At 41.2% G+C, this 121,896-nt stretch overlaps 1 protein-coding gene across 4 annotated transcripts; it reads left to right on the top strand.

The window, feature by feature from the left end:
• The first annotated feature begins 10,016 nt into the window (after positions 1–10,016).
• Positions 10,017–107,950, top strand: LOC140195569 (meiosis-specific coiled-coil domain-containing protein MEIOC-like). Of its 4 annotated transcripts, none has more exons than XM_072254138.1 (9): positions 10,017–10,128; positions 34,956–35,028; positions 35,576–35,704; positions 39,626–39,791; positions 61,746–61,847; positions 89,817–91,617; positions 93,528–93,662; positions 96,462–96,642; positions 99,824–107,950. In XM_072254138.1, exons 4-9 carry the CDS (start codon positions 39,646–39,648, stop codon positions 100,042–100,044), a joined length of 2,586 nt encoding a protein of 861 aa, XP_072110239.1. In that variant the 5' UTR covers positions 10,017–10,128; positions 34,956–35,028; positions 35,576–35,704; positions 39,626–39,645; the 3' UTR covers positions 100,045–107,950. The 4 variants fall into 4 exon arrangements, with proteins under 4 accessions (XP_072110239.1, XP_072110238.1, XP_072110240.1 ...); XM_072254139.1 differs by lacking the exon at positions 10,017–10,128 and adding an exon at positions 34,361–34,441; XM_072254137.1 differs by lacking the exon at positions 34,956–35,028.
• Positions 107,951–121,896: the final 13,946 nt, after the last annotated feature.

Genomic DNA, 121,896 nt, shown 5'->3' with positions numbered 1-121,896 from the left:
AAGGAACAACATCCGCAACCCTCCAATCTTCCGGAACCTCTCCCGTCCCCATTGATGATGCAAAGATCATCACCAGAGGCTCAGCAATCACCTCCCTCGCCTCCCACAGTAACCTGGGGTACATCTCATCTGGTCCCAGAGATATATCCAACTTGATGCTTTCCAAAAGCTCCAGCACATCCTCTTTCTTAATGTCTACATGCTCAAGCTTTTCAGTCTGCTACAAGTCAGCGCTACAATCACCAAGATACTTTTCCACAGTGAATACTGAAGTAAAGTATTCATTAAGTACCACTGCTATTTCGTCCGGTTCCATTCATACTTTACCACTGTCACACTTGATAGGTCCTATTCTTTCACATCTTATCCTCTTGTTCTTCACATACCTGTAGAATGCCTTGGGATTTTCCTTAATCCTGCCCGCCAAGGCCTTCTTATGGCCCCTTCTGGCTCTCCTAATTTCCTTTTTAAGCTCCTTCCTATTAGCCTTATAATCTTCTAGATCTCTAACATTACCTAGCTCTCTGAACCTTTTGTAAGCTTTTCTCTTCTTCTTGACTAGACTTATTACAGCCTTTGTACACCACAGTTCCTGTACCCTACCATAACTTCCCTATCTCATTGGAACGTACCTATGCAGAACTCCACACAAATATCCCCTGAACATTTGCCACATTTCTTCCGTGGTTTTCCTTGAGAACCTCTTGTAGGCTTATCTACATATTGTGTCAAGAAACCTTCCTGAACACACCTAACAAACTCCACCCCATCTGAGCCCCTTGCTCTCAGGAGATGCCAATCGATATTTGGGAAATCAAAATCTCCCATCACGACAACTCTGTTATTATTACACCCTTCCAGGTTCTGTTTCCCCATCTGTTTTTTGATATCTCTGTTACTATTGGGCGGCCTATAAAAAACACCCAGTAAAGTTATTGACCCCTTCCTGTTCCTAACCTCCACCCACAGAGACTCCGTCGACAATCCCTCCATAGCATCCACCTTTTCTGCAGCCGTGACACTATCTCTGATCAACAGTGCCACGCCCCCACCTCTTTTGCCTCCCTCCCTGTCCTTTCTGAAACATCTAAAACCCGGCACTTGAAGTAAACATTCCTGTCCCTGAGCCATTCAAGTCTCTGTAGTGGCCACCACATCATATCTCCAAGTACTGATCCATGCTCTAAGCTCATCTGTTTTGTTCACAACATTCCTTGTGATAAAATAGATGCATCTCCTCAGGTAGTAGGCAATATACCTTCTTTTTATAACTACAGCTGTGTGGTGATAAAAGTTCTGATTAACTTTTCTTTTCTATATATAGTAATGGTTGGCTTGGAGTTGGGTAGTGGGAGTGGGGTGGTGATTAACTTTATACGATTCTACTATGGGTGCTTTTCCTTAACTGTTATGAACTGTACATTTGATATGTTTGTTTTGCACTGTATAAATCTTTTTTTGTTTTTTTTGTTGTTGCATTGTTGAAACATAAAAAAATTAATAAAAAAAAGACGCATCTCAAACCTTTGGTCTGAGCACGTTCCTTCTCTATCACCTGCCTATCCTCCCTCTCGCACTGTCTCCAAGCTTTCTCTATTTGTGAGCCTACCTCGTCTTCCCCAGTCTCTTCAGTTTGGTTCCCACCCCCCAACAATTGTAGTTTAAACTCTCCCTAGTAGCTTTAGGAAACCTCCCCGCCAGGATATCGGTCCCCCTGGGACTCAAGTGCAACCAGTCCTTTTTGTACAGGTCACACCTGCCCCAAAAGAGGTCCCAATGATCCAGAAATCTGAATCCCTGCCCCCTGCTCCAATCCCCCAGCCACGCGTTTATCCTCCACGTCATTCTATTCCTATTCTCACTGTCACGTGGCACAGGCAGTAATCCCGAGATTATTACCTTTGCGGTCCTGCTTCTCAACTTCCTTCCTAACTCCCTGTAGTCTTTTTTTCAGGACCTCTTCCCTTCTCCAACCTGTGTCATTAGTACCAATATGTACCATGACCTCTGGCAGTTCTCCCTCCCACTGCAGGATATCTTGGACGCGATCTGAAACATCCCAGACCCTGGCACCTGGGAGGCAAACTACCATCCGAGTTTCTTTCCTGCGTCCACAGAATCGCCTGTCTGACCCCCTAACTATAGAGTCCCCTATCACTACTGCCTTCCTCTTCCTTTCCCTACCCTTCTGAGCCACAGGGCCAGACTCTGCACCAGAGGCACGGCCGCTGTCTCTTCCCCAGGTAGACTGTCTCCTCCAATAGTAAGAGTACTGTTTCAACCTTAAACCTTACTCCTTTACCCTTAACCCTCTAGATTAATCAGAGTCCTGCCTCATGATTTTATACACCTCCAGACAAATTCCTATGCTGCAAGAAATAAAATGCTAGTCCTAACCTCTTCCTGTATAACTCAGGCTTTTGAATCTTGGCAATGTTCTTCTGAATCTCTTTTGCACGCTTTCTAGTTGAATGAGGTATTCCTTTAAAAGGACAACCAAAACTGTGCATAATACTCCAGGTGTGACCTCAGCAATGGCTTTAGAGCTGCAATGTAACATCCCAGCTCCTATGTTCAGTACCTTAATGATGAAGATCAACATGCCTTGTATCCTCTTCACCATCCTGTCTATCTGTAATGCTACTTTCACGGAACTATGTGCTTATACGCCTAGGCCCCTCTGTTCTACAACATTCTTCAGGGTCCTGCTGTTGACTGTGAGAGTCCTACCCTGGTATGACTTCCCAAAACTGCACCATCTCGATCTGACCTGAGCTTTTCTGGCATTTTCTGTTTTTATTTCAGAATTCCAGCAAATGCAATTTTCTCAAATTTTCATTAAAAGTTAGATAATTTTTTCTCGGCTATTTCATCTAAGTTATATTTGTAACACCCAATAAGTAACAGCCAGACAACCTTGAATAACTAATTTATTCTGACACTCACGATCTTTTTAACAAATTACAACAGAAAAATAAAAATATTTTAATAATTTAAAAATTGTTAAATTACTTTATTAGGTGGTAATGACAAACTAAAAATGTCAAGTCAGTCTTTTGGTGTTAAAGAGTTGAGTAATTTGGGCTTATTATTGCTATTCTCAATTTCACTTTAAAGTTTGTACAATTAAGTTCACAAGAACTTAACAATTATTCTCAATTCAGGAGTGACAACATAGTAATTTGGATTCCTACATTAATCAGAATCAGGTTTAATATCACCGGTATATGTCGTGAAATTTGTCGTCTTTGCAGCAGCAGAACAATGCAATATATAAAAATAGGAAAAAAATGATTACTGTGTGTATGTTTATATATGTATGTATATGTACATAAGTAGTGCAGAATAGAAATAGAAAATAGTGAGGTAGTGTTCATGGGTTCAATATCCATGCAGATATTGGATAGCAGAGGGGAAGTAGCTGTTCCTGAATCGTTGAGTGTGTGCCTTCAGGCTTCTTTACCTCCTTCTGATGGTAGCAATGAGAACAAAGCACGACCTGGGTTTTCAGGGGTCCTTTAATGATGGAGGCTGCCTTTTTGAGGCATTGCCCCTTGAAGGTGTCCTGGATACTACAGAGGCTAGAGCCCTTGATGGAGCTGATTAATTTTACAATTCTCTGCGGCTTATTTTGATCCTGTGCAGTGGGCCCCTCCCATAGCAGATCGTGGTGCAGCTAGTTATAATGCTCTCCATGGTAATCTGTAGAAATTTGCGTGTGTCTGGTGACATACTAAATCTCCTCAAACTCGTAATGAAATATAACCGCAGTCATGCATTCTCTGTAGCTGCACCAATATGTTAGGTCCAAGATAGATCCTCTGAGATATCCTCCTGATGAAGGGTATCAGCCCGAAACGTCGACTGTACCTCTTCCTAGAGATGCTGCCTGGCCTGCTGCGTTCACCAGCAAATTTGATGTGTTGCTTGAATTTCCAGCATCTGCAGAATTCCTCGTGTTTACATCCTCTGAGATATTGACACCTACAAACTTGAAAATGCTCACTCTTTCCTTCTGACCCCTCTATGATGGCTGGGTGTATTTTCTCCCAATGTGATTCTGAGATCTGCTCTGTCAGCCTTGTTGAACATGCCACATTGTTTTTGTTGCCTGGTACCAAGATACCTGAAGTCGACACTATTCCAACCTCTCAAAGGAACAGAATGGATGGATAGAAAAAAAAATCAAGGATATGCTAAAAACTAATTGGAAAATTGCAAAATACCCGTTGTCTCTCTGAATCTTTGGCCCATGACTACTTGAAGTATTAGAAGAATATTTGAGATGGTATTGAAGACCTCGAGACCATTCATTGGGAGCACAGAGATGCCATATGTAAATGGCAGGAGCAGCTCACCTCACAAATTGCCTTTTGTGAGGGGATCCTGGAGTACCCCTATTAACTGTTTGGAGAGAGACATTTATCATTGATGGTTTGTTTGGAAAGGAGAGAGAGACAGAGTTATTTACCACCGATATGTTGCTTTTGAAGAGAGAGAGAGAGACGAAGATTAACAATTGGAATGTCACTTTAAGGCATTGGAAGTAACTTTGGATTTTTACTTGGAGACAGCACCGAGCAGCTCGAAGGTTGCTATGGTGACCGAAGGCGGTGGACACTTGATTTTCAGCAGGTTGTTGATGTTACTTCCAAGGACTTGTTGCCTGCTTGTACTCCTTTACAGACAAAGGAGGGAGGGACTCTTTGAATGACAGGTGATACTCAGCCTGGTGAAATAAATGGGAGGTCAGATGATACAGACCTCAGGACACATGATCTGGCCACTGAATGAGCATTGTTGTACCCGCAGTGAAAGTGGGTTTTGGAGGATCGATCAGGCGGATTGATCCAAGTTGCTGTTCCAGTTTGAGGAGAAGGGGTTGACTGGTGGGGAGTTGTCTATGTGTCCACCTTCACCTGGGCGATAGCTCCACCACAGAAGACCGGTTCCCCTGGTTAAAGTCACAGTCGGTGACTTGTGAAGGATTTCGGAGGATGACGAGAAGATCGACGGTATCAGCTCACCTGAAGACTCAACTCACTCTCTTTCTCTCTCTCTCTCCATCACTAATCAACTAAATACCACAAACTGAACTGAACTGAACTGAACTTTACTCAACATCGTAAGGCTGTATCTTTTTACCCCTAGACTTAAAGAAGCTTGGTTTTTCATACATATATTTATCCCACACTTACTTATATATATAATCATTGCTAACCTGTTTGATTTATCTACATTTATATTACTGTATTGCGTAGTTACTAATAAATATTATTAGTTTATAGCAATACGAGACTCCAAAGTGTTTTCCATCTCTGCTGGTTCTTTATTCCTGTCACGGGGTCCGTGACACTTTAAAAACGCGAACACGAGGAAATCTGCAGATGCTGGAATTTCAAGCAATACACATAAAAGTTGCTGGTGAACGCAGCAGGCCAGGCAGCATCTCTAGGAAGAGGTACAGTCGACGTTTCGGGCTGAGACCCTTCGTCAAAAATTGCCTTGTCTGTTTGTCACCACTTCCTCATGAATGGAAGAACTGACAATCCCAATTGTGGATGTGGGTTAAATTTCAACATTTAAAAGAAATTTGGATAAATATGTGGATAAAAGAAGTATGGGGGGGGGGCTATGGTCTTGGTGCAGGTTGATGGGTTTAGGTAGCCTAATAGTTTGTCACGAACTAGATGGGCCAAAAGGCTTGTTTCTGTGTTATAGTGTTCTGTGCACTATTGATGTAATTACTTAACTTTGAACCCACAAAATCAGAGTATCCTCAATCTTGATGACTGCCTAAGAAGTGTACTCCATTTTTTCCGTTGTACCAATCAGTACAAGTAGCCGCATTTGTTTCTCATCTCCATTTCACAACATTTTTCCATATGAAACTGGACTGCAGTAGCCATGTATGGAAGGTACCTACAGGGCAGAGGCAAGTTGGGTAACTTGCCTATTCCTCAAAGCCAATTTGCCATCTGCAAGGCTCAAGTCAGGAGTATGGAGGAACATTCTCCATTTACCTGGATTAGTACAGGTTTGAAAATACTCAGTAGCATCACATCATATATGACATAGTAGCCTGCTTGATAAGGCACTCCATCCACAACTATTCACTTACTCCACAAGTAATGCACGATAGCAGCAGTTTGAACTACCCTGTGGGCTGCAGTCAAAACAACTCAGCAAGACTTCTTAGACTGCACCTTCCAAACCCATGACCTCTAACAGATAGGGTGACGAGAGCAATAAAAATTTAGGAACGCTCCCACCTGGAAGTTGCCCTCCAAGTCACATACCATAATAGTAGTTGTTCCTTTCCAGCACTTCGTGGTGCATTGGGAGGCAACCTTGTCATTTCTTTAGCATCTTCTGTCTGTTTTACGAGGCTGAGTTGCTAGTTCAACCCAGCACGGATGGAAAGTGTGCAAGGAGCTGGCCTGATTTGAACCCGGGAGCACTTACCTTGAAGTCCGGTGCGGATGCCTCTACACCACTGGCTGGCAAGCCACACACCATCCTGATTTGAAAATATATCATCCCATTAGGGGACCAATGGCCCTGTGATTTTAATCTCTGAGGCTGACGTGAGAGCATCGTCCAGGAGGGTGAATCCACAGAAAGTATCCAGCACAGATGGAGTACATGGCCAAATACTAAAGACCTGTGCTAATCAACTGGCTGGAGTGTTCACTGATATCTTTAACCTCTTAGTTCAGCAGTCTGAAGTACCCACCAGCTACAAGCAGGATTCAATTATACTAGTGCCTAAGAAGAATGTGGTGACCTACCTCAATGACTGTTGTCCAGTAGCACTTACATTCACACTGATAAAGTCTTTTTAAGAGGTTGGCGATGAAACTTATCAACCCCTGCCTGAGAAGTGATTTAGATCCATTCCAATTTGCCTAACAAAGCAACAGTCCACAGCAGATGCCATCTCATTGGCTCTTCACTCAACCCAGGAACAGCTGGACAGCAAAAATGAATGCATGAGGATGCTCTTTATCAACTACAGCTCAGCATTCAATACTATCATCCCCTCAAAACTAATCAACAAGCTTGACCTCAATATCTCCTTTGGATCCTCCATTTCCTCACTTGCAGACCCTAGTCAGCTTGGATTGGCAACAATATCTCCCCAATCTCCACATCACAGGTGTGCTACAAGGCTGTGTGGTTAATCCCCCAGCTCTACTCACTTCACATTTATGACTGTGTGCACTTATGATTTTGTCATTGGTCAAATTAAATGTGGTAACAAATCATATAGGAGACTGGAAATCTGGCTGAGTGGTGCCACAACGACTACCTCTCACTCAATGTCAACAAGACTAAGGAGCTGATTACTGAGTTCAGGAGGAGGAAACTGGTGGCCCATGAGCCAGTCCTCATCAGGAGATCAGAGGTGAGGAGGGTCAGCAACTTTAAATTCTTTGGTGCTATCATTTCAGAGGATCTGTCCTAGGTCCAGCACATAAGTGCAATTACGAAGATAGATTTGCGAAGATTCGGCATGACATCTAAAACTTTGACAAACTTCTATAGATGTGTAGTGGAGAATATATTGACTGGTTGCATCACAGCCTGGTATTCAATGCCTTGAATGGGAAATCCTATGAAAAATAGTCAATATAGCCCAATCCATCACACGTGGAACTGTCACCACTGTTGAGCATATCTACTGTAAGTACTGTTGCAGGAAAGCAGCATCCATTATCAAGGACCCCCACCACCCAGGCCATGCTCTCTTCTCGCTGCTGCCATCAGGAAGAAGGTACAGGGGCCTCAGAACCCACACCATCAGGTTAAGGAACAGTTAATACCTCTTAGCCATCAGGCTGTTGAACCAGTGGGATAACTTTACTCAACTTCACTTGGCTCATCACTGAACTGTTCCCACAACCTAAGGACTCACCTTCAAGGACTTTTCATCGCAAGTTGTTGATTATTGCTTATTTATTATTTTTTTCTTTTGTATTTGCACAGTTTGTAGTCTTTTGCACAATGGTTGTCTGTACTGTTGGGTGCAGTCTTTCATTGATTCTGTTATGTTTCTTGGATTTACTGAGTATGCCCACAAGGAAACAAGGAACGATGCCGTATCTGTACCTAGATAATAAACTTGATTTGAACTTTGAACTTCATTGTTGCTGGGTCAAATCCTGGATCTTTTTCCTTCATGGCATTGTGGCTATACCGACACCCCAAGGATTGCAAACGTTAAACATGGTAGCTCATCACCTCCTTCTGAAGGTTATTTAAGAATGAGCAATTAAATGCTGCCTCAGTCTGCAAAGCACACATCCCTTGACTGAATTTAAAAAAGAACTTCATGTACAATATGACTAACTTGTATTCTCTAGAGTTAAGACTATAAGAATAGAGCTGGTATGGCAGTGCAGCAGTTAGAGTAACGCTATTTCAGTACCAGCGATGCAGGTTCAGTTCACACCACTTTCTGTAAGGAGTTTGTATGATCCCCTGTGACAGTATGGGTGCTCTGGTTTCCTCCCACATTCCAAAGACACATGGGTTAGCACATTAGTTGGTCACATTGGTGTAACTGGGCTGCATAAGCTTGTTGGGCTGGGAGGGCCTGTTACTGTGCTGTATCTTAAAAATAATGTAGGAACAGAATTACGACTGAGTCTGCTCTGTTACTGATTCATGGATGCTTTTTTTCCCCCTAAATCCCTTCTACTTTCTCCATTTAACTCTTACCGATCAAGAACTTAACAATCTTTGCCTTAAATACACCTAATTTACAGGATTGAGAGGAGATATCACTGAAATTTATAAATATTACAAGTGAAATGAAGGGAAAATATTTCACTTGAATATGCTAAGGATTGGGGGCATAGTTTAAAAATAAGATGAAAATATTTAGGACTAAGATAATGCAAGATTTCTTCATTCAGAGTGCTGAACTTGAAGAATTCTTTATCTTGAAGCACCATGGATGTTCAGTTACCATTCTTTCAAAACACAGATAAATAGATTTCTGGAGGAATGAGAGACATGGTGCTGGAAAATTGTGCTGAGATGGATCAGCCATGACCTTATTGAATGAAGGAACAAGCTTGATGGGTTGAATGGTTTTATCTTGTATCAGTTTCTTATGTTGTTCATCCATTGCTTCAGTGCATAAACAACTTTAGAAAAGGGAGTAACAATCAAAATATTGGTGGAGTTCAGCAAATTATTGATGGTGATGGTTCAGGTAGAGACCCTTCATCAGGATTTGTTATAGGGAGATCAAGATTTCTATATAGCTTTCAAAGATTTTAAGTCAGTTACAGCAGTTTGGTTATGTTGCATGAATTTTCATGCTAATAGTAGGGACTGCAGCACACACTTCTGAATTAACCACTGGCTCTTAAAAATTATAAATTTTCTTGCACATTACGTAGACACATCAAATAAAGTTCACTTCATTCAATTAACAATCAATACTAAAAGATTGAGTACAGAGGCGGTTAGAATTATGCAATATTTACTACTGCATTTTTTTCCCCAAAGGAGATGTAATGTAACATAGCGGATCATTTGCATTCTACTTCTCAAAGCGTTATATGCCTTAATATCGAACGATGAAAATAGTAAATCTATGAATTAGTAGGGCCGGCAAAACTAAAACATTTCTGAAATTATATCATATATTGCCTTGAAATACTCAACACGTTAGTTTGATTCCGTGGTGTCGTCGGCCTGAAATGGCAATCCTTTATCTTTCCACAGTACCGCCCAATAATTAAGCCGTGTGGTTCTATGATTTCAAATTTTCGCATCCAGGGTATTTCAGTTGTAGTAGTTTTGGATATCGTTCCATACTTAGGCTTCATTTGTGTTTATTTTAACGCAATGCCACGATTGATCCTCATTCCCAGCTATGTTTCTCGGAAATCCCGATCGCCCTGGCTTGTCAACTAAGACGTCGGTGCACAGGAAGGAAAATGTTAAGAATTGATAATCCATTTCCTGCTTGTAAGGTTGAAAGTGCGTTTCCTGTTAGCAACTCAGAAGGTGTAGAACTAATGGCGACTCTTTTCCTTGGCGCTATACGTAAATGGACGTCGTGATTGTGACAGAAGTGAGACGAATTAAATATTATTAAACGCAACTCAAGTGAGTACAACATAATTTAGAAGACGATATTTCGGTTTGCTCCTGTTCCTCAGCCAGAAAATGATTAATCTGCATATTGATTACGTAAACGTCGATCAAGAAACCATCATCACAACCGCAAATGTCAAATTTTTTCCCAGTGCGCTTGAGCGCTGTTAATCTTTAGAATATCGGACTTATTTTGAACAATATCTGCACAGTATTTGTGGAATCAGTTTGCAGGGCATTTGCCAATTGAGCAAATAACATAGAAAAATAATCATTCATATTCAAGTTGCTCTATCTGATTAAATGCGCTTAGGAACTTGTTTTTCCTTTAAGAAAAACTGCCTTTTAAACCCCAGATTCTGAAGTACCGAATATGTTAATTAAAATTTATTGTCATCCACAAATGAATATAATTTCATTGAATAAATGTTGAAATTAGTAGGGGGAGGGGTAGTTGTGCACCTGCTAATGTTCAACTGTGAGAGAAGGATGTCGATTGGTGGAATACAGTTTGCGTACAAGCCTTTTCAGGATAGATGGAGCGTTGGTGTGATCAGAACAAATGGAAGTACATCCTTAAATAGGCAACAAATGCCTGCTTTTAACTGAAAGCATGCAGGTGATAAATAATGACATCTTTTAGGTACATAATGTCTCATTTTTGTGGAATACCTCAAGCAAACGAGGTTTAAATGTAATTGTGCTCCAGTCATTGAGATACGTGTATGGAGGTAATTAGAAAAATACAAGCAGTTACAAATAGCCTCCACTGTAATCTTGTACTTCATGGATCATGGTCATTTTAGCAGGCCAAATTTAAGTGTATGTGATTGCAGTCTAAATTTTTTTTTAGTTTAATTGCATTTGAGTTTTAGTATCTTTATAAACTACATTTTCCATAAATCAACATCAGGAGAACTTTTAAACCTTTCATACAGGTCCATCAGGAAATTAGATCTGAATTCTCTTTACTTTTAACCAAAATCTCAGACTTTATTGGGTAGAAAAATAGACTTTAGTTAAAGACTACAGAACTTAATACACCTCATCTCTTACTATTAAGATGGTGATTTGTCTTTCACAGAACTGCAATGAGTAGCTAACACAACAGCTCTCCATATTGAAACTAAATACATAAGGCTGGTTGCCTTTTAGTAAATTCTATCAACATATCTTACTGTTTGACTCAACTTTACAAATTGCAAATACTCACAGCATTTTGTAATTTCCTATGACACTGAAGGAGGCTACTCAGCCCATCAAGTATGTTACCTTAGAGCAATCCCATTCCCCCACTTATCTTTCCCCATAACAACTTCTCCTGGATTCCCATTAATGTCCTACTGATTCTAGCACTTAGCTACATTCTGGGGCTAATTTAGAGTAGCCTACTTCCCTGCCAACTTGTATGTCTTTGGGATGTGTAAGGAAACTATGTACAGTGGAAACCTAAATAAGAGAAAATCTGCAGATGCTGGAAATCTAGGCAACACACCTGTTGAAGGATCTCAGCCTGAAATGTCGACTATACTCTTTTCCATGCATGCTCCTTGGCCTGCTGAGTTCTTCCAGCATTTTGTGTGTGTTACAGAGGAAACCTGTGTAGTCAACTAGAAGCACCACTGTACCTTCATCCAAGTCATTAAATTGTAGTTAAATTGTGTACATGGGTAGGAAAAGAAATGGACTTCAAAGCAACCATGTGAAAGAAAGACCTTTTTATTGCTGGCCCTCATCAGTGCTAGAGATTTCTCCCCACTTACATTTAAGATGATGAGTTATGTCCAGACATCTTTAACTATTTCACCATTGATCTATCCTTTTCTGAAGAAAGGGCCCATGACAGCATGCATTTGCAGTAAGACCTGGATGACTCTTAGCTATATCCTGAGAAGAGGTAATGAGATATATTTTAACTTTTATGTGAACCCTCAGGCGAAATGAATGGTCAAGCCATTGGACCAGGAAGCAAATCAAAAAAAACTTGGTTAAATACTTTTTGGTTAAATTTCCTTAATTTTATTTTGGTTGGAATTGTCTGGCCTCTTTTCCATTTTGCCTGATTGCATTCATTTTCAAACTTGGATTGATTTCTATGGCTGTCACTGCTGAGAAAAATCATCTGGCATGCAGGTTTTCCAATTCTCAATGGTTTGCTTTATGACAATAATAACTTGCGCTTCAGTTACCTAATTGGCTGCAAATGAACCTAATTGTTTGTTGCTCTTAATTACTTGTAAAGTACAAAGTCCTTTGAATATCCTGAAATTATACATTCATTTTCTTCTGCCAGCCTGGTACCCTTTCACCACCCCGCACTTCTCTGGCACATTTGCTCATTTGTTGTGAATATAAACAATTTAGAAATTTGATGTTTTGTGATTTTTCGTCCCCTAAGTTGTATCATCCCTGGACACTTTTGATTTGAGATTGTCTAGTTTATTAGAATTTATTTAGAATGAGAAACCTACATAGATATCATGTGGATTAACTCTAATTGAAAAAGATCAATTAATCGTGCATGGTGTCACTGAGGGGAAAATCAAAGGATAATGTGATAAAATAATTTGTATAAAGTATGATGCTTTATACAATTGCAGTTACCTGGTTTTCCTGGGATATTTCTGCGATACCTTGCATGAAAACCCTCTTCAGGTCATGCCACAGCATCTCAATTGGGTTAAGGTCAGGATTCTGACTTGCATTCCAAAATACAAATTTTCTTTTTAAACCATTCTGTTGTTGATTTACTCTTGTGTTTCGGATCATTGTCTTTTGCATTACCTAACTTCTATTAACATTCTCTTGTAAAGTGTCTTGACACAATTCAGAATACACTGTTCCCTCAATGATTGCAAGCTGTCCAGGCCCTGAGGCAGCAAAGCAGGTCTGTGTTGACAGTGGGTAACTAAAGTCATTGGGTTGCTATCTGTAGCAACCCAATGGCACAAACACGAGGAAATCTGCAGATGCTGGAATTTCAAGTAACACACACGAAAAATGCTGGTGAACGCAGCAGGCCAGGCAGCATCTATAGGAAGAGGTACAGTCGACGTTTCGGGCTGAGACCCTTCGTCAGGACACTATAGATGCTGCCTGGCCTGCTGCGTTCACCAGCATTTTTTGTGTGTGTGGCTTGAAATTCCAGCATCTGCAGATTTCCTCATGTTTGTGTTGGAGCAAATAAGATTTGAACACAACTTTTGTTTCAGGAATTTGGTTTGTGTAATTCTACATGCGTGCCACTTTGATTTCTATTAACATTCAGATTTATTTTGACGTGTTTTTTTTTATCTTACTTGAGACTTGAACAGCATGTTAAAATTTAAAAGCTCTTTAAGTTAGATAGAATTAAAGTTGTAATTGTTCACTTTATAAACATGGTGAAAAAATAAACATTATTATGCCCAAAGTACAGCTTTTAAGGGAATGTTATACTATAAAAAATGCTGTTCTTTTGGATATTATATTAAATATGTGTATTCGAAGTAAACATAATACAACCATGGTATAATATGAAAAACAGTGAAGAATTCCCACTGTTCTGGCTAATATTTACCCCATAATAAATTCCATTAAAACAATTAAAAGGGATATTAAAACCAAAAGAAATAGAGGGAATACTAATCGATCAAAAGAAAAACAGTTAATAAGCCAGTTTTTACAGAACCTTAACAAAGTGCAAAATTAACAGAGACGAAGACAGACATTCAGTTAGTGTGCAAATTTGGTGCAAGAGAAAAAAAGAGGCATTGTTTTGTGCCTCAAACTCTAGGTTATGCATATTTAAATTTTGAGCAACGCATATGAACCCCTTTTCTTCCCAGGCGTCTCAGGAAATGGCTTGTTAGCCCTCGCTAGCAGTCTCCCAACTCAGCACCAAGAAACTCATTGTTCTCCAGCCTCATACGTCTAGGGTATACTCATTCTGGTCGCACCAAATCCGTGAGATTGGAATGTCTCTCCCACCCAAGCCCTGGCTTGTGTGAATGCTGAGTGATTTGCTGCCCTGTTAAAGCTTGTTGCCAAGAAATAACAGATTGCGCACTGCATATAATTAAAGGAATTAAAGATTTAGTAAAGAAAAGGAAAAAAAAAGGCCCATTATAATTAAACAGTCAAATATACACAGGTTGGAGCTCAAGCTTTCCAAAAGTCAAATTCACCAATCCTCAACAGACTCCCACACCTTGTTCCATCAAATCTTGATCCCTACTGGACCAAATCCTATGACCAGTTCTCTCCGGCGTCTTCTCTCTTCATCTCCCGCCAGACAAAGACGAAGGCTTACACCAGTGTCAGGCACATAAAAAAACCACTCCCCCAGCTTACTGTCCTGATTGGGTGGCTTACATTCCTAAGCACCCGTTATCTCTAACCGAATACTGCTTCTGTAGAAAGACCAACACATGAAATGCCCTACAACGTTAGCAGTGAAACCTTTACCAGGGCATTACACATACAAAATGTTGGAAGAACTCTGTAAGTCAGGCTGCATCTATGGACAGGAATGAAAATTGTCCCGCATGTAAGTCGAGAGTCCTGATGAAGTGTCCGGCCTGAAATATCAACTGTTTATTCCTTTCCATAGATGATGCCTGACCTGCTGAGTTCCTCCGGCATTTTTATGTGTTACTCTGGATATCCAGCATATGCAGAATCTTTTGTGTTTTCGATGTGATATTTTGTATGATTTAAAACAAAGCTATAATGCATATGGAAGTAACATTTCACTAGTTTAAAAACAGATATTCCTAATTTCTCCCTTCTGTCTTAATTCCTTTGGATCCTCTTTGTCCTGTATACTAATAGTGTCTTAATCACAATTTCAGGCTATTAACGTACTCTTCCTTGCTTTTCTTGAAGTATCTCCTTGTTGTACAACAATTACTGTAGCATTAGAGATTCAAGACAGAGAAATATAGATATGTTTAACTGGGAATATCTTGCTTACCACAAACTATCTTGTTTTGCTATCCAGAGGCACAAGTCACTTTGCTATAACTATTGCTATAACCTCTATTGTGTAGAGGTTACTATAGAGTAGATTATAAAAGTAATTCAAAAGTAAATACATTGATCTGCACTAAGCAGTACCTTAAATACCATTTATAGTTCTGACATTTCAAAATCAGAATCAGATTTAATATCACTGGCATATGTTGTGAAATTTGTTGTTTTGAGACAGGAGTACTTTACAATACATTATTAATTACAATTAAAATGTGTGTGTATATAATATATATAATTTAAATAAATAGCACAATAAAAGAGCATAAAAGGACAAAAATATGAGGTGGTGTACATGGGTTCATTGTCCATTCAAAAATTTGATAGTGGAGGCAAAGAAGCTGTTCCTAAAATATTGAGTGTGTCTTCCGGCTCCTGTACTCCCTTTTTGATAATAGCAATGAGAAGCAGGCGTGTCCTAGGTGATGGGGGCCATTAATGATGCAGGCCAGCTTTTTAAGTTTGGAGTACAATGAATGAGAGATTCTTCTCATGTAGTGCATTACTCCATGCTGGAAGCTGAATTTTGTAGATTCACAACTACATATACAAATCTTTTCAAAAAGCAAAGGGGGAAATTTCACGATTTGGATGAGAAAAACAATGTGAATAATTTAGTGGGAAATGGACACTTAGTCAGATGCAGCATTTGATTTTTTGTTTTTCTCAATCAAGAGATAAACACAACTAAAATTGACATTTCGGTTTAAAATGCTGCCAAGTATTAAATTGAACTCTCCCTATCCTCTCAGATAGATAAAAAAGGGCCACTGATCCACTTAAAAAAAAATGTTCTGAATGATAATCAACTTGGCAGAGGGATGGGAACCAAAGTGAAGGGACTCGGGATGGGACGGATGGTAATAAAACAAAGATAGTTAGCAGTCAGACTGTCAAGAAGGGCAGGCAGGTGATAGGACAATATTGCAGCCAGCAGGGTGAGTATCAGTGCATTAGGAATGTAGAATGAAAACAGGTAGCAAATACAGTACTCAAAACATTATATCCCATGGTACGGTGTAAAAGAAATAAGGTGATGATCTTGTACTTTTACAGATTGTCGGGTATGATGTTGTGGCCATCACTGAATTGTGGCTAAAGGATGGTTGTAGTTGGGAGCTGAATGTCCAAGGTTACACGTTGTATTGGAGGGATAGGAAGATAGGCAGAGGGGGTGGTATGGATCTGCTGATAAAGAATGGCATCAAATCTTGAGAAATATGTGACATAGAATTGGAAGATGCTGAATCCTTGTGGGTTGAGTTGAGAAACTGCAAGGGTAAAAGGACTGGCAGTCATATACAGGCCTCTAAACAGTAGCTGGTATGTGGACTACAGATTATAGTGGGAAATAGAAAAGATGTGTCAAAAAGGCAATGTTATGATAGCTGTGGGAGATTCTAACATGCAGGTGGATTGGGAAAATCATGTTGGTAATGGATGTCAAGAGAGTGAGTTTGTTGAATGCCTACAAGATGGCTTTTTAGAGCAGTTTGTCATTGACCTTACTAGGGGATCATTTACAAATGAGAAAATCTGCAGATGCTGGAAATCCGAGCAACACACACAAAATGCTGGAGGAACTCAGCAGGTCAGGTAGCATGTATGGAAAAAGGTACAGTTGAAGTTTTGGGCTGAAAGGGGATCAATTATACTGGATTGGGTTTTATGTAATGAACTGGAGGCAATTAGGGAGATTAAGGAGAAGGTTAGGAGGCAGTGATCACAATATGATTGAGTTCAACTTGAAATCTAGTAGGGAGAAAGTGAAGTCTGACATAGTAGTAGTTCAATGGAGTAGAGAGATTACAGTGGTATGAGAGGGGAGTTGGCCAAAGTAAATTGAAAGGAGATGCTGGCAGGTATGACGGCAGAGCAGCAATAGCTTGAGTTTCTGGGAAAAATAAGGAAGGTGCAGGATATCTCTCTCTTCATGTGCCTTGTGCGTTACATGCTTAGGTGATCGTGGCTTTCCACATCAAACGATCCCACACAGCGTCAATGATATCTTGCACACTTAGATCTGTTAATTCTTTCACAGTGTCCATATATTTTCTTCTTTGCTTTTCTCTTCTGTGTTTCCCAGGCATACGGCCTTGTAATGTTAGGCATTCTATTTCTCCCTTTCTGATGACATGGCCCAGGAATTTAAGTTTCCTCCCATTTAATGTTCTCATTAAAGATCTTTTTGTTATGGGCACGTTGGAGTACTGTCTCATTTGTTACCCTATCTATATGATATTTTCAGCATTCTTATAAGAAACCACATTTCTGTTGCTTCTACGTTTCTTTGGAGTTCTGGGGTTATAGTCCATGTTTCGGAAGCATACAGCAAGATCGATCAGATGTAACGTTTTAGTAGCCTAAGCCTTGTTGTCATAGAAACGTGTCTGTTAGTAAAAATGGGTTTCATTTTTTGGAAGTTGGTTTTGGCAATGGCAATTCTTCTTTTCATTTCTACTTTACTTCTAGCATCTTGTGATATAAAGCTACAAAGGTAATTAAAGCTAGTCTTTTGTTCAATCTCTTTGTTACCGATGTACAGTTAGCAGTTGGGAGTATCCTGCTGTTTTGATATTACCATACATTTGGTTTTTTTTTTACAGTTGATGGTTAGACCAAAATCTGCACTTGTTTGTACTACTATGTCTAGGAGGATTTGTAGGTCTTCTGCAGCACTTGCTGTTAGGGTGGTATCATCTGCATATCTTATATTGTTGATGTTAACATCTCCAATTTTTATGGCATCCAGGTCTTCTGTTTCTCTGAGAATCATTTCACTATCGATATTAAATAATTCCGGTGAGGCAACGCATCCCTGTCTAACTCCTCTCTGAATTTTAGTCCAACTGCTTATATTATCATCAATTTTTACTGCCGCCATTTGGTTCCAATATAAATTTTGAAGCAGTTATTGGTCCTTTCCGTCAATGTTTAATTTAGCAAGAATTTGAAATAATTTTTCATGTTGCACTTGTTGAATGCTTTAGTGAAATCAATAAAACATAAAAAGACATCATTTCGATGTTCAATTTCCCTTTCTGAAAGCATTTGTAGTATGAAAATTGCATTCCTAGTTCCTCTATCCTCAATAAACCCATATTGCAGTTTAGAAGTTTCTGGTCTGAACTTGTTTTTAATTTGACTCAGAACAATTTTCAACAAAGTCTTTATTATGAGACTCATAAGACCGATTGTTCTATAATTTTCACAGTCAACAGTTCCAGGAATTTTTGGCAGAGTTATAAATACTGATTTCGGGAGATCATCAGACAATACACCAGACTCGTATATGCCATTAAACAGTTCAAAAAGAATATCTATGCCCAGATCTTCTAGGGCTTGTATCATTTCCACTGAAATTTCATCAGGTCCAGTGGCTTTACCATGTTTCATGCTTTTCATTGCTTTAGTTATTTCTTCTTTGGTAATAGGTGGTCCAGAATTAGGGTGTTTAATATCTGGGGGTTCCCCTCTATTATCTTCAAAAAGCTACTTTATATACTGAGTCCACCTCTCACATACTTTATCTGGATCTGTTAGTATGGATCCATCTGCTGATCTTATGGATCCATCTGCTGATCTTATGCATCCTGTAGAGGAGGTTTTCTTAATTCCAGTAATTCCCTTAATTTTCTTGTGCTGTTGTTAATATGGCATTCTACTTCATTGCATTTTTGATTCTGCCATTCTTCCTTTGCAGTATTGCACAATTGTCTGGTCTGTCTGTCTAGCTCTGTGTATTGCACTTCATTATTCTTCACTAACCTTATTTGTTTCATCAGATCTAGAATTTCTTGGGTTATCCACCCCTTGTTGGTGTGTTGGATTTCTTGTACCGGGATTATCTCCTCTACTGATTGCTGTATAGCATATTTAAATCTGTCCCAAATAGGTTTTGTTACATTTTCGTTGAGGTGTTCTTCTACAGCTGTTTTGAATTGTTGCTTTAAGTATGCCATCTTTTCTAAGTTCTCCCAACATATACTTCTTTCTCTTTTTTCCACGTTTCAGTTTCTTTAATTTTGTTTTAATGGTAACTATTACTGGATGGTGATCTGAACCACAGTCTGCTCCTGGGTAGGCTTTAGAATTTGTGATATCATTTCTAAAGCCTTCATTGATGGTAATGAAATCTATTTGATTCCTTGTTCTATCTCCAGGGCTAATCCAAGTACACAATCTACGTGGATGGATTTTATACCAAGTATTGGTGATCACTTTGTTGTTTCTGACACACCAATCAGTAAACCTTTCTCCATTTTCATTTTTCTCCCATAATCCAAAAGGTCCTATGAAGTTATCAACCCTTTCCTGTCCAACTTTGGAGTTAAAATCTCCCATGACTAGTTTCATGTCCTGAGATTTACATTGCTCATAAGCACTGTCGAGATCTTCATAAAACTTGTTGATAGCCTCTTCATCTGCATCGTTTGTTGGCGCATAGGCTTGGATTATGCTCATGTTAAAAGGGTTACCTCTTAATTTAACTAAAAGCAGCCGGTCGGATATCGCCCAGTATCCCATAAGACATTTTGATATTTGTTTGTTTAAAATAATTTCAACTCCATACATTGGTTAGTTCACAAATAGAGAAAGCCAGTAGACAGTGTGTGAGGGAGGATAGGCAGGGAACAGAGATCGGGAGCACTCAGACCGAAGATGTAGGGGAGAAGGAAGAAAAAGATAACGAAGTTGTTTGCTCCATTAAGGATAAACAGAGAGTAAGAGGTGGAGAGTTTCTTAAATGCATCTATTTTAATGCTAGGAGCATTGTAAGAAAGGTGGATGAGCTTAGAGCATGGATTGATACCTGGAAATATGATGTTGTAGCTATCAGTGAAACATGGTTGCAGGAGGGGTGTGATTGGCAACTAAATATTCCTGGATTTTGTTGCTTCAGGTGTGATAGAATCGGAGGGGCAAGAGGGGGAGGTGTTGCATTGCTTGTCAGAGAAAATATAACAGCGGTGCTCTGGCAGGATGGATTAGTAGACTCGTCTAGGGAGGCTATTCGGGTGGAATTGAGGAATAGGAAAGGTGTTGTGACACTTATAGGGGTGTATTATAGACCACCTAATGGGGAGGAGACTTGGAGGAGCAAGTTTGTAAGGAGATAGCAGATATTTGTCGTAAGCACAAGGTTGTGATTGTGGGAGATTTTAACTTTCCATACATTGACTGGGAAGCCCATTCTGTAAAAGGGCTGGATGGTTTGGAGTTTGTAAAATGTGTGCAAGGTAGTTGTTTGCAGCAATACATAGAGGTACCAACTAGAGAAGGGGCAGTGTTGAATCTCCTGTTAGGGAATGAGATAGGGCAGGTGATGGAGGTATGTGTTGGGGAGCACTTCGGGTCCAGTGATCACAATACCATTAGTTTCAATATAATTATGGAGAAGGATAGGACTGGACCCAGGGTTGAGATTTTTGATTGGAGAAAGGCTAACTTTGAGGAGATGCGAAGGGATTTAGAAGGAGTGGATTGGGACAATTTGTTTTATGGGAAGGATGTCATAGAGAAATGGAGGTCATGTAAAGGTGAAATTTTGAGGGTACAGGATCTTTATGTTCCTGTTAGGTTGAAAGGAAAGGTTAAAAGTTTGAGAGAGCCATGGTTTTCAAGGGATATTGGAAACTTGGTTCAGAAAAAGAGAGGGAGCTACAATAAATATAGACAGCTTGGAGTAAATGAGGTGCTTGAGGAATATAAAAAATGTAAAAAGAATCTTAAGAAAGAAATTAGAAAAGCTAAAAGAAGATATGAGCAACACACATCAAAGTTGCTGGTAAACGCAGCAGGCCAGGCAGCATCTCTAGGAAGAGGTACAGTCGACGTTTCAGGCCGAGACCCTTCGTCAGGACTAACTGAAGGAAGAGTTAGTAAGAAATTTGAAAGTGGGAGGGGGAGGCATCTCTAGGAAGAGGTATCTGCAGAATTCCTGTTGTTTGCGTTTCTAAGAAGATATGAGGTTGCTTTGGCAAGTAAGGTGAAAATAAATCCAAAGGGTTTCTACAGTTATATTAATAGCAAAAGGATAGTGAGGGATAAAATTGGTCCATTAGTGAATCAGCGTGGACGGCTATGTGCGGAGCCAAAAGAGATGGGGGGGATCTTGAAAAATTTCTTTTCTTCGGTATTCACTAAGGAGAAGGATATTGAATTGTGTAAGGTAAAAGAAACAAGAAGGGTAGTTATGGAAAGTATGATGATTAAAGAAGAGGAAGTACTGGCGCTTTTAAGGAATATAAAAGTGGATAAGTCTCCGAGTCCGGACAGGATATTCCTTAGGACCTTGAGGGAAGTTACTGTGGAAATAGCAGGGGCTCTGACAGAAGTATTTCAAATGTCATTAGAAATGGGGATGGTGCTGGAGGATTGGCGTATTGCTCATGTTGTTCATTGTTTAAAAAGGGTTCTAAGAGTAAACCTAGCAATTATCGGCCTGTGAGTTTGACGTCAGTGGTGGGTAAATTGATGGAAAGTATTCTTAGAGATGGTATATATAATTATCTGGATAGACAGGGTCTGATTAGGAACAGTCAACATGGATTTGTGCGTGGAAGGTCATGTTTGACAAATCTTATTGAATTTTTTTTAGATTATGAAGACACACAGCCCTCTTTTATTGTCATTTAGTAATGCATGCATTAAGAAATGATAAATATTTCCTCCGGTGTGATATCACAAAACATAGGACAGACCAAGACTGAAAAACTAACAAAACCACATAATTATGACATATAGTTACAACAGTGCAACAATACCATAACTTGATGAAGAACAGTGCATGAGCACAGTAAAAAGTTCAGTCTCTCAAATGTCCCACATCTCACGCAAACGGGAGAAGGAAGAAAAACTCTCCCTTCCATGCCCGACCACAGTCCAACTCTGAGTCGTCCGAAAACTTCGAGCCTCCGATCAGCTTTTTGACACCGTGTACCGAAAACCATCTCTATCCGAATGATTCGACCTCAATCTTGGTCGCCAACAACAGGCAAAGCTGGGGATTTTGAGGCCTTCCCTCCGGAAGATTTTTTGATGAGGTTACTGGGAAAGTTGATGAGGGTAAAGCAGTGGATGTTGTCTGTATGGACTTCAGTAAGGCCTTTGACAAGGTTCCACACGGAAGTTTAGTTAGGAAGGTTCGGTCATTAGGCATTAATATCGAAGTAGTAAAATAGATTCAGCAGTGGCTGGATGGGAGATGCCAGAGAGTAGTGGTGGATAACTGTGTGTAAGATTAGAGGATGGTGTCTAGTGGTGTGCCTCAGGGATCTGTGCTGGGTCCAATGTTGTTTGTCATATATATTAATGATCTGGATGATGGGGTTGTAAATTGGACTAGTAAGTATGCAGGTGATACTAAGATAGGTGTTGTGGATAATGAAGTAGGTTTTCAAAGCTTGCAGAGAGACTTAGACCACTTAGAAGAGTGGGCTGAAAGATGGCAGATGGAGTTTAATGCTGATAAATGTGAGGTGCTGCATTTTGGTAGGATTAATCAAAATAGGACATACATAGTAAATGGTAGGGCATTGAAGAATGCAGTAGAACAGAGGAATCTAGGAATAATGGTGCATACTCCCCTGAAGGTGGAAGCTCGTAGACAGGGTGGTGAAGAAAGCTTTTGGTATGCTGGCCTTTATAAATCAGAGCATTGAGTATAGGAGTTGGGATGTAATGTTGAAATTGTATAAGGCATTGGTAAGGCCGAATTTGGAGTATTGTGTACAGTTCTGGTCACCGAATTATAGGAAAGATGTCAATAAAATTGAGAGAGTACAGAGGAGATTTACTAAAATGTTGCCTGGGTTTCATCTCCTAAGTTACAGAGAAAAGTTGAACAAGTTAGATCTTTATTCTTTGGAGTGTAAAAGGTTGAGGGGGGACTTGATAGAGGTATTTAAACTTATGAGGGGGATAGATAGAGTTGAGGTGGATAGGCTTTTTCCATTGAGAGTGGGGGAGATTCAAACAAGAGGACACGAGTTGAGAGTTAAAGGACAAAAGTTTAGGGGTAACATGAGGAGGAACACTTTACTCAGAGAGTGGTAGCTGTGTGGAATGAGCTTGCAGCAGAAGTGGTTGAGGCAGGTTCGATGTTGTCATTTAAAGTTAAATTGGACAGATATATGGACAGGAAAGGAATGGGGGGTTATGGGCTGAGTGCAGGTCGGTGGGACTAGGTGAGAGTAAGAGTTCGGCACGGACTAGAAGGGCTGAGATGGCCTGTTCCCATGCTGTAATTGTTATATGGTTATATATGCTGTTGACCTCCAGAATACATTATCAGAGAACAATTCTTAGTGAATTTGACACTGTCGGTCCATCTGACAGCCCTAAGATATCAACTTCCAACCTTTTCATTTCATTTAATGTGTTGTCCAACTTTCCTTTCTGGTAAAGTGTATGTACGTTCCATGTTGCTATCCTTAGCCTTTCTCTATTGCTTACAGTCTCTGGATGACGGTCTGGTGTCACCTGCAGCACATGACTACCCCCACCGAGCGAGGTTTTGCTCTTTTGATTAGAATCAACCCCATTCACGCCGTTGTCTGGTTTCCTTTGTTTGTTTCTTTCCATGATTGACTAGGCAGAAATTTCAACAGTGGTTTGCCGTTGCCTTCTGTTGCCGCAGTGCTCATCTAACTAGAGCATTTGACCTCTACTGGTGTTCCCAATTGGGAATCATACACTAGACCTCACCCAACCTTTGCTGTTGTTGTACAAAGACAATCCTCCACCAAAGCTTGGAATCCATCTCCCTGCTGCTGGAGACTTCAGTGATTTTAGGTGACACCACCACTATTGGTCTGGTTATTTTTTCTGGTGCCAAACACCCACCCTAGACAGAGCTCCTTCAGTGAGACAGGGTGCACCTGGACCTAAGTCCTACGTGAAGGCGGAGTTGTCGTGGGTGGTAGAAGCTATGTAATCGCTATTGGCGTTTCCTGATATTTAATCAGGACCCAACCACCCCATACACCCCGTGCAGGATATATGTATTCCAAAAACAAAGAAATACTCAAATGGCAAAATAGGGAAGTCAAAGCTAATGTAAAAGCAAAAGAGAGAGCATACAACAAAGCAAAAATTAGTGGGAAGAGAGGATTGGGAAGCTTCTTAAAAGAAACAACAAAAAAGAATCATTAGGAGGGAAAAGATGAAGTATGAAAGCAGGCTGGCTAACAATATCAAGGTGGATAGAAAAGCTTTATCAAGTATGTAAAAATAAAAGAGAGATGAGAATGGATATAGGACCGTTAGAAAATGAGGCTGGAGAAATAATAATGGGGGACAAGGAGATGGCAGATGAACTAAATGAGTATTTTGCTTCAGTCTTCACTGTGGAAGACACTAGCAGTGTGCTAGGTGCTGAAGGGTGTGAGGGAAGACAAGTGAGGGAAGACAAGTGAGTGCAGGTTTTAACCAGGCCAGTCTGAAAAATCAATTACCATCAACAGATCACTTGCAATACTAGAGGGAACAACACACTGGACCATTACTGCACCACCATCAAGAATGCTTATTGTGTTATTCTGTGCCCTCACTTCGGGAAGTCTTATCACCTGGCTGTACTTCTACTCCCTGAGTATAGGCAGAGACTGAAGACTGCAGCACCAGTAGTGAGGACCAAGAAGGTATGGACAAGGAAAGCACAGGAGCGCCTGCAGGACTGCTTTGAATCGGTGGACTGGACTGTATTCAGGGATTCATCTTCAAACCTGGATGAGTATGCTGCAGTTGTTACCGACTTCATTAAAATCTGTGTGGATGAGTGTGTGCCTAACAAAGACTTACTATGCATTCCAAACCAAAGGCCGTGGATGAACCAGGAGATACGTTGTCTGCTGAAGGCTAGATCTATGGCATTCAAGTCTGGCAACCCAGGTCTGTACCAGAAAACCAGCGCTATTTCCAGGGCGAAGAGACAATTTTGAATGAGGTTGGAGGCGACATCGGATGTATAACAACTCTGGCAGGGTTTGCGAGACATTACTTCCTACAAAGCGAAACCCTATAGCATGAATGGCAGCGATGCTTCACTACCAGATGAACTCAATGCCTTCTATGCCCACTTTGAAAGGGAGAATATAACTACAGCTGTGAAGATCCCTGCTGCCCCGATGACCCTGTGATCTCTGTCTCAGAGGCCATTGTTAGGCTGTCTCGAAAGAGAGTGAACCCTCGCAAGGCGGAAGGTTCCGATGGAGTACCTGATAAGGCTCTGAAAACCTGTGCCAACCAACTGGCGGGAGTATTCAAGGGCATTTTGAACCTATCACTGCTATGGGTGGAAGTTCCCACTTGCTTCAAAAAGGCAACAATTATACTAGTGCCTAATGTGAGCTGCCTGAATGACTATCGCCTGGTAGCACTCACATCAACAGTGATGAAATGCTTTGAGAGGTTGGTCATGACTAGACTGAACTCAGCAAGGACCTGGACCCATTGCAATTTGCCTATCGCCACAATAGGTCAATGGCAGATGCAATCTCAATGGCTCTTCACACAGCTTTAGACCACCTGGACCACACAAACACCTATGTCAGGATATTGTTCATTGACTATAGCTCAGCATTTAATACCATCATTCCCACAATCCTGATTGAGAAGTTACAGAACCTGGGCCCCTATATCTCCCTCTGCAGTTGGATACTCGACTCCTAACCAGAAGACCACAATCTGTGCAGATAGATGATAACATCTCCGCCTCGCCGACGATCAACACTGATGTAGCTTAGGGATGTGTGCTTGGCCCACTGCTCTACTCTCTATATTCCCCTGACTGTGTACCCAGGTTTAGCTCAGATAAATTTCCTGATGATACAACCATTGTTAGTAGAATCTCAGATGGTGACAAGAGGGTGTATAGGCGCGAGTTATGCCAACTAGTGGAGTGGTGTTGCAGCAGCAACCTGGCACTCAATGTCAGTAATATGAAAGAGTGGATTGTGGACTTCCGGAAGGGTAAGACGAAGGAACACATACCAATCCTCATAGAGGGATCAGAAGAGGAGAGAGTGAGCAGTTTCAACTTCGTAGGTGTCAAGATCTCTGAGGATCTAACCTAGTCCCAACGTATTGATGCAGTCATAAAGAAGGCAAGACAGCGACTATACTTCATTAGGAGTTTGAAGAGATTTGGTAAGTCAACAAAAACACTCAAAAACTTCTATAAATGTACCATGGAGAACATCTTCTATAAATGTACCATGGAGAGCATTCTGACAGGCTGCATTCACTGTCTGGTATGGGGTTGGGGGGCTACTGCACAGGACCGAAAGTAGCTGCAGAGGGTTGTAAATTTAGTCGGCTGTATCTTGGGTACAAAGTACCCAGGATATCTTCACGGAGCAGTGTCTCAGAAAGGCAGCATCCATTGTTAAGGACCTCCAGCATCCAGGGTATGCCCTTTTCTCACTGTTGCCATCAGGTAGGAGGTACAGAAGCCTGAAGGCACATACTCAGTGATTCAGGAACAGCTTCTTCCCCTCTGCCATCAGATTCCTAAATGGACACTGAACCCTTGGACACTACCTCACTTTTTATTAATACATAGTGTTTCTGTTTTTTGCACAGTTTTTAATCTATTCAATATATGTATACTGTAATTTACTTGTTATTTTATTTTGTTTTTTTCTTCTGTATTATGTATTGCTTTGAGCTGCTGCTGTTAAGTTAACAAATTTCACATCATTTGCCTGTGATAATAAACTTGATTCTAATTTCGATTCTAATACTGATACTATTACAAGGGAAAAGGTGCCCAAAAAGCTGAATGACCTAAAGGTACATAAGTTGCCCAGACCAAATGTATTGCACCCTCGGGTTCTGAAAGAGGTAGCAATAGAGATTATGGAGGCATTAGTAATGGTCTTTCAAGAATCACTGGGCTCTGGCATGGTTCTGAAGGACTGGAACATTGAAAAAGTCACTCCTGTCTTTTAGAAAGGAAGGAGGCAGCAGAAAGGAAATTATAGACCAGTTAGCCTGACCTTAGTGGTTGGGAAGACGTTGAAGTCAATTGTTAAAGATGACATTATGGAGTACTTGGTGACACAGGGCAAGATAGGTCAAAGTCAATATGGCTTCCTTAAGGGAAAATCTTGCCTGATGAACTTATTGGAATTTTTTGAGGACATTACAAGTAGGATTGATGGAGTGGATGCTGTGTATTTGGATTTTTAGTAGGCCTTTGACAAGGTGCTACACATGAGGATGCTTACCAAGTTCAGAGCTCATGGTATTATAGGATATTTACTGGCATGGTTAGAGTATTGGCTGATTGGTAGGAGGTAGTGAACGGGAATAAAAGGATCCTTTTCTGGTTGGCTGCTAGTGACTACTGGTGTTGAGCAGGTGACTGTTTTGGGACTGCTTTTTATGCTGTATGTCAATGGTTTAGATAGAATAGATGGTTTTGTTGCCAAGTTTGCAGATGATAGGAGGATTGGTGGAGGGGCAGTTTGTGTTGAGGAAGGCTGCAGGAGGACAGATTAGCAGAATGGGCTAGAAAGTGGCAAATGAAATACAATGTTGGAAAATGCATGGTCATGCACTTTTTGTAGAAGAAATAAATGTGCAGACTATTTTCTAAACGGGGTGAAAATTCAAAAATCTGAGATGCAAAGGGACTTGGAAGTCTTTATGAATTGAATTAAATTGACTTTATTTCTTATAACCTTCACATATATGAGTAAATATCTTCACATTATGTCTTTGTTTGAATGTGCAATGTGCAAATTATTGTAATTTGTAATAAATAGTATGTACAGTAAGATATACAACAGAACAGTCAATATAGCCTAGAAATATGACCATGTCAGCATCAATTAATCAGTCTGATGGCCTGAAGCCTGATGGTCCAGGCTTTAATGCTGTGGTACTGTTTCCTGGATGGTAGCAGCAGGAACAGTTTGTGGTTGGTGTGACTTGGTCCCCAATGATCTTTAGGCCCTTTTTATGCACCCGTTGCTGTAAATGTCCTGAATAGTAGGAAGTTCACATCCAAAGATGTGCTGGGCTCTAGGCAGTTTGCGCCAGTCTCTGCAGAGTCCTGCGATTGAGGGAAGTACGCAGAGCATCCTAAAGGTTAACTTGCAGGTTGAGTTGGTGGTGAGGAAGACAAATGCAATGTTAGCATTCATTTCAAGAGGTCTAGAATATAAGAGCCAGGGATGTGATGTTGAGGCTTTATAAGGTACTGCTGAGGACTCATCTTGAGTATTGTGAACAGTTTTGGGCTCCTCATCTAAGAAAAGATGTGCTGGCTTTGGAGAGGGTTCAGAGGAGGTTCACAAGGATGATTCTGGGAATGAAAGGGTTATCGTATGAGGAATGTTTGATGGCTCTGGGGGATCTCATTGAAATCTTTTGAATGTTGAAAGGCCTAGACAGAATAGATGTGGAAAGGATGTTTCCCATGGTGGGGGAGTCCAGGACAAGAGGACACAGCCTCAGAATAGAGGGGTGTCCATTTAAAACAGAGATGCAGACAAATTTCTTTAGCCGGAGGGTGGTGAATTTGTTACCACAGGCAGCTGTGGAGACCTGGTTGTTGGGTGTATTTAACGCAGAAATTGATAGTTTCTTGATTGGCCACAGCATCAAAGGTTACGGGGAGAAGTCCGGGCAGTGGAGCTGAGGAGGGGAAAGATAAAAGGATCAGCCATGATTGACTGGCGGAGCAGACTTGAAGGGCCAACTGACCTAATTCTGCTCCCATGTCTTATGGTTTTAAAATTTAGAATAATGTCAACTGAAACAGATGATCTGGTCATTGTTGCATTGCTGTTTAGGCTGCCTGTGTGCATTTGGCTGCTATGTTTCTTTAGTTACAAAATTAACTGCATTTATAAGGTATTCTATTAACTTAAGTACGTTATAGTTCGTGAGCCAGTAGGGTTGGTCAGTACCATCTGAGGGGAATAATGCTCATAGTGATTTTTGGCAAGGTATACATCTCTAGAGTTAGAAAATATGTGATAGCGTTGCACCAGTGGTAGCTTTATTACTTCAAATAAGTAATCACTTTTTGTATATATTCCATATTAACATCGTTATGGCAGAAAATGTTACCCCACACCCCAAAAGGTGAAAAACCTAATTTGGAGAGATCTCTGGAGTTTTATCAATGTCATAATATTTTCCATATTGTTGTATCAAATCAAAACAATCTTAAGCTTTTGTCATAGCATTTAGAATTACAGTACAATAATTCAAATATGGGATTCCACACGGCCATAACCTCGGCCCCATTTAGTTGTAAAATGAATATATTTAATCAAAGACTGCTTTCCATACTTTCATAACCTATTAATAATCATAATAATTTTCCAAGTCTTCCACATCGGTGGATGCCTGGTTCTCACAGTCTGCCAGTCTACACATGTCAGTACACCTGAGGCTATTTGCAACACACATATATCTTGGGAATGAACATTTTTTTGGACAGTTACAGGCCAGTAGATACAAGACGGCATCGGGTGCTGGCTGGCCTTCCATCCAGTGCACCACCAACTGTTCAGCTTCCTCTTCTCTCCCCATCTTCCATCCTCTGCCAACAGGGCTTGGCACTTGTGGGTCCTTCTCCAAACATCTTCTCCATATACCAGCCTGGTAGTTGGCTCACTGTGCATGTTTTGTTAAGCAGTTCTTGTATGGTGGGAGTTGATGACTTTCGATTTCACCTTTTTTGACACAGAAAAGGTGATACCTGAGCTCATTGACCTTGGTGGTCGATGCTTTTGGGGCTTACAGGAGACACGTAGATGCCTCCAGTTTGTCCATCAGTTCTGGGGAGAGGTCCCATTCATGACCCAACTCTAAGAATGTGTCCTGAGTTTCCCTGTTGCTGGTCAGAAGTTTTAGGGCACTTGTCTTCTCTTTGCCTGCAAAAACGCTTACAGTGTCACATCCTGTATATGCGTGCAACCCGATGAGAGCCCTACAAACATCTATGCCAACAGTGCCAGCAACCTTCCTGATGCCTACAAGCCTTGTACGGGTTCTAGTGCCACACCTCAGGAACAATGGGGCCTCAATCTTGTCACAAAATGCTAAAGACATCTGTGTCTTCTGAGCAGATCAGTACAGATTGGTATCCCTCTCATGTATGGGCAGCATGGAGAAGTAGGCGGCCATCTGCTTCTTCTTGTTGACACTGAAAAGTTGATGCCTCCTCACTGTCTTGAGATGTGATTCTGTAACATTTGTCATTCACAGCTGCATACAGAATCTTCTCCTGTAGCTTTGCTGTGTACTCCGCCTTCCTCCATTCATGGACTATGAAGGTAATGAGACTATTTTTGTTACTAACTTTGTTCAGGAAGCTCCTCCACTGCCTCACCATCTGTGTGCCTGTGATAACCTTGCAACTCATGACCAGTCTCTTCTCCCCGTAGAGATCTTTCACTATTCTTGATAGAGTTCTCCTTGTATGTGTCGAACACAACATCTATTCTGCTACTCTGCCTTCCCTCAGAGCCATACCCAGAAATGTTGTGGCAACATTTCTGAAAATAACTTGATCACCTTTCACTCTTTGGACCAAGTTCATTCCATCAACCACTGTAGCAGAGTTTCCTGGGAGTTGCTCTTCTACTGCTGCATTTTTCTGCAAGGTTGTGGCTAAAGTAGCTTTATTTGTTTTTCTCAGCGATGCTTCTGGTGTGGACAGGGCCCAGGACAATGGTCCAAGGGGATGAAAAAGGATACTCTCCCTATGTAGACTGCACCCTTGTGCCATCACTATGATGCGTCCAAACAAAGACCAGTCTGCTTTCAAAATGATCACCCTCCCATTTGATTTCACTTCTCTCTTCTTACACATATCACTGAATGTTTTCAGCTTGCTGGTTTTGATTGGGTCATGGAATTTCTTTGCTGGTGGGTCTTCCTCTAGTCTCTCATCCTTGAAGGTTGCATAGCATTGCTCACCAATCTCATATGCCTTCATCAGGTCGGAGGCAATGTCCTCGGGGCTGCCTTTGCCGTCGAGGTACTAATGAGGTCCTGCTTTTCTGCAAATGGGTTGACCCATTCATGTGTGAGGCTAACCACTGCTGAAACTGCTTCCTCATCTTTCTGGATTCTTGGCCACTGTGGCTCCGCATGACAAAGCTCTGATTTGTTGCCTTGCACCATCTCCCTTAACTGTCCCAGGACTGCACTGTGGTGCTCAGCTGTTATGTAGTAACACTTGATAGCTCCAGCATTCAGGCTGAACCGTGATGTGCCTCCAGGAGTCTGTGTGTCTTTGTTCACTGTGGCTTCAATAGCCTGGTCCACAGGGATCTGCCCAAAGGGGTTGTTCTGCTTTGAGAATTGGCCTGTCTTGAAGGCCTCCTACACAGAAGGATTTTTCTCTGGGAAGTTCATCATCTGAGCAAAGTAAGGGAACAGGTACCTGGCATAATTCATCTTATCATGGGCAAAGCACCATGGGATCATGGATCTTATAGCATGGAGGTGCAACTCCCAGTCCCCCTCAGAAGAGGCGCGCAGAAGCCTGAGTACTACGTTCTCTACCATGTCAATGTATGATATCCAGAATGTGGATAGCTCTTCATTGTTGTGATGGAGGTGTTCCAGAAAGTCTGTCCACAGGGTTATCAGCTCAGCTAAGAGTGGACTTTGCAACAGATTGTTCAACTTCTGTTGGTTCAATCACTGCCCATGTTGTTCACATGGTCTAAGAATGATTTGATCACCCCAGTCCTCTCTGGAACGTTGTCCTCAACCCACGATGTGAACTCTGCCCATGCGAGTCTTATCAGTGCTTCATAGGTGTACTTGTGGACCCTGACAGCATGATTGTAGTATTTATCATCAAGGACTCCATTGATGGACCCCTCTGCGACAATTGCAGCCTCTATGCATGCATACGTCCTTTAGACCAGCATCCCAAAATCGCTTTCCTAGGATGGCTAAGGCATTACATATGGTATGGAATGTCCCCATCCTGAGAAGAATGTTGGAGGAGCACTCTTTGTGCTTCCAGGCAATTTTAGTGGCTTTTGCGTAGAGTGCTTGATCCGTGAATACCTTAATTGTTTCTAGATGAAGTTCCTTCCTGATTAGCGCTGATTGGTTCAGGATTTCAAATAATATGGTCAACTCTGAGGCTGGTGAATTGATGGTTGGCAGATACCCAACAATATCTTGTGAGATTGGTTCTTGGTCCCTGGTGCTGATATTAAAACCAGTCCAGCTTGGGATTGTCTGATTCTCTGGATCTGTTTGCCTTGCAAGTGTCCAAACCAGGTTCTTCTTGCAGACAAGAAGAGCAGCTTCCTTGGTTTCCTGGACACAATGTTCCCTGGTTGGGAGAGGCTGAGGGCCCGCACACGCACTTGCTACATATACTTCCAGTTCTTGGTCCTCAATGTTGACTGAGCTCTGCTTCAGTTTCTCAATGTGTGGAAGCTCAGCTCTTGGCAGATGTGCTCCATAGACATTGGCCTGTACCACTATACCATTGACTCTATGTGATGTACCCTTTCCAGTGAGAGTTTCCTCAAGTCTATCGATATTGTCCCATGCAAAATTGGTGAAGACATGAGGCTTGATGGAGGCAGAAAGCTACCACCACTGCAATGCTATCACATATTTTCTAGAGTTTTGGAGTTGAGTAGGTGATTGATAAATAAATTCTAATTGGCAGCACTTTAATTCATATTGCTGATGATTGTGATTCAGCTGATTGGCTGGTAAGTAGTTTTGATTGGATTTGCTTTTTACGTGGATAATTACATGGACAATTTTTACTACTACTGAATCTAGAACAGAGGTTACCAACCTTTTTGTGCCATGGTCTAATACCATTAAGGAAGGGGTCCAAGGACCCTAGATTAGTAACCCTTGGTCTAGAAGTTTGACTACTGATTTTGAATTGAAGGTCTTTGATACTGCAGCTAGGATGTTGTCTGCTTTGCTCATTTCGAGAGGATTAGAATATAAAAACAAAGGTGTAATGCTGAGGCTTCATAAGCATTGGCCAGATGGCATTGTGAGCAGTTTTGGGGCTCCATATCTAAGAAAGGATGTGCTGGCTTTGGAGAGAGTCTAGAGAAGTGAAAGGGTTAACATGAGTGTATGATGGGTCTGGGCCTATAACTAGAGTTGAAAAGAATGAGGAGTAGCTCATCGAAAGCTGTCAAACATTGAAAGACCCAGATAGAATGGACTTGGAAGGGATTTTTCCAATAATGGGAGAGTCTAGGACATACCTTTTGAATAGAGATGACGAGGAATTCCTTACCTAGAAGGTGGTGAATCTATGAAATTTATTGCCACAGATGACTGTGGACGGCAAGTCACTAGGTATATTTAGAGAGGGGGTTGATAGGTTCTTGATTGGTAAGGGTTTGAAAAGTTATGGGGATAAGGCAGGAAAATGGGGTTAAGAGGGAACATAAATCAAACTTGATCAAATGGTAGAGCAGATTTGATGGCCAAATGGCCTAATTCTTCTCCTGTGTCTTATGGTCTTCTTCCAAATGTTGGTCAAAATGGAAGAGCAATTATTTGTCATCTGAGGGAGTATGATATGGGACCATCTGGAGAAGGATTTCTTGTTCATGTTTGGCTTAATGTCATGACATTTCATGGGATCTGGCATTAGTGTTGAGGACTTGCATAGCTGCTTGTTCCCTCTTATGCAGCTTTCTCTTGCCATTGAAACTAGATGAGCACAGGAATTTTGAGACAAATCTGGAATGTTGTCTGCAAGGCATGATTCAGTGAGGATAATTATGAAAAGCTAATGCTCGTCTAGTGTTGGAGTGAATTTTCTTCACTTTGATAGCAGTCCCTAGATGCTCAAGAAAATATCATAATAACAAAAGAAATAGAAGAAGGAATTCATTTGATCCTTCAAGCCTGTTCTTCTATTTGTTAAGATCAAGGTTGGTCTTACCTCGGTGCAATTTTTCAGCACTCTTCTTATCTTACTTGAGTTACTCCATGTGAAGAAATCTAATGATCTCTGCTATACCTTTTTAAGCCCCCATGATTCTGTGGTATCCAAATTTCCAAAAGTTCATCTCCCTCTCTGAAAAAAGGCATCTGGGAAAGCATCCTCTTTGTATTAAGCCAATTAAGCCTGTTATGCAACTTATTCATGTTTTGATAAAAACTTAGCGTTCTTCTAAGAAATTGTCCCTCTCTCTGCAATCTTTCCTAATGTGGCCAACCGACATCCCCGGGTCCAGTCTCAACTGCACAGCCTCAAAGGCATTTATATCCTTTCTAATTAAGAAGTCTACTGCTTCAGAATGCAGTCTCACCAATGTCTTATACAATTCCGGTAAGATTTTCTTCTTTATTCAGATCCTTCTGTAATAAAGGTTAATGCACCACTTTGCATCCTAAACGCGCGTTGCACCTGCATGTTTCCTGATATGACTTGTGCACAAGGACACCTTGGACATCAATTGTATCTAATCTCTCACAATTGGAGAAAATTTGTTGCTTTTCTGTTTCATGAATAACTTCACATTTTATTCCACATTGCATCTGTTATGCATAATATCTACTATGCTTTTACTCTGTTTGTTCTTTAATTCTCCTACTTGCTCATGATCCCATCTAGTTTTATTATATCACTAAACTAGGACATTTGATATATGTCCACTCTAGTAAATTGTCAATAAAGTTTGCAAAAAGCTGGGGCCCCAGTCATCCGTCACATCCTGCCAATGGGAAAGTTACCTGTTGATTTGCATTCTTTGCTTTGTGTCTGTAATCATTTCTCAGTCTATGTCAATATATACCCTCAATTTGTTGACTAGCTTCCTATGTGGGTTCTTATTGAATTGCAGATGATGTGTCCGGAGATGCAAATGGGGAGAGAGAGGAATGAAAAAGAGAAAAAAGAATTTTTGGAACTGTGAGGTACTAAACACTGCAGTTGCTGTAAGTCTAAAATAGCAGCAGAATTTGCGAAAGGAGACAAATGGAGGGCTCTAGTAGGTTGATGTCTTTCCATAAAACAGGCCAATTTTAGTACAAATTATGAAGGCTTCTTTTCTGATATTGAGAAATCATTGTTGAGTGCTATAGCATGCCAAGTCAGAAAATGAAATGTTGCTTCTTAAATTTACATCGAGTTTTATTGGATTACTGCAAGCAGCCAAAGATGGAGGCTGGAGTGGAAGTTGAGAAATAATGTGGCAGGCAGCAGGAAATTCAGCTCTGGAATTTGAATTTAGTTAATTATATGGAATATGAAAAAGACTAGGGGATGGCATTGAAACATATTTTGATGAAACTCAGTTTGGTGTTAAGGCAAATGTAACATCCATGTAGCTTACACAGGCGTGGGTTAAATTAAATTTCTAGTCAGTTACGTGTTATTTCTTAAATTATTAACATTTTAGAGTATGTCACAGTTAATAATTTACAAGTTTCAATTTGTTTTATTTTTATGTTTTACCTCCAGCCTAAGTCCAATTAACAATCTATAACTTCTTGGGTCTACTGCAATGGTACTGTTGCGGAAAAGGATTCTGCATTTCTCAGTAAGAACCTGGTCAACTCAACCTTCCCCTTCGGTTATTGTCAATTGCAGGTCAGTAAATCATTATTTTGTATCATCATTTTTGAAACTGGTTTTAAATTGAAGACAATTATGAGTCAGCAAAAGTTTTCCTTTGTCTCTGATATCTGCAATCTCTCATCTCCAGACAGGTTTTTTTGTAGTTTTGTTTTGTAATAGTCAAATGTGAAATTATTTTTACCAATGAAATATTGCTAAGAAATAACACACACAAAATGCTGGGGGATCTCAGCGGGTCAGGCAGTATCTATGGAAATAAATAAACAGTCAAAACCCTTCTTCACGACTGGAAGGCAGAATAAATCGGGGAAAGGGGAAGGAGGATAACAAAAAGGAGATAGTTGAAACCAGATGAGTAGGAAAGGTAAAGGGCTGGAGAGGAAGGAATCTGATAGGAGAGGCGAGTGGACCATAGGACAAAGGGAAGAAAGAAGGCACCTGGGGGAGGTGATAAGTAGATAAGAAGAGGTAACAGGGCAGAATGGGGAATAGAAGGAGGGGAGGAGAAGGGATTTTTTTTTTTCCGGAGGAGAAACTGATATTCATGTCATCGGGTTGGAGGCTACCCAGACGGAATATAAGGTGTTGCTCCTCCACCCTGAGGATGGCTTCATTGTAATAAGACCATAAGGTATAGGTGCAGAAGTAGGCCATATGGCCCATCGAGACTGCTCCGCCATTCCGTCATGGGCTGATCCAATTTTTCCAGTCATCCCTACTCCCCTGCTTTCACCTCATACCCTTTGACGCCCTGGCTAATCTAGAACCTGTCTAAATAAAGGCATCCGTTAGTCTTGCGAGACCATGGATCTGTGCCTGGAAAGTCTTCACTCTCCAGGGCACAGGCCTGGGCAAGGTTGTATGGAAGACCAGCAGTTGCCCATGCTGCAAGTCTCCCCTCTCCACGACATCAATGTTGTCCAAGGGAAGGGCATTAGAACCCATACAGCTTGGCACCAGTGTTGTCGCAGAGCAATGTGTGATTAAGTGCCTTGCTCAAGGACACAACACGTTCCCTCGGCTGGGGCTTGAACTCACGACCTTCAGGTAGCTAGTCCAATGCCTTAACCACTTGGCCACATGCCCACACAAGAACCTGTCTATCTCTGCCTTAAATACCCCCAATGACTTGGTCTCCACAGCCGCTCGTGGCAACAAATTCCATGGATTCACCACCTTCTGACTAAAGTAATTTCTCCACATCTCAGTTCTAAATGGATGTTCTTCAGTCCTGAAGTCATGCCCACTTGTCCTACACTCCCCTACCATGGGAAGTAACTTTGCCATATCTAATCTGTTCAGGCCTTTTAATATTCTCCTCATTCTCCTGAACTCCAGGGAATACAGCCCAAGAGCTGCCAGACATTCCTCATATGGTAATCCTTCCATTCCTGGAATCATTCTTGTGAATCTTCTCTGAACCCTCTCCAATGTCAGTATATCCTTTCTAAAATAAGGAGCCCAAAAATGCACACAGTACTCCAAGTGTGGTCTCATGAGTACCATATACAGCCTCAACATCACATCCCTGCTCTTATATTCTATACCTCTAGAAATGAATGCCAACATTGCATTCGCCTTCTTCACAACTGACTCAACCTGGAGGTTAACTTTTAGGGTATTTTGCACAAGGACTCCCAAGTCCCTTTGCATCTCTGCATTTTGAATTCTCTCCCCATCTAAATAATAGTCTGCCCATTTATTTCTTCCACCAAAGTGCATGACCATACACCTTCCCACATTGTATTTCATTTGTCACTTCTTTGCCCATTCCTCTAAACTATCTAAGTCTCTCTGCAGGCTCTCTGTTTCCTCAACACTACCTGTTCCTCCACCTACCTTTGTATCATCAGCAAATTTAGCTACAAATCCATTAATATCATTGTCTGAATCATTGACATACATCGTAAAAAGCAGCAGTCCCAACACCGACCCCTGTGGAACTCCACTGGTAACCGACAGCCAGCCAGAATAGGATCCCTTTATTCCCACTCTCTGTTTTCTGTCGACCAGCCAATGCTCCACCCATGCTAGTAACTTCCCTGTAATTCCATGTCCCTTATCTTGCGAAGCAGCCTCATGTGGGGCACCTTGTCAAAGGCCTTCTGAAAATCCAAGTACATCACTTCCCTGACACTCTTGAATATCCGGTACACTGCAGACATCTTTCACTGTGAAGACTGATGCAAAATACGCATTCAGTCCCTCTGCCCCCTCTGCCATCTCTGCATCTCTTATCACAATATCTCCAGCGTCATTTTTTTATTGGTCCTATATCTACCCTTTACTCTCTTTTACCCTTTATATACAAGAGGAGGCCATGGGCCAATGTGTCAGAATGGGCATTAAAATGTTTGGCCATCAGGAAGTTCTGCTTTTGGCGGGTGGAGAAGAGGTACTTGATGAAGCGGTCGGTCAATTTACAACATGCCTCACCAATTTAGAGGAAGCCGTATCGGGGGCACCGGACACAATAGATCACTTTAGCAGATTCGCAGATGAAGTATTACCTCACTTGGAAGGACTGTTTGGGGCCTTGAATGGAGTTGAGGGAGGAGGTGAATGGGCAGGTGTATCACTTTGGCTGCTAGCAGCGGTACGTGCTGGGAAGGAGATTAGTGGGAATGGTTGTATGCTGATGATACAACCATTGTCGGTAGAATCTCAGATGGAGATGAGAAGGCGTACAGGAGTGAGATATGCCAACTAGTGGAGTAGTGTCACAGCAACAACCTGGCATTCAGTGTCAGTAAAACGAAAGAGCTGATTGTGGACTTCAGGAAGGGTAAGGCGAAGGAACACATACAAATCCTCATAGAGGAATCAGAAGTGGAGAGAGTGAGCGGTTTCAAGTTCCTGGGTGTCAAGATCTCTGAGGACCTAATCTGGTCCCAAAATATTGATGCAGCTATAAAGAAGGCAAAACAGCGACTATACTTCATTAGGAGTTTAAAGAGATTTGGTATGTCAACAAGAACACTTAAAAACTTCTATAGATGTACTGTGGAGAGCATTCTGACAGGCTACATCACTGGCTGGTATGGGGGGTGCTACTGCACAGGACCGAACGAAACTGCAGAGAGTTGTAAATTTAGTTGGCTCTACCTTGGGTACTAGCTTACAAGGTACCCAGGACATCTTCAAGGAGCGGTGTCTCAGAAAGGCAGCATCAATTATTAAGGAGGCCCAACTCCCAGGGCATGTCGTTTTCTCACTGTTACCATTAGGTAGCAGGTACAGAAGCCTGAAGGCACACACTCAGTGAGTCAGGAACAGCTTCTTCCCCTCTGCCAACTGATTCTTAAATGGATATTAAACCCGTGAATGCTATCTCAATTTTTAGTATATATTATTTCTGTTTTTGCATGAATTTTAATCTATTCAATATACATATACTGTAATTTATTTATTTGTTAATTTTTTTCTTCTTCTATATTATGTATTGCATTGAACTGCTGCTGCTAACAAATTTCACAACACATGCCGGTGATAATAAACCTGATTCTGATTCTGAATGGACAAGAGAATCATGGAGGGTGCAATCCCTGTGTACAGTAGAGAGAAGGGAGGTAAAGATATGTTTAGTGGTGGGATCCTACGTGGGGATGAACATGGTGAAAGTTGTGGAGAACAATACATTAAATGTGGATGCTCATAAGGTGGTAGGTAAGGACAAGAGGAACTCTGTCACGTTTAAGGCAGTGGGGAAGATGGGGGTGATTATGTTTGTTTGGGAAATGGAAGAGACAGTCCGGAAGTTAAAGAGGCTAGCTACACTTTTTGTCATTTAAAAATGTACATATGTGTGTACAAATTACACAAGATATATTTAATGATGATTGCTTATGTCGAACAAATGTGCATTTCATCTGTTGATATATTGCCACAATTGGAGATTAAATGAACAGGTACTGTAATATGATTGTTCAACAGGTAAATTGTAGGAGTGTAACATGGAACAGCAGGTGTTCTCAACATCCCTGAGTGGCATCAGCAATTCTACATCTTCTATTGATCCAGCTATCTTGTACACCCATTGGTCTGTGTTTGCTGATGATGGAATACCTCCGGCTGTTTTTCACGATGGTCCGAAACAGAGGTAAGACATGGGCACTAAACAAAGTCATGTATGTGAAGTCTTCAGGACCTGCTTTGTATTGGAAGCAAATAATATCGCTCAAAAGCAAATAGATATTACAATACTGCAGTTACATACTTTTGTACTAGCAAGTGAATTTTAGCAGGAATTGGAGTAGTTTAGTGTCAATAATCTAATTTCTCATCCCTTTTTAGGTGTACATTTCAACATTATAAGGACTATTTTTGATGAGTAAGTGTGTCAAAGGTTACAGGGAGAAACAGGAGAATGAGGTTGAAAGGGATAATAAATCAGCTATGATGGAATAGTAGAGCAGACTTGATGGACCAAATGGCCTAATTATACTCCAATGTCTTATGGTCTATGGACTAGTGTTGTATTGCGTTACTCTACTGTGCAAGGAATGAGTTGGAATCTGAGGGATACTTGAGAAGTAGGAAATCTGCCATAGGACAAGTGTTATAAGTTGGAATGCCAATTATTGAGGATATACTTAATACCTATCAGTGCAAATATTTAACCCAGCAAAAAGTAGGTTAACATATAATCCACCTTAAGATATATAAAATTTGGAGTAGCGCCAGGCTGTTAAGCCAGTTGTCTATTTCAAAAAAGATTGTGGCTTATCTGATCTTTTGCCTCAACACTATTTTCCTTTTTGATCCCCATAACCTTTCCATTTCCCTGTAGTCCAAAAATATATCTGCTTGGGCCTGAAATATACCTAATGGCTTAGCAACCAGCTCTTTGTGGTGGGGAATTTATATAATATAGAAAATAAATTCCTTCTTGTATATCTTGTATGCCTGATGTTACCTCAATAAGCCACATCAGAAACAGTAATGTTTCAATTAAGTCACTTCAAACTCTTCTAAGTCTGCTTTCTTACATAATTAAACCAAGACCATATGGTCTCAAAAAAGCCCTTTAGGTATGCTGTTTCGTTATGTTGGGCCTGCAGAAATGGACAAAGCTTTACTTGCCACCTGAATATTTGATCCTTCTAAATGCTAGCTTTGTTTGATCCTCATATAAGAGTATTTGCATTTTACAATCGTCTCAAACCTTTTCAATCGGCTGTGCTTTTCTAAATGCCTTTTTAATGGCTGCTTTCTGACAAATAGTTATAGAAAATTACAGCATGGTCTGTGCCGAACCATATAAGCTGTCTACTCCTATCAACCTGTACCGGGACCATAGCCCTCCATACCCGTACTATCCATATACTTATCCTTTTACCTTTCATACTGAACCAATGACATCTAGCCTCAGTAAAAGACTGTCAAGGAATAAAGTCCTAACGTATTCAATCTTTCGTTATAACTCAGATCCTCCAGACCTGGCAACATCCTTGAAAAATTTTTCTATACTCTTTCAACTAAGTTTACATCTTTCCTGTAGGTAGGTGACCAAATCTGCACACGATACTCCAGATTAGGCCTCACCAATGTCCTATACAACTTCAACATAACATCCTATCTCCTCTACTCATTACTTTGATTTATGAAGACCAATGTGCCAAAAGCTTTCTCTGCGGCACTTTCAACCTGTGATGCCACTTTCAATGAATCATGGATGTGCATTCCCAAATCCCTTTGTTCTACTGCACTTCTCAATGCCCTATCATTCACTGTGTAAGACCTACCCTGGCTGGTCCTACTGAAGTGCAACACCTCGCACCTGTCTGCATTAAATTCTGTCTGCCCTTTTTCACTCTATTTTACCAGTTGGTCCAGGTCGCGCTGCAAGCCATGATAGTCTTCCTTACTGTCCACTACACCCCCAATCTTGGTGTCATCCGTAAATTTGTTGATCCAGTTAACCACATTATCATCCAGATCACTAGCATAGATGACAAACAACAATGGATCCAGCACTGATCCATGCGGCACTCCACTAGTCACAGGCCTCCAGTCAGAAAGGCAAACATCCACTCCCTGGCTTCTCCCACAAAGCCAATATCTAATCCAATTTAATACCTCATCTTAAATGCAGAGCAACTGGACCTTGTCAAATGCCTTGCCAAAATTTATGTAGGCAACATCCACTGCCTTGCCTTCAACTTTCATGGTAACTTCCTCATAAAAATCTATAAAATCGGTTAGACGCGACCTATCGTGTACAGAGACAACCTCAGTCTAATTGTAAATTTATGGCTGAACTGGAAAAGGACTGTCCACTCTCATTCCTCATGCAATCTGACAGAGCTTGAGCAGTTTTTTAAAGAGGAATGGGGAAAATTTGCAGTGTCCAGATGTGCAAAGTTGACAGAGACCTGTCCACATAGATTCAAGGTTGTAGTTGTTGCCAAAGGTGCATCTACTAAATACTGACTTGAAAGAGGTGAATACTTCTGTGATTAATTATTTTGTGTTTTATATTTGTAATTAATTTAGATCACTTTGTAGACATCTGTTTTCACTTTGATATGAAAGTCCTTTTCTGCTGATCAGTGTCCAAAATGCCAAATTAGGTCCACTGTGATTAAATATTGTCAAACAATAAAACATGTAAACTTCCAAAGGGGTTGAATAGGCACTGCATGCAGGGAGATTGGAAAAATCAGGTTGTTGCTGGATCTAAAGAGGGGTAATTTATAAAATGCCTACAAGCTGGCTTTTTAGAGCAGCTCGTTGGGGAGCCCACTAGGGGATCAGCTATTCTGGATTGGGTGTTGTGCATGAACCACAATTGGTTAGAGAGCTTAAGGTAAAGGAATCCTTAGGGACAAGTGATCATAATATGACAGAATTCACCCTACAATTTGAGAAGGAGAAGCTAAAGTCAGAAGTGGTGTAAAAAGAATTACAGAGGCATGAGAGAGGAGCTGGCCAGAATTGATTAGAAGAGAACACTGGCAGGTATGTTGGCAGAGAAATGGTTGAAATTTCTGGAAGCAATTTGGAAGGCACAGGATATATACATCCCAAAGAGGGGGAAGTATTTTAAAGGCAGGATGATATAAGAACAAAGCACAACAATGCCTCTTTCACTTCAGACGGTTGAAGAAGTTTGGCACGAGTCCCCAAATCCTAAGGACTTTCTACAGGGGTACAGTTGAGAGCGTCCTGACTGGCTGCATCACTGCCTGGTATGGGAACTGTACTTCTCTCAATTGTAGGACTTTGCAGAGAGTGGTGTGGACAGTCCAGCACATCTGTAGACGTGATCTTCCCAGCATTCAGGACATTTACAGAGACAGGTGTGTAAAAAGGGCCCGAAGGGTCATTAAGGACTTGAGTCACCCGAACCACAAACTGTTCCAGCTGCTACCATCCGGGAAATGGTACAGCAGCATTAAAGCCAGGACCAACAGGCTCCGGGACAGCTTCTTCCACCAGACCATCAGACTGATTAATTCACGCTGATACAATTGTATTTCTATGCTATATTATTGTCCATATTATTTATTACAAATTACTATAAATTGCACATTCAGATGGAGACATTACATAAAGATTTTTACTCCGTGCGTATGTGAAGGATGAAAGAAAGAAAGTAAATTCAGTTCAATTCAAAGCCAACATAAAAGCCAAACAGACAGTGTATAACAGAGCAAAAATTACTGGGAAGTTATAGGAATGGTAAGCTGTTAAAAGCCAGCAGAAGGCAACTACAAAAGTCTTAAAGATGGCATACAAAGATAAGCTAGCCAATAATATTGAAGAGGATGCCAAGAGTTCCTGCAGATACATAAAGTGTAAAAGAGAGGTGAGAGTAGATATTGGTCTGCTGGAAAATGATGCTGGAGAGGTAGTAATGGTGGGGGACAAGGAAATGACGAATGAACTAAGTATTTTGCATCACTTTTCATTGTGGAAGGTACTAGCAGTATGCCGGATGTTCAAGCGTATTAGGGGCAGAAATGTGTGAAGTTGCCATTACTAGGGAGAAGGTTCTTGGAAAACTGAAAGGTCTGAAGGTATATAAGTCACGTGGACCACATGATATACACCACAGGGTTCTAAAAGCAGTGGCTGAAGAGATTGCGGTGGCATTAGTAATAATCTTTCAAGAATCAATTCATTCTGGCATGGTTCTGGAGGAATGGAAAATTGCAAATGTCACTCCACTCTTCAAAAAGGGAGAGAGGCAGAAGAAAGGAAATTAGTGGAAATTAATGCCATGGTTGCATCCTTTTTCCATTCGAAAATTTCTTCTTTTTTGGAATATATCTGTCTTGCACCCTCACTTCTGTCATAAACTCCAGCCACTGCTGCTCTGCTGTCTTTCCCACTAGTGTCCCTTTCCAGTCAACTTTGGCCAGTTCCTCTCTTATGCCACTGTAATTTCCTTTACTCCACTGAAATATCGACACATTGGATTTCAGCTTCTCTTTCTCAAATTTCACAGTGAACTCAATCATGTTATGATCACTGCCTCCTAAGGGTTCCTTCACCTCAATCTCTCTAATCACCTCCGGTTCATTACACAATACCCAATCCAGTACAGCTGATCCCCTAGTGGGCTCAACAACAAGCTGTTCTAAAAAGCCATCTTGCAGACATTCTACAAATTCTCTCTCTTGAGATCCAGTGCCGACCTGATTTTTCCAATCCCTCGCATGTTAAAATCCCCCACAATTACCATAACACTGCCCTTCTGACAAGCCTTTTCTATTTCCTGTTGTAATTTGTAGTCCACGTCACTGCAGCTGTTTGGAGGCCTGTATATAACTGCCATCAGGGTCCTTTTACCCCTGCGATTTCTTAGCTCAACCCATAAAGATTCTGCACCCTCCGATCCTATGCCACCTTTTTCTAATGATTTGGTATCATTTCTTACCAATTACGCCACGCCACCCCCTCTGCCTACCTGCCTATCCTTCCGATACACCGTGTATCCTTGGATGTTCAGCTCCCAAAGACATGCATCCTTTAGCCTCGTCTCAGTGATGGCCACAATATCATACCTGCCAGTCTGTAGCTGTACGACAAGATCATCCACCTTATTCCTTATGCTGTGTGCATTTAAGTATAACACCTTAAGACCAGTATTTGGTACTTCTTGCTTTGATTGCACCACAACTCATCCCAATGGCTGCAAATTTCCCCCATTACCTGCCTGTCTTCCCTGACATCTTTACTGCTCACTATCTTAGATTTATTTCTGTTTTCCCCTTCCTCCGCTCTATCATTCCGGTTCCCATCCCCCTGCCAAACTAGTTTAAACCCTCCCTAATAGCTCTATTAAACCTTCCCGCCAGGATATTGGTCCCCTTCGGGTTCAGGTGTAACCTGTCCATTTTGAACAGGTCATACCTCCCCCAGAAGAGATCCAAATGATCCAAGAATCTGAAGGCCTGCCCCCTTGCTCCAGTCTCTCAGCCATGCATTCATCTGCCTGATCCTACTATTTTTGCCCTCGCTAGCACGTGGCAGAGGTAGCAATCCTGAGATTACTACCCTGGAGGTCCTGCTTCTCAGCTTCCTTCCTAACTCCCGGAAATCTCTCTTCAGGACCTCCTCCCTTCTTCTATCTATGTCATTGGTACCAACATGTACCAAGACAACTGGCTGCTCGCCCTCTCCCTTCAGAATATTCTGGACCCGATCCGAGACATCCCGTACCCTGGCACCATGCGGGCATCTCTGTCAGGCTCACAGAATCTCGTCTGTTCCCCTGACTATGGAATCCCCTATCACTACCGCATTCCTCTTCTCCCTCCTTCCCTCCTGAACAACAGCGCCAGGCTCAGTGCCAGAGACCCAGTCACCGTGGGAGTCCCCTGTCAGGTCATTCCCCTCAACAGCATCCAGAACAAGATACTTGTTGCTGAGGGGGACAGCCACAGGGGTACTCTCCACTATCCAGGCATTTTCCTTCCCTCTCCTGACAGTCACCCAGTTTTCTGACTCCTGTAGCCTAGGGATGACTACCTCCCTGTAGCTCCTGTCTATCACCTCTTCACTTTCCCGAATAAGCAGTAGGTCATCAAGCTGCAGCTCCAGATCCCTAACACGGTCTCTGAGGAGCTGCATCTCGGTGTACCTGGCGCAAATGTGGCCATCAGGGAGGCTGGAGGTCTCCCAGGATTCCCACATCTGACACCCTGAATAAAGCACTAACCCTGCAGGCATGCTATCTAATTCTACAGAAATGAAACAGGAAAAATAAGTCTACTCACCCACTTCCCTCGCCAAACAGACGAAATTTTTAAAACGATAGCTCGTACAGTTAGCTGTGGAGCCCTGCTGTTCCTGTCTGTCTGGGCTGATTCGCCAAGGGGAAAAAAAAGAGTTGGTTCCTCGCTCTCGCCTCTTCCCGTTACGGCCGAAGCCCATTGAAGCCAAAGCCCTACACTCTGCTACCACTTACTCTGCTGCCCGCTGTATAGGGTGGTCTTCTTTTTAAACTCTCTGCGCTGTCCTGTCTACGTCATGCGCCTGCGCAGTCTCATCCTTCTTGCACTCGAAATTTTAAAAAACTGCCTTCCTTCAGAATTCAGCTCCCATGCTGCTCTTCTTGTCCCGATCCAAAAGATACATCCCTATCTTTTTTCCATTGTCACTTTAAAATATATTCAAAAATACGTCTATCTCCAAAATGTTCTCTCACTGACACTCCCTCCACCTGACAAGCTCTTTTCCCCAAGACAAATGCCAGTAATGCTACTTCCTTGTTGGTCTATCTACATCCTGTGTATCAAGAAAATCTCCTAGATGCACCTCAAGCTAGGAATCCTGTGTCCCTTTTACACTGAGCAACCCCAGCTAGTATTTCGGAAATTGAAATTGTCTAGTACAGGTTTCCCCCGCCATCCGAAGGTAGAGCGTTCCTATGAAACTTGGTAGTGTGGAGGAGCAGAGGGATCTGGGGGTACATGTCTACAGATCCCTGAAAGTTGCCTCACAGGTGGATAGGATAATTAAGAAAGCTTATGGGGTGTTAGCTTTCATAAGTCGAGGGATAGAGTTTAAGAGTCGCGATGTTAATGATGCAGTTCTATAAAACTCTGGTTAGGCCACATTTGGAGTACTGTGTCCAGTTCTGGTCACCTCACTATAGGAAGGATGTGGAAGCATTGGAAAGGGTACAGAGCAGATTTACCAGGATGCTGCCTGGTTTAGAGAGTAGGCATTATGATCAGAGATTAAGGGAGCTAGGGCTTTACTCTTTGGAGAGAAGGAGGATGAGAGGAGACATGATAGAGGTGTACAAGATAATAAGAGGAATAGGTAGTGTGGATTACCAGCGCCTTTTCCCCAGGGCACCACTGCTCAATACAAGAGGACATGGCTTTAAGGTAAGGGGTGGGAAGTTCAAGGGGGATATTAGAGGAAGGTTTTTTCCTCAGGGAGTAGTTGGTGCGTAGAATGCACTGCCTGAGTCAGTGGTGGAGGCAGATACACTAGTGAAGTTGAAGAGACTACTAGACAGGTACATGGAGGAATTTAAGGTGGGGGCTTATATGGGAGGCAGGGTTTGAGGGTCAGCACAACATTGTGGGCCGAAGGGCCTGTACTTTGCTGTAATATTCTATGTTCTATGTAAGCCGGAATGTCGTAAAGCGAAGAAGCAATTACCATTTATTTATATGGGAAAATTTTGAAAGCGTTCGCAGACCCAAAAGTAACCTACCATATCATGCCAAATAATACGTAAAACCTAAAATAACAGTAACATACAGTAAAAGCAGGACTGATATGATAAATACACAGCTTATATAAAGTAGGAATACTTTTCCACAATCATTGCCTGAACTGTTCTCCGTAGCGAAAATCTCACACAAGCGCCGTCAGCAAAAACACGGCGCAAGCGCTCTCCAGTAACCTTTAAGCTATGAAGCTGCCAAATCATACCAAATAGCAGTAAAAATACACAGCCAATATAAAGTAGAAATAATGTATGTACAGTGTAGTATCACTTACAAGAATTGGGAAAGCGCGGAGCACACTGATGATGGTGTGTTAGACTGAGTCATCGGAGTTTGGGTGGTGCAGTGGCCTCCACCCTCCGGGCAGCGAACCAATACCGATCCGCGAAGCATGCAGTGGTAGCCGGGAGGCACACAGCACGTCTTTAAGAAAAAAGCTGAAATAAACATGCTAATTAATTAGGTGCCGCCCGGCACGTAATTGTTGGCCCAGATCAGTGCTGATTGCCGATTGCATCGCCTCTGATCTGGGCCGACAATTATGTGTCGGGCGGCACCTAATTAATTAGCATGTTTATTTCGGCTTTTTTCTTAAAGGGGTGCTGTGTGTCTCCTGACTACTGCTGCATTCTCCGTGAATCGGTATCTGTCCGCGGCCTGGATGTGGGTGGTGGGAGACTGGGGTGTCATCTCGTCATCTGTTTCCATTAGAGCAGGCAGCTCATCTTCTCCTATGACTGCCCGCCTCGATGTCGAAGGTCAAGGTTTGTCGTCTGCTGTGGCTGCTGTGGAAGGCTTGCTTGACTGCTGAGCCTCGCGCATTTTTCTATCATACAGTTCTTTGTACGCACTCAAACCATCCTGCAAATATCCCCTAAGCCGATGTACCCTTTCAAAATTAAAGTCGTACCTTATCATTACTCATTCAGTTTTGATTGTTATCCTTTCCTCTTCCAATTGCATCAGCTCTTCATCTATCAGTTCTTGGTCATGGGATGCCAAAACCTCTTCAATGTCGTCTTTGTCAGCTTCCACAAGCCAAACTCACTTAGTCCTTACTTCGTTCACCAGGATCAAAACGCTTAATTATATCTAGTTTTACGCTAAGTGTAACACCCTTACGAGCTCTTTTAGGCTTTTCCGATACCTTAGAGCTCATCTTGCAAACGGCTGCTCACAGGCATGTGTTTAAGCAATGCCGGTGAGAATGCAGTTCCGAATCTGGGGAGAGCAGCTGCTCGGGGTGCACGCTGCCTTTTATCGCGCGCTGCTTTTTTTCTCACGCTGCCTTTCTTCGTAACAGTGAAAACACCTTCTTGTTAGCGAAAACAGGGTACTAATGTAGGCCTTTCGTAACAGTGAGGTTTCGTAAAGCGAATGTTCGAAAAGCGGGGGACACCTGTACTATAACCCTATTTTAATCACATTTCCATGCTATTCTATTTATTTGCCTGTCTATTCCAGTCTCATATTGATGGTCTTTTATATACCCCAGCAAAGTCACAAAACCTTTTTTGTTCTTAATGATCCATATGATCTCCGTTGGGGAGTTTTCTGGAATCTTCTCATCAATACTAAATTCCTCGCATTCCTTGGGGAATATTGTGTTGTCACCTTTTGTATCTCTAAATCACCTTTTACATATATTGTCACATTAGACTATTACCTTGAAATCTCACTTAAGTGTCAAAATCTCTAAAAATGTAACTATCCCTCTTCACTATACAGTTTAAAAGCTAATGTAATAGACACTGAATTTCAAAGTAGCTGTTTCCTTGTGATCTAGCCAATTGAATACAAAATTGGATTGATGATTAGCGTGATAGTGAAGGGTCTTTTGTCAGAATGGTGACAAAATCTGTGTTCTGTGGTGTCTCACAGAGACCTGCACTGGGACTCTCCAGGAGGCACTCATGGCATGAGGTTCATTCTGGCTTTGCTCCATTCCCTTTACCTCTTTTACCTGTAACCACCCTTATTTACTTATCTATACCTACACTAAAGGGTTAATACTACAGATATGTCTTCGAACTTCGATTTTAACTTGCTGAAAATGCTGACCAGAAGAGGAGAACTTAAAAATGGGAAAGATTCCCACGGAAACGGGAAAAAAGATGGCGATCCTAAAGCATCTAAGCACATTCCATTAACTTTTGAAACAGTGTCGAAACTTGTAGAGGATATACTTAACCAAAGTTTTGCTGTGTTTGAAGAAGTTTTGAAGACGATTCAAGATGATGTTAAATCGTTTAGATGTGAAATCGATCAACAACAAATTAGAATTTCTGAAATGGATGAAGCCGATCAGAAGAGAGGTCGAAAAATTGAAACTGGAGAAAAATCTAGCTTCGACATCTCAGCAGTTGGAATGTTTTAAATCAAAGATTATCGATCTTGAAAATCGCTCTCGGCGACAGAATCTGTGAATAATTGGGCTTCCGGAAGATGTTGAGACAGGCGATCCTACTAAATATTTTTCTAAATTTTTAATGGATGTGTTTGGTCCAGAAGTTTTGAAGACCGCCCCCTACTGTTTGATAATGTGCATCGTACCTTACGCACCAAACCTTCCAAAGATTTTAAACCGAGACCTATTATTATTCGGTTCCACTATGCTTACATTAAGGATCAAGTGATACTAGCTGCTCGGCGGAAAGATATGATTGAATTTCAAAGTTTCAGATTTCGCATCGTTCAAGATTTCAGCCCGGAAGTTTTGAGGGAATGGATGGCTTTTAAACCGCAGATGTCAGAATTTTATTGTAAGGGCTTCAAATCAGCGTTGCTGTACCCAGTGCATCTGAGAATTGATCTGTCCGATAAATCTCATCGTCTGTTTAAGACTCCGGTTGAAGCTCAAAGTTTTCTCGACAACCTGCCTTCCTCTGCTAAGGACTAATTAACACACTGTTTTCTTTTTTCTCTCTTTTTCTAACTTGCTTTTCAATTTTTTTGGAAAAAAGCTACATTTAGCTTACAGATTTAGACTTTTATATTTTGAAGGTTCTTGCCTTGGTTTTCTAGTGTAGGTATTTTTCGTATTTTTGAATAAAAGTATTTTTTTCTTTCTTCTTGTGTTAGGGATTTTGCATTTTTCACCTTTAATCTTTTTGCTTTTGAGAGTTATTAAGTAGTAGATTCATTCTTTGATTTTTCTTTTCTTTGAAACTTTATTGGAAAAGTATTACACTTAAGATGGCAGATTGTTCTCTTCTTCCCCAAAGAATTTATTTTTTCTTGCTGCGTCATTTCTGATCATATATATATATATACTAATAATATGAATTGGTGCTTGGTCTTTTTTTTGACATATGAGTAGGAAGAAACTATTTTATTTTTTGTAATTGTTGTAATCTTTTCTTTACATTTATAGTAATTGCTTTTTTACTTTTTTGACCACGGGTGGTGTTTTTTAAAGAAAGACATATTTCTTTTGGGGTGCTTTCTGGAGAGATGGGGTTAGATTTAGCATTGGCCACTTTTTGGCTTTTTTCTGGGTTTTTGTGGGGGGGGGGGTTGATATTTTTGTTCTTATTTTTAATTTAGATTTTTTCTTTGAATGGGCCGACTTGAAACTACCAAAATGTCCGAAATGTCGTAACTTCCAGTTCCTCTTTGAACCTTTTTTCCTCTTCCGGGGTCATGAGTTTGTATTCTGCTTAACCCTTTACATACCTTATGTTCGATTTCACTACTATGGACAAGGTTACTAATTTGGTCTCTTGGAATACAAATGGTTTAAACCATCCGATTAAACAGAAGAAAATTTTTAAAGTATTCCAAAGGATGAATGCTCATATTATTTTCATACAAGAAACTCGTGGGGAAAGAGGATAATCAGCATTTTTTTAGGTTTTGGAAGAACTAACAGTACCATTCGAATTCACAGGTCAAAGTGAAAGGCATTTCTATTTTTATAGATCCTTCAATTTCATTAGTGCATCATGAGACTATTTCAGATCTGAATGGTAGATTTTTGCTAATTACTGGTTTATTATTTAACAAAAAAGTTGTTCTGGTTAATGTTTATGCTCCAAATGTTGATTGTCCTGAATTTTTTAAACATCTCTTTACATCCCTTCCTAACTTAAATGATTATATGTTGATTATGGGTGGAGATTTTAACTGCTGTTTAAATCCTTTGATGGATAGATCTATGTCTAATCAGGCACTTCCGAACAAATCGGCTACTCTTATTAACTCTTTTATGGTAGACTCTGGAACTTCAGAAATTTGGAGATTCTTACATCAAACGATAAAGAGTTTTCATTCTTTTCACATGTATATTATCATTATTCTAGAATTGATTACTTTCTTATTGACTCTGGATTAATTCCACTTGTTGTTGACTGCAAATATGATTCCATTGTTGTTTCCGATCATGCGCCATTGAAACTATCTATTAAGTCAATGGATACATCTTCTAGTACTAGACAATGGCGATTTAATACCACTTTGCTTTAGAACTTGGATTTTGTCAATTTTATTGAGGAACAGATTGATTTTTGTCCAAACGAATTTTACGAGGAAATTTCCAGCTGGGTACTGTGGGATACTTTTAAAGCATATATTCATGGACAAATGATTTCATATTCTGCTGGATTGAAAAAGCGAACTAATAATGAAATACTTAAGCTGGTTGACAAGATTAAAGAAATTGACAAGAAATATTCTATTGCTCCTAATCAGGAGCTTTATAAAGAGAGTCGATCTTCAAATGGAACATAGTCTATTACTATCATCTTCGATCGAAAATCAGTCAATTAAAACTGGGAGTCAATTCTATATACATGGTGATAAAACTGGGAAACTACTGGCTAATCAACTGAAATCAGCTTCGGTTAAACACCAGATTGTTAAGATTCGTAAAAAAGATGGTACTCTGACGGTTGATCATGATGAGATAAATAAATCCTTTCAAGAATTTTATACTTCTTTATACCAATCAGAATTTCCTGATGATTTCACTATAATGCACGAATTTTAAAGAAATTGAATATTCCAAAATTACCACCCAATGAACATTTAAAATTAGATGTACCTATTACGGTAGGAGAAATAAAGAATGCTATTTCCTCGATGAATTCAGGTAAAGCACCTGGTCCAGACGGTTATACAGTAGAATTTTAAAAATCCTTTTCTACTATACTTTCTCCTTGGTTATGTAGAATCTTTAAAGATGTAGTATCTAGAGGTAAATTACCACAATCTTTTTATCGAGCTTCTATTTCCCTAAATCTTAAAAAAAATAACAATCCTACTGAATGTGCATCTTACAGGCCTATTTCTTTGCTGAATGTGGATTCTAAGATTTTTTCTAAAATATTGGCAACGAGATTGGAGAATGTATTCCCTCAAATTACATCTGTTGATCAGACTGGATTTATTAAAAATCGTTACTCCTTCTTTAATATTAGGAGATTAATGAATATTGTTTACACTTCTTCACCCAGAGCTCCAGAATGTGTCATCTCATTGGATGCTGAGAAAACTTTTGATAGGATGAATGGACATATCTGTTTAATATGCTTGAGAAATTCAATTTTAGTCTGATATTTATATCTTGGATTAAATTGATATACCTTACTACTTTGGCTACGGTATTTACCAATAATCAAAAACATAGAACATAGAATAGTACAGCACATTACAGGCCCTTTGGTCCACAATGTTCTGCTGACCCTCAAACCCTGCCTCCCATATAACCCCCACCATAAATTCCTCCATATACCTGTCTAGTAGCCTCTTAAACTTCACAAGTGTATCTGCCTCCACCACTGACTCAGGCAGTGCATTCCATGCACCAACCACTCTCTGAGGAAAAAACCTTCCTCTAATATCCTCCTTGAACTTCTCACCTCTCACCTTAAAGCCACGTCCTCTTGTATTGAGCAGTGGTGCCCAGGGGAAGAGGCGCTGGCTGTCCACTCTATCTATTCCTCTCATGATCTTGTACACCTCTATCATGTCTGCTCTCATCCTCCTTCTCTCCAAGGAGTAAAGCCCTAGCTCCCTTAATCTCTGATCATAATCCATACTCTCTAAACCAGGCAGCATCCTGGTAAATCTGCTCTGTACCCTTTCCAATGCTTCCACATCCTTCCTACAGTGAGGTGACCAGAACTGGACACAGTATTCCAAGTGTGGCTTAACCAGAGTTTTATAGAGCTGCATCATTACATTGTGACTCTTAAACTGTATCCCTCGACTTATGAAAGCTAACACCCTATAAGCTTTCTTAACTACCCTATCTACCTGTGAGGCAACTTTCAGGGATCTGTGGATATGTATCCCCAGATCCCTCTGCTCCTCCACACTTCCAAGTACCCTGCCATTTACTTTGTACTCTGCCTTGGGAGTTTGTCCTTCCAAAGTGTACCACCTCACATTTCTCTGGGTTGAACTCCATCTGCCACTTCTCAGCCCACTTTTGCATCCTGTCAATGTCTCTCTGCAATTTTCGACAATCCTCTACACTATCCACAACACCACCAACTTTGCGTCGTCTGCAAACTTGCCAACCCACCCTTCTACCTCCACATCCAGGTCATTAATAAAAATCACGAAAAGTCGAGGTCCCAGAACAGATCCTTGTGGGACACCACTAGTCACAATCCTCCAATCTGAATGTACTCCCTCCACCACCACCCTCTGCCTTCTGCAGGCAAGCCAATTCTGAATCCACCTGGCCAAACTTCCCTGGGTCCCATGCCTTCTGACTTTCTGAATAAGCCTACTGTGTGGAACCTTGTCAAATGCCTTACTAAAATCCATATAGATCACATCCACTGCACTACCCTCATCTATATGCCTGGTCACCTCCTCAAAGAACTCTATCAGGCTTGTCAGACACGATCTGCCCTTCACAAAGCCATGCTGACTGTCCCTGATCAGATCATGATTCTCTAAATGCCCATAGATCCTATCTCTAAGAATCTTTTCCAACAGCTTTCCCACCACAGACATAAGACTCACTGGTCTATAATTACCCAGACTATCCCTACTACCTTTTTTGAACAAAGGGACAACATTTGCTTCCCTCCAATCCTCTGGTACCATTCCTGTGGACAATGCGAGGACATAAAGATCCTAGCCAGAGGCTCAGCAATCTCTTCCCTTTCCTTGTGGAGCAGCCTGGGGAATATTCCGTCAGGCCCCGGGGACTTATCCGTCCTAATGTATTTTAACAACTCCAACACTTCCTCTCCCTTAATATCAACATGCTCCAGAACATCAACCTCACTCATATTGTCCTCACCATCATCAAGTTCCCTCTCATTGGTGAATACCGAAGAGAAGTATTCATTGAGGACCTTGCTCACTTCCACAGCCTCCAGGTACATCTTCCCACCTTTATCTCTAATCGGTCCTACCTTCACTCCTGTCATCCTTTTGTTCTTCACATAATTGAAGAATGCCTTGGGGTTTTCCTTTACCCTACTCGCCAACGCCTTCTCATGCCCCCTTCTTGCTCTTCTCAGCCCTTTCTTAAGCTCCTTTCTTGCTTCTCTATATTCCTCAATAGACCCATCTGATCCTTGCTTCCTAAACCTCATGTTTGCTGCCTTCTTCCACCTGACTAGATTTTTCACCTCACTTGTCACCCATGGTTCCTTCACACTACCATTCTTTATCTTCCTCACCGGGACAAGTTTATCCCTAACATCCTGCAGGAGATCTCTAAACATTGACCATATGTCCATAGTACATTTTCCTGCAAAAACATCATCCCAATTCACACCCGCAAGTTCTAGCCTTATAGCCTCATAGTTTGCCCTTCCTCAATTAAAAATTTTCCTGTCCTCTCTGATTCTGTCCTTTTCCATGATAATTATAAAGGCCAGGGAGCGATGGTCACTGTCCCCCAGATGCTCACCCACTGAGAGATCTGTGACTTGACCCGGTTCATTACCTAGTACTAGCTCTAGTAAGGCATTCCCCATAGTCGGCCTGTCAACATTCTGTGACAGGAATCCATCGTGGACACACTTAACAAACTCTGCCACATCTAAACCCTTGGAACCAATCAGGTGCCAATCAGTATTAGGGAACTTCCCTAAAGTCACCCATGATGATAACCCTGTTATTATTGCACCTTTCCAAAATCTGCCTCCCAATCTGCTCCTCTGTATCTCTGCTGCTACCAGGGGGTCTATAGGATACCCCCAGTAGAGTAACTGCTTCCTTCCTGTTCCTGACTTCCGCCCATACTTACTCAAAAGAGGATCCTGCTACATTACCCACTCTTTCTGTAGCTGTAATAGTATCTCTGACCAGTAATGCCACCCCTCCTCCCCCTTTCCCCCCTTTTTATCCCTTTTAAAGCACTGAAATCCAGGAATATTGAGAATCCATTCCTGCCCTGGTGCCAGCCAAGTCTCTGTAATGGCCACTACATCATAATTCCATGTATCTATCCAGGCTCTCAGTTTATCACCTTTGCTCCTGATGCTTCTTGCATTGAGGTACACAGACTTTAGCCCTTCTACCTTACTACTTTTACACGCTTTATTCTGCTTCTCTTCTTCAAAGCCTCTCTAAATGTTAGATCTGGCTCTACTCCATGCACTTCTTTCACTGCTCTACCGCTCTGGGTCCCATCCCCCTTTTTACCAGCCACCAGCAGTAAATTCATTCTTGAGGTATATACCTAAAATATATGGTCTTACTTTCTAAGGGTATTTCGCGTTTAAAAATGTCTTGTAGGGCATTGTGTATCCCACTCCAATAATCTTTGATAATAGGGCATTCCCAGAAAATATGATAATGGTTTGCATTTTGATTTCCACAATTTCTCCTGCAAACAGGGAGGTTACTATCATAATGGGATTTCTGGGAGGGTGTAATAAAATATCTTATCAAGTTTTTCTACCCGAACTCCCTCTATTTCTGTGAACTGGTACACTTCCATTGATACCTCCATATTATTGTCCATTATTCCTCAGATATTATTATCCCTCCTTCCTTCTCCCATTTTGTTTTAATGTATGAAGTCATATGTGTTTTAAGATTTGACAAACCCTTATACACGCTTGAAATTATTCTACTACTGTTGTCTGAATTATATGCTAATGGTTTGCATTATCATATAATCTGAGGAAAGACATTCTTTCCATAGAGGGAGTACAAAGGAAGTTCACCAGATTGATTCCTGGGATGGCAGGACATTTATATGATGAAAGACTTGATCGACTAGGCTTATACTCGCTGGAATTTAGAAGATTGAGGGGGGATCTTATTGAAACGTATAAAATTCTACAGGGAATGGACAGGCTAGGTGCAGAAAGATTGTTCCCGATGTTGGGGAAGTCCAGAACAAGGGGTCACAGTTTGAGGATAAAGGGGAAGCCTTTTAGGACTGAGATTAGGAAAAACTTCTTCACACAGAGAGTGGTGAATCTGTGGAATTCTCTGCCACAGGAAACAGTTGAGGCCCGTTCATTGGCTATATTTAAGAGGGAGTTAGATATGGCCCTTGTGGCTTAAGGGATCAGGGGGTATGGAGAGAAGGCAGGTACAGGGTTCTGAGTTGGATGATCAGCCATGACCGTACTGAATGGCGGTGCAGCTCGAAGGGCCGAATGGCCTACTCCTGCACCTATTTTCTATGTTTCTATGCTTTTCTAAATAGCTCTCTCAAACATGTCCTTGCCTTGGTTACACTTTTAACCATCCTATTAACATACTGTCGCATCTGTAAATATCGATAAAAGTCTTGTTTTTCTAATAAGTCTTTCTCTTTGAGCATTTCAAAACTGAACAGTGTTCCTTCTTTCATTATATTGCAAATAGCTGTTAGTCCTTTAGCTGTCCAGTCCTTAAATTTGGCATCCAGTTTGTTCGGCGTATAATCCAAGTCATATGCACACCATTTAAGAATTGCAATGTCTCTCTTTAGTTTATATTCTTTTATAATAGTTTTCCATATTTTAAGAGTCCATTTCACCCATGGGTTATCAATAGTATTTATGTAACTTTGTAGGTTGTTATCACCCAAAATTGCCTGTGTGGGGTGGGTATCCTCTCCTCAATGTTTTTCCATTGAGTGTTATATGATGGATTGCACCAGCATATCACAGCTCTCAATTGTGCTGCAAAATAGTAATCTCTTAGAGAAGGTAGGCCCCATCCCCCTTTATCCTTGGCTAATTGCAAAGTTTTGAGACGAACTCTAGGCCTTTTACCTTGCCATGTATATCTTGATAGCATCTTGCTCCATTCATTGAATTGATTTTGGTTAATCTCTATTGGCAGGGTCTGAAAGAGATATATGTATCCCCCTTGTAAGCCTCAGGCTTGCTCAGCTCTTCTCTCTTCATCCTCTTCACGCCTTCTCCCCGAAGCCTGTGCGAACTAACAGCTTTCACACAGACAGAAAGAATAACATCTATCCCAATTGGTTAGCAAATGAATACAAGTCCCATTATCACTAATTGCTGTAGAGAACCACTGTCTCAGCAGATAGCAGTACAGGGAAGCCATTTTATTCACCTTAGCAGCCACATAAAAGAAGAGACCCTTACACTCTCCCCCCACCAAATTTAGTCATGTCCTCATGACTTCTAAATAACACGCCACCCCTTCCTGCAGATACAAAAACCCAATCCAGGTACAAACAGTGACATTGCTCCCCAAGCAGTGGACCTTACGCCTGGTCCCACAGGCGCTACATAGGCCAACCTATCTGGGAGTTCCCTAATCCTCTGAGACCAACGTACCCTATCACCTAAACCCTTAAGGCTCGGACATTACTGGGGATACATCGGGTCTGCTTGCCAACTCCTTTCTCAATCTCTCACTCATGCCCCCACTGCAACTTGGAGCCCCCTTTCCCATGTCCGGGGCTCCACTGCTTTTCCTTCAGGGTCCTGCTGTAACCCAGGCTGCCCACAGCTGGCCCTCGCCACTACACCTGACTCAGTAGGAGACGGGCCAAAGGTCTCTTCCTCAATTAGGGGGAAGTTAGCGAAAGGCAGCACGTACCACACATCCAGCACATCATCCTTCGAATCTGTATTCTTCCTCATTTCCTCGATCGGTAGCTGCTGTTTGATTTTCTCCAAACTGAAGCCTCTTCAGCCTCCTACAATCGAGACGTCAGCTCCTTCTCTGACTCCTCCAACTCTCGCTCCAGTCTCAGCAGTTCTGACTCACGCTTCTTGGCCATCTCAAACTGGGACGCAGTTACTCCACCAGCTTCTTCCACCCTGAACTGAAAAGCAGCAGTTAAAGGATGTTCAGCCTCCAGTTTAGTGTTCACTGAAATTATCTCCAGCGTTTTCTTCCTGATGACTTCTTCCAGGTCAACTTTCAGTTTTTCTACTTCATTTAAACTGTTGATGGGCATCTTCAGGTTCCCTTCAAGTGTCCGCTTCCCTTTTCTGAGATCTGTCCTTAATTGCTTTACCTCCTCGGAAGTGTAGTCAAACTCCCCTCTCTGGGCTCTGGTTTTCTGTTGGCCTTAGTCAGACAGCTTTCTTTGTCTTCCCCAACTTGTAAGTCTTCCAATCTTTTCTGGATTAATTCATCAGTAAGTGGCCGCAGTTTCTGCTTGAAATTCCGGTTCTCTGTCTCCACGTTGACGAGCGTGGACTCTTAAGTCTTCAAGGTTTGTCCCAAAAGTGCAGCACTCAGTCTGCAGCCTGCACTTCTGAGCAGTCAGTTCAGCGGTGCAAATCCCCTCTCTCCCCAGTGTCTCATTCCGATTGATGACCTGGGTTTCCGTCCCCACGTCCACCACCGTCTGTTCCAACACCAGGAAGTTCAACTGGTATGTCGGGTCATTTCTCTCAGATTGCACCAAACTCCACCAGCCAAAAACTACTCCACATTTTACACTTCGCTTCTGTCGCTTTTCCCCCCTCCCTTTCTTCTCCAAGGGAGGGTAGCCACACAGCAGCAGATTCAAGGGGTGCCGCACTTTGCTGTAGTCCCTGGCGAATCTCCAAAAATTACCTGAGAATTCCACAGCTGAACACAGAGCACGCATGAACTGCATCTTTCTCCAGACCTGGCACTCGTCCAAAGAAAGTTTTAATTCTTTAACTCCTTGTTGCCCGGGCTTCGCCACTCACCTCGCATCATAGTCCCCCAAGGCGAATCCAAACCCTAGGTGGTCATCCACATACGCCAGAACTCCAAACACTTCCACGTCCCCCATGGTCTTCCCCATGCCCCGCGGGAAGGTTGCAGGGGCTCCAGAAATGTCCTTTGACATCTTTTTGGATCGGAAGAATCCTAGGGGACCTGTAACGGCAGTCTTCTCCTTGTCGGCCTCACTCATTGGGATCTGGCAACATCCACTCCTCAGATCCATCACATTAAACCATGTCGCACTGCACAAGCAGACCATAGCGTCTTTGGCTCTCAGGGCCGTATTCTGGTCAATGATAGTGCGCCTGTTCAGAGTCCTATCAGCGAGGATCAGCGAAAATCTGTGAGCTCCAACGTTTGTGCTCTGGACATGTTTATGAGATTATTGGCGCCTTTTATTTGTTTTCCTTTTCTTTTGTTCTCTACTAACCCCATACTTAAATATAAAATCTTAATCGTTTAACCGCACATTGTGGACTGAATGTTATTTCGGGGTACTGATGTTACACGGGGGACACAACATACAGCATCCACCCAGATTTGATTACCTACTTTGGTGGAGCCAAAGGCTGCTCCCCCCCAGACGGAAGTAAGCTGAGCGAGCCTGAGGCTTTCCGTGGGTAGTCTGGGCAGTATATTCATTTTAATAGATTCAATCCTTGAACTGAGACCAAGAAAAGGAATTAGGTTCCATCTTGTTATATCTTCCTTAATTTTTTATATATAGGCTGATAATTGCGTTCTGATAATTTTGCCAAATCTTTTGGCATAATGATGCCCAAATATTTGACAGACTCTGGTTGCCATGCCCAAGGATATCTACTTTCAATTTCTCTTGGTGGGCCATAGTTATATGAAAGTAGTTGGGTTTTTATCTATGTTGATCTTGTATCCTGATAATTGGCCATATTGTTCAAAGGATTGCATCAATTTAGGTAAAGAGTATGTTGGTTGCCCTAGATAGATCAAAATGTCATCTGCGTAACAGGCCAATTTATGCTCTGTCCCTTTGATTGTAATTCCCCTGATATCTTCATTTTGTCTGATGTATTGAGCTAATGGTTCCAGACATAATGCGAAGAGTAACGGTGACCATGCACAACCCTGTCTCGTGCCCCTTTCTAGGGTAAAACTATTAGATAAATATCCGTTGATTTTAATCCTGGCAATAGGATCGTCGTATAGTGCCTGTATAGTTTTAATAATTGTGTCATGTAGACCAAATCTATATAAAACTCTGTAAAGAAAATTCCAATTAACCGAATCAAATGCCTTTTCAGCGTCCATGCTTATCACTACTGCTTCAATTTCAATTTTTAAAATATGATCCATAATGTGATGTGTCCTTCGTATATTGTCTTGTGTTTGGCGTTGTTGTATAAAACCTGTCTGATCATTATGTATCAGTGTGGGTAGAAACTCTTCTAATCATTTGGCCATGATGGAGGTAAATATTCTATAATCCACATTAAGAACAGATATTGGTCTAAATGACCCACATTCCATTTTATCCTTGCCTTCTTTCGGTATAGCTGAGATTATTGCCTCCTTCCAGCTGGATGGCATTTGAGCCTTAATAGTTACTTTACAATAAAGAAAAACATAACTCTACTCTCATAATTAATGCACTTAAAATTAATACTGATAATGAAGATTCACAAAATTATTCAAATATCTATTTTTTTCTTTGGTTTCTATTTGTAAATCTGTTATTCCTGATGCTTATTGTTGCACATCTTGGATAATGTTTGCATTTATTTTAGGTATTAAAGCGTTTTAATTTTTAAAAAATTAACACAATAAAGCTTGGGAAATTGTACAATTAAAATTTACCGTTACATTACTACAATTGGGAATAATGGGAGTGATGTTGGCATTAGAGGAGACCAACTGGATTAGTATTTCAATGGACTGGTACTGAGTTACAAGCTGAGAAACATAATTTGGACATTTTTATTTAAATTTTCCATGACTTAGTTAAACTTAATTGAAATTGTTAACAGGTAATGCTTAACAAATGATCTTGACAAAAACAACTCAGTAATACAAGAAATTGAACTTTTAGTTTATTTTGTGTGATGTACAATGTTTTCTGACCCTTCAAAGTAAAATAAAATTGTCTGGATTTTTTTTGAAAAACTTAGTTCTAATTTTCTAAATTGTTTGTTTGCAGTCATTTAAACTTAATTAGTAAGTCAAGGTCTGGAAATGGATTTTTAAAAAATGTTCAGATAATTGTATAATGAAGTATGTTTTTTTTTCAGAGCCCAGATTAATTTATCAGATTCTGGGAATACTCCTGATTTACTTGGACTGGTCTCCAGTATACTGGATGAGCCCGATAAGCCAGAGTCATTTTCTGATTGGTAAGCTAGATTTTATTACATTAAATTAAGGCTACCCTTGTATTTAAGTTTTGATATTTTATGCTTGTTCTTCCAACTTCCCCTTCCTGAAGTCCACGACCATTTCCTTAGTCTTATTGACAATGAGTGGAAGGTTATTGTTGCAATACCACTCAATCAGCCAATCTATCTCACTCCTGTACGCCTCTTTGTTGCTATTTGAGATTCCCCCCAACAACTGGCTAATTCATAGATGAAGGATGGCATTGAGCTGTGCCTAACAACACGATCATGAGTGTAGAGAGAGTAGAGCATTGGGCTTAGCAGCTGTATTGATTATTAGTGAAGAGGAGATGTTATCACCAATTCACACAAACTATGGTCTCTCAATGAAGAAGTCAAGAATCCAGTTGCAGAGGCTCAGATTTTGAAGTTTGTTGATTCAAACTAATGGCATAATGGTGCAGAATACAGAGCTGTAATCGACGATAAAGAGCAGTCTGATGAATGTATTGCTGTTTAGAAACATAGAAACATAGAAAACCTACAGCACAGTACAGGCCCTTCGGCCCACAATGCTGTGCTGAACACATACTTACTTTAGAAATTACCTAGGGTTACCCATAGCCCTCTATTTTTCTAAGCTCCATGTACCTATCCAGAATTCTGTTAAAAACCCTATTGTATCTGCCTCCACCACCGTCGCCGGCAGCCAATTCCATGCACTCACCACTCTCTGTGTAAAAAAATTTACCCCTGACATCTCTGTACTACTTCCAAGCACCTTAAAACTGTGCCCTCTCGTGTTAGCCACTTTAGCCCTGGGAAAAGCCTCTGATTATCCACATGATCAATGCCTCTCATCATCTTATACACCTCTATCAAGTCACTTCTCATCCTCTGCTGCTCCAAGGAGAAAGGCCCAGTTCACTCAACCTATTCTCATACGGCATGCTCCCCAATCCAGACAACATCCTTGTAAATTTCTTCTGCACCCTTTCTATAGCTTCCACATCCTTCCTGTAGTGAGGTGACCAGAACTGAGCACAGTACTCCAAGTGGGGTCTGACCAGAGTCCGATATAGCTCTATCATTACCTCTTAGCTCTTGTACTCAATTCCACAGTTGATGAAGGCCAATGCACCTTATGCCTTCTTAACCACAGAGTCTACCTGCGCAGCGGCTTTGAGTGTCCGATGGACTCAGACCCCAAGATACCCCTGATCCTCCCTACTGCCGAGAGCCTTACCATTAATACTATATTCTGCCATTATATGTGACCTACCAAAATGAACCACCTCACATTTATCTGGGTTGAAATCCATCTGTCACTTCTCAGCCCAGTTTTGCATCCTATCGATGTACCGCTGTAATCTCTGACAGCTCTCCACACTATCCACAACACCCCCAACATTTGTGTCATCAGCAAATTTACTAACCCATCCCTCCACTTCCTCATCCAGCTCATTTATAAAAATCACGAAGAGAAGGGGTCCCAGAACAGATTCCTGAGGCACACCACTGGTCACCGACTTCCATGCAGAATATGACCCATCTACAACCACTCTTTGCCTTCTGTGGACAAGCCAATTCTGGATCCACAGAGCAAGGTCCCCTTAAATCCCATGCCTCCTTACTTTCTCAATACGCCTTGCAATGGGGTACCTTGTCAATTGCCTTGCTGAAATCCACGTACATTACATCTACTGCTCGACCTTCATCAATGTCTTTAGTGACATCCTCAAAAAATTAAATCAGGCTCGGAAGGCACAACCTGCCTTTGGCAAAGCCATGCTGACTATTCCTAATCATATTATGCCTCTCCAAACGTTCATCAATCCTGCCTGTCAGGATCTTTTCCTTCAACTTACCAACCACTGAAGTAAGACTCACTGGTCTATAATTTCCTGGGCTATCTCTACTCCCTTTCTTGAATAAGGGAACAACATCTGCAACCCTCTAATCCTCTAGAACTTCTCCCATCCCCATTGATGATGCAAAGGCCATTGCCTGAGGCTCAGCAATCTCCTCCCTTACCTCCCACAGTAGCCTGGGGAACATCTTGTCCGGTCCTGGAGACTTATCCAACTTGATGCTTTCCAAAAGCTCCAGCACGTCCTCGTTCTTAATGTCCATATGCTCAAGCTTTTCAATCCGCTATATGTCATCCCTACAATCGCCAAGATCCTTTTCCATAGTGAATACTGAAGCAAAGTATTCATTAAGTACCTCTGCTATCTCCTCCGGTTCCATACACATTTTTCCACTGTCACACTTGATTGGTCCTTTTCTCTCATGTCTTATCCTGTTGCTCTTCACATACTTGTAGAATGCCTTGGGGTATTCTTTAATCCTGCTCGCCAAGGCCTTCTCATGGCCCCTTCTGGCTCTGAGTTTCACTCTTAAGCTCCTTCCTGCTAGCCTTATAATCTTCTGGATGTAACGAGAGCTGTATAATTCATCTCCTTCTACCTTAGGCCACAAAGTTATCAATCACCCCTGCTGTGGACCACTTTCTGGAGGTCCAAGACGCCAAGTTCTACAACGAAGGGATCTGTATGCTCCACGGCTGCTGGACTAAGTGTGTAAATGTAGGAGGGGACTACGTTGAAAAATAAATGTGCTAGGTTTTCCAAAATTGACCTCTTCTACCTTAGGCCACGAATGTATCAACCACCCCTCGTACTAATCCAGGCTCTAAGTTCATCTGTTTTGTTCATGATGCTTCTTGCATTAAAATAGACACATCTCAAACCATCGGTCTGAGTGTATCTCTTCTCTATCACCTCCAATCCTCCCTCCTGCACTGTCTCCAAGCTTGCTCTATTTGTGAGCCAACCGCCCCTTCCTCCGTCTCTTCACTTCGGTTCCTACCCCCAGCAATTCTAGTTTAAACTCTCCCCAATATCCTTAGCTTATCTCTCTGCCAGGATATTGGTCCCCCGTGGATTCAAGTGCAACCCATCCTTTTCAGACAGGTCACGCCTGCCCCAAATGATCTCCCAGTGATCTAGAAACCTGAATCTCTGCCCCCTGCTCCAATCCCTCAGCCACGCATTTATTCTCACCTCACTCTATTCCTATACTCAATTTCGTGTGGCATGGGCAGTAATCACAAGATTACTACTTTTGAGGTCCTGCTTCTCAATTTCCTTCCTAACTCACTGTAGTCTGCTTTCAGGACCTGCTTCCTTTTCCTACCTATGTCATTGGTACCAATATGTACCACACCTCTGGCTGTTCACCTTCCTACTTCAGGATATCGTGAATGTGATCAGGAACACCGCGGACCCTGGCACCTGGGAGGCAAACTGCCATCTGTGTTTCTTTCCTGCATCCACAGAATCACCTGTCTTACCCCCTAACTATAGAGTCCCCTATTATTGCTGCCTTCTTCCTTTCCCTGCCCTTCTGAGCCACAGGGCCAGAGGCACGGCCACTGTTGCTTCCCCCAGGTAGGCCGTTAACCCCCCCCCCCCAACAGTATTCAAACAGGAGTACTTATTGTTAAGGGGGACAGCCACAGGGGTACTCTGTAGTATCTGACTCTTGCCCTTCCCTCTCCTGACTGTTACCCACTTAAATGTCTCCCAAGTCCCTGGTGTGACTCCTTGCCTATTGCTCCTCTCTATCACCTCCTCACTTTCCCTGACCAGATGAAGGTCATCGAGCCGCATCTCCAGTTCCCTAACGCGGTCCCTTAAAAGCTGCAGCTCGACACACCTGGTGCAGATGTGGCTGTCCGGGAGGCTGGGTGTCTCCTGGACTTCTCACATCTGATACCCAGTACAGAACACCAGCCTCATAGACATACTTTCTGTTTCTATTCCTCGCAGGTAACTTACCTCGCCTCAACCCGTTATTGCCAAAGCCCTACCACTCTGCCTCAGATCACTCCGTTGATGACCGCTCCGCTAGTCAGTGTCTCCCTTTTATGCCTGAACTTCCCCTGCTATCTATCTCACGATTGATGTTCCAGTTATAGTCGCTGATAGGCCACGTGCAATGACAAACGCTCGCGAAGCTCCCTTTTTAAATAACTGACGCCCACCTGTGAGAAATCCCTCTTGGTAAAGCTCTGTTGATGCTGCTGATAGGCCTTGTACAGTAAAACTAATTCAAAATCAAAACAAAACAATTGCTGCTTGCCTGTGACCGTACGGTCTGTTATACTTGCATGACACACCCACAGCTCCAATGATTGCTCCAAACGTCAAACCCTTTATTTGATCCTTTATTAGCAATTAGCAAAAATATAATTAAGTATTATTGAGTGTTATCTCAGCAAAAGATAGGACCTCCGCCAGTCCCAAGCTACAAACTGCCACAAAATAAGTAATAATTTATTCCCTTCGCTTTTGCCATGTCCCCACTCATAAGAGTGGTTACTGTTATGTTTTGTAACCTCAAAACATTAAACTAATTCAAATGAAGATGGAGTTGGAAATCTGAAAATACGGTTGTAACATCTAATTTACTTTAAGCGAGGTGCACAAATATCACATGGTAGCGTGATGAAGTGTGCAATTAATGTATTTTACATGTAACCCATAATAAATTATTTAATTGAACAGGAAAGCTTAATCAAGCAACAAATATACAAGATTACTGAATATTTTTGAAATACTAAATACACAACAGTTAACATAATAAACATCGTAAAAATGCAACACAGAATACAGAAAAATGCAGAAAGGTATGTTCCTACTAGAAGGAAGGATGGGGATGGAAAGGTAAGAGAACCTTGGATGTTCAGAGAAGTGAAGAATTTAGTCAAATTGAAAAGAGGAAAGGAATGTTAAGCTTCGAAAGTTAGGATCAAATGAAGCACATGAAGAGTTTAAAAAAGCCAGAAAAAAACTAAAGGAGGGAATTAGGAAAGCCAGAAGGAGCCATGAAAAGTACTTGGCAAGTAGGGTTAAGGTGAATCCCAAGGCATCAAGAGCAAGAGGATAACTAGGGAGAGGGTAGGACCACTCAAGGATAAAGGGGGGGGGGGTACATTTGCTTGGATGCGGAGAACGTGAGTGAGGTACTTAATGAGAACTTTGCTTCAGTATTTACCAAGGAAAAGGATATGGAGGACCAGAAGATCAGTGTTGAGTATATAAATACATCAGGATATTTTGAAGTTGAGGAGTAAGTGTTGGGCCTCCTAATGAGTATTAAGGTGGATAAGTCCCCAGGGCCTGATGGAATTTACCCCAGGTAATTGAAAGAGGCAAGAGACGACATTGCTTGGACTTTGACGAGTATCTTCGTGTCCTCTCGAGCCACAGGTCTCAGAGGACTGGAGAGTGGCTAATGTAGTACCTCTACGTAACCCTCAGGTTCTGTTGGTTGCGTAAATCTAGAGAAGACAATCTCTGGCCCTGCCAAATGGGTAGGATTGAGGTGCGAGTCCACCCCGAAACCCCCTATCTGTGTAGATGCTGCATTATTTGTTTCCCTGTTACAAATCAGTACCACAAAATAACAGACAGTACACAATTTAACTTTATAATTCTTAATTTGACTATAGCGTTAGTGAAGAAAAAGCAAAAAAAAAAGAAAAGAGCCCATTTTAATGAAACAGTCTAATGTGCACAAGTTGGAGCTGATGGTTTCCCTCTCTCCGATCCTCCTTATGGTTCTCCCCCGGCTTTCATCAGGTCATGGCCTCTCTCCGGCGTCTCTTCTCTTCATCTCCCACCCAGCAAAAGACCCAGATCATCCTGATGTCAGACATATGGCACACAAACACCGTCATTGGACGGCTCACATTCCAAAGGACCCGTTATCTCTAACCATAACTCAAGCACTGCTTTTACAGAAAGACCATTACATTAGCAGTGAAACCTTTCCCAGGGTGTTACATCTACTTAAGAAGGAAACGAGGGAAAATCTTGGGAACTGTAGACTGGCAAGTCTCACCGTCAGTTGTAGAAAAATTGCTGGGGAGATTATTATGGATAGAATATGTGAAGCTTTGGAAACCCATGGCCTAATTAGGGAGAGCTAGCTTGGCTTTATGCGTAGCTGGTCGTGTCTTACCAACTTGATGGTGTTTTTTTGACAAGGTGACGCGATAGATTGATGAGGGTAGGGCAGTGGATGTGGTCTACATGTACTTTAGTAAGGCTTTTGACAAAGTCCCTTATGGGAGGCTAATCCAAAATATTAAGATGCATGGGGACTTGGATGAAAATGTAGATAGGTGGGTTAATAAGTTTGCAGATGATACCAAGATTGGTGGAATTGTGGATAATATACATAGAAACATAGAAACATAGAAAATAGGTGCAGGAGTAGGCCATTCGGCCCTTCGAGCCTGCACCGCCATTCAGTATGATCATGGCTGATCATCCAACTCAGAACCCTGTACCACCCTTCCCTCCATACCCCCTGATCCCTTTAGCCACAAGGGCCATATCTAACTCCCTCTTAAATATAGCCAATGAACTGGCCTCAACTGTTTCCTGTGGCAGAAAATTCCACAAATTCACCAGTCTCTGTGTGAAGAAGTTTTTCCTAATCTCGGTCCTAAAAGGCTTCCCCTTTATCCTCAAACTGTGACCCCTCGTTCTGGACTTCCCAACATTGAGAACAATCTTCCTGCATCTAGCCTGTCCAATCCCTTTAGGATTTTATACGTTTCAATCAGATCCCCCCTCAATCTTCTAAATTCCAACGAGTATAAGCCTAGTTCATCCAGTCTTTCATCATATGAAAGTCCTGTCATCCCAGGAATCAATCTGGTGAACCTTCTTTGTACTCCCTCTATGGCAAGGATGTCTTTCCTCAGATTAGGGGACCAAAACTGCACACAATACTCCAGGTGTGGTCTCACCAAGGCCTTGTACAACTGCAGTAGTACCTCCCTGTTCCTGTACTCGAATCCTCTTGCTATAAATGCCAGCATACTATTCGCCTTTTTCATTGCCTGCTGTACCTGCATGCCCACTTTCAATGACTGGTGTATAATGACACCCAGGTCTCATTGCACCTCCCCTTTTCCTAATCGGCCACCATTCAGATAATAATCTGTTTTCCTGTTTTTACCACCAAAGTGGATAACTTCATATTTATCCACATTAAATTGCATCTGCCATGAATTTGCTCACTCACCTAACCTATCCAAGTCACTCTGCATCCTCCTCACAGCTAACACTGCCACCCAGCTTCATGTCATCCGCAAACTTGGAGATGCTGCACTTAATTCCCTCATCCAAGTCATTAATATATATTGTAAACAACTGGGGTCCCAGCACTGAGCCTTGCGGTACCCCACTAGCCACTGCCTGCCATTCTGAAAAGGTCCCGTTTATTCCCACTCTTTGCTTCCTGTCTGCCAACCAATTCTCTATCCACATCAATACCTTACCCCCAATACCGTGTGCTTTAAGTTTGCACACTAATCTCCTGTGTGGGACCTTGTCAAAAGCCTTTTGAAAATCCAAATATACCACATCCACTGGTTCTCTGCTATCCACTCTACTAGTTACATCCTCAAAAAATTCTATGAGATTCATCAGACATGATTTCCCTTCACAAATCCACGCTGACTTTGTCCGATGATTTCACCGCTTTCCAAATGTGCTGTTATCACATCTTTGATAACTGACTCTAGCAGTTTCCCCACCACCGATGTTAGGCTAAATGGTCTATAATTCCCCGGTTTCTCTCTCCCTCCTTTTTTAAAAAGTGGGGTTACGTTAGCCACCCTCCAATCCTCAGGAACTAGTCCAGAATCTAAAGAGTTTTGAAAAATTATCACTAATGCATCCACTATTTCTTGGGCCATTTCCTTAAGCACTCTGGGATGCAGACCATCTGGCCCTGGGGATTTATCTGCCTTCAATCCCTTCAATTTACCTAACACCACTTCCCTACTAACATGTATTTCCCTCAGTTCCTCCATCTCACTGGACCCTGTAGAAGACTGGTAGAGAACACAGCACAATGTAGATCAGTTGCAGATAAAGGTATGAAATGATGGAGTTTGACTCAATAAATGTGAGGTGTTGCATCCTGGTAGACCAAATGCAAGGAGACAGTACACGGTTAAGGTCAAGATCCTTAAAAATGTTGCTGAGCAGAAAGATTTTTTTAATAATTTAAAAAATATATATTTTTTTGGCATGTCCATGCGTGCATGCGATGTTGGCGGGATGATGTCTTTTTCATGCTTACAAGGCGTGGAGCGAATAGGAGAGAGACTGTGTGGCGTGCCACTCCTCACACAGCCATTTCGCAGTATTTTTTCCCTTTATTTTACGAGGTTGAGTTGCAAACTTGACACTCAACCCGGCACGGATGGAAAGCATTCTCGGGAGCAGCCCTGACTGGATTCGAACCCGGGAACCTCCATTCCAGAGTCCGGCGCTGATGTCATTGCGCCACCAGCCAGCCCTGAGCAGAAAAATTTTAGGATTCAAGTTCATATTTCCTTGAAGGTGGCTACACTGATTGATAAGGTGGTTAAGGCTTATGGAATGCTTCCATTGTTGAGGTACTGAGTTCAAAAGTCATGAGGTTACATTGCAACTTTATAAAACTCTGGTTTGGCCACATCTGGAGTATTGCATACAGTTCGGGCTGCTCCACTATAGGAAGGAAGTCGAGGCTTTGGAGTGGGTGCAGAAGAGGATGCTGCCTGGTTTAGAGGGCATGCGCTATCATGAGAGGTTGTATAAACTTGGAGTGTTTTCCCTAGAGTGCCAGAGGCTAAGGGGAGATCTGTTGGAGGTTAATAAGATTATGAGAAGCATAGATAGAGTGGACAGAGAGTATCTGTTTCCCAGGGTTGAAGTGTCTTAATACCAGAGGGCATGCATTGAAGATGACAAGGAGTTAGGTTCAAAGTGGAGGTGAGGGTTAAGGTTTTTACTCACTTAAGTTTTTTAAGTGGATGCCTGAAATGCGCTGCCTTGTCTGGTGGTAGAGGCAAATACACTGGAGGCTTTCAAGAGACGTTTGGATAGGCACATGGATGTAAGGAAAGTGAAGGAAGGTGGACATGGTGATGGTAGGAGAGATTAGTGTTTGGGTGTCTTTGATTTGCTTTTTAGCTGGTTCGGCACAACATTGTGGTCCTGTGTTGTACTGTTCTGTTCTCGTACAAAGCAGATAGAGAACAGTTGCATGGCTCCTACACTGTTGTTATAGCCATAGTCATAGTCATACTTTATTGATCCTGGGGGAAATTGGTTAAGTCCAAGTGGTCCACAGTAGAGTGAGATTGCATCTATCTGTTGTGGCGGTAGGCAAATTGCAGAAGATCCAGGTCTTTACGTAGGACTTAATTCTCTAGACATGATCAACCTCTCAAAGCACTTTATCACAGTAGATGTCTCCCACAATCATCAGGAGGGAATCTGGATATGCTGTCTCATAACTATTGATCATGGTGCTCAGTTTCTCCAATGCCATCTTGATGTTTGTCAGTCGTGAAGTGTACAGTGCAGCAGGATGATAGCAGAGAGCTCCCTTGGCAGACAGATTATAAACAACACTTGACCACCAGATGATTCTGATTAGGGGAGCAGGACTGAGACAGAACTAGAGGGCATGTATTTATAAGACCATATAGGAACAGAATTAGGCCATTTGGCCCATTGAGTCTGCTCTACCATTTCGTCATGACTGATCCAATTTTCCTCTCAGCCCCAGTTTCCTGCCTTCTCCCCGTATCCCTTCACGCCTGGACCAATGAAAAATCTATCAACCTTTGCCTTAAGCAAAGGTTTCAAAGGTACATTTAATGTCAGAGAAATGTATACAACATACATCCTGAAATTCTTTTTTTTCGCAACCATCCACGAAAACAGAGGAGTACCCCAAAGAATGAATGACAATTAAATGTTAGAACCCCAAAGACCCCCCAGCTCCCCCACCCATGCATAAGCAGCAGCAAAGCAATGACCCCCCCACCCTATCAGCAACACAAAGCATTGGTGCCCCCCACCAAGCACTCAGCATGCAGCATAGCATCAGTAAAGACACAGACTTGCAGTACCCCAAGGACTACTCGTTCACCTGGTAATTGACGTACCACAGGCTCTCTCTCTCCCTAATAAGGGAGAAAGAGGTATCCCCATTTCACACCGAGAGGAGAGAGATAACAAACAATTTGTTGACTTACGATGTTAGAAGTCTGCTGTGTCACTTTTTCTGAGCTCTGTGCCCAAAGAACTCGGGTCTCTGGGCACGTAGCCAGCAGCCAGCTCGCTGCTTTCGATCTTCGTGCACTCCCACGACACACCAGTTTCCTGCAGAAGCACCGACCTCAAGTCTGCCCGCCTCCAGAGCCACGAAATCCCGGAACCCTGGAGGCACACTAATCTGCTGGGCTGCGTCCTTTGTATATCGAATAGCGACCAGTCATGAGACCCTGAGAGTGGGTCCCATTCCCACAAAGAACCGGTGTCAGCATGTAACTCCAGATCAGGATCTTCAAAAGAACCCTGAAAGAGAAGAATAATGATATTAAAGATAGAAATAGAGCTGTTTTCGAAGATGCAAGCAAAGGAGTCACCATTAGGCACCATCATCCTCCTAAGCTCCTAACATACATAAAGACTTCGCCTCCAGCTGCCTGTGGCAAAGAATCCCACAGATTCACCACTCTCTGGCTAAAGAAATTCCTCCTCATTTCCATTCTAAAAGGACGCTCCTCTATTCTGAGACTATCCCACCACTGGAAACATCCTATCAGAAACAGAATCAGATTTGTTATCATGAGCATATGTCGGGAAATTTGTTAACTTAGCAGCAACAGTTCAATGCAATACATAATATCGAAGAAAGAAGATAAAAATAAATAAGTAAATCAATTACAGTATATGTATATTGAATAGATTGAAAATCGTGCAAAAGAGAAATAATATATACTAAAAAAGTGAGGTAGTGTTCATGGGTTCAATATCCATTTAGGAATCAGATGGCAGAGGGGAAGAAGTTGTTCCTGAATTGCTGAATGTGTGCCTTCAGGCTTCTGTACCTCCTACCTGATGGTAACAATGAGAAAAGGGCATGTCCTTGGTGTTAGGGGTCCTTAATAATGGATGCTGCCTTTCTGAGACACCACTCCTTGAAGATGTCCTGGGTACTTGTAGGCTAGTACCCAAGATGGAGTCGACTAGATTTATGACCCTCTGCAGCTTCTTACAGCCCTGAGCAGTAGCAACTTCCCCTCCCCCCACCCCCCATACCAGACAGTGATGCAGCCTGTCAGGATGCTTTCCACGGTACATCTATAGAAGTTTTTGAGTGTTTTTGTTGACATATCAAATTTCTTCAAACTCCTAATGAAATATAGTCGCTGTCTTACCTTCTTTATAACGACATCGATATGTTGGGACCAAGTTAGGTCCTCAGAGATCTTGACACCTGTGAACTTAAAACTGCTTACTCTCTCCACTTCTGATCCCTCTATGAGGATTGGTATGTGTTCCTTCGTCTTACCCTTCCTGAAGTCCACAATCAGCTCTTTCGTCTTACTGATGCTGAGTGCCAGGTTGTTGCTGTGACACCACTCCATTAGTTGGTATACTTGCTCCTATATGCTCTTTTGTCTTCATCTGAGATTCTGCCAACAATGGTTGTATAGTATTTGAGCTATGCCTAGCCACACAGTCATGGGTATAAAGAGAACAGAGCAGTGGGCTAAGCACATAGCTGAGGTGCACTAGTGTTCATCATCAGAGAGGAGGAGATAGTTTCACCAATCTGCACAGATTGTGGTCTTCCCGTTAGGAAGTAGAGGTTCCAATTGCAGAGGGAGGTACAAAGACCCAGGTTCTGTAACTTACCAATCAAGATTATAGAAATGATGGTGTTGAATGCTGAGCAATAGCTGATGAACAGCATCCTGACATAGGTGTTTGTATTGTCCAGGTGGTCTAAGGCATGTGAAGAGCCATTATGATTGCATCTGCCATTGACGTGCTGAGGCAGGAGTTCAGTCTAGTCATGACCAACCTCTCAAAGCATTTCATCACTGTAGATATGAGTGCTACTGGACGATAGCCACTCTAGCTACATACACTCTATCAAGGCCTTTCACCATTCAACAGGTTTCAATGTCACCCCCTCATTCTAATTAATTTTAGTGAATATAGGTCCAGAACCATCAAACACTCTTCATACGACAAACCGTTCAATCCTGTAATCAATTTCATGAACCTCCTTTGAACCCCCTCCAGTTTCAGCAGATTCTTTATAAGATAAGGAGCCCAAACTGCTCACAAACCTCACGAGTGCTTTATAAAGTCTCAACATTACATCCTTGCTTTTATATGCTAGTCCTCTTGAAATTAATGCTAAAATTGCATTTGCCTTCGTCACCACAGATTCAACCCACAAATTACCCTTTACAGAATCCTGCACCAGGACTCCCAAATCCCTTTGCATTCCAGCTTTTTCTATTTTATCTCTATTTAGAAAACAGTCAATCCTTTGCTTTTTTTTAACTAAAGTGCATGACTATACACTTCCTGACACTGTATTCCATGTCATTTCCTTGCCTTTTCTCCTAATCCACCTAAGTTCTTCTGTAGCCTGTCTACATCTTCAAAACTACCTGCCCCTCTACCTATCTTCATATTGTCTGCAAACTTTGCAACAAAGCCATCAATTCCATCATCCAAATCATTGACATAAATGGTAAAAAGAATTGGTCCCAACAGAGACCCCTGTAGAACACTTCTAGTCACCGGCAGCCAACCAGAAAAGGTTTCCTTTATTCTCCTTTGTCTATCCTGCTTGTTATTTCTTCAAAGAATTCTAACAAATTTGTCATGCAAGATTTTCCCTTGAGGTAACCATGCTGATTACGGCTTATTTTATCATGTGCCTCCAAGTACCCTGAGACCTCATCCTTAATAATTGACGCCAACATCTTCCCAGTCAGTGAGGTGAGACTAACTGGCCTAAGGTTTCCTTCCTTCTGTGTCTCTCCATTCTTGAAGAGTGGAGTGACATTTGCAATTTCCAGTGTTCCGGAACCATTCCAGAATCTAGTGATTCTTGAAAGATCATTACTAATGCCTCCACAATCTTTTCAGCCACCTCTTTCAGAACTTTGTGATGTGCACCATCTAGTCCAGGTCACTTACCTACATTCAGACCTTTCAGTTTCCCAAGAACCTTCTCGCTACTCACAGTAGCTTCACACACTTCATGAGTCTTAACACCTGGAGCTTCCACCATACCACTAGTGTCTTCCACAGTGGACTGACCAAAGTACTTATTCAGTTCATCCACCATTTTGTGGTCTCCAATTACTATCTTTCCAGCATCATTTTCCAGCAGTCTGATATCCATTCTTGCTTCTTTTTTACACCATGCATCTGCAAAAACTTTTGGTATCTTATTTAATATTATTGACTAGTTTATTTTCATATCCTATCTTTTCCTTAATAATTTTTCCAGTTGCTTCCTGTTGGTTTTCAAAAGCTTCCTAGTCCTCTATCTTCCCACTAATTTTTGCTCTATTATATTCCCTCTCTTTGGCTTTTATGTTGGCTTTGACTTCTCTTGTTAGCTACGGTTGTGTCACCTTTCATTTAGAATACTTCTTCCTCTTTGGGATTTATATATCCTGTGCCTTCTGAAGAGCTTCCAGGAATTCTAGCCATTGTTACTCTGCCTTCATCCTGCCTGTATTCTTTTTCAATCAATTTTGGCTAACTCCTCTCTCGTGCCTCTTTACTCCACTGTAATACTGATACATCTGACTTCAACTTCTCCTTCTCAGATTTCAGGGTGAATTTGATCAGATTATGATCACTTGCCTCTAAGGGTTCTCTTACTTTAAGCTCTGTAATCAATTCTGATTCATTGCACAACACCCAATCCAAAATAGCTGATCCTCTAGTAGGTTCAACCATCAGCTGTTCTAAAAAGCCATCTTGCAAGCACTCTAGAACTTCCCCCTCCAGCACCAACCTGATTTTTCCAATCTATCTGCATATTGAAGTCCTCCATGACTAGTGTAACTTTGTCCTTTTGGTATGCATTTTCTATCTCCTGTTTTAATTTGTAGGCCACATCCTTACTATTGATAGGGGGTCTGTGTACAACTCCCATCAGGGTTTTTTACCTTTGCAGATCCTTAGCTCTATCCACAATGATTCAATACCTGTCAACCGTATGTCATCACTTTTTAATGATTTGATTTCTTTTTTTTTTACCATGAGAGCAACGCCCCAACCTCTCTGCCTTCCTACATGTCCTTTCGATGCAATGTGTATCCTTGGACATCAAGTTCTTTCAGGCGCTGTTCAGTAGTGCCTACAACATACCTGCTGATCTGCAACTGTGCTGCAAGTTCATCTACCTTATTCCATATACCGTGCGCATTCAAATACACTTTCAGTCCTGTATTCACCCTTTTCGATTTTGTCCGCCTTTTATATTGCACCTCATCCTGTTGACCGCAATTTTGCCCTATCAGCAGCCTCTCCTCACTACACATTGCCTCTGTTTGTAAACTAGCTACTTCATCTTCAGCACTATTATCCACCTTTCCTACCACACTTCTTGCATTGCTCAGGATACTAGTCACACCATGCTCAACCCTAACTTTGTCTGAGGTCTTACCAACATCTGCCTCCACAACCTCTCCACTAACTGGCAATCTGGTTGCTATCTCCCTGCAACTCTAATTTAAACCCCATAGTGCAGCATTAACATATCTTCCCACTAGGATATTAATTCTAGCCCCTGCCCCCCAGAAGAGAGCCCAATGATCCAAAAATGTTATGCCTTCCCTCCTACACCAACTCCTTAGCCATGTATTAAACTGTGTAATCTTCCTTGTTCTGGCCTAACTAGCATGTGGCACAGGTAGTAATACTGAGATCACAACCCTGAATTTTAACTTGCACCTAACCCTCCACTTAAGAATGCTGAGAATTTGATCCGAGATATTCTGGACCCTGGCACCCCGAAGGCAACATACCATCTGGGAATCTCATTCTTACTCATAGAACCTCCTGCCCACTCCCCTAACTAACAGATACCCTATCACCATAGCATGCCTCTTCTCCCCCCCCGCCTTCTGAGTCACAGAGGCAGACTCACTTTGAGAGACCCAACCACGTGAGTTTCTGTTGAGGGCGGTGGCCACAGGAGTATTCTGGTATTCTGCACTGGCCTTTTAACCCCTTTCCCATCCTGTGTCCTGCCCCTTGGGCACATCTATCTCTCCATACGTCCTATATCACCCCCTCAGTCTCCTGAATGATCCGGAGTTCATCCAGTTCCAGCATCAACTCCTTAACATGTATTGTTAGAAGCTGCAGCTGGATGCACTTCCTGCAGCTGTAGTCTTCAGGGACACTGGAGGTCTCCCTGCCTTCCCACATCTCACAAGAGGAGCATTCAATTATCCTGACTAAAATCTCTACTATCCTAGCTGAGCAGATATAAAGATGGGAGGGAGAAAAAAAGCTTAATCTTGAGTTTTTCTTTACTTTTGTTTTCTGACTGAAGTCTCTCTCCGCTGAATCCTCGACGAGATAAAGCCTCAAGATCACGACTGACTCTGTCCACTCAGATGACAGCTGCTGCGCTTGCCCCTGCCGTCCTTTAATTTGTTATTACTAATCAATCCCAAGTGCTGATTGGTTGCTGGTCAAAGCTCTTTTTTGCTGTAGTGACCTAGTGCTGCTTTTTGTACTTGGGCAGTGGACCTGATTGAACCTCTCAAAACTTATAGTGGTGAGAGTGGAAAGATCTAATAGGAATCTGAGGGACAACTTTTACACCCAGAGGGTGGTCCATATCTGGAATGAATTGCTAGAGGAAGTAGTTGACGCAGGCACATTAACAACATTTAAAAGATGCTTGGACATGTGCATGGATAGGAAGGGTTTAGCGGGCTATAGGCCAAATATAAGCAAGTGGGTTTTAGATGAGTGGCTTGATCAGTATGGATAAGTTGGGCCTAAGGGTCTGAAGCTTTGCTGTATGACTCTGACTCTGTGCAGTTAACCACTAAATTGCTGTCAGTGATGCCAATGAGCTTTGGAGTCTTCGCTGATGTGCTCAAGGTTGTATCCTAGTCTGCGATTTGCATAGTGCCTATTGGTTCCATAATGTACATGTGCGCACTTGTGAGGCAAGTTATGTAGACAGCCTTATTGGGAACTGTATTAGACCATAAGACAAGACAAAGGAGCAGAAGGTGGCCATTCGGCCCATCGAGTCTGCTCCACCATTTTATCATGAGTTGATCCATTCTCCCATTTGGTCCCACTGCCTTGCCTTCTCACCATAACCTTTGATGCCTTGGCTACTCAGACACCTATCAATCTCTGCCTTAAATACACCCAATGACTTGACCTCCACTGCTGCCTGTGGCAACAAATTCCACAGATTCACCACCCTCTGGCTAAAAAAATTTCTTCGCACCTCTGTTCTGAATGGGCGCCCTTCAATCCTTAAGTCATGCCCTCTCGTACTAGACACCCCCACCATGGGAAACAACTTTGCCACATCCACTCTGTCCGTGCCTTTCAACATTCGAAATGTTTCTATGAGGTCCCCCCAATTCTTCTAATCTCCAAGGAGTACAGTCCAAGAGTGGTCAAACGTTCCTCATATGTTAACCCTCTCATTCCCGGAATCATTCTAGTGAATCTTCTCTGAACTCTCTCCAGTGTTAGCACATCCTTTCTTAAATAAGGAGCCCAAAACTGCACACAGTACTCCAAGTGAGGACTTACCAGTGCCTTATAGAGCCTCAACATCACATCCCTGCTCCTATACTCTATTCCTTTAGAAATGAATGCCAACATTGCATTTGCCTTCTTCACCACCGACTCACCCTGGAGGTTAACCTTAAGGGTATCCTGCACGAGGACTCCCAAATCCCATTGCATCTCAGAGCTTTGAATTCTCTCCCCATTTAAATAATAGTCTGCCAGTTTATTTCTTCTACCAAAGTGCATAACCATACACTTTCCAACACTGTATTTCATTTTCCACTTCTCTGCCCTTTCTCCCAATCGATCCAAGTCTCTCTGCAGACTCTCTGTTTCCTCAGCACCACCGGCCCCTCCACTTATCTTTCTTTCATCAGCAAACTTAGCCACAAAGCCATCTATTCCATAATCCAAATTGTTGTTGAACAATGTTAAAAGAAGCAGCACCAACACGGACCCATGTGGAACACCACTGCTAACCGGCAGCCAACCAGAATAGGATCCCTTTATTCCCACTCTCTGTTTCCTGCCAATCAGCCAATACTCTACTCACGTATGTAACTTTCCCGTAATTCATGGGTTCTTATCTTGTTTAGCAGCCTCATGTGCGGCACCTTGTCAACTACTACTATGTCGACTCAGGCCTAGGGGGCCGGCGTCAGGCATAGGCCTTCTGAAAATCCAAGTACACGACATCCACTGCATCTCCCTTGTCTAGCCTACTTGTAATTTCCTCAAAAAATTGCAATAGGTTTGTCAGGCAGGATTTTCCTTTAAGGAAACCATGCTGAGTTCTGCCTATCTTGTCATATACCTCCAGGTACTTTGTAACCTCATCCTTGATAATCGACTCCAACAACTTCCCAACCACTGATGTCAAGCTAACAGGTCTATAACTTCCTTTTTGCTTCCTTGCCCCCTTCTTAAATAGCAGAGTGACATTTGCAATCTTCCACTCCTCCAGAACCATGCTAGAATCAATTGACTTTTGAAAGATCATTGCTAATGCCTCCGCAATCTCCACAGCTACTTCCTTCAGAACACGAGGGTGCATTCCATGTGGTCCGGGAGTTTTATCTACCCTTAGACTATTCAGCTTCCTGAGTACTTTCTCTGTCGTAGTTGTGACTGCGCACACTTCTCTTCCCTGACACTCTTGAATGTCCGGTATACTGCTGATGTCTTCCTCAGTGAAGACTGATGCAAAATACTTGTTCAGTTCCTCCACCATCTCCTTATCTCCCATTACAATTTCTCCAGCATCATTTTCTATCGGTCCAATATCTACTCTCACCTGTCTCTTACTCTTTATATACTTGAAAAAGCTTTTAGTATCCTCTTTGATATTATTTGCTAGCTTCTTTTCATAATTAATCTTTTCCCTCTTAATGACCTTCTTAGTTTCCTTTTGTAAGTTTTTAAAAACTTCCCAATCCTCTATCTTCCCACTAATTTTTGCTTCCTTGTATGCCCTCTCCTTTGCTTTAACTTTGGCTTTGACTTCTCTTGTCAGCTACGGTTGTATCCTTTTTCCACTTGAAAATTCTTCTTTTTTGGAATATATCTGTCTTGCACCTTCCTCACTTCTCGCATAAATTCCAGCCACTGCTGCTCTGCCATCCTTCCCGCTAGTGTCTCTTTCCAGTCAACTTTGGCCAGTTCCTCTCTCATGCCACTGTAATTTCCTTTACTCCACTGAAATACCGACACACCGGATTTCAGCTTCTCTTTCTCAAGTTTGACAGTGAACTCATCATGTTATGATCACTGTCTCCTAAAGGTTCTTTCACCTCAATCTCTCTAATCACCGGTGGTTCACTACACAATACCCAATCCAGTACAGCCGATCCCCTAGTGGGCTCAACAACAAGCTGTTCTAAAAAGTCATCTCGTAGACATTCTACAAATTCTCTCTCTTGACATCCAGTGCCAACCTGATTTTCCTAATCCACTGCTGGTCAGAAATATACAGAGTAGGTGGTAGTTGACATTAATTATTTATTTTTATTATTTTTGCAGCCATCAGAAAAGATGCAACCTAGAGACTTGTCTTTGAAGGCAAGTTCTTTTCACATCATTTAAGCACCATACCTTAAAAGCTGACTGGAAGACCCAGGCTTTGTTGAACTTTTTCATAGTAGTCCGAGTCATTTAAAAAATTGCTCTCTAACACAGATGCTATTGAAATACTTAAACATACATTAGTATCTACTGTACATATTTCGCAGCAGCTGCATAAGACATGAAGTTTACTCTTTGTGATGCTTGAGCAATAACATCACCTTATTTCTGACGTCCAGAAAAGTAACAACAGACATGTTTTGTTATCAAATTCTTCTCCCACTAAATGTTTCAAATAAATCAAGTCAAGTTTATTGTCATTTAGCTATTTACATGTATATAACATATATAACCATATAATGTGTATAGAAACGAGACATTTCTTTGAACCAGTGTGTAAAGCACAGTAGTATACTTTACACGATAACTTACGAAGCTGAGAATAAAATCTGCAGATGAATCACACATAAATAGCAAACTAAAATGCATTAATATTAAATAATTGTAAGTTATGGGACAGATTAACCAGTGACACTTCAAATATGATGTGGCAGAGAGTTCAGAGGTCTAATGGCCTGGGGGAAGAAACTGTTTCTCATTCTAACTTTATTGTTAATCCCATTTTGGATGCTGATGGGGGGGTGGGGGTGGGTGACCTGACAGAGGACCACCTTGGCAATCAGGTCTCTGGCACTGAGCCTGGTTCCGTGGTGCAGAAGGGAAAGAGGAAGATGAGGAATGTGGTAGTCATAGGGGATTCCATAGTGAGGGGAACAGACAGGAGGTTCTGTCAGCCTGATATAGATACCCATATGGTGTGTTGCTTCCCAGGTGCCAGGGTGCGGGATATCTTGGATTGGGTGCAGAGTATTCTGAAGGGAGAGGGTGAACAGCCAGAAGTTTTAGTACACGTACCAATGACATGGGTAGAAAAAGGGAGGAGGTCCTGAAGAGAGAATTTGGGGAGTTAGGTAGGAAGCTGAAAAGCAGGACCTCCAGGGTAGTAATCTCAGGATTGCTGCCTGTGCCACGTGCCAACGAGTGCAGGAATAGCATGATCAGGCATATTAATACATGGCTGAGAGACTGGCATTACTTCCGGGGCACTTAGGGGCGACTCAAGTAGCAGCTTACTCTCAATGTATACGAATAAATATTCTCGTTTCAGACTGATACAGCTAAAAAGCACAACTGCTTCCTAAGTCAGTACAGTCAACAAAGATGTCTTAAGGCACTTAAGCAAACTATCGCTGTTTAAAACTGATGGAAACAACCCTGATTGTGGACAGAAGCGCCTACGGACGAAGCATGACTGCAGATCGGGGTTACAAGTGCATTTAAGGAAACAGGGTTTTAAACTCCCAGCGCCGACTATCTTGCTGGCAAATGCGTAGACTCTGGTGAATAAAATCGATGATCTCAGAACTAGGGTGCTAAATCAGAGGGACATTAGGACCCCATGTGTCTTGTTTCACGGAATCCTGGTTAACACCTTCCATACCAGATGCAGCAATTCAGATCAACAGGTTTACTATATTAGGATAGATCTATATAGTCTCAAAAGCAGAGGTGGAGGAGTATGCCTCATGATCAACTCTTTTTGGTCCACAAATATATCAGTGCTGTCCCAATTCTGCTCACCAGACCTGAAGTATCTAGCAGTGAAGTGCCGTCCTGTTTCGCTACCATGGGAGTTCTCTGGGGGCATTTTGCTAGCAGTATACATTCCACCTGAGGCCAATGTCAATTAGGCTTTACATGATCTGAGCAATGGGATAAACGTGCATGAAACAGCTCATCCTAACACCTTCACCATTGTTTTGGGAGATTTTAACCAGGCCAGTCTGAAAAAAATCATTAAGCAAATACCATCAACAGATCACTTGCAATACCAGAGGAAAGGGAGGTGATAGAGAAGGGACGTGCTCAGACCGATGGTTTGAGATGTGTCTATTTTAATGCGAGGAGTATTATGAACAAAGTGGATGAGTTTAGAGCGTGGATCAGCACTTGGAGCTATGATGTTGTGGCCATTACAGAGAATTGGATGGTGCAGGGGCAGGAATGGCTACTTCAAGTGCCAGGCTTTAGTTGTTTCAGAAAGGACAGGGAAGGAGGCAAAAGAGGTGGGGGCGTGATACTGTTGATCAGGGATTGTGTCACAGCTGCAGAAAAGGAAGAAGTCATGGAGGGGTTGTCTACAGTGTCTCTGTGGGTGGAAGTTAGGAATAGCAAGGGGTCAATAACTCTACTGGGTGTTTTTTATAGACCACTCAATAGTAACAGGGACATGGAGGAGCAGATAGGGAGACAGATTCTGGAAAGGTGTAATAATAACAGAGTTGTGGTGGGAGATTTTAATTTCCCAAATGTTGATTGGCATCTCCCTGGAGCAAGGGGTTTAGATGGGGTAGAGTTTGTTAGGTGTGTTCGGGAAGGTTTCTTGACACAATATGTAGATAAGCCTACAAGAGTAGAGTCTGTACTTGATCTGGTATTGGGAAATGAACCTGGTCAGGTGTCAGATATCTCAGTGGGAGAGCGTTTTGGAGATAGTGATTACAATTGTATCTCTTTTACCATAGCATTGGAGAGGGATAGGAACAGACAAGTAGGGGAAAGGTTTTTTAAAATTAATTTTTTATAAGTTTCTAGAGTGCAACAACAAAAAAAGTAAAATAAAGAGGTTTATACAGTGCAAAACAAACTTATCAAATGTACAGTTCATAACAGTTAAGGAAAAGCATCCATAGTACATTTGTAGAATCGTATAAAGTTAGTTACCACCCCACCCTCCCACTACCCGACTCCAAGCCAACCTTACGATATATAGAAAAGTTAATCAGAACATTTATCACCAGAGCTGTATTTATATAAAAAAAGGTATATTACCTGCTACCTGAGCTATAATATGTTTACACATAAAAAAAATGTAAGTCTTAACCAAAAGAAGCTGGAAGTAAGGGATTTAAATGCAAAAGAAAAAAAAAGGAGGGATGAACCCTTAATCTAAACGGGAATTATTAAAATATTCAAGAAAGGGTCCCCACACCTTTTGGAACTTTATGTCCGAATTAAGAAGTGAATAAAAATCTTTTCAAGGTCTAAGCAGGACATAATGTCTCTGAGCCATTGAGCATGAGTGGGTGGGGCAACATCTCTCCACCTAAGAAGGACTGCACATCTGGCCAAAAGAAAGGCAAAAGACAATGCACAACATTTAGTCGGACTCAGATGCATGTCAACCTCTCCCGAGGTGCCGGGGGAAAAGTTTAATTGGAGTAGGGGGAATATGAGGCTCTCAGGCAGGAACTTGGAAGCATAAATTGGGAACAGATGTTCTCAGGGAAACATACAGAAGAGATGTGGCAAAGGTTCAGGGGATATTTGCATGGGGTTCTGCATAGGTACGTTCCAATGAGAGAGGGAAAGGATGGTAGGGTTCAGGAACCGTGATGTACAAAGGCTGTTGTAAATCTAGTCAAGAAGAAAAGAAGAGCTTATGAAATGTTCAAAAAACTTGGTAATGATAGAGATCTAGAAGTTTATAAGGCTAGCAGGAAGGAGCTTAAGAAGGAAATTAGGAGAGCCAGAAGGGACCATGAGAAGGCCTTGGCAGACAGGATTAAGGAAAACCCTAAGGCATTCTACAAGTATGTGAAGGGCAAGTATGCGATAAGACGTGAGAGAATAGGGCCAATCAACTGTGACATGGGAAAAGTGTGTATGGAACCAGAGGAGATAGCAGAGGTACTTAATGAATGCTTTGCTTCACTATTCACTACGGAAAAGGATCTTGGCGATTGTAGGAATAACTTGCAGCGGACTGAAAAGCTTGAGCATGTAGATATTAAGGAGGTGGATGTGCTGGAGCTTTTGGAAAGCATCAAGTTGGATAAGTCACCGGGACCGGATGGGATGTACCCCAGGCTACTGTGAGAAGCGAGGGAGGAGATTGCTGAGGCTCTGGCAATGATCTTTGCATTCTCAACGAGGACGGGAGAGATTCCGGCGGATTGGAGGGTTGTGGATGTTGTTCCTTTATTCAGGAAAGGGAGTAGAGATAGCCCAGGAAGTTATAGACCAGTGAGTCATACTTCAGTGGTTGGTAAGTTGATGGAGAAGGTCCTGAGAGGCAGGATTTATGAACATTTAGAGAGGCATAATATGATTAGGAATAGCCAGCATGGCTTTGTCAAAGGCTGGTTGTGCCTTACAAGCCTGATTTGAGCTTTTTGAGGATGTGACTAAACACATCGATGAAGGTAGAGCCATAGATGTAGTGTATATTGATCTCAGCAAGGCATTTGATAAGGTACCCCATGCAAGGCTTATTGAGAAAGTAAGGAGGCATGGGATCAAATGGGATATTGCTTTGTGGATCCAGAACTGATTTGCCCACAGAAGTCAAAGAGTGGTTGTAGATGGGTCATGTTCTGCAGGGAGGTCAGTGACCACTGGTGTGCCTCAGGGATCTGTTTTGGGACCCCTACTCATTGTGATTTTTATAAATGACCTGGATGAGGAAGTGGAGGGATGAGTTAGTAAACTTGCTGATGACACAAAAGTTGGGGGTGTTGTAGATAGTGTGGAGGGCTGTCAGAGGTTACAGCTGGACATTGATAGGATGCAAAACTGGGCTGAGAAGTGGCAGATGGAGTTCAACCCAGATAAGTGTGCAGTGGTTCATTTTGGTAGGTCAAATATGATAGTAGAATATAGTATTTAAGGTAAGACTCTTGGCAGTGTGGAGGATCAGAGGGATCTTAGGGTCCAAGTCCATAGGACACTCAAAGAAGCGGCACAGGTTGACTTTGTAGTTAAGAAAGCATTGACTTTCATCAATCGTGGGATTGAGTTTAAGAGCTGAGACGTAATGTTGCAGCTATATAGGACCCCGGTCAGACCCCATAGTATGATGTTGTGCCCTTCTCTGAAACTTGGCTGAAGGATGGCTGCCATAGGGAGCTGAATATCCAAGGATATACGGTGAATCGGAAAGATAGGTTAGTAGGCAGAAGGGGTGGTGTGACACTGTTTATAAGAAATAATATTAAATCATTAGAAAGGGATGACATAGGATCGGAAGGTGTAGAGTCTCTGTGGGTTGAGTTAAGAAACGGCAAGGGTGAAAGGACCCAAATGGTAGTTGTACATAGGCCTCCAAACAGCAGCCAGGATGTGGAAATTACAATGGCATGACAGTGGAACTGGCCAAAGTTGTCTGGAGAGGGACACTATCAGGAAGGACAGCAGAGTAGCAATGCCTGGAGTTTCTGAGAAAAATGAGGGAAGTGCAAGACAGATGTATTCCAAATAAGAAGAAATTTTCGAATGGAAGAAGGATACTACCTTGGCTGACAAGTGAAGTCAGAGCCAAAGTAGAAGTAAAAGAGAGGGTTCACAAGGAAGCCAAAGCTAGTGGGAAGGTAGAGGATTGGGAAGCTTTAAACTTGTAGAAGGAAACTAAGAAGGTAATTAGGAAGGAAAAGATGAATTATGAAAGGAAGCTAGTGACTAATATCGAAGAAGATACTGAAAGCATTTTCAAGTATATAAAGGATAAAAGAGAGTTGAGGGTAGATATAAGACCAGTAGAAAATGACGCTAGAGATATTGTAATGAGAGATGCAGAGGAACTGAATGCGTATTTTGCATCAGTCTTCACAGTGAAAGACATCTACAGTATACTGAACATTCAAGAGTGTCAGGGAAGTGAATTATGTGCAGTGAAAATTATGACTGAGAAGGTGAGGGTGGAAGCTTAATGGTCTGAGGGTGGATAAATCTCCTGGACCTGATGGAATGCACCCTCGGGTTCTGAAGGAAGTAGCTGGAGGCACATGACAAGATAGGCCAAAGCCAGAATGGTTTCCTGTAAGGAAAATCCTGCCTGACTAACCTACTGCAATTTTTTGAGGAAATTACAAGCAGGGTAGACAAAGGAGATGCAGTAGACATGGTGTACTTGGATTTTCACAAGGCCTTTGACAAGGTGGCACACATTAGGCTGCTTAGCAAGCTAAGAACTCATGGAATTGCAGGGAAGTTACTTGCATGGATATAGCATTAGCTGATCAGCAGAAAACAGAGAGTGGGAATAAAGGGATCCTATTCTGGCTGCCTGCCGGTTACCAGTAGAGTTTCACGGAGGTCGGTGTTGGGACTGCTGCTTTTTAGAATGTACGTCAATGATTTGGACTGTGCGATTAATGGATTTGTGGCTAAATTTGCCGATGATACAAAGATAGGTGGAGGAGCGGGTAGTGTTGAGGAAACCAAGATCCTTAGATAGTTTAGAGGAATGGGCAAAGAAATGGCAAATGAAATACAATATTGGAAAGTGTATGGTCATGCACTTTGGTTGAAGAAATAAACGGGCAGACTATTATTTAGATGGGGGCGAACTCAAAATGCAGAGATGCAAAGGGACTTGGGAGTCCTTGTGCAGGATACCTTAAAGGTTAATCTCCAGGTTGAGCCAGTGGTGAAGGCGGCGAATGCAATGTTAGACCATAAGACCATAAGACAAAGGAGCAGAAGTCGGCCATTCGGCCCATTGAGTCTGCTCCGCCATTTTATCATGAGCTGATCCATTCTCCCATTTAGTCCCATCCCCCCGCCTTCTCACCATAACCTTTGATGCCCTGGCTACTCAGATACCTACCAGGGACCTCTTGATGTTGGCACTCATTTCTAGAGGTATAGAGACCAAACTTGGAGCACTGTGTGTAGTTTTGGGCTCTACTGACATTGGAGTGGGTTCAGAGAAGATTCATGAGGATGATTCCAGGAATGAAAGGATTCAGCTGGATCACTAAGGCACATTTTAACAGGATGCACCACGAGCTTCACCCAGGGGTGGTACACTTGGCGGCATAACCAAGTTCTCAGACAGCTGGCATCAATCTTGGAACAGAGGCGAATCACCACAAGTGCTCTCCCACAAACATCGGCAGGAAATGTCCACATTACACGATTTGTACCAGCAGGACAACCTCCAGAGCACCATACAACATCAAAAGATGTAAGCATTCTGCAGGTTGCTTGGGATTGGAAAATGGATGTAGACTTGGAAAAAAAGCTTGTATTTCCCCCAGACATTGCAGCTACAACACTCCGGCCAGACATGGTCCTGTGGTCCACAACAGCCGAGCAGGCATATGTTGTGGAATTGACAGTACCATGGGAAGATGGTGTCGAAGAAGCTTATGAGAGGGAAAAGACCAAGTACTCTGAACTGGCAACTGTAGCTGCCCAGAATGGCTGGAAGACCAAGATTTTCCCTGTAGAAGTGGGATGTGGGGGATTTGTTACTACATCTACGACCAGTCTATTGAAGAAGATGGGGGTGAGGGGTCACTCCCTCTAACAAGCAATCAAGTCCTTATCAAATGCGGCAGAAGAAAGCAGCAATTGGATTTGGATTAAAAGGAAAGACAACTGGGCTGCAAGATGAAGACAGGAAGGTATGGAACTGAGGGGGGTGTACCTAGGATGCCAGGTAGTACTGTTGAGCCCTCTGGAGACGTCGTGGGCTTATCAACGAAAGAAGGAGGGTGCCCACCTGATGACCCCGATGACGTACCTACCCTCCCTCCTTGTCACCACTCCAAACCCACTGCCAACATCAAGAGTGCCAACTTACCATAGGGATTGAAACATCAAATCCTAGTAGCTCTACTGAGGAACATCTGTTAACTCTTGGGCAGTATTCCCTGGAGTCAGGAGAATGATAGGGGGATCTCATAGAAACATTCTGAATGTTAAAAGGCCTGAACAGATTAGATATGGTAAAGTTACTTCCAATGGTAGGGGATTCAAGGACAAGTGGGCACGACTTCAGGATTGAAGGATGTCCATTTAGAACAGAGATATGGAGAAATTACTTTAATCAGAGGGTGGTAAATCTGTGTAATTTGTTGCCACGAGCGGCGGTGGAGGCTAAGTCATTGGGTGTATTTAAGGCAGAGATAGATAGGTTCTTGATTAGCCAGGGCATCAAAGGGTATGGGGAGAAGGCAGGGGAGTGGGATAACTGGAAGAATTGGATCAGCCCATGATTGAATGGCAAAGCAGACTCAATGGGCTGAATAGCCGACTTCTGCTCCTATATCTTATGGTATACATCGCTCCTGATAAATGTCCCCAGTGGACAGTAGGGAGACTCCTATGATCCTCGCTGCTGTTCTCACAGTCCTCTGTAGGGACTTCTGGCCTGATGCTCGACTGTTCCCATACCAGATGAAGATGTAACTTGTCAGGATGCTTTCAATTATGCTCCTTTAAAACACTTTTAAGATGGGGGGCGAGGAGACTTGCTTGCCTCAATCTTAGGAAGTGGAGGCGCTGTTGTTTTACCGTAAGTTTGAGAAAAAGCAGTATCTCCCAGTGGCCCCCGATCCACTTCCCATTCCCATTCTGATATGTCAATGCATGGCCTCCTCCACTGTCATGATGATGCCACACCTAGGTTGGAGGAACAGCACCTTGCATTCAGTTTGGGTGGCCTCCAACCTGATGGCATGAACATTGATTTCTCAAACTTTCGTTAATGCCCTCACCTCATTCCTTCACCATTTCCCTTCCCCTTTTCCCTCTGTCACCTTACCTCCTTGCCCACCCATTGCCTCCATCTGGTGCTCCTTCCCCTTTTTCTTTCTTCCATGGCTTTCTGTCTCATTCACCAATCAACCTCTCAGTTCTTTACTTCAGCCTTACTCCTCCAGCTTTCACCTGTCTCCTTGTATTTTTCTCTCTCCTCTCTCCCCACCTTTTAAATTTACTCATCAGCTTTTTTCTCCAATCCTGCCGAAGGGTTTCAGCCCGAAACATCGACTGTACTCTTTTTCTAGATGCTGCCTGGCTTGCTGAGTGCCTCTAGCAGTTTGTGTGTGTTGCTCGGATTTTCAGCATCTGCAGAATTTCTCTTGTTAGGGAGTGAAACATCGTGGTCACTTAAGTGCAGTGTAGACTTGTAATCTGTAATTCTTTGAATTAACAGGGGAGGGGGAGATATATACGGCTAGCAGCACAATTGTAGTGAACTCTCTTGGTATATAAAACTGTCTTCAGTTCACTTAAATGACTCAGTCATTGGTGAACAATAGGATGGCACTGCTAAAGCATTCATATACCAGTTCTTATTAATGTAATAAATTGACATTGTATTGTAATATCACTGATGATCATCTGAAAATTAATTTCTTTCAGTTCTAAATTATTTTATGTCTTTCAGGGGTTCATCCTCTAGAGTATTTCAATCAATTTGGTCCACTGCAAATGGAGATGGTCCTGGATCAGCTTTGAAAAACCAAATAGAAAATGGTGGAACTTCAAATAGCATGGGGATTTCTGAATATTATGAAGAAAACTCTCAGACATTGACAGAAAAAGGAAAAGCCGATGAATTTTATCAAGGATTTCAAAGGTTTAATCTTTCAGAACCATGGATTTCCATGCTTAATAAAGATACTGACCTGTGCGATTCTCAAGCCAGTAATGTCACATCTGTAGTGAGAAATGACACTGTGCCTCAAAAAGAAGAGTTTTCCTTGCAGTCCAAGGAATTTGATTGCTGCTTACAAAATTATGAGGAAGTTGAGAGGGGAGTTTCCAATTTTAATATACGTAGCTTCCCTAATAATACAAATACATGCAAAGAACACTACAAAATTGACCAATTTAGAGAGAATAAAGTTGGAGGATTTGGGATCAAAGATTGTACCCGGAATTCAGAAAATATATACAATTCATGTGTTGGTGATACGTGGGGCAAAGTGTTGCAGGAGAAACAACTAATTCAAAAAGGACGTGAAGATTTCAGTGCCAGTTCTTTGAAGAAAAACTCCTCTGTTTCACGAATGGATTTCCATAGCTTGCAGTTTCCCAAGAAGAATGGCTTTATTGCTGATGTCAACAGAAAACCTGCTTTTGACTTTCCAAAACATCGAAACCATGCTCGTATGTTTCGAGACAATTTTGAGAATCATTGTGAAAAGTTGAATCAGAGTTGTTTAGATGGTCTTGCTAGGTCATCTGAATATATTAATTTGACAAAGGTTATGCCACATAGGAGTGAATATGGCCCTCATTCTTCCCAAAGTAACCTGCTATGGTCTGATAGCAACACAATGAACCCCACTGCTGAACCTAGTCCTGTGTTTAAGAAAGATGGCAACATTATTCCAACAACTTCAGAAACATCAATTATATCTGCTGTAAGTAGCAGGTCTCCAATACAGTTGCCAATATCTGGTGTTTTTCAACCTAATTATTATCATCCAGCAGCTCCAGTGGAATCCTTGAGGCAAGATGAATGTCTCAGGTTTTCTAGTGGTAATATCAGTGATTGGAATTCATCCAGTGTTGTTGGTAAAATACAAGAGCCTGGTACAATACTTAATATTGATTCTTCAGCTGCCAGAGATGATCAACATCAAAAACATTCTGTTGGATTTGGTACCAGTTGGACATCACATCACAATGTTGGTAACGATGAGCCAGTTAAATATTTTAGATATTCTAATAAACATGGATACAATAACAACAGGGATGACAAGGCAGGACGCAAAAATATATATCCACATCCTTTGAACTCTGGACCTTTTGGACAAAACCACCAACAGTGTAATGGTTACCGCAGACAACATGAGCAAGATAATAGCAATATATCTGATTTCATTAATCATTCTTTCTTACCCACATTCCCATTCATGATGTCTGATTTTAAGCAAAATCAGAACTTCTCCCAGTTTGGCCCCCATGGATTTCCTTCAGGTTTTTCTTTTCCTCATACAACATTTCCATTCCCTGAGTTAATTGACTTTTTTCATTATGATGACTTTAATCATTTACATCCTTTTATAAATGATTTTTTTGGCGGAGATATGACCACACCCTACTTTGGATTTGGATTTCCACCACCATTTTCCAAATACAGACCTATGAAGAATCGTAGTGGCCCAGCAAATGAACTTCACATTCGATTGGAAGAATGTTATGAACAGTGGCGGGCTTTGGAAAAAGAGAGAAAAAAGGTAAAGGAGGAGTTAATCTCCACTTCTGCCTGTATTATTTAACTTTATTTCTTTGTACTTGATAGAATAGCCATTAAATTCTTTTCATAGCAATGTAGTCAAAACAGCTCTATAGGGTGAAATACAAGTGACTCTACAGATGGTGGAAATCCAGAGCAGGATACACACAATGCTAGAGGAACTCAACAGATAAGGCAGCAGCTGTGGATGGATATAAACAGTTGGCATTTCAGGCAGAAACCCTTCATCAGAGCTGGAAAGAGAGGGGGGCAGAAGCCAGAATAAGAAAGTGGAGTACAAGCTGGTCAGTGATGAGTGAAATCAAGGGAGGGGAAGGTGGATGGAGGTGGGGGAATGAAATGAGAAGCTAGGCGGTGATTGGTGGAAGAGATAAGGTTTGAAGTAAAAGGAATCCATAGGAGAGGACAGTTGATCATGTGTTATGGGGAAGGAGGAGGGGTACCAGAGGGAGGTGATGGTTAGGTGAGAAATTGGCGGAAGTTAGAGAATTGATGTTCACAACCATCAGGTTGAAGAGTAGCCAGAAGGATACCTCCTCCAACCTGAGAATGGCCTCATTTTGACTATGGAGGAGGCCATGGACTAACATATGGAAATGGGAAGTAGCATTTAAATGGGTGGCCACCAGGTAATCCCACCTTTTGTGGCGGACAGTGAGAAGATGCTTGTATGGTGGTCCCCCAATCAATGTCAGGTGTCACCAGTGTAGAGGAGGCCACACCTGGAGCATTGGATACAGTGGATGACCCCGACAAGTTTCAGGTGAAGTGTTGCCTCACCTGGAAGGACTGTTTTGGAGTCCGAATGGTGGTGAGAGAGGAGGTGTAGGGGCAGGTTTAACACTTCTCTTGCTTGCAGGGGTAAGCGCCAGGAGGGCGATCAGTGGGGAGGGACGAGAGGACAAAAAAGTCATATAGACTGATCCTTGCAAAAATCGGAGAGTTGGGGAAGGGAAAATGGTATTTAGTGATAGGATCTCATAGAAGATGGTGAAAATTACAGAGAATGATGTGCTCGATGCCAAGGCTCGTGGGGTAGTAGGTAAGGAGAAGGGAACTCTATCTTTGTTATGGTGGTGAGGGCAGATGTTCAGGAAATGGAGGAGACATGGGTGAGGGCAGCACTAATGGTAGGGTTAGAGAAACTCCGTCCTTTGAAGGATGAGAACATCTCAGATAACTTTCCCACAATGAATGTTAGGTTGACTGATCTGTATTTTCATGGCTTGTCCTTGTAGCTTTCCTTAAACAAAGGTTCATCATTGGACACTCTTCAGTCTTCTAGAATCTCATTTTTTGCTAATGATGATACAGATCTTTCTGTCAGGGCCTCAGCCATTTCATCCCTACAATCCCACAATGTTCTAGGAATCATTCGATCAGACCCTAGGTACTTATCCACCTTTGTGTGCTTTAAGACTGGCAGCACCTTTTTTGTAATGTGTTTCAAGGCATTACTATTTTCTTCACTGAATTCCCTAGCTTCTATGACGTTCTTCATGAAAATGCAGATGTAAAGATATTCATTTAAGTCTTTGCCCCTCTCCTGTGACCCCACACATGAAATGCCACATTGATCCATGGAAGGCCCTATTTTCTCCGTAGTTTCCTTTTTGCTCTTAATATACTTACAGAATCTCTAAGATTCTCCTTTACCCTAGTCCAAAGCTATCTTGTGTTTTCCCCTCGTAAATGTACCTCTACAAGGAATTCTCTTGATTCTAGCAGTTGTGGCTTCACTATAGCAGTTACTTGCAGTTTTTCATTTGTAATTTTCTAATTCAATAACATTGGCAAATTTTACTTTTGTACATTTTTTACTACAAAATTATAATAGGCATATAGGGAAAACAGTAATGATTTAATCTTTCCTCTTTGATTTTTTAACAGACTGAAGCTGAGCTTGCGAGAAATTTTCCTGGAAAGCGAGTGTCCAGTTCAAACAATACTCCTATACCTCGCCTGCCTTCCAATCCTTCAAGAGTAGATCGTTTAATTGTTGATCAGTTACGTGAACAAGCAAGGGTAAGTTTGCTTTTAGAGTTGTTTTTGAATCTTTTTACCCAAAATTTGTATTTTTATTCATTTTCTTCATCTTTTATTGAATACACAGTAGAATTTACATTTTTTGTCTATATTAAGCATATACAGTTATTTTAAATCAGCTAAAATAAGGGTAGAAGACACATCATTAAAAAGTCCACATAATTTGATGCCTTTGGATTTGACCCAGCCCTGTGCTATTATTCAGGAAAAAAAATGATAAATCTTTTTTTTTGTACCAGAAATATTTATTCTTTCAGGTTTCTCTTTCTCGTGCAGCACAATTGCATATTGTGGGCTCAAATCTATTAACTGTCACAGACGTTTGTTAATAATAAATACTATTTTCAACAGTTTTGTAGTTTATTTCTGTTTTTAAATAACTTTCTTTGACTATGCTATTGATAAATCCTACAGGCTATTCTGAATTTTCTGATAAAATGATTGGGGGTATGAAAGGTCCTAAGTCACTTCTTCACTATTGTTTTGCCATGTTCACCTTTTCATTTTGAAAATAGCACCTCTATGATGCTGTGTTTTTTTTATAAATTGTTCTCAAAGAATATTACGTTAGTTTGTTCAATTTGTAGCAATGATACTTTCTCCTATGTATCCTGCTTTTTATTTTTATTGAAAGATTAAAGTGGGTGAAACATAGAAACAACAGATGTGCTTCATTGATGAAAAGATGCATTTCAAGATATTATTTTCTTTTGACTGCTTTATCTGCAGGAAAGATGAGAAAATTTATAAACAATGTCATTTTTCAATCTGTGGTTGAAATGCTAATAAGATTTTTTTTGTTGGACCCCCCCCACTGAGATTTGTACACTGAATCCCAAATTAAATTGCATCAGATATCCTTTATTTATAGTCTCATAATTTTAAAAATTGTCATTGAATGCAATGTAAGCTGGGTGAACAAAATGGATTGGCATTGAGGAACAGCTTGGAAGAAAGGATTCTCAGTCTGAGTTGAAGTAAGATTTCAGCCCATTGACTAATTTCTGTATTTCCTCATTTATTGGTATCTTAGGGTTTTTGGTTCTCTTTATTGATAGATATATGTATGGTAAGACAACTTGTAAATAAGTAAATTGGATTTGTTTTAAGATTAATATTTGAATGGACACCATAAGACCAACTTGTAAAACACATAAGACCAAACAAAACACTGGTCACACAAGAGACTGCAGATGCCAGAATCCAGAGCAAAAAACAAATGGAGGAACTCCACCTGTTAAGCAGCATCTGTGAACACAAAGTTGATGCATCAGAATTGAGTATGGATGGATGGTGGTGATTATAAAGTGGTGAGAGGTGAAAGTGCTGGGCAGCGCAGGGGAAGCCTGTGTGGATGGGTGTAAGGTGATAGACAGATAGAAACGGGAAAAGTGAATAAATGTAGAATGCACCTTGGGGACCAGTGGAAGCGGGAGAGAAACACACAAAGCATTTGTTACCTAAAATTGAAAAATTCAATGGTAACATCATTTGGGTTGGAGGCTACCCGAATGGAATATGAAGTACTTTTCTTCCAGGTTATGTTTGGCCTCTGTTCACTATGGTAGAGGGGAATCTATGTTTCCTGAAAAAGGAGAACATTTTAGAGATTCTGGGACGGAGAAACTGAAAGGGATGGCCTCAGTAGAGTTATTGCAGGCATCAGTGGATAGTTTGTCTCCTTAGCTGGAGACAGGTGCAGAACATGAGAGAAGTGCCAGAAATAGTCCAAGTGAATTGGAAGGCAGAGTGGAAGTTTGTAGCATAGGTAAATAAATTGACAAGTTCCACATGAGTGTAGGAAACAGTGTTAATGTATTCATTGACGTAATGGAAGAAGAGCTTGGATGGGGTACCAGTGGCCCATGTAAGACCCCAGGGCTACATTTGATTTGTAGAATGTATGAGGAGTCAAAAGAGAAATTGTTGAGGGGGAGAACAAGTTCAGACAGATGGATGAGAGTATTAGCGGTAATGAAATTACTATAAATGTAGTGATTACCACTGTTTCAGGCCTGCATTCCTGATAAAAACGAGTTAAAAAAAAATCTCCTAACTCTGGTTCCACTCTCCCCTATTTTCAGTAGTTGTTCAATAACGTCTATGCATATTTACCTTTTCAAAACCATTCATAAATTTGTGGAACTCTAATACATTGTTTCATTCTCTGAAAACAACTTCAACTTCCACATCCTCTTCTGTGGGAATGGTCTGATTATTTTTTTATGCAGCTTATGCAAGATGTTGAGGCAATTTCAGAAATACGAATTGAACAGGGAACTAAGCATAACTAGCATTTTATAAAAATCATATTGTCCTGCTTTTCTACTCTTTTAATAATTTTTTTTATTTGTCTTATTTTGTTTCACAATCATCATAGATTTTTGTGAATTTATCTCGTAGATCTTTTAACTATTCCTCTATAGAACTAAATGACACTAATAATGTGTTCCCAGCCTGTTCAAAGATTCTGGCCTTTTTCTGTAATTTTCACTCAATTTTGTCTATAGCTTCTGGCAAATTAGATTATTGTCTCACTTTTCTTACTTCCCACACATAGTAATCCTTGGATGTGGTTCTGTAAAAGTCTGGTAAAAATAGCTTTTTGATATGATGAGGTATTTTTTTCAGGTTGCTGTTTGTTTAACTGAAGGCCATAAAAAAAACTTTATGGATTACTACTTATTGTACTTCCCAGAAATACATTCTCCATCAGGACTAATATATTCATTAAGAATTGTCTGTGACTTTATATTTGATGTTTGAATTGCATGGCAGGTCTACACTTTGCTTGGCAAAATGGAACGTCTCCAAAGTTCTCCAGTCCATGCTAATATATCTACAGCTCTCGATTGTCATTTGGAAGCTATTCGTTTCACACAAGCACGTCGTAAAGATGAAATAATTAATGCAGCAAATCGTCAGAGACAAGGAGCACCTCGTTACAATGATGACAAGGGTAACTAGTTCACAATGTATTAGTTCCAGGTGTACATAAGGATGACTACAATATAAATAAAATAGAAGTGATTGTTTGTATAAGCTTTCTTTCTTGTTTAATTTCCAGTACCAAAAGAACATCACCATGGCAAAATACCTAGGAAACCCAACAGCAATGATTAGTCAGATGCAACTCATGACATTTGGGAACATCATCTAAATAATTCTGTCACTGACTTCCTTTCTCTCTGTGAGATCAGGGGTTAAGGGTGAAAGCTGAGCTATTTAAGGGGAATATGAGGGGAACTTCGCACAGTAGTGTGAGTGTGTAGAATAAGTGGCTAATGGAAGTAGTGGTTTGATTTCAACATTTAAGGGAATTTTGATTAAGTACATGAATAAGAGGGGCATGGAGCTGTATGGTCCAATTGCCAGTTGATGCGACAAGGCAGAAAAATAGTTCAGCATGGAATTGGGCTGAAGGGCCTGTTTTTATGCTGTAGTGGTCCATGGGTCTATTACCCTAAGCTAATCCCTTGTGGTAAATTGGTTTATTACAGTGAAAAACTTTGTTTTGCATGTGATTCATACAGATCATTTCATTACAACAGTGCATTGAGATAGTACAAGGGAAAACAATCTGCCTACACGATGTCCATATTCCTCCATCCTTAGCATGTTCATCAGCCCGTTAAAGAGCCTCTATCATAGTTGTTTGTACTACACCCCCAGGTGGTGCATTCCAGGGACACACCACTCTGTGTAATAAAAAAATAACCTGCCCCACATATCTCCTTTGTAATTACACCCCCCGCCTTAAATGCATGTCCTCTGGTATTAGACATTTTTTCAACCCTGGGGAAAAAGATACTGGGTGTCTACTATATCTGTGCTTCTCATTATCTTAACTTCTATTAAGTCTTCCCTGTGCTCTATTACTCCTGAGAAATAACCCAAGTTTGCCAAATCTCTTATAGCACGTGCCTCTCTAATCCAGGCAGTAGTCTGATAAACCACTTTTGCATCCTCTCCAAAGTTTCCACATCCTTCCTATAATGGGTTAACCAGAATTGAATGCTGTATCCTAGTTGTAGCCTAACCAGAGTTTTATAAACCTATAACATAACATCCTGACTATTGAACTCAAAGCCTCAACTAAGGTGAGCGTTACCTCTCTTTACCATTCTACAAACCTGTGCAGCAGCTTAACCTGTGCATATAAAAGTGGTTCATAATGTACACAGTGATTTACTAAATAAACATGGATCCACACAATTTGCTTCTGCATATTATCTATCTACTTTTACACATACAAAGGGTGCCTCTGAAGTATTGTAAAATTTGGCAAAGTTTGGTACAGATCACTCTATGCTACAGATGTAGAAACATAGAAAACAGATGCAGGAGTAGGCCATTCGGCCCTTCGAGCCTACAACGCCATTCAGTATGGTCATGGCTGATCATCCAACTCAGAACCCTGTACCAGCCTTCCCTCCATACCCCCTGATCCCTTTAGCCACAAGGGCCATATCTAACCCTCTTAAATGTAGCCAATGAACTGGCCTCAACTATTTCCTGTGGCAGAGAATTCCACAGATTCACCACTCTCTGTGTGAAGAAGTTTTTTCTAATCTCAGTCCTAAAAGGTTTCCCCTTTATCCTCAAACTGTGACCCCTCGTTCTGGACTTCCCCAACATCGGGAACAATCTTCCTGCATCTAGCCTGTCCAATCCCTTTAGGATTTTATACGTTTCAATCAGATCCCCCCTCAACCTTCTAAATTCCAACGAGTATAAGCCTAGTTCATCCAGTCTTTCATCATATGAAAGTCCTGCCATCCCAGGAATCAATCTGGTGAACCTTCTTTGTACTCCCTCTATGGCAAGGATGTCTTTCCCCAGATTAGGGGACCAAAACTGCACACAATACTCCAGCTGTGGTCTCACCAAGGCCTTGTACAACTGCAGTAGTATCTCCCTGCTCCTGTACTCGAATCCTCTTGCTATAAATGCCAGCATACCATTCGCCTTTTTCACTGCCTGCTGTACCTGCATGCCCACTTTCAATGACTGGTGTATAATGACACCCAGGTCTCATTGCACCTCCCCTTTTCCTAATTGGCCACCATTCAGATAATCTGTTTTCCTGTTTTTGCCACCAAAGTGGATAACTTCACATTTATCCACATTAAACTGCATCTGCCATGAATTTGCCCACTCACCTAACCTATCCAAGTCACTCTGCATCCTCCTCACAGCTAACACTGCCGCCCAGCTTCATGTCATCTGCAAGCTTGGAGATGCTGCAGTTAATTCCGTCGTCTAAGTCATTAATATATATTGCAAACAACTGGGGTCCCAGCACTGAGCCTTGCGGTACCCCACTAGTCACTGCCTGCCATTCTGAAAAGGTCCCGTTTATTCCCACTCTTTGCTTCCTGTCTGCCAACCAATTCTCTATCCACATCAATACCTTACCCCCAATACTGTGCTTTAAATTTGCACACTAATCTGTGGGACCTTGTCAAAAGCCTTTTGAAAATCCAAATATACCACATCCACTGGTTCTCCCCATCCACTCTACTAGTTACATCCTCAAAAAATTCTGTGAGATTCGTCAGACATGATTTTCCTTTCACAAATCCATGCTGACTTTGTCCGATGATTTCACCGCTTTCCAAATGTGCTGTTATTACATCTTTGATAATTGACTCTAGCAGTTTCCCCACCACCAATGTTAGGCTAACCGGTCTGTAATTCCCTGGTTTCTCTCTCCCTCCTTTTTTAAAAAGTGGGGTTACATTAGCCACCCTCCAATCCTCAGGAACTAGTCCAGAATCTAAAGAGTTTTGAAAAATTATCACTAATGCATCCACTATTTCTTGGGCTACTTCCTTAAGCACTCTGGGATGCAGACCATCTGGCCCTGGGGATTTATCTGCCTTCAGTCCCTTCAATTTACCTAACACCACTTCCCTACTAACATGTATTTCCCTCAGTTCCTCCATCTCACTGGACCCTCTATCCCATACTATTTCCGGAAGATTATTTATGTCCTCCTTATGTGTTAATATTTGAATATATTTGACTTCTCAAGCAATTTTGCTTCATTGTTTCGCCTTAATATATACTGTCCATAGATGATTTCTAATTCTGTCTCGATGTGTTAAGATATATTTATTGCTTATTTTGGTTTTCAGATGTTTTGGCTCTGGCAGCTGCCATTAAGGATCTCACCATTTCAACACGAAAGGCTCGCACTGCTCTCTGGTGTGCTCTGCAGATGACCTTACCAGAAATTTCCCTGGGAGCTTTGGTCAAGCATACTGAAATTGAAAAAGCACTAAAGGAGTTGTGTCAAGGAGGTGCTACCAGAAATGAAGATGAAGTAGTCATTGAAGAGAAAAAAAATGAAGTCTGAATCAGATCATTCTGGATGTGCAGCAATAAAGAGAGAAATATGCTACAAAGAAAAGTGACACCTTAAAATGCAGCAGCTGTTGTGAATTGTGTTATGGTATATTTCAAACAGTGGGTGGAGTCTTCAAAGTAGTATTGTTTGTATTGTGTTAATTCTAAGATTAACAATAAACCACCTATTTAAATAATTTGGTTATCTGAGTGGTAAGGGAAAGCTGCAATCTGAGAAGAGATTGGAAGAGGAATATGGAAATGATAACTTGGGTTATTGGTGTCTAACAAAATCTTAATTGTTGTTTTCAGTCATTTCAGTAAAAAAAATTGTCATGTTCTTTTTGCAGCATTGAACCATTTCTGCTGCTTTTGGTATAAATTCTTTCTGAAATTTAGGCTCTATTGTACATTGTCAGATGATAATCATGCAGTTCAGAAGATCGCACCAAATTTTGTGTGTAAGTGAAGAGGAATTAAATAATGCTGTCTATTTTCTTATTGATGAAATAAGAATGTGAAATTTAGTGAATAAGAAATGAAATTCAGAGTCTCTGACAATGCAAAAAATATGTAGTACTGTTAGTAATTTTATGTATCACCTATATGAGTTTGGTTTTGTCACAGCTAAGTTCTGTAAAGAAACTTTGTCATTTACCCCATTATCTAAAATGCAGTATAATTTCTCCTATATTTAGGTTTTTGAAACAATTAATGAATGTTTTACAGTTATGTAGTATATTCTTAATTACTGCTTTAGGTTATAGAAAAGTTATTGGAAACTGCAAAAAAAAACCTGATCAGGTTTGATAAGTGCCAATGACAGAGACATATAAAAAAAGAACTTGTGCTGGAAATGCTTAGTTGATATATTCAATGGGGTATTTCCCATTCTAAATGATACTTTGTACATTTTCACAGGGAAAAAAAATCTTAATTTTATTTGACATGAAGTTTATTCAAATCCTAAATTTAGGTTGGGCTCTGGAACTTTGGAGCACTACTATCCATTTTCTAAATGTATTGTGTCATTTGCTAAACAGGATTCAGGAAGCTTAGGTGTTTTAAAAAAAAACAATGTTTTAAATAACTGAATACTTCCAATCATTCCTGATTACCTTTAATTCCTCTTTCTATATTGTTGAATAGTTCATATTGTAATAACACATGCAACCTCCTCAGAACCAAAAACTGGACTACTTGGCAAAGAAGATCTTGCTTATTCAATTTGCTAACAGTATTTTCATTACTCATTAATTAAGATGTTGCAGCATTATATATTTAACAGATCTATTAAATCGATTGTTCAAGGAAACTCAGTTATGTGCTTGTATGTCTAAGAACATTTTAATTACTTCTGCCAAGTACTTAAAAGTAGTCATTGGATGGACCGAATTGCCTAATTCTGCTCCTATATCTATGGTTATCCAGTTTATAACACAGTATATTATTCAGTTATATAGCTCTTTTCAGAGATAAAGAAACTGAAGAACCTCTACATGTGGCTTTAACACCTACACTTAATACTATCTTAGTATTTTCTTATTAGCTTCAGGACTCAGTTCACAAATAGCTGCATTCTTTAACTTAGGTAGGGATGTTATTATGAACAGCAGTTTTCCAGAATGTACCTAATGATGGTTAACAGCCTGTGAAACCTATGTAGCATTTACCATTTACTCGTATGATGAAAAATCCTGCTAGGAGCCTCATCTTCTCAAAATAGTTTTTACTTTGTAAACTTCCTTTGTGTGAATAGTATGATTAATAACACTTTTTAATTCTTCATAAATTGTGGATCACGAGCATGAATGTTTCATTGTGCTATCCTGCCATCTGTTGCTGGCAGGTCTTTTAACTGTGGGGCCATAACAGTAAAGCCTGATACGGTTTCAACCATATTCATATCCAGCAGCAACCCCTAGATTGTAGCCAGCTGAGATCTGTATTTTTATTCTTCTTTGTCATATAAGTAGTACTGAGATTGGTGTTCAGCTTTTCTCCGGGTGTTATGATAACTTGTTAAAGAAACTGCTCTATTTTAATTTTTAATTAAATCAATGATGGCTTTTCACCTAGATAAATAGGGATAACGACCCTAACTGCAATGGAGCCTAAACATTTTCTTCAGTGGTTTTGCCTTATCCACTTGAAAACCAGCAAAATTTTTAAACTATAGTGATGTTGTCTAAAATTAGGTTGGACTAGTAAAGTACACTAATGCAATTTCTATTGATGTCCCAATAATAGTTCCCAACTTCTTTTCAGTACACCTTAAAGATTCTACTAAAGATTTCCCTAAAATTTACTGTTGAAAACACGTCATTTTTGCTATTACAGTGTATAAAATTAGTAATTACAAATGTAAAGCTCCATAAAAGTCAAATGATATGAAAAACATTCTTCTTACTGCTATTTTTGACAGTATATGTAATGAGAGGACATTTTTGTTTGCACTTTTAGAAAAAAGTAAGTGCATTTATGTACTAGTACTGTTTATAAATAGCAGAGGAAATCTGTCATCATTCACCAATCTTTATTTGAAAAGAAATTCTTGTGTTTTGATGCAGTATAATCTGTACATTTAGAAATAACAATTTTGTGCTTGACTTGTTTGCAAGTTTTGCTTGATAAGGCAGAGGAAAAAATACGTAATGTCAAAACAGTCCATTGCAATTTTTATCATTAAGCAAATTAGGCCTATATTTAAATAAATCTTTTCTATTGACTGTTGGTTAAGTGACCAATGGTATATTTATTATTCTGCATTAATAATCTAAGACACAATGCACCCAATCTAGAATGATTTTTGTTATTCTACTAGATGTATAACTTGTATTTAGTTTGGTTGTTGAGGAGTTTGAAAATAGAAAACTGGGTGACAACTTTCATTCACTTTGTTGTAAAATCTCTCTGAAGTGGGAATATGAGATCTCAGAGCAAAAGCTGTGCTGTTCTGAATAACATCCACCAGAATCCTTTTTGTTGTTATTGGTGTGCATTGTTAGAATTTGGTTTTGATCGGATGAGAGATTTGTGATATTTATAATCTGTCCTGCCGTGGTGGAATTCATTCAATATGAAGTGTCCCCACAGTGCAATAGTTGTAATGTAGGCACTATCACTACTTTTCAGAATCCGAGGCCTGAATGATTGTGAGTGCTACATAAATTGGGGTAACTTTATTTCACCTCTTTAATTTGTATAGAATAATAATAAGAAAGAAAAAGAAATGTTACTCAGGATTAGTTCTTAGATTTACTAACCCTCTGTGGTGGAAAATATAAAAGTAGGACCTATATTTGATCTAGCAAGCACTTAATTAAGATAAAATTGCTTTTTGTAATATCAGTTAAATATTATAATTTTTAAAGCATTCCATATTTATTTTAATATTGATTCAATCTTAATTTAATTTCAGGTTTAGTATCTAATGTACTGTATTAATGGGAATATTCTTGCCAAACCTTCACAATAATCAGATTAACTGTTACTCAGGAAATATATATTTAATATTTAGTTTTGTTGGGTTGTATGTGCAAAGTATTTTCCACAAATCTAACTATGTACAGTACTAGGTTACCAAAGCTATTTTTGTTTAATGTTTATTTCTAGAATTCTGGAAAACATTTTGTGATGTAGAGCTAGTGATATGCTGGTCTTCATACATGGGCTTAGACAATCAAAAGTCTTGCATCTTAAAGCTTTGTGAATTTAGAGAAGGATTAAGATATTTATACAACTATTAATATAGGTCAAAAATTATAATTTTTTTCATCCATATGACACTACACTGTTGTCAATTTAATGCTTTTAACAAAATTTACCATGTGATCTTGTTTTTTGTAAAATGGTATTATAAAACCAGGTAGTATTTCATAGTTGTTTGTATTTGGGAAGATTACCTCAGGGAGGAATCTCTTTGGGACAATGTTATTTGTCAGAAATTATACTAGAAGGCAAAGTAGTAGCATTAAGAAACATATGAGTTTTGCATAAGCATAAAATTATATTAAAAAGGCAGCATTGATAATCTTTGGTTTTAATTCTAGCCATAAGCAACAAGTATACAAGTAAATTGTTCAAGAAGCAAGTCTTGAATTTCATTTTATATGCAACTAGATCGTGTAATTTAATGTAACAGTTTAAAAATTTTCTGTACAAAGTACATTTTTTATAACTTTATTTCCTAGGCAATACATATACATAACATTATTGACCTTTGATTCTAAATATATTTAATTAAACCAGATGAAATCATTTCAAAGCATAAACAATTTTAAATGTATAAGCAAATCATGGTTTTTGCTAAGCTTCCTTTCACAACAAAGAGCATAGAGCAATTTAGATCTGTTTGTGAGCAGATTAGGTCTAACAAGTCAGAAAGACTCATGATTTGTTTAAGACTTCATATCAACACTGATTAATGTAAGTGAATTATAGTCAAATGTTATGGATAATAGACAATGTCTCCAAGTGCTCATCCAGTTATCTCTTAAATGTGATGAGGATTTCTTCCTCCACTATATTTTAGGGAATGAATACACCCGTAAAATTCACCAATGAAGTTTTCGTCAGCTCCCCTGTAATCTTTCAAATCTAGATGTTGCCTTTCCATATGATTTTAAAAAAAAGCTCCATGCTTTTGCTTGCTTAGGCTGTTATAAGTTTATATGTGTCAATTAAATCTCACTTGGTCTCCTTTCTTCCAAAGGTAATATCTGATAGTCTCTAGAGTGATTAACCTCTGCCCTGGGAACTTCCACTGCACTTCCTCCAGTGTTATGTACTTCTGGAAGTGTGGTGACTATGCAGTACTTTGCATATAACTTAAGAGTTTATACAGTTCCAGTATAACCCTCATTTTGCATTCAATGATAAATGAAATTACTAAAATGCTGTCTTAGGCAATTTGTTTACTTGATTTGCTGCTTCTAGTGATTTGTCAACTTCCATTTATCCTGTGTCTTAGTACTAACCATTTGTTCCATCTATCTTTGATGTTTCTGTATCCAAATACTTTTATTTCTTGCTTCTCTAATTCCACATACTTTCTGATCAGTCCTGTTGCAAAGAACTTTATTGCTCTATTCGTCAACATGGTTTTAATCAATGCCTTGCAGTGAAATCCAAGTTCTTAAGAAGTTTTAACTGAACCTCCTTTTTAATCTTAATCTCTTTATTGTTAACTATTAAATCTGATTGGTACATTGAACATCTTATATTTGCCTCCATTCATTGATCAATTGATATAAAAGCTGTTTTGTACATTCAATGTTATGTAGAACTCCACTAAGTGGAGTACTTATATTGATTTATTTTTGACAAAGGAAAATGTAACATAATTTCAGTTAATAATTTAGAAAATAGTGAATATTGTTTTCTTTCTAATTGGAACACAATTACACTGTGCACATTTTGATTTTTAGTTAAACCTCCAAATTATTTATACACTCAATTCTCATCTTAAGTGTGGTTGTAATAGCAATGCTCATGCAGAAAGTAATTACAATTCAAATTTCTGATGTATAAGAAAGCCATAGGTTTTATGTATATCGTCAGTCTCAGAGAATTTTTTTTGTTTAATTAGGTTTGTTATCTCCAAATGAGGACTTTCTCCTAAATCCTTACTGAAAGCTTTTCTAATAATTGCATTAGTACTGCAAATTAAAGACTACATTCATATTTACCAATTTAATTACAAACAGGAATTTATTTTCCTTAATGCACCAGTTTTAATTGTGAATGTAACTATTTTATGATTATTTAGAGAAAAAATACATTTCTAAATTCAAAACCTAGAGCTCTCAAATTCAATTTTCATTGAACATTTCTAGGAATATATTCATCACTTACAAATAAGCAAATGCATTTATCATTCTGGTTAATCTGATTCGCATATGAAACTGGACAACTATTTTCAAATTTTGAAAAGAATTTGAATTTAAAAAGAATTTCTAAATCCACAGAAATCATTGCTGCCTTCAATAATCTAGAATACAACATGCCTTTGTATAATAGGTTTACAATTCTCATTTTTGGTATAAATTTTATGGGAATAGTTTGCTACAGATTTTAATGAAGAATTAAAGCTGCACATAAATATTTCAATGTGCAACAAAGTAACTTACATAATGAAGGGAATAAAAGATGATTTGCTCAAACATTTTTGAAATTTTAGATTTTGTTTACACAAATTTATTTTTGTAGCCATATTGGATTGTGCTTTATTAATGAATGTATTGGGTATTGTAGATCATTTTTGGGTTATCTGTATTTGTTAATTTGTATTCATGGCGTGTGTAATCCTGAATAATTTTGTTGTGCATTTTAAATAAGTTAATGTGCCTTTTACTGATTATGTTTAATGTCACACTGTTAATTCCTTGGATTCAGTAGCTTTATAAATACTCATTACTGATTGATAAATTTGTTAGTTTCTGCCAGCTATATACAGAAAATCATAGTTATATAACATATAATGCACAGCTAACAGTGTAGCATGTTCATTTTCTTAAGTGTATTTGTAGCAGTCTGGTTAAATAAAAGGCATGAGACACTGTTGCTTAATGGTACTCTTGTAAAAAATCAATCAAAATTCATTGATTGGTATGTAATGGCATGGAATGTAACTTATGCAATAACCTACATTATTGTATTCTCATCCAATGAAGGGTTTATTGTTCATGATATCATTAACTTGGATCATTGTGAGTTTGCTAACAACTTTTAGCTAATAGCTTTTAGGTGCTGGAAAGTCAGGAGGCACTTATATATACCTTTACACTTCTTAGATAGAACTGTGAATTAAATTTTATGATGAAGAGTTAGCTCGCAACACCTTTTGACCCAAAGTTGAAAACTTAAAGCATTTGTGGTACTTGTGTATTTTCCCAGATTTTTAAAAAAAGATTACTATGTTTAATCATGTCCTTTGCCTTGATCAGCAACATTAGATTTTAATTTCCAGTAAACTTGTCTAAGCTAAATGTTAGATGTTTGCCTCAAATAATACATGTTATACACGTATAGGGGAACAAATAATTTTAATGTTTTGCATAAGCAGAGGGGAACAATTTTCATAAACAAAATAACTTAAGCTTTGGATAGTCTTTTTCTCTGCACTTTCCCTGGGTGATATCATCTAGCCAATTGAACAATTCATTTTTTAAAGAATATTTTTAATTTAAATTGTATGTTTAGCCAAGGCACAACTGGAAATAAGCATGTTTCTAAATCACTGGATTTCTGAAATACCTTTATGGATTTTATATAATATAAATTCCTTCAGTTTCTTAATATAGGAGCTTACACTGAATTTTAAGTTCAATGTGCAGTCATAAACTTCTCCAATGAGGGTAAAGTGTTGGAAAAATTGTTCATGATACTAACATACCTTGAGCGACAAATGTTCTCTAGAATATTGCCAGTTTATGGCAAATAATGGGGTAAAGTATATTTGTTGATGCTTTATAATTATTATGGGAAAAGATAATATTTTTGACCTGGTTTAGAATCTTATGTGGTTGGGTTATTCTCTGGTGATGATGTACAAAGTGTGTACTTATTTTACAAGAAAGGGCAAAATCTTGATCTCAAACTTTTGGAGAAGTCAGTACACTTTATGTAGACCAGTAAAAAAGTTTTGTTAATGAATGTTGTTTAATTATAACTGTCCTGTCTTTGTGAATTACATAAAAATATTCTTTTGTTACAAATGTTTCTGAATTCAGTCTTGCTAACCAATCAAATTATTGTTAATTGCAGTCAGCCGTGGCTTTTGAGTGCTGAATTATTTTAAAGTTACAGTTTATATATTTAGAGCGTGTAGCAGCTTTGAACCTGTTTATAAACAAAAGGTTGAAAATTAGCACATTACTGGAAAGAAATAAAAAATTGAAATAGTTTGATGTTAACCTTTTTGATTGTGTTTTTATTCTTTGGCATTAAGCTTACCTGAAAATGCAACATATAAGCAAGCCGTTGTTCTTCAAGAAATGGGACAGTGATACAAGGAGCTGCTGTCTCACAATGCCAGAGGATGGGTTCAATCCTGACATTGGATGGTGCTTTTGTGAAATTTATGTGTTCTCCCTGTGACTGTGAATTTCTGCTTTTTTTTTGTTGTCACCCATATCTCAGACATTTGGTTGGTAGGTTAATTGGCTACCATAAATTGACCCAAGTTCAAATAGTGAATGGTAGATGGAATCTGTGTCCGGGGGGGGGCGGTCGTGGTGATGAGGTGGGTGGTAGTTGAAAACATGGGGAGAATTTTAAAATGTAAACAGTGTAAATGGGTGGTTGATGGTTGGTGCAGACTTGTAAGCTCAAATGCCTGTTGCTCTCTTATCACTCTATAACCTTAAAATGTTACAATTTTGAAATCATGTATTTTAATTCTGCTTCTGCTTGGTACCGTGCAAGCACTGCCAGACAGCTGTTAAAATGCGCAGTCGGTGTGAACGGTGTGGGAGTTAAATTGTAAAATAAGCTTTTTTGACTAGATCCCCTAAATCAATTTGATTGAGTCTATCTTTAAAAATATTAATGTCAGGAATACTGCGCAGGTCTGGCTGCAGAAGATTCCACTCTCCTGTTGATCTTGTGTAGAGGGAGTACTGGTAGCAAATCTTATTGAATGAAGGAGTTTCCAATATGTGAGGTCCAGTTTGCTGTCAAGTTGAACTGACCCTGTGACAAATTTGGTTGTTTGATGGAGTGATGTTGTGAACGTCTTTGAAAATAAAAATTAACCATAGTTTAATACGTCGGTTTTCAAATGGGTTCCCATTGAAGGTTAGAGAGCATGTTGGTGACACTGGATTTCTTGCTGTAATCATTTAACACAAAGCGAGCAGCACGCCATTGGATTTTTTCGATTGTCTTCTTATTGTTAGCTCGATGGGGATCCCATATGGCCACGCAATGCTCAAGCTTTGGACAGACGAGTGTCTTGTACGCCATACTACATAAGTGGAGGTTTCTTCTCAAGAACCCAGCATTTTATTTGCTTTGGCTGTAATCTGATTGATGTAGCATGCCCAATTAAGATCCATAATACTATTCTTTTTCCAGATGTGATTCAGGTTTAGCACCATTTGTTTGGAACCAAATGGGTAGACTTAGTATTTAGAAAGCTGAACCTGGTTGATCAGTGTTCCTCTATGAAGAATGGGAAAACACTAGTTGAACCACTAAACAAATTGTGAAGGATAGCAACTTCTGCCATCTCCAAGGGGATCCCACCACTAAACATATCTTTACTTACCCACCCCTCTCTGCCTTCTGCATGGATCACTACCTCTGTGATTCCCCTGTCCATTTGCCCCTCCCCATTAATCTCCCTTCCGGCACATCCCATCTAGTTATAGAACATAGAATAGTACAACACAGTACAGGCCCTTCGGGCCACAATGTTGTGCCGACCCTCAAACCCTGCCTCCCATATAAGCCCCAACCTTAAATTCCTCCATATACCTGTCTAGTAGTCTCTTAAACTTCACTAGTGTATCTGCCTCCAACACTGACTCAGGCAGTGCATTCCACGCACCAACCACTCTCTGAGTAAAAAACCTTCCTCTAATATCCCCCTTGAACTTCTCACCCCTTACCTTAAAGCCATGTCTTCTTATATTAATGAAGGTAGGATATTGCTGTCAGGACAGGTTTTAGTGTTTCTGCTTACAAAGTAGTATCCTGGTGTCTGCTTGACCCTTTTTAAAAAAATTGGATTATTGCAAATTTACTCATAAAACTACTAGAAACACAATTATCATTCTTACCAGATGACAAATTGGGGACTTCTTGATGAGCTCAAAGTGACTTGAGTTTTTGAAAGTTTTGTATCAATTAGAAAAAAAATAGTTCTGAACGATACACTGCAAAATGTCTAAATATTTTGGTATAATATTCACTGCCTTCCACATATATCACAAGTAGATAAGGTTGTAAAGAGAGATTTTGGCACATTGGCCTTCATAAATCAAAGTACAGGAGATATGTTGAAATTAATTAAGGTGTTGGTGAGGCCTAATTTCAGTATTGTGTGCTGTTCACCTACCTACAAGAAAGATATAAATAAGATTGAAAGAGTGCAGAGAAAATTTACAAAGATGTCGCCAGGACTTGACCTGAGTTACAGGGAAAGATTAAATAGGTTAAAACTTTATTCCATGGAGTACAGGAGAATGAGAGGAGATTTGATAGAGAAAGATCAAATTATGAAGGATATGGACAGATTAAATGTAAGCGGGCTTTTTCCACAGAGGTTGGGTGAGACTAAAATAGAGGTCATGGGTTAAGAGGGAAAGCTGAAATGTTTAAGGGGAAAATGAGGAGGAACTTAATTCAGAGGATGGTGAGAGTGTGGAATAAGCTACCAGCGAGAAGCGGTAAATATGGGTTCAATTGCAACATTTAAGGTATGGATAAGTACGTGGTCTGGATGCAGGTCAATAGGACAAGGCAGGTCCATTGTTTGGCAGGGACTTGATGAGCCAAAGGCCTGTTTCTGTGCTGTACTATTCAATGACTCAATATACAAGATCCCTAAATTAAACCCACTCAATAATGGAGTTGTGGAATTCAATTTTAATAGACTATTGTAAGCTGAGATAGATTTTTGGATTGCAGGGATATCGGAGATCCCAAAGCACAGGCAGAAAAGTGAAAATCACCTATGATCTTACCGAATAGCAAAAGAAGTTTGAGAAGATGTGTAGCGTTATTTCTATTTCTTATGTTAAATTGGAAAAGCAATTATACTGGTATGGGTAAGAGTAACAAGAACCAGAGATATGTAGTAAATCTGTATGACATGGAATGCACTGTGGTGTTAGAATAACACCTAACAATGCAGAAGTGGGAGGGGTGGCATTACTAGGGTGTTTACTCAGGAAAGACTCTAGAACTTGTCTAGTGAAGCCTTATGGGTAGAATGGAGGAATAAGAATGTGCCACCTTTAGGATTCACAGGAGCACATCTGTAGACTGCAGACTGTTGCAAGAAGCATAAATTTAGGCAATTTTAACTTTCCACATACTGACTGGTACTCCCATAGTGTAAAAGGGCTGGATGGGAAGAGTTTGTCAAATGTGTTTATGAGTTTCCTTAATAAGTACATAGAACACCTGTTTGGTGAAGTGTCGTCCGTACTATCTGCCACGGGAATTCACCTCGGTCATACTGACAGCAGTCTACATTCCACCCCCCCCCCCCCCCAGGTGGATGTGGAGTGTGCTCTGAACATACTGTATGCCAACTTCAGTGAACTTCAGACCAGGTATCCAGAGGCTTTGCTCATTACAGCTGGGGACTTTAATCAGGCCAACCTCAGAAAGGCGCTGCCAAAGTTACACCAACATGTCTCCTGCCCCACTCGAGGCACGAATATACTTGACCACTGCTACACAGCAGTCAAGGATGCCTACCGTTCTGTCCCACTACCTCACTTCGGAAAACCGGACCATCAGGCCATAGTCCTCCTCACGGCTTACAAACAGAAACTGAAACAGGAGGTCACAGTGTCAAAAGTGGTGTCGCATTGGACGGAGAAAACGGATGAGGTCCTCCGTGACTGCTTTGAATCGGTGGACTGGTTAGTATTCAAGGACTCGGCAGCTAACCTCGATGAGTATGCCTCAGCTGTCACGGACTTTATCTGGAAATGCACAGAGGACTGTGTGTCTCGCAAGACGATCAGGGTATTACCTAACCGGAAACCTTGGATGAATTATGAGGTCAAGTCCCTTTTGAAGGCTAGAGCTGTGGCTTTTAGGTCTGGGGATACCAGTCGCTACACGGAAACCAGGCGTGAACTCCGGAAAGCTATTAAGGGCACCAAGAGGCAATATCGAGCCAAGTTGGAAGCCCAGGCTAACCAAAGGGATGCCGGTAGACTATGGCAAGGTCTAAATGAGATCACTGGGCACAAAGAAAAGGCTGGGAATATCAATAACTGTGGCGCTTCTCTTCCTGACGAACTTAACATATTCTACGCAAGGTTCGAACAGAAGAGGAGCGTCCCGCGCCCTCCAGATGAACCGGACCTGGTAGCATCCAGATTCATTGTCACCGAGAAGGACGTTAGAAGGGCGTTCCTGAAGGTAAATCCAAGGAAGGCGACAGGCCCAGATGGCGTCTCAGGACAGGTTCTCCAGGCCTGTGCAAGCGAGCTAGCTGGAGTGTTTGCTGACATCTTCAACTGCTCCTTGCTCCAGTCTAAGATCCCTTCGTGTTTTAAGAAGGCAACGATAATCCCGGTGCCGAAGAAGAGCAAGGTGGCATGCCTGAATGACTATCGACCTGTGGCTCTGACATCAATTGCTATGAAGTGCTTCAAGCGATTGGTTATGGCACACATCAACCACAGCCTACCAGACAACCTCGACGCTTTGCAATTCGCCTACTGGAGCAACAGGTCAATGGCAGATGCCATCTATCTGGCCTTACATTCCTCCTTAGAACACCTGGAGAATAAAGATGCATATGTAAGACTCCTTTTTATTGACTACAACACTGCCTTTAATACCATCATTCCAAATAAACTGATTCCTAAGCTCCGGAACCTGGGCTTTAGCACTCAGATCTGCAGCTGGATCTTCAACTTCCTCACAGACAGGACCCAGGCTGTAAAAATAGAGGACAAGCTCTCCTCTACAATCACTCTGAACACCGGTGCCCCACAAGGCTGTGTACTCACTGTACACCCATGATTGTGTAGCCAAGTTTCCATCGAACTCAATATATAAGTTTGCTGATGACACCACTATTGTAGGCCATATCTCGGGTAATGATGAGTTTGAGTATAGAGAGGAAATTAAGAACCTGGTGGCATGGTGTGAAGACAATAACCTATCCCTCAACATCAGCAAGATGAAGGAATTGGCTCTTGACTTCAGAAGGAGTAGCGGACCACACTGATAAAAGTTTAAGGGAATGGTGGATTCTCAGATTCCTGTAAACAATGGATTCAGTACTGACTATGTCTGTGACTGCAGTGTGTTTGAATAATATCTCACAGCTGCTTTCTTTGGAGCAAGATAAGGGTTAAAAATTCACCCAGATCCACATAAAATGTCTTTGGGCTTTTCACACCTTTTGATTTTGACAAAAAGCAGTACCTGATGGAAATTAGACAGAACATTCCTTTCTTAATTAAAGCATAAATTTGACAGATGTTCTTTGTAATTAAGTTGTAGCTCCACCAAACCAGGTAGAACATTCTTTTCTTTAATTAAGGTGGCTAGAGTGTCTAACAAATTGATTGTTCTTTGTATCAATAGTCCATTGACTTGGCTGGAATGGTTATCAAATTGATTGTTCTTTTGTATCGGTGGCCTTATAACTTCTGACAATTCTGACATCAGGCAGTGAACCTGTTGAACCGCTGGGGAGATGAGAAAGATTCTCTCCCTGATGTCAGGTCCAAGTTCACTCGCCGGCTGAGCTCGAAGAAATAAATGGGTGAAAAGATAAGTAACGATCTTTTTGTGCTGTCGTATTTGATCTGGAAAAGTTACGTTTACATTTGGTGCTGTGACTCGGATCCCAACGTAGGGAACGTCTCTCTGAGCTGAGTAAGTGACAGGGGGCTTGAATCAAACACAACTGAGTGGCGGGCGCCCCAAGTCAGTTTACCTCTGGCTACTCCTTGTGTCTGACCAAGCATTTTTGCCCCTTGCCCATTGGGACTGGTACCTTGACGGGATCAGACGACCCGACCCGTTTTGATACAGAATTTAAGGTAAGCAGTTGTCTCTTTTACATTGCTGTGGGTGACATGATATGGCTGGTTGAAATTTGATGATTCGGAAAAGGGGTTGCGCATGTCTCACGAGATGGCCAGTTGAAATTTGTAAATAATACGAGACTGCAGCCTGGTAAAATTCTCACCTTGGCAGCAGAAATATGGCCGGTTGAAATTTAATGAGACAAGTTCAGGATAAAGGAGGAAAGTTGCAAGTATTAACGGAAAATAGGCTAGCAGTTTTTTTGTGAGAATTAAAGGCTGTGGTGTCATTGGGTATTCTGTATTGTTCCTAAGGAAAGAATTGGGACTGCGGACCCCAATCAGGAGAGGCAGCCACCGCTACCTGGCGGATTTGACCATATCAGCTGCCTCCTGATAATATGGCCAGTTGAAATTGATTAAGGGGGAGGCAGGCTGGCTAAATTTCTCACCCAGTGGCTTGTGCCTAGGCCCTTGTGTTGTGTATTTTGTGTCTATAAGCTGTTTGTCTCGTTGGTTTGTCTGTGTTTCATGTATTTGTGATTTTGGCTACTTGCTTTACTTTGCACAGCACTTTGGTCAACGTGGTTGTTTTTAAATGTGCTATATACACCCTAACCTCGTTATATGCGTCTTCAGACTATGCGGATTCAGTTATGCAAGGAACCTATTTCTACCATCTCGTTATATGCGTCCAAAATTCACAGTTATGCGAGGAGCCCTGCCTTCCTGCCAATACAAATCACGTGCGCACGCTTCACAGTCTCACTGTTGGGATGAGAAGCACCGCTTTCCCGCCAATACAAGTCAGGTGCGCGCACCTCACAATCTCTCTCCCGCCACTCTTGCATTGGTTTTGGCAAGGTAAAAAGTGGAAATTATTGATTAAAGAATGGAAAGGTAGAGCCTATACTAAATGGAATGGTACCTTACTGGCCAGCTGGAGGAATAATGTATGTGATAAAGGGATAGAGGTACGTACGTCAGAAGGGACTCCCAAGAGTTGAGAGACACTGCAGGCAGAGTGCTAATGGGTAGAAGGGAGAAGAAAGGGAGAACGAGAAACAAAGAAAACAGGCAAAAGCAGATATGGACAGACAGGAAGGTTTAAAATAGGCAGTGCTGCGGCAGAAGATCTAGGGCCAATATAGGATCCCGAACCCATATCTGGCATACCAACCCTGTTTAAGGACAATGACCGCGAAGAAGATTGGGCACCCACCTTATCCCCCACCTTACCAGAGGCCGAGTGCACCCAGTGCTTCTGAACCCCAATCCTCCCAGTACTGATATGGTGGCCGCTCAGGTAAAACAGCAGCGGCAGGGAAGGGAAGGCTCCCTATACCCTGAGATCCAGAAAGGGAATACCAGGGATTATTCCCAGACAGGGAGGGAAGAATCCAATAAAACCCCAGAGATAAGGGCTCCACAGAGACAACTGCCCACCCGAATGCAGCCTAATCCACGAGCAGGAGGAGGGACAGCCCTCAGTAACTCTTGTGTGCATCCTGGAAGCCTCAAGAGATGGTAACGATCATGAATCAGGCCCCCGATAGAAAAGAAACACCAGCACAGTTTGCTTGGTATGTCCGCAGTACTATACAAATGTATAATGCGACCCTGCAAGACTTACTTGGTCTTTGCTGCATGATTTTCTCATCTGATGAGGGGTGGAAATTGAAGGCAGAATTAAGATACCAAACTTATCAGGAGTTACTGGCGGGAATCCATAATGAGAATGAACAGACAGACCGGATTATACAAGCCTTGAAGAAGGCTCTCCAACAACCTGTAAATATCACTGAAGTACTTGAATGCAAACCTATGCCTGGGAAATCGGGACCAGACTATTGGGAGCAATTTATGGTCTGCTACGCCACTTTCACAGGAGACCAAGCCTTTAATAATGGGAATCCGTTCCCCCAGTTTAATGCCCTACTGCTCAAGTGCTAATAATATGGATTGGCCTGACAATGACCAAAATCAAATGCAACGAGCTTTTACGTATTACTGGGACCCAGCTTTTGAATCCCGATCAACCCCGAAGGGAACTACAATAAAGGTGAATATATTCAGCAGGAAGAAGGATGCTTCCTACCGTGAGTACCACCCCTCAGGAAGAGCCCAATATAATATTGCAAGATGCTGCAATTCTAATTCCCTTTATGATGGTATAGGGATACCGACTATCAGACGCTACAATCACTCTGGGTTCGAAGGCACGGAACATATGTATTCACGTACGCAGCCACTGCAGGTGAAATTCCAGGGGACCCAGTGTGAGGTTTAATTTACAGTCACCATCAGTCTGGGGTGTAACCTAGCAGAGTGAGCCTTGCTCTGTCCATTGGAAATCAAGATTCTATGCACGGGCAAGGGTATCACCCTGGGACTAGCAAACAACTGACCCCCCAGTGGTGGGCACTTAATTTGGACTCGACTTCGTTTGAACCCCCTCTGCAAGAGGCACCCTCTCATGTGACTCTGTGCTACAATCCTACAGGGTGCTCAACTGAGGAAAACCAGTATTATGCACCCCTCGAGGGACAGAAGTTCCCAGTCACGGTGATTGGAGAGGTTAAAGGAAGAGGGGGCAGAGGGGGCAGTGCATTACTGGCCGATGTTCCGGATTTCCTTTGGCGACAGATAGGACCAGTGGTTCCCCATACCACCATTAGGCTTTGCCCTGGGTTCAAGCCAAACAGCCTGGGTTCCTTGCCTACACCCTGACAAAGCAAACCTCCAGCACTGAGGGAGACTGGCGAAACTTGGCCACGGGCCAACTCCGACACTGGAAGGTGAAGACGGGACATCTGGTAAGACACTCTTTAAATATTGACCGAACCCAAGACGCTGTACCCCATCTCTGGGCAATTTCAGGCCATGAAGTCTCGCTGTGAAAGAAGGACAGATTCTCCCATCCCTTCCGCAATACCCCCTCAAGCCCGAGGCAACATTTTATGAGGATGGAAGCTCTTTTGTGGATCCAGCAGGAAAATGATGTTCTGGCTATGCGATAAGTGACGACAGTGAAGTAATTAAGCAAGTCTCCTTTGCAGCAACTGTCTCCGCCCAGAAAGCTGAGCCACTTGCTCTGTATCCTAGCAACAGACTAGTCTAATAGCGTACTCAGTTCTGATTTTGAAGAATCCACCACAGAACAAATTCTTTGTAAAAGACCTTAAAAAAAACCTGCCAAGTCATAAATGAAGATGGCTTTGAGGAGGGAATCCACAACTATTTGGAACAAAATAAAAAGGGCCTGAACGAAGGCTTCAGTGGAGGAGTCAAAAGTACAAGCCTAAGCTGGAATCCTCTTTGACTAACGTTTCTAATTTTAAAATGAAACAGCCTGTGGAAAAGAAATCTCAAACAGATTAAAGTGCGGACTTTTACATTATGCCCATTATGCCCTGACTACAGAACTTTGGGGATTCCTGACTTCCTCTGCCCCCCGACCCATTAGTAATGCTACCTTTGTAAACAACTTACTCACCTCTCTACAGCTACCTCGAGTTTTAGCTATTATTAGATGTGCAGCCCATACTGGGAATCTGATGAGATATTTAAGGGTAATGCTCGGGCTAGTGCAGCAGCAAAACAGACAGCCTTGGACCACACTTTTAGTCCCTCCGGGAGCCCAACAAGCTCTTATTAGACAAAACTTAAGGACGTGTATGCCAGATATGGGGGAAAATACTTAAATACGTAAAAGGACGCCCCTGAAGGAGAGTGCAAACTACAGTCCCAAATGGGTTATCACCTTGAACCTCAGACCAATTTATGGGTGACCCCTGCGGGACAGGTTTGTGTACCCTTTGTGTTCTTATCTATCTTGATAGATTATGTAAATAATTGTACACACTTGGGCAAGGAGGGAATGGTTAATGTCTTGGTGGCGGTGGCGCCCTGATTTCCAGCAAGCAGTTGAAAGGCGAGTCATGGCATGTGAAAAAAAAAAACGAATGCTGAAAAGGGACTGTCTTGTGTTTCCAGAACTACCCCCTTGCCTGGTGGACCTTTTTCTTGTCTGCAACTTGATTTTGTAGAACTACCTAGAGTACATTGTTGTAAATATTGCTTGGTAATAGTTGATGTATTTAGCAGATAGAAGGTATAACCACTACTGATAATACTGTTGTAAAAATATTATTGAGAAGTGATTCCCCATTATGGATTACCTGAATCAATAAGCTCAGACATTGCATCTCATTTTATTGCTAAGATAAATGAGAAAATTTGTAAAAGAACTGGCAATAAAACAGCAATTTCACTGTGCTCACCATCCAAGAGCAGCTGGTATAGTAGAATGAGCAAATGGAACCTTAAGGAATAAGCTAACTAAACTTATGCAAGAAACTGGCTAACCTGGCTTAAGGTTTTACCTCTGGCCTTGTTCCACATGAGAATCACACCCTCAGTTAAAAAGGAGTTATTCCCCGTCGAGATTGTCTACGAGGAGCCCATGCGAACCCCATGGGGCTCGGAACTGGCCCGACCTCCCCTTCCTGAAAGGATGGACATGCATACCTTTGGGGAGGAGATGGGAAAATATTTATGCAAGTTAACTAAAACTCTCCAAAGCTTGCATTCACAGGTACGACAGGCCAATTGAGAGGATGACACCCAGCCTAAGGGTGACTACCTTACCATCGAGCCTAGAGATTTTGTCCTGATTAAGAACTGGGATGATAAGAAGTTGGAACCGGGGTGGAAAGGACCATACCAAGTACTATGACAACACCTACTGCAGTGAAGGTGGAAGGGTAGCTCCGGTGGATACATCGAACGGATTGCAAACATGTTACTGGTGGAACTGATAAGGACAGAAAAATGCATTGGTTAATGATGATTTTAATGACCCTAAGGGGACCTGCCCCTGTTTCAGGAGGCCCTCACATTAACACTTTTCTGTCCCTCCTACGCTAAGCAAGTAGAACGGGGAGCACATTGGGTATGTTTTGTATCATGTTGCAGAAGCGACAATCTGTTCTGTAAAGTTATCATGTAATGATACAAAGGAGGGAATGATAAAGTTTAAGGGAATGGCGGATTCTCAGATTCCTGTAAACAATAGATTCAGTACTGACTACGCCTGTGACTGCAGTGTGTTTGAATGATGTCTCACAGCTGCTTTCTTTGGAGCAAGATAAGGGTTAAAGTTCACCCAGATCCACATAAGATGTCTCTGGGCTTTTTACACCTTTTGATTTTGACAAAAGGCAGTACCTGATGAAAATTAGACAGAACATTTCTTTCTAAATAAAGCATAAATTTGACAGATGTTCTTATCTTTGTAATTAAGTTGTGGCTCCATCAAACCAGGTAGGACATTCTTTTTTTTAATTAAGGTGGCTGAAGTGTCTAACAAATTGATTGTTCTTTGTATCAATAGTCTATTGACTTGACCGGAATGGTTATCAAATTGATTGTTCTTTTGTATCAGTGGCCTTATAACTTCTGACAATTCTGACATCAGGCAGTGAACTTGTCAAACCGCCAGGGAGATGAGAAAGATTCTCTCCCTGATGTCGGGTCCAAGTTTACCCACCGGCTGAGCTTGAAGAAATAAACGGGTGAAAAGATAAGTAATGATCTTTTCGTGCTGTCGTTATTTGATCCAGCAAAGTTACGTTTACAGCACGACCCCATTTACATCGGTGGTGCGCAAGTGGAACAGGTCAAAAGCTTTAAGTTCCTCAGGGTCAATATCACAAATGACCTAACTTGGTCCAACCAAGCAGAGTCCACTGTCAAGAAGGCCCACCAGCACCTTTACTTCCTGAGAAAGCGAAAGAAATTTGGCCTGTCCCCTAAAACCCTAATTTTTATAGATGCACAGTAGAAAGCATTCTTCTAGGGTGCATCACAACCTGGTCCGGAAGTTGTCCTGTCCAAGACCGGAAGACGCCGCAGAAGATCGTGAACACAGCCAGCACATCACACAAACCAATCTTCTGTCCTTGGACTTCCTTTACACCGCAAGCTGTTGGAGCAGTGCTGCCAGGATAATCAAGAACACAACCCACCCAGCTAACACACTTTTCGTCCCTCTTCCCTCTGGAAGAAGGCTCAGGAGCTTGAAGACTCGTACGACCAGATTTGGGAACAGCTTCTTTCCAACTGTGATAAGACTGTTGAACGGATCCTGACCTGGATCTGGGCCGTACCCTCCAAATATCCCGATCTGCCTCTTGGTTTTTTGCACTACCTTACTTTCCTTTCTCTATTTTCTATTTATGATATATAATTTAAATTTTTAATATTTACTATCGATTTGTACTCCAGTGAGCGGGAAGCACAGAATCAAATATCACTGTGATGATTGTACGTTCTAGTATCAATTGTTTGGCAACACTGTAAAAGGGCTGGATGGGAAGAGTTTGTCAAATGTGTTCACGAGTTTCCTTACTAAGTACATAGAAGTCCCAACTAGAGAGTGCAATACTAGATCTCATTAGGGAATAAGACAGGGCAGGTGACAGAAGTTTGTGGAGGGGAACATTTAGCACCTTGTGATCACAGAGCCACATGCTAACAAGCACAAGAATAGCAAGATCAGGCATGTGTGGCTGAGAGACTGGTGTAGGGAGCAGGGCTTCGGTTTCCTGGATCACTGCGGCCTCTTCTGAGGAGGTACGACCTGTACAAAAAGGAAGGGTTACACCTGAACACAAAGATGTCCAATATCCTAGCAGGCAGGTTTAATAGAGCTGTTAGGGAGCGTTTAAACTAATTTGGCAGGGGAATGGCAACTGGACTGCTAGGGCTGAGGAAGGGGGAAACAGAAATAAATTAAAGATAGCCTGCAACAGAGATGATAGAAAGGACAGGCAGGACATGAGGCATAATCACAGCCAGTGGGATGAGTTACAGGGCAATAGGGGCTGGTGCAGTTCAAACAGAAAGCAACTAATACTGGACTGAAAGTGTTACATTTGAATGCACACAGCATAAGAAATAAAATGGATGATCTTGAAATTCAGCTACAGATGGCAAGTATGACATTGTGGCCATCTCTGAAACATGGCTAAAAGATGGCTGCCATTGGGAACTGAATGTCCAAGGATATACAGTGTTATTGGAAAGATAGGTTAGTAGGCAGGAGGGGTTGGTGTGGTGTGGCCCTGTGTATAAGAAATAATATTAAATCATTAGAAAGGGATGACATAGGATCGGAAGGTATGGAGTCTCTATGGGTTGAGTTAAGAAATGGCAAGGGTAAAAGGACCCTAATGGCAGTTGTATACAGGCCTCCAAACAGCAGTCAGGATGTGGATTACAAATTACAGCAGGAGATAGAAAAGACGTGTCAGAAGAGCAATGTCATGATAATCATTGGGGATTTTGACATGAAAGTGGATTAGGAAAACCAAGGCCAGTACTGGACCTCGAGAGAGAATTTGTAGAATGTTTAAGGGATTGTTTTCTTGAACAGCTTGCTGTTTTTGCCCACTAGAAGATCGGCTGTGCTGGATTGGGTGTTGTGCAATGATCTGGAGGTGATAAGAGAGCTTAAGGTTAAGGAACCCTTAGGGAACAGTGATCACAATGTGATCGAGTTCACTTTGAAATTTGAGAAGCAGAAACTAAATTCCAATGTGTCAGTACTTCAGTAGAATAAAGGAAATTACAATGGCACGAGAGGGGAACTGGCCGAGGTTGACTGAAAAAAAGACACTAGCAGGAAGGACAGCAGAGCAGCAACGGCAGGAGCTTCTGCGAAAAATGAGGGAAGTACAACATAGATATATTCCAAATAAGAAGAAATTTTCAAAAGGAAGGACACTACCGTGGCTGACTAGTGAGGTCAGAGCCAAAGTAAAAGCAAAAGAGAGAGCATACAAGGAAGCCAAAGCTAGTGGGAAGATAGAAGATTGGGAAGCTTTTAGAAACTTGCAGAAGAAAACTAAGAAGGTCATTAGGAAGGAAAAGATGAATTATTTATGAAAGTAAGCTGGCGACTAATATCAAAGAAGATACTGAAAGCATTTTTAAGTACATAAAGGGTAAAACAGAGTTGAGGGTAGATATAGGACCAATAGAAAATGACACTGGAGATATTGTAATGAGAGATGCAGAGACAGCAGAGGAACTGAATGCGTATTTTGCATTAGTCTTCACAGTGG

Source organism: Mobula birostris, chromosome 3 (genome assembly GCF_030028105.1).
Source record: "Mobula birostris isolate sMobBir1 chromosome 3, sMobBir1.hap1, whole genome shotgun sequence".
Taxonomy (NCBI): domain Eukaryota; kingdom Metazoa; phylum Chordata; class Chondrichthyes; order Myliobatiformes; family Myliobatidae; genus Mobula; species Mobula birostris.
This window is presented reverse-complemented; position numbering and strand designations above follow the sequence as displayed.

Coding starts and splice junctions, on each gene's coding strand:
- LOC140195569 (XM_072254137.1), top strand. CDS start 39,646: ATGGAACAGCAGGTGTTCTCAACATCCCTGAGTGGCATCAGCAATTCT. Junction 39,792..61,745: donor CACGATGGTCCGAAACAGAG/GTAAGACATGGG, acceptor TTTTTTTTTCAG/AGCCCAGATTAATTTATCAG. Junction 96,643..99,823: donor TCGTTACAATGATGACAAGG/GTAACTAGTTCA, acceptor TTTGGTTTTCAG/ATGTTTTGGCTCTGGCAGCT.